We start from the raw sequence: 139,157 nt of genomic DNA on the forward strand, positions 1-139,157 counted from the left end.
GCTGGAGTGAAGTACATGGGGTCAAATATTTACATGATGTGTGTGTGCTCCATGAGTGTGTGTGGCGAAGGAGTGTCTAAAACAGAAGACTGCATAAGTCGTATATAAACCGCTATGCCAAACGTGTAACAAAATTCCTACGTCCATCTTGAAAGCTAGTCCAAGGATATTTAATCCTCAATGGGTGAAAAATTCGTCACAGTAAATTCTTTCACTTCATCACCAAGTTTATTGAAAACTTAACATCCAAGAACTATAGCCGAGTTTCGATTTTCAGCTTCTTCTATTTATCTTAACGACTCAAAGCCTCCCTATATGCGCTATCAAGTCCTCCGCTTTGTACAGCTAGTGAATCGTCGGTGACGACGTTTAATATAATATACGCTTCTGTTGAACAAAATGACTTTTGAGTCACCTCTGCTCGAAACTGAAATGACTGCATGAACCTGTGAAACTAGATCACTTAATCCTCAAAAAATCCTAAAAAGTTCCTTACCCCCACCCTCAATCCTCGTCCTTGCGAAAAAAAACCACACACACACACAAGTAAATATTATTTCCACAATAATGCAGGATTAACTTTACCACAGAGCCAGAGTATTGCTGAGAGAGTAACATTCCTCTTGAAAATGGCTGCAATATTGCCGAAGTGGTGTGTAAGTCATCCATTTCTCCAAGTTTGTACCTATCAGCTGCAGCCAGCAAAATCACTCCAAACGATGAGACACTTCCTCTCAAAGAATGGATTTGACAGCTATCACCGATGACATTACCAATGCAGGTTGCTTTATTTCCGGACTGATCATGTACTACGGCTTTTAATAGGAAAACTGTAGCTCATTTTCACATCCCACGAAGATGGCTGACAATTTTTTGTGTCCTTTAATATGTGACGATACATCCTAAACTGCATATTAAGAAACCACACGTTTCATCCATTCTTTCATAAAAATTCTTCGCTGGTATTTTCTGACGTCAGAGGTGACATTTGGGTCGTCTGCTCTCTAGTCCGTTATAAAAGTACATTAGGCTTTTAGCAAATATAATGTAGAACCGCTAAACTTTGAGATAAGGATATTAAATTTGCATAATATGCTGTCAATAATTTATATTCATACATTTGCGCCTTATCTCTACTAAAGTACTTAAGAAGCCAGCGAGGAGAGAAATTGTGCACACACAAAAAATGAATCGTGTGGTACAGCCCTACACTTATTAACACTTAATAAAATGTGCAATTCATTAACACAATTAAACACACGTAAAAGCTATTGCCCGCAAGTCACCCCTGGTAAGTTTTGAATGAATGTTGGCATATATGTGTTAATGTAAAAGGTATAAACGCATCTCTGAGCAAACAATTTTACGTTAATGTATAAGACATGAGCTAATGGTGAGAATACATAGCTCGATGACTAAGATGAGTGAGTGAGTGAGTGAGTGCTTGTGGTTTAACGTCGTACTCAACAATTTTTCAGTCATATGACGACGAAGGAATCTTTAGGGTGCATGCACGTGTAATGTGCCTCCTTGTTGCAGGACGGATTTCCACCGCTCTTTTATTTAGTGCTGCTTCACTGAGACGACTTACCGAAGGCAAGTAAGCCGCCCCGCCTGAGCCATTATACTGATACGGGTCAACCAGCCGTTGCACTATCCCCTTCATGCTGAACGCCAAACGAGGAAGTTACAACTTCCTCTTTTAAAGTCTTAGGTGTGACTCGATCAAGGATTGATCCTGGATCTACCAGTCCCGAAGCGGACGCTCTACCAACTGTGCTATCCGGGCCGGTTGTGACTAAGATGAAGGATTAATATGAACGCCGTATATCAGGGTTTTATCATTAAGCTTTCACCTCCCTGTCGAGTGGTTAGCCTTCTATAACACAACACGATGACTCATGTGCATCTCGCCAATGTGGTGGCTATGAGTTCAAGTCCAGCTCATGCTCCAGTCGTATGTGGGAAGATCTGCTAGCAGCCTGCGGGTGGTCGTGGGTTTCCCTGTTCTCTGTCCGGTTTCCTCCCACCATAAATCTGGCAGCCCTCGTATAAATAAAATATTCGGCGCAAAACTCCAATCAAATAAAAAAATATAAAGTATAAATATATAGCTATTTTTGTCCTTATGACCAACAAGAACAGTCCGATACAGATGGTTAGCACTCCAACAACAGCCAAAAACAGATGCTATATATTTATTTACATTATTTATTTATTTATTTTGTTTGTTTGTTCTCTAGATTTATACATACACTTGACTTTTATAAATGGCTAATTCGTATATATATATTACCATTTAACACCGTACAAGTCTATCAGTGCTGTCAGGTTAATTCGTGAAGTCCTGTTAAACGTGGAAACATGGAAAAACCTCTCCAACCCATATACAAAAACGTACTGTTTAAATTCAAGTAAGTCGATGTTTCGTAACCGAAAGCTTAATCAATGCACCTATTACCATTCTACTCTCACAAAGCATGCGCCATCAGGCCATGTGTATAAACGTCATCAATATGTTCAGTTAGATGGAACGAAAAGTGCCTCGAGGAGCACGTCTATGCGTCATTAATATTTGGATATGTTGACTGCCAAGATGGCCCACGTGCAAAACTGATGCGCTCTCCAGCAAGCTGTATATACGTCATCAATACTTGGGTATAAACCTATATCCCTTGTCAAGATACCCTTCGCGAAAGTGATGCGTTCTCGTGGTGCCTGTATATACGTCATCAGGCTGTGTCACTGGGTCTTCTATAGGCCAGACAGGCGCGCACCAATACATTAACCGCTACAACTTGTCTAAATATAAACGAATGGCAAGGCTAATTATACTGGTGCACTCCATGGCAGCAACCAATTCCAAAGTCTTGGATCATGACTGAAGTCACCACACGCACCCACATGTAGAAAACACACACGAAGAAATCAAAAACGATGCTCACTTTCAACGATGTATGGCTTATAAATGTAAGCAAATAAGGGTCAGTTTTATTGTTCTCCCTTTTTTCGCGAAGAACGTACCAGCGAGAAAATTGTTTATGGTAAGATGTCAACGCTCAGCAGGTTGACACAGCCATTATAGCTATAGGAGGCTGTTTTTACAGCAATAAAAAAGTTATAAATAAATAAATAAAATGGACACGTATAACGTTCAAATAAAACCATGTTATTAATGCCTTGCCTTATATATATATATATATATATATATATATATATATATATATATATATATATATATATATACATACATATGACACGTCCATATCCAGATGACCTTTGCTTGCTGTTTTCCTCGTTGGCGCTCTGCACTGAGAGGTTAGAGCAAGGAAACAGTACTGGTTGGCCCAATGTCAGTATAATGTGGCTTGGTGGGGGTGTCATGTTTGTAATTAGTAAAGCTAAAGATGCATGTGAGTAATAGACATTCTACTGGCTACTATTTTTGATAGACTATGGGATCAAATGTTGTTTAGTCGGTGAATATTTGGTTTGGCAATTCTCCCTATGATTTTCTACGGGATGTTATACAAGATTTATTTATTTATTTATTTATTTGATTGGTGTTTTACGCCGTACTCAAGAATATTTCACTTATACGACGGCGGCCAGCATTATGGTGGGAGGAAACCGGGCAGAGCCCATGGGAAACCCACGACCATCCGCAGGTTGCTAGAAGACCTTCCCATTTACGGCCGGAGAGGAAGCCAGCATGAGCTGGACTTGAACTCACAGCGACCGCATTGGTGAGAGGCTCCTGGGTCATTACGCTGCGCTAGAGCGCTAACCGACTGAGGTTATACAAGATCTCAGTGGACAAATATCTCACATTCTTTTATCAGCAATCCCATAATCCAACATTGCCGTGTTCCTGTGCATGCACAGAATTCTTGTCGGCTAAGCCTCGCCGTACCATAGAACTACCGTTACAAAATTGCAAGGCGGAAGGAATTTAATAGGTGTAAATAAATTGGTATTTTTACGCACAGGTTGTATACAGATGAATCGTTAGAGGGGCCATGTGATCAGACTGCGGTGTATTCTGGGAAAAACAAGTATTCAACATCCCCTTTCCCATCATCAGAACTTCCGGCTTCCATTAAGCGGTTACAAGATCGTTTATTTACTACTGACCGACTTGAGTATTGCGGAAACTTGTTTCTAAGAAAACACCTATAGTACGACGGGGCTGAGAGCTGAAATAAACAGCGCGCCAACATAACTGCGGATGACGAGACGGTAATGAGGTAGATAGGGAGATCATATACAAACCGGAGTGAAAAATCGGAGATTTCTACGAGCCAGCACACGTGCTTGCAACACAACCTCTTCAATATGGTTGATTCCATGTTGATTTACAAGAGAGCTTTTGGGATGGGCTAAAGGTATGGGGAAAATGCCATTTTGCTCACTTGGTTCCCACGAAAGGATACTATATACTTTTGCTACATACAGACCTTTTTATACACAGATAAGGAGATTCCATGATGCAATGACAATAAATAAAAAAAAAACCTGTCATACTCAAGAATATTTCACTTAAACGACTGTGATCAGTTTTATGGCTGGAGGGAACGGAAGCGCTCGGCGTAAACCACCTCTGCTTTTTTCGAACCAGTGATGCTTATATATGTAACAATATGGCTATACAAAAGGTTCAATGAGTGAAACTTCACAAAGGCCTCATCCTTTAATTTGTTTGACTGGATACGTGATAGCAGCTGCACAATCCTTGGAACTCCGTGTACAGTAACGTGATTATTTTGATAGCGATATTCGGTATTGCGCTTCTCAACTATCTCCAGAAGTGCTGAAGAAATATCTCGGTATCGTAGACAGTTCGATGATGTGTTGCAAAATAGCACATGCAAACAATGTATGTATTATTTCATCACTTAGTTTCATCACTAACACTCTACGCCAAAATGAGATCGTTGATAATTCTTCGGATGCACATGTAAAAGGTTTAGGGAAATTTGCATTGGTCCTGCAGCTATAGGTGTGTGAAAGAACAAGCACAAATTCGCACTAGTTGCTACATTACGCAAAAAGTCAATGTCGTCTGACATTTACATCCATCGTTAAGTCAATGATCCACGTTAAGAGATAAGGTGTCCAAAAATTTACTAATCGACAGACCGACTGCTAGACCAACTGAAAGGCCGATTGATAGGTATGCAGACGGACAAACTGAGCAAGTTATAGAGAACTTGACCCGTTTCTATGAAAAGTTTTAAGACTTAAGTCAAAAAGATCACAGGTACAAAAAATGCTTTGTTGTAGAAAGTTTAAAATTTGTTAAAAAGAATTGCATTAAAAATACTTGCAATTCATGACTAAAGTCTTAAGTTGCTTGATAAATACGGACACGGCTTGTTAAAACAACATCAAGGGAATGACGATTTGCTATATGGAGATCCTTGGCACTGTAGAATATACGGAGAGAAAGCAGGTGGTAACAGGGTGGTTGGGAGAAAAGACAGGAAGTGACGTCATTCAAAGACAACGCCTACGCCAGATGAGAAGTCAGAAACCAGCCTAAACCAGATCCTTCCTCATTACCTACTGTGAGATAATAACTCCTGGAAAACCTCCACGATTATATTATTATCTACGGTAGGTAACCGTTGAAATAAAAACGTGAATTACGTATCAGGTTTTCCCCGTCACTGAGATAAATAAACTAAGATGGCCACAATAAGTTTCTGAAGACAGCTCACATATGCAAGCTTTTAAATAATGGAACATGAGGTACATAAATTCATTGTTTGGGAATCTCTGTGATCGTTATTTGTTGCGTATTATCTCCCTTCATTTTCTCTGGTTAATGACTTAACCTCAGATGTAATAATTGGACAAATGGCGAAACATCCATTCACACGAACATCTAGTTTTATAACCACAGAACTCCGAAGCTGACTCCGGGAGATTCGTGAATGTAACCTTATATACATGTATATCTACACACCAGTAATTTATTTATTTATTTATTTGTTTATTTGACGTTATATGCCTTAATCAAGAATATCATGATGATAAGACACCGGACACCCACGACCATTCGCAGCTTGCAGGCAGACCTTCCCACGAACGACCGCACGAATAATTGAAATCATGTTGTTTTTTAAAAGCCGAACTATTTGCACTACTTTGTCAAAGTTACATTTCTATAACTACATTTGAACCTTGAAGAGGTTATAATTCTTAAATCAGGCATTCAAATCAAGATACACTTTATTTTGGAAGATGTAACTAAGATGAAGTCGAGGGTTAGGTTTTAGCTTTGTTCCAGATGTCAACCCTGGACAGAATGATATGCCTACATCGTCCATTCCTTCCACGTCTCTATTGGACTATTTCCTTGGTACATGTATTAACGTTTGAACCAATAATAATATAAATTCTCAGGGGTTTAAATTAGACAAGGTGTCAGGGGATGCATAAGTGAAGTTGACATTCAATTGTAAACACAAAAATATGCACAGTTATGTTAGTATTAGCACTTGCTAAACGGGCTGTTTCCTTTGTTTGCTATCCAGATGAAGGAGCGACCTGACTAAAGTCCCACCGGGGAGTGCTAGCCCACGAGACGGCATTCATTCACTCGCAAACGTTAATGATACAGTAGTGGGCCAGACACAACATCACCAGACCCTGGACTCCGTGCCAAATGAGCCGAGGGAGGGAAGCCCCACGCAACAAACACACACACACAAACTGACGAGGTGATTTGTCATCGGCGTGATGTGGTTTTTCTCTCGATCCTGCGGTTTCATTCACTTTGTGGGAGAACATCAAAGACGCAGCGTAAGGGTTTCCCCCGTCATCACCGTTGTAAACGCGTATTATAAACGGGGCTTTGCTTACTTCTGAGGCTCCTACAGGCCCAGGTTACCCTGATTTTTCCCCGTTACGTCAGTTCGTCCATCAAATACGGGTACCGGTACATGATTCATTTTTCTGCAAAGTTCTTTTGTGGTAAAGAATTCTGTTACTTCATGCATGTTTCTCTACATTGCAACGCAGAAATAATTTAGCTTTGCCCTGCAACATAACATGTGTCGAGTCCTGGTGCAATCACTCACACTTGAATATTTTCGGAGAGTAAATCAAACTAATTCTGAGAGGACGGTTGAGGATGATCGTCATTGTAGTTGAAAACACTGACACTTAATTCGAAATGAGTAAACGAGAGCCTGAAAAAAGTATGTTCAATCAGATTTTGAAAGACGGCGCTTTGCGCTTAAATTAAAAAATTTGTACATTTACCAAAATAATCAAGAAAAAAGATTCGAAGATTCGAATATTCGACTGTCCAAAAGTTTGCAACATCAACCAAAACCATGAAAAAAACGAAAATTCTACTGTCACAAGTTTTGGGACAACCAAAAGCAATTATAACGAAGATCCGACTGTTCAAAAGTTGGCGACATCAACCAAAACCAGCATTAAGAAAGATCTGACCGTCCAAAACCTTGCAACATCAGCCAAAACGAATAATAGCGACGAATCGAATGTCCAAAAGTTTGTAACATCCACCAAAACCATCAACAACCAAGATTTTACTGTCCAAAGTTTGGGACAACCAAAACCTGTAGTAACGAAGATTCAACTATACAAAAGTTGCGACATCAACCAAAATCGATAATAAAGAAGATCTGACCATCTGGAATGTAGATTCTACGGTCCAAAAGTTTGCAACATCAACCAAAACCATCAATAACGACGATTCGACTGTAGGAAGTTTGGGATAACCAAAACCAATAATAACAAAGATTCGACTGTACAAAATTTGTAACATCAACCAAAACAAATAACGAAGATGAGACTGTCCAAAGTTTGCTACACCAACAAAAAATCAATATTAATGAATATACGACTGTCCGAAAATTTGCGACATCAACCAAGACCAACAATAACGATTATATGATTGTCCAAAAATCTGGGACATCAACCAAAACTACCAAGAGCGAGGAATCGACTGTCCAAAAGGTTGGACATCAAGAACGTTATGATTTACAAGGCGTTGCATTAAACGTTATGTGGCGTTGCTTTAAACATGTAGGTCCTCTCCAGCTATACGTGGGAAGGTCTGTACCTGCGGGATGATCGTGAGTTTCCCCAGGGCTCTCCCCGGTTTCCTCCCGCCATTATGTTGGCCGCCGTTGAATAAGTGAAAGATTCTTGAGTACGACGTAAAACACCAATCAAATAAATAAATAAATTAAAAAACTTACTTTTAATTCGATATTCGAGTTCGATACATACATTATGTTCCTAACAGTATAGTAACCATCGACGTAAACAAGGAAAATGCAGTCTTTATTTAAATCCAGAAAGGAAATTTATTTATTCATCTGACTGGTGTTTTACGCCGTATTCAAGAATATCTCACTTATGCAACGGCGGCCAACATTATGGTGGGAGGAAACTGGACAGAACCCGGAGGAAACCCACGACCATCCGCAGGTACAGACTTTCCCACGTAGGGCCGGAGAGAACCTACATGTTTAAAGCAACGCCGCATAACTTTTAATGTGACGCCTTGTAAATAAAAACGTTCTTGATGGTTTCGACTAAACCTTCTGGACAGTCGACTCCTCGCTATTGGTAGTTTTTGATGTCGTAAACTGTTGGACAATCAGATAATACGGTGGGGAATCCAGGCAGAGTCCGGGGGAAAGACACGACCATCTGCAGATTGCTGGAAGACCTTCCCACGTACGGCCGGAGAGGATGCCAGCATGAGCAGGGCTTGAACTCACAGCGATCGTATCGGTGAAAAGCTCTTGGGTCATTGTAAAAAAGAAAGGAAAGACAGAAAAACGGTTCAGGACTTACTGTAACACTTCCTAAAGGCGTGCCTATGCAGACCGTAGTAACCGGCTGGGCATGTATACGTGCACACGCCTCTCTGACGCATCCCAGTTCTGACCAATAGGAGGAAGTAATGGGGTTGACACGTGACACAGCCATTTACTGCGGAGCAGCTCGAACACCCGCGCGGACACAGTGGGTAAAATCCTTTGATGGCTGAAAATAAAAATGAGAAAGTATAATTTTAGCGAACGTTTAAGACAGTTTCTGTAAGGTAGGTCTTGATTAGGATCCCGACAAACAGCAACACGTGTTTTCTTATCAGTGGATGCGTTTCATCGGTTGGGCTGTGAGATGGGATATTAAAATGTACACCCATTAGTTGTAGGCGCCAAATTATGAGCGTATAAAGATTAAAGCTAAGACGTAACACGTGGCACTTACTGGAGTATAGCAACGCCATGCTTGAGCGGGGAGGGTTTCTCATTGTGGGTGGTTGTGCTGGGGTGGGGTGGGGTGGGTATACCGTTATAAACTTTAGCATAACACCTGTCTATATATATATATATATATATATATATATATATATATATATATATATATATATATATATATATAGACAGGTGTGTCACTGTGTGTTTACTTACTGTCGGTGTCAGAGAGAGTAAAATATTGCCTACGCAGTTTTCTTCGTAAATCATGCCAGATATACCAAAATGATATTAGCAAAACCTAGCGCTACAAATAGATTGTTTAGAAACAATACCATAAACCACAAGGATATATCCTGTGGATGATCAGTAAACAAAATATGCCTTCAATACGAAGGCGTAACATACATGTGGCATGGGGAGTGGAAGGGGTTTAGGTGTGGGGCGCGTAGGCGTGTAAAGGGAAGCTGGTTAAAATCTAACATGACACAGCGACAGACCTGGATCGCTTCCAGACTTTTGGATTATGGTTATCTTTGTCGGTCAAATACAGAGATGTTTCTTTTTATTGTGATTTGTCGAAATTATTTGGTTATAAGCACCATTACAGTGTCATAAACTTTGTAGAGGGCAAGCCTGGTTAGAAATTACCCTAGGCCTTCTTATCAGAGTCTCGGTCTAGTTTACAAGAAGTGTACCGTTAGTGTGCTGATTATTGAAATTCGCCGTTGATTGTTGATACGTCTATACATAATGACAATTCAGATACGCCAATACAGAGAAAATCAAACCATCCTTGCCATACTGTTTTTCTTTCTTTCAAAACAGTGCGGTAAAACATATGAATTTAGTTATAATCATAAGACGAAGGTTCATGTACTTTGTGCATGGAATAATCTGGACGTAAAAATCGGAAGAACGGACCTGTTGTTCGAGGAAATGATAGCCAATAATAGTACATTAATGTTGCTTGAGATTTACACTTTATGTATTTAGCACAGATTCTTGTACTGAAAACCCGTTTTGAACCATGTACAAAACTTCCATAATCGACAGCACCGCCAACGACTTGTTTTACGTTGTCCTCACATGGTTTAAATCAGGTGCCGGTAGTATAATGGGTGCACTTCATCCCTAGTGTCGATTCTGGTGTTTCTATCTTGATCTATCTTCATTTCAAACAGGTTGAAAAATTGGGACACTGATTTTATCTTATACTGGGTATTCTGCTACACAAGAAATTGTCCAGCTGAAGTAACCAAAGATTAGTTTTAAGATCGAACTCTTCTCTCACTAAATGTAAAAGATTATACTGTACCCCGCGACTTGCTACAAACATTAGGCAAAATTTGTTGGTATTAACTGACCGTGTTCAGGAAGCAGAAATAACACCGCTTTCCTTCAGAATTTCTTCTATACGTTCACAAACGCTCAGCTCCTCAAATTTCTCCATCATTCGTTTACACTAAATAGTTTTTGTGACCTTTTTCTCAGATGTCCATGTTATAATATGCCTACATGTACTCATAAAATAGTTACATAACATTTCTGCCAAGTTACATAGTGTATATAGTAGATTTTCTTGTACCTAACAGCGAGTTCGAACTCAAAACTCTCATATTATGCTGTTACGACATCAGAATTTTGTCCCTTTGTTTCACGACAGGCTAAAACGACTGGCTATAGGTACCGGCCCGGATAGCACAGTCGGGAGAGGTAGATCCAGGATCAAACCTGGCTCGAGTCATACCTAAGACGCTTGGCGTTCAGCGTGAAGGGGATAGTGCAACGACTGGTTGATCCGTATCAGTATAATGGCTCGGGCGGGGCGGTTAATTGTTAAGTACGACGCTAAAACCCAAGCACTCACTCACTGGCTATAGGCTGGGAAGTTATCGACACTGGAAGCCAATCACCATAATTAGTTTTTCACAGCAAGTTGACATTACATAAAAAGCAAGATTAAGGAGAAATGCTGCCCCAACCTTACTTTCGCCACAAAACCATATCAACTTCTCAAAACGCCAAAATGTATATGTATATCGCTGCATTATTTCAACTCCCTTCACTATTTGTTCTCCTACAGACGCTGGCTTTTTGCACAGATCTTCCCTGGTTTCTGTAGCTTCTGTAGAACTGAAGCACTGTTTTTAATTACCAGCGCATTAATAAGAAGGTGCATGGGTGCACCGACGTACTGCTTATATTACACTATACAGGCTTACATGTACATGTACATACACGTCCTCCCATATGCCTGAATACGGCGTAAAGCACCAAATTACACATCATTTGGTGGCCTAATGGTCAGAGCGACTCAGGATCAAACCAGGATCGATCACACAAAGACTTTAAAAATGGTATTTGTTTATGTCTCGCTTGGTGCTCAGCAACTAGAGGTTAGAGCAAGAAAACAAGACTGGTTGTGTCAGTATAATGTGACTGGATGGGGTGTTATGTATGGTGTCTTCGGCATGATACTTCGGTGGCGTCATATGACTGAAAAAATTTTAAGCACAGCGTTAAACCTCAAGCACACATACACACACCCTCATTCGGAACCCTAAGCGACGGATGCTTTTAATTATATAAGCATGTGTAGACGATATATAAAATCAACAGGTGAGGTGCTCAACAATAGGGACTTTGCGAGCTTTGTCACATGCCGGTGACGGGACAAAAACGCAATATCGGCATCGATCGACCACGTGCTTTTTGACCATGTGTGAACGTCTGGTCCATGAAATCTTGAACGAGATTTTTTGCAGCAGTAGGACTTAGTAAAGTAGTTATGAATGTAAACCATAAATAAATAAATACGTCGTATAAGTAGAACAAGATCCAATAAACATATAAATTAACAAAAAGGCGGTACAAATCGGCGAGTATGATATTCTTTTTACGAGTATATATTTGTACTGCTTAACTAAGAAACTGCTGTCGTTTGCAATGTGTTGTGTTTGAACACCCAGAACTGCATGACTAAATGGACATAAATGCCTAATTAACACACACACACCACTCCACCCATCTATGCCCCCAACCCTCTTTCCAATTTTACATTAATTAAAACACACCTATAACCAGCCTGCATTAATATGTGCTCGAATGCTCTAATTTGACATATGGTTATGAAAATTTCCCAGTGCTATTAGTACTGTTTTTTTTTCATGTCTGCAATTCAGAAGGACATGTACGTCTATCGCTTTGATGCTACCGGTGCAAAGTGTGCAATTAGCTACAGCAACATTTCTTTCCGCTAACATTTATACCGGGCAGAAAAACGACAAAGTAATAAACGAAGTGAGCTTTCGCGAATCATGAACTCAGCATGCGAGAGCTGAGGACTGTACGAGCCATATAGTCACCGTGTATAACTAATATTGGTGGTTTTAAGGTAATAGCTGCCAAGTTTACCACAAATACTGACAGACGCCACAGCAGCGCCGTCCCAGAACGCATAAATCCCTGTAACTAATCAAAATGTAGGGAGCGGTAACAAATTGCGAACAGTGTGGCACCAAATGCCATCAGCTTTGCCGGAAAAGCGCGCGTTAAACCTCCAAGTGAACACTTCACACCTCAACACGTTCAACAACACAACTATACACACTAAAAAAAACGTCTTCAGTGTAAATATATCTATATACAGGAAATGACAAAAACATGTGCATACACACAGGTAAAGAAAGAAAAAAAAGGTTTTCAACACCTTTCGGGTATGTGGATGTTGCATGCCAGAGATACTTTTCCTCGCTCTCGCACTGTCCTATACATCTGACGACAGTTCCGATTAAATCGAAACTATATAACACAAAGACTCGGTACACGGGGATATGTCATGCTCTAAGAACCCCGAACAAAACCCCCCGAACACAAGCCGGGCAATCTGAGCATTGACTAGTGGACTTAACGGAGAGCAGAGTCGACAAGTGGTTAAGCAACCATGTTTACCTCATTGATCATGAGATAAATGGTCCCATGCATGTGTAACAAAATTATGTGACAAACGTTGGAAGCTGTTTTGGACTTAGGTCAGACTTAGTCTTAACTAGTGGTATTATTCCTAAACTAAGATTGATACCCAAACACCAATTTTTAATTTTGTCTATTAAACCACAAGATAATTCGTATGTTAATGTGTGAAAACTCCCAACATAAGTTTGGAAATTAGGACAAAGTCTAAGCTAAAGGAGAAGAAAAAAAAATGACACTATAGGGTGAAAAGAGCACATATTTTTCCATCTGGTGGTGACTGCTGCATAATTTGGCGATGTTTCCTCGCCATACACGTAAAGCCTGAAAAAGGCAAAGGTGGCATAGATCGCTGAGTTCACCGCGTCCTTTAACACCCTGTGATTTATGCTGGGGGGGGGGTGTTGCCTCTCAGCCAATGAGAGTCGTTAAAACTGCCGACTTTCGTGTAAACTCAGAACCTACGTCCAATATTCCGGTTTCCCAATCGTCAAGCGGAAAACGAACTGTACTGTTCGCTACCTTCTGGGAAGAAGAGTTCTACCGGAAATCTACGAACTGCACTTCGGCGGTTTCCGACGGCAATTCTCCTCCTAACACAGAAGACTTCAGGACTAGTTCATAGGCAAAATGAAGTCGCCCACAGCGGAATTTGGCACTGATTTTATATATAATTTATCAACTTATTAGAATTTTTTATGGCATGCACCTGCGAGAAAATGCATACTCTTTTCAATGGTATTTGTTTGATACTTACATTTTCGTCTCCTTTAAGCTAAGTCTAAGACCTTTTCCTTGATCCTGGAGCATGGATTATTTGGTATTGTGGCTAGGTTCTCCACATACTTCTCCATGTTAGAGTTATCGATTCATCTTGAAAGTTCATATTAATTTTAATTTGATTACTTAATTTAAAGAGACAACCAATTATAATATTTTTGACAGCACAGCATTTGAGTCATTCTACGCCAGTGAAGTGCAATAAATTGTAATTCGTCGTATTTCACCGGTTACGTGCATGTGGCAATGCATTTGCCAGCTTTTGCTCCGTGCTGTAGTCTTTTATGCTTGTAAACAGAACCCGATTTCACGAAACAAACATCGGACAAACGGACATTATCTGAGCAAGAGATGAAAACTCAGTATCTTCTGTACACGTCAAAGTAGAACGTTAGAACGGAGTTGCATGGCAATATTTGGAAGAAACATTTTTGATATTTCTCGTCCAATCCTCGCCCATTTTGAGAAAACGGGGCTTGGCTCGTGGATCACGAAGCAATCTTAGACTTACGTCAAAATTTCAGATCACTTTTAAATTGATATTTCTTACGAAACAAGAGCAAAAATATTGCTTGTCTGCATAAATTCTAGGGAAGTTATTGTACAATAAATTTTAGCTATAACAACGGAAAGGAAGGTACCAAATGTAATGATCGTGTTCCTGTGGCCCGAGACGTCAGCTGTGTGATGTGAGGAAGACTCTGGCTGTAAATCATTGTCAGCCGTTCTGGCTACTTTCTACACGCGCATGGTCTGCAGAGTATATAGTATGCTTATACAAGTAACATATCATATTTTCACACTAAAAGGCAAACGAGTGCATGAAAGAAAGCCATAAATAATATTATATTAAAAAAAAAAATAATCAAAACCAAAGCAAGAATCGCCCTCCAAGTAACCTCTTATCTTTTGCGCTGTATAAACATAGTTGATATTTATTTTCATGCTTGAGGGAGCCTGTTTTTCGAACCGACCGTGTTTTGATCTGTCCTTAGGTTGCCTCTTTAAGAAACTGGTGGGAAAAAAGAATTGAAATAAAGATGGCTTATAGCGATAAACAGTCGCAATAGTCTGTACACCGTGCGATATATGCGAGTTACTATCAAACGGCTGACGTCATCACTTTGAACACCGACGTCATTTCCTGCTTGACTCAAAGGACACTCACGGTGAGTGAGAACACGGGACCCGCTGACTTCCTAAGAGCCGCCAATTCGTATTCTGTCGGCTGGGGTGAGTTATAGGTCTGTAGCAGCACGTTGGCGTTCCAGGGCGTAATTACTGCACTGTCGACTCCACTGAGGGGTAAATCACAGCGAATAAGTGGGATACGCTATGTCTGACAGCTGAACATGTTGATGGGCTAGGGCTATGTAGCTGTATGTTCCGATCACACTCAGTTCAAGAATACATTTCATGTACAAATGCCCTACATCCTGTCAATATGAACAGGAAAACGTAGGATATATGCTATGTAGATGAGCCAACGCCAATGTCTTTAATTAGATAGACAGTTTGCTAAATGACACGGACAGCTGCCATGAAGGAAACGGCTTACGGGCAAGTTTTACTTTTGAATTTAATTGGCCAAATGTATGGAAGCAGACCGACAGGTTTGAATGTAAATTTCCTAATGCACCTGAACCAGATTAACGTCGTTCTCTGACGATTATGGTCAGGCATTGTGAACAGCCTGACTATATTCATTTATATTCATAAAACTGTATGTATAACTAATTATACCTGTATATGCACATCGAGTGAGTCGCCACTTGGTGAAAATCTAGAAGAAAATACAGCAAAAGGTTCTCATATGCCACTATGCTGTCAGTTTGTTAAGCACTAATATGCTGGACTCCAGTCCATCTGATACAGTCACTGCAAGGAGCTGTTTTACTGACTCAGTTCTTCGTCTGGCCCAAAGATTTAACTGTATCTTTCCACAGAACGGAACGGATGGTTTCTTCCGGCCTAGGGTGCGTACATTCATAAGCCTTTCGTCTGTCGAATTAGTCAAGTGCCAGTATTTCTAGTTAATTTATATGAAAAGTGCCTTAAGTATTAAATTACTTCTGTTTCAAGTCGTGTGCAAGAATTTTCCACCACATGACGATCAAGTTTGTGGGTGGAGGAAACCACTGCACTTCACAACACTATTGAAGAATCCTCAGTGATGGCTGTATGATATATTTCATTACCGAGCGTAAGGCCGCAGATTCAGACGTTATGCGTGAAGCATGGGTTCTTAGACTTTATGATACACCTAACTTCAGATATTGCATAGTGATTTATTTGATTGGACAGGTGTTTTACGCCGTGCTCAAGAGTATTTCACCTATACGACGGCAGTCAGCATTATGGTGGGAGAAAACCGAGCAGAGCCCGGGGGAAGCACACGACCATCCAGATATTAGTAGTGTTGAAAGTAGAATATTACGTTTCTTTACAAGCCATTTGGAAAAGTAAAGATATGAATATGTTGTTCATTAGATGGTCTAGCCATGTGAGAAAAAAGAGACACTCAATATTCTTGCTAGAATTACACATATATATTGGCTAAAATGAACAGACCGGGTGTCCCAAGTTTTAGAAGAAACAGAGTACATGTATGCTTAGAGAATAATAATTATGCTTCGTCCGAATAATACCCTATAGTAGGCACTGTTAAGTATTATGCTGACGGAAGTATTCAAGAAGTGAAATATATATGTATGTATATATATATATATATATATATATATATATATATATATATATATATATATATATATATATATATATATATATATATATATATATATATATATATACGTACTTAATTATTCCTGACAATATAATGCATTACAAATTCGCGATGTTTCTTTCGCGATGTGTTTGTGCCTTTAGCACATACATTGTTTCAAACAACGCAGACGGACTGTGTGCGCATGTGCAAAGAGGCATACATAACTGTGTAGTCCTTTACCAGTCAGGAGTGAATAAGATACATAGTTGACTACTAAGCCTAGAAACTTAATGTGAACGAACATTTGCTTCAAATCTTAATTCTACGTATCATGTTACAACGTGGCAGTTGGTGTAAAAAAAATATTATATTTTGGAACCAATGAGTTTAATTCAACTAGTGGATATATGCATTATGCTCAGCGATGTCATACAACTCTGTCCCAACATGGAGGTATGTTACATATCGTTAACGTTTGTGGCAGAACATTTGTCGAAAATAAACTCCATATCAGAAAGTCATGAGACATGCATGAATATTGTACACTTCAACAGCTATGTTTGATAATATAAAATTGATTGACACTACTTTTTGACGTTATAATTTGCGTGGACACAAAAGGGTTGAGTCGGTCGGGTCGGGTATTGAGGGTGTTGTGTAGATGGGAAGCTCTAGCAGACTGTAAGCTTGACGCTTGGCTGCACAGGCAATTGAAGGGAACGCACTTAAGTCATGTCTCGGAAAAATGAACGGCTACACAGCTTATATTAACTCCGTAAAGAAGACAGCCAGTGAAGTGTGGATCGCACTTGTAGTGAAGGAACTTGAAATGCTCTGTCTTTGAGGGGTCTTGAATTCCTTGTTTGTGTGTGGCCTGGACAGCGATGACATGCCATTACGGTTTGGTGGGGGGAAAAAAAAGAGAAGAAGAACTTCACAACTCTGACAGTAAATCACCAGATATAATATACTTTGTGAACAAAGATTTAAGAGTGACAAGCCGGGTTTGTCAAGTACATGAATCTATACCCACAAGGATGCGTGTATATACGTCTCTATTCTCAACGCCCTTTAATGCAAGTACATTTTTGTCCGATGAGTTTGTTTTGTGAAGTAAAGCCATCTCTGTTGGCATAACAAATAAGGGTCCGCATTCCCTGATAATGCATGCCACGCTTTTCGCGCCAAACAAAAGCAGACGACAAAGCCAGAGTTGAGGAGAATTCGCGGAGGTGTGTAGGGCTGTTGTCTGGCGAACCTTGTCGGCTCATTGTCGGAATCTCTCAAAAACCTTCTCACCCTTTGGAGAAATACCTTAGCACGGACAGACATAGCCAGCTTCTTTGTCGGCGTTTCCTTTGGAAGTGATCGAAAAAGCGCAAAAACCATAGGCACGCTATAGCTGAGCGCGATGAGATTATGCAAAAGATTCCTCGCAAGCAAACTTTGAACATCGCGGGTAAGTCAACAGTGTTCCCGTAAGTCGCGCTGACCGAGGCTAAGTGTTACAGTTGACTTACTGCCCCGTCCATCCCCAATTCTGCCCCCCAAGCCCAGTCAATAACACCATCGTCTAAATCATGTTAGTGGAAATTAAACCGTTCGCTTTTTAACAATAGGTACCAGCCGTGCCCCATCCCACGGAGGTGAGAATACACACATTAAGCCCGGCATAGCACAATATAGCTTTTTTTCGGCATTGTTGCAGACGATTTTGCACAGAAAATGAGGTAGTTCTCTTTGAAAGGGGTTTGGTGTATGAGTGCATGTGTGAGACGGAAGGTAGGATCGCCTGATCGATTTGCCAATCCACGTCCAGGTACTGAGCCGTACCCAAAATCTATTAGAATTCACCGACCCTTCCTATTCACTCGATCGACCTCAATCAGCAGGGACAAGAAAACAAGTCTCAACTCTATTCACCTTGGGGGTTATGTGACAAGAGAGGGCTTCAACAATCCCTTGCCCTCCTATTCTGGTTGGAACAGATAAGCCCTTTCTTCTGTGCACATCCACAATATATACCGTCGACTATAGCACTTTTAACAGTTCTCCTTGTTAGAAACAATTCTTAAGGGCATGGCAGAGAGAGACAGAGATGCAATTTTGAAAAACATGGCGTTTGTTATTTTAGTGCATACCTCTTGGAGATAAAAGGATGCATACAGCGTAGCTCTCTATGTGGTTTTTGTTGTTGAAAATCGCGCCTAAATTCCTGATTACAAAGGACCAGTCACATTGGTGATTAGATCGACCAAACATCCGACCGAGATTTGTAAGCAATTTCCAGTTCACAGCCACTGTTATATTATGTTAACTATTATATAGGCCCTTGGCTGAAGCTGTAGTCTTTAATTATAAAGTCAAAGCCTTATGGCTGGATAAACCACACACGCTGGGAAGCCCCCAGTGACAACTGTGGAAACGGTGACTGTCGTTAAACAAGCTTGAGCTGTACAATACCCGTGTGAATACCTGTAATCAGGTGTTACCTGAAACATACATCACCAGGTAACAAGCCGCGGCCCTCTAATCTTGTGTCCACATCTAGGTGAATGGTCTGAAGATCTAAGGAGAAGAGCCGACATTTGCTAACAGGTGGGAAGTGAGCCTCTACCATATTACAGGCTGCTGCACGAGTTACCATTTCAAACTATTTTAAAGACATATAAACAAGACGACCGTCTAATGTCCTGTAAAAGTTTGTTTCATTATTAAAATGACTACTTTGGACGAAGTCAAAGTTAGAACCTCGCAGAGACTTTTAATTCCAACATATAACGCTGCAACGGAATCTAGATATTCTACATGAAACACTGTCACGGGATAAGCGCCAACTCGCAGCAGATGAGACATCGCGCAAAAAAGGTTATATCGTTTTGCATCGTCATGCCTCTTGTTATTTGAGTGACCCTTGTTGAAAGACAGGATGTTGAAAATGTGCGTGACCGACCGAGCGAACAACGAACCGACAACCAGACAGATCGACACATAACATGACAAGCGGCATCCCTTACCCCTCGTTATATGTATCATTCACTCTATAAATGACTGTGTCTATATTTGCTTTTATATAACCACTGACTGATATGTTGTCTGACAAATAGATAAATGTCTGTTTAGGTCAACTAATGCGAAAGATTGTTTCTTTTCCGAAGAACTTTATCTTTTAATATTAAAGAAAATTTCTTGTGTTGAAACCATAAATTTACAAGGTCAGTAAAATAAATAAGCACGAACTGTTCTTCTTCAAACCTAAGCGTCAAATCCGAATAAGGCTCAGGAGTTCCTCCTCGAATCTCAGCGTCAAATCCGAATAAGTGTGAGAGGTTCTTCTTCAGACATGAGCGTAAAATCCGAATATGTACCACGGGTTCTTCTTCAGACGTAAATGACAAATCCAAAAAAGTATGAGGCGTTCATCTAGGGGGTCAAAACAGACATTTGCATACCACCTGTCAACCGAAAGTCCATAATCGCATGGCCTTCTCCCAAAACAACGTTCAACGTTCACTAAGGAATTAAAGTACACGCATATAAAGTACAAAATTGTGATGAATTCATAAATAGAGAAGCAGTCAACAGTTTTTAATGACATTGGAAATATGCGAGGAATGTTGCTAGTGCATGAATGATTGAATTCAGTATACAAATGATGTACCAAGCTAGTTTATAAGTTGCCGATAATCGAAATGTGCATCTTAGTCGCGCTTTGATTGCAACTTGTCATATATCCAACATGACGATTTAATTCAACACGACGAATATCCAGTCCCCTGGAGCATCAGGTTATGAGGAATTAGACAGGGTTATAAGAAAGAGCATGTTCGCAGTGGATAAATACAGTTTGCCCATTTGTGATAAACACACTAAATTAAACCCATTCCCATATTCAATTAAATGTACCTATAAAGAACGGTTTGCTACAAGCTAAAGTTGTCATTTTCAATTGATGTGATAAAAGCAAGAAGATATAATGGGTATCCCAGAAATCAAATTTTAAATCCTGTACCCATAAATACAATACAGATATATATTTAAAAGTCAAATTTGAACAGCATTACAGGATTAAGAGTCGAATTTTAGAAGTAAAAATGAAAATAATGCACTGTCCGCTATATATGAGCAAAGGTGAAACTCAGTTATTGGCTTTCGCCGTATCCAGTTGAAGAAACTGGTTGTGTCTTCTGTCATGATTAATTACAATTCACCCGAAACTCAATATGGCCGTCCTTAACTCCCCCCCCCCCACACACACACTGAATATCCCACATGGCATGCGCGTGAATAGAGTGGCGTGTATATTGCAAGAAAAATTCATGGAACCTTCGTTCCATTTGAGACGTTGAGGCGTATATCAATACTTTCCTGTTTTCGGGCATACTTCAAAAAGCTGTAATGCAATGCACCCAATGGTTATGAACTCAGAAATACAAGGCACTGTGATTCAGTTATAAAGTTTCCATCATTGGACAAAACTTGACAGCCATGCAAATGGCGACGAGTTCGTCAAGATGGGGCCATGTACAGTTAACGTGTGAAGGAATGTTTAGTTAACAAGTGTCAAAGACAGATATACTAACATACCAACGAACAGGTACAAATATTTCCGCGCTGAACGATGTAATAAAAAAAATACCGTGTATATAATGAGCCAGGGCATATGTTAGGTGTCTATCTGTGTATACAATGATTTCACTGAAAACGGGAACGACCTGACAGACAGGGGCCATGTGACGGCTGGGACTAATTAAATCATATATACACCTCTGTTAAACACATTCTTCTGCACCATGCATGATACAATCTGAGAAAATGCAATCCCCATTTCGACCGAGACGTGCCCTTAACTCCTGACGGCTTCGGAATATTTTACATGCAGATATTATCAAATTTCTCGGATTTCCACGTTGATAGCGATGCCGCGTCGGCCCGATGGAGCGTCAACGCGTAAAAATAACTGACCCCATCCCGTTATACCATACGAAAGGTGAAACGTATAGGTGCGCGAAACTTGTAGGGGGTCGTCATCTCTTAACCGTTCTCTTCACGATCATGCCAAATCACTGTGCACCACATTGCCTCATGTGCCCTGATATATACTGACACATACTGAAAACGTGGAATATAGAAGACAGTGAAATTCTTACACAATCCAGGCAAAAGAAACAAAACACATTGAGTCAAATATACCATGTATGAGACGCATTGTGGTCAGGGCAGTATTCTTGTGGTTTGTCAGCATTTCTTTCGTAACATACACCTTTAAGTTCCACTAATTCTCATTAACTGATTGTTTTTTTTTCTGTTTTCAGATTGTTTCAGTCTATACACAACAAACAAGCTAACCATACACTAGAAACAAAAGATACCCATCTACATGTTCTGATGTATATGCAATTTGTATATATAATATGCTTACACAGTCTTAAGCAGCCTGGTGGCCTCGTCTTATACACATTCGCGTCAAACGTTCATGCCAAGATTCAACTTCTGGAATTCGTTCAAAATTAAGTACATTTCTTGACGTTTTAAGTTACACTTGCCAATCGTCTGGATTTCTGGGCTGGGCTGGGTCTGCACGTGTTCTTTTTTCGGGCCCTCATAGAGAGGATGGCGGCAGTAGATTGACCTCGATGTTACAGACTAAACACACAGATTGCGTAGAATCGGACAAGCGAAACCTTGTAAACAGTCACACATATCAAGTACCTCTTCATAAAAAGAGGTAAAAAGAGCCCTTATCTTCATTGGTGGGGGCGGGGGGATTGGGGGGTGGAATGGTGGAAGGGTGAAGACGTTTGAGGGGGGGGGGGGCATTCACTTAACGAGAAGTCTTAGTGTAAGGCGGCGTGGAATTCTGGGATGTTGCAGCGATTGTGAATTCCATATATTTTCAATGTTGTTAACTGGTTTATATAGGAAAAATAAGAACCTGCATGGATTCAGGGGTAAGTATACAAACAAGAGCACGTCCCATACCCTGTGCGCTGTATGCATGGATATCATTACAGGGTAATTCAATCGATGTGTTTGGCCGGATAATATCTATCATAAATTTGAATTACCTATATATGCATGTATATATGTGGGCTTGGGAAACATCACTTTAACTTGCTCATTTGCTACGAATTAACTTTAGAAGAAACAGTTTTTCTTGTCATATGAATAATGTGTACATGTTTGTGAATGTTTTATTGAGGTAGATCTACAATATCGGTCCAATACAATAGCATTTCACAGCACTGTCAACATCATGCATGCTTGCATACACTTCCTGCCACTTCATGAGTTGCATCTTTGCATGTGGACTTCATAGGCTTTCATTTGTCTTACTATCCATCTATAACGCCTTCTATCGGGTTATCTCAGCATGCAGCCTTTATCAATTCATTCACACATCCTCACAGAACATATCACATCAGGTCATCTATATATACCGACTTATATAGTGCGATATGAATATATTGTAGGTTTTTGCATGCGTGCATTCCTTGGCAATGCCTGCATCAATCTAGCGGTGATATTATAATATAGCAATAATATCTCCATACACGTTGCACCACTTCTGTACGCGGCTTACATATCAAGTATAACATGTCTTTTTCTATATGGCTGTCAAACTTTGCTCATCCATCTATCCATGTAATTGCTGACGGTATATAAATTAAACTGGCTAAAAATGAAAATAATTAACTTACGACATATTAAATACATGATCCTATATTTGACTGTTGTCACGAAAAGTTTGTGTTTTGAGTAAGCTTTATAGGCTTGTATACATTTCGTTTGGATCGGTGACTTCATGCATTTTCAAAGCAAAAAAAATATACATAGATTCGATCAATGAAATAAATAGCCTGATTACTTGGGACATGCATGCTGACAAATTGCCCATTAAATAGACAAACAAATCTTAACATGTGTCGTTTAGTTTATTTTCTTTATCATTCCGTTACTGTAATAGTATATAAGATATACGTAATGGCATAGCCCGCGGAAAAAAAGTTTAAATATTTGAGTGGTGGAATGTTTATGGGTATTTCAATGCGGATAGAGTTTAACACCTTGACTAACCCAATTCATGTTTATATTTATAGTGTTGCTATTTATTAGAACTAAAAGACCAATTGGCATGGGTGGAAATTTAATCAACAAAAAATAACCATTTATTCCCTTTATATTTGTACTGTAAATTGTCCAATTAGAATACACATATACATACATCGTCACGCTGATGATATTTTCGGTCTTTCGATAAAATCAGTAATATTGTATTGGGATATATATATATATATATATATATATATATATATATATATATATATATATGCATACAATCAGGATTTAAATGAAATTAAAAATGATTTGTTTGTGTCACTCTAAGTGCAATCTACATCAAACTATGCAGATTACTTCTCTAAAACACGTAGTTCTGTAAGATTGTTCCAAAATATTGGCCACTGTGGTGGTTGAAAAGGTCAAAGAATTAGGGTAATAAAAGGAACTGAAGTCATTATAGGATATCTATTGGTAAAATAGACAACCAGACTTCTGATATGCGAGTGAGTGGTCCCATCTAATGAGAGACTTGAGCGGAACTAATATGTCCTTGTAAGGATTTATGTACCGATATACATTTTCCCCTGCACGACAGTGTAATATACAATGACGTTGCTGTCAGACCTTCCCGCGTACGGCCGGAGAGGAGGCCTGCATGAGCTGGACTTGAACTCACAGCGACCGCATTGGTGAGAGGCTCCTGGGTCATTACGCTGCGCTAGCGCGCTAACCAACTGAGCGACGGAGGCTCCCAGGTGTTCTCATTGACCACGGGGAATCGGGGTTCTTACGTTTGATCTCGCAGAACGGTGGCCGGGAATTTGACCATTCAACTCCATGTCGAGAAACCTTGGTTTACGCCACGAGCCGGTCATATAGTTGAACCTTAATTTAAAATTAACAGTCTTAGTACTTCACTGGTCTGCTACTAAGCCTGAAAAGATATTTCAAAAAGGTGGACCATTTTCACATCACGAATTTCTTACTTTTAATAAAATTCAAATCCCCAATATATTGCGCAGTTTAGGACCCAAGAAATTCAAATCGTGATATATTCATCTTTATATATATATATATATGTAACACTTACAAAATTGTTCTAAATTTTATCTCATAATGGAATCCAAAAAGAAGCGTTTGAATCAAACGTCAAATTTTCAATAAATGAAAACTGCCTTTAAGGAATGATCCCCGGGAAGATTAAGTACATTCACCGTGACTTGATTTATTTATTTATTTATTTGATTGGTGTTTTACGCAGTATTGAAGAATATTTCACTTATACGACGCCAACCAGCATTAAGGTGGGGGGAAACCGGACAGAGCCCGGTGGAAACCCACGACCATCTGCAGGTTGCTGGAGAACCTTCCAACGTACGACCGGAAAGGAAGTCAGCTTGAGCTGACTTATAGCGACCGCATGGGTGCGAGGCTCCTGGGTCATTGCGCCGCGCTGGCGTGCTAACCACCTCCACGGAGGCCCTCTTGTGACTTGATAGAGGCACAAAAATATGCCAACATTAAACCGGCCTACTACAAGGGACACCTTTGTGAAATGAGCGAGTTAGCATACTTTTTGAAAGCCCAAATAAATAAACAAACAAGAAATAAAACAAGCCAGGTAGATGTAAGTTGCCCTCCCAGTCTGTTACAACTTGTATATTGCAGTTTCAAATCCAGTCCTGGCTGCCTGAAGTGGGCCTCTTGTATATTCCGCAATTTCTAATATTTTCCCGTCTCTGATGGGCTTCTTACACCCATAGGCTCTGACCGACGTTTGAAAATATTTCTGTCTACCACGTACACCGTTGGAAAAATAAATAAATATCTTGTGGCAAAAAAAGGCCCAAGTCGCCATTAGGAAAAAGTGCAAATGTTAAGCTAAAGCTCTGAATTTGCTATTGAAATATTTGTATACATGTTTTCAAGGCTACATTAACCTTTAGAATAGTTGAATGAAAAAGAATTGAAGTCATTAATCTTTGTGGACAGTATTCAGAGGTAAATATTTGGAAGAAAATAACTGTAATATATGTTTCGTGTCACGGCGAGGTCTTATAATGCGTGTCTCGACTACATGTGAAAACTCACACAGCGAACTCCTATACACATTGTGTTACAACTAATTAATATACATGTCTATTCACGTATGGTTTCCTGGCGCTAATGTATGTCTTGTGAAACAAGGGAAAGATGAAAAAAAATGTAAGCTAATTTCAAATTAATGTGTTTTTAGGGGAAGATGCGAGATAATACGACGTAAGTGTTGGACAAAGTGGTTTTGACTGGGAGGCCCACAGTTCTGAACTGTATGTTGACGTGACTGGTATAAAACTGTTTACTCCCAGATAAACCTATTAGTTTAGTCATGTAACACTTGAACGTTCTGGGGGATGAACGGAGGGGGAGGAGGAGGGTAAGGTATAGGGTGAGAAAGACATGTCATAACTAACATATACAGGACTGGGTCAGTTGATTTATTTAAAACTTGTAGGCCTATACAAGCGATTCAAGCTTTCGTGGGTTGATGAAGATAGATATACAACAAGACTTAGTCCCCATTTCCCCCCGCTTTTCTCCTAACCACGCACGCACAGAGCGGCTGTAACAGAAAGCACACCTCTGGAGATATCGCGTAACTGCACTCTCATATATGCAGTCAAAGCTGCCTTGTATATATGTATAAATAAATATCCCATATTTCGTAAATCATGTTATTTCGTACATCCTATATATTTCGTGCATTCTATAATTTCGTATATCCTATATTTGGTATATATATCTTGTATATTTTGTACACCATTATTTCGTATAGGCCTATCCTTTTGTGTCGTATACGCTATATATTTCGTATATTCTATATTTGGTATATCTTGTATATTTCGTACATCCTGTTACATCGTATATATCCTTGTATTTGGCATACCTATATAGTTCGTATTTCCTATATTTCGTAGATCCTATATTTAGCATATCCTATATTTCGCATATACATGTACTATATTTAGTACATCCTAGATTCCCCTGCAGGACTGCAAGCCCTAGCTCTGCGCGGAAAGCTATAGTATTTAAATCAAATGACAACTTTCACGTAAATGTATAAAGTCAAAATATTTCACCTGGGGCTCAATTTAATCTAGATATTTAAGAGGTGATTGATTAAGAAATATCACGCCATGAGAAATGCTTGAATATAATACGAACAACAGTCCTCTGTCTTACAATATATAGGTGTACCGAAACAAAAGTGTCGTCGGTTTCAGACGAGAGTTGGAGCGTAAAGTCAGGGTATAATAGAAGCTGTATGCGTCAGTTGCAAAGACGTATACAGAAACTGTTTTTTCCTTTCTTTAATATCCTGAAAACTGGGCTACCGTGTAGTGTAAAATAGACACTGTGAACAAAGTTACAAATACATATGTGTACAGTATACTGTTATCTACGTGTATGTATGTATGTATGTATGTATGTATGTATGTATACCTGCACACATACATATTAGTATACACATCATAGGTCTGCAAGATAGTGATGTAAAGAGCGAATATGTGCGTAGGCCTATATATGTATGAGCGCTTGGGATTTTATATCGTACTGTATAAGTATAAGTATAGGTGTATTGAACATTAAAAGCATTATTATATACTGCAATATAAGAAAAGGGCCATAGGCAATCTTTGATAATCCATACCATTTGTATTTAGTCATTTCAGTGCTTTGCATTTGTTTCTTTTGTAGATATGAAACCACAATACACTCAGAATCACTGAATTAAGAAATCGCTAGAAAAATGTAAACAAGTATAAGACACAAACTCCACACTGCTTATACTGCAGGAACGCTTCAACCTGCATCTAGTCTGTTCATGTCACACAACTATGTATAGCTGTACAAAGTCTTCAGGATTGTCAGAGATATTTATTTAACTGGTGTTTAACGCATTGCTCAAGAATTTATTACTTTTATGACACAGGTGATCAGTTTATATGGCTGGACGAAAATCAAGTGTCCACGGAGTAAAAGACCGCCCGTTGTCAGGTATACCAGACAACCTCCTTACAAAAAGCAGCAGCCGAAACACCGCGAGCTACATGGACACGACCAATTATAAGAGATACATGATGAAGATGTTAAAATTATTCCGCTTTATTTTTGTCGCTTATTTGTGTCAATATAAAAAAAAATCACTTCGCCTTATGCGTCGTCACAAGTAAGGTACCTATCGTACCTACAAATCCATATATTTATTTATTTATTTATTTACTTTTATGAGTTGTTTTTAGCATGTTCATGTATATATTCCATTTAAATTTAGTAGTAAACCTACATAAATAACTTTTTAAATAAATTTGTGTATAATGATAAAATGCATTTTGATAAGAAATAATCGTTTCTGATCGTTAACTAACAATACGAACGGCCACATATATGCACGAATACATATAATACTTTCATAAATATTTGTCTCGGTTACTCTACTATCCTCTTAATACAGTATTATATGTGGTGCTAACAAATAAGTTTATATATATATAAGCAATAAGCAAATATATACAAAAGAACTGCGGTGTTTTACGACAGCTGTATCTAAAACCACACTGCGTATATAGCTCTTTTGAGGAGCGGGGTCTTCACGGTGTTTACATTGTCATGGACTTAAAAGCAGCATGTATCGTCCGCTAATGAACAAAGGATACATGAAGTTTCTTGGATTCGGCAAAAGTAGATAACTATGTAACTATGTAACTATGTAATAAATGTAACTACGTGTCGGGTAAACAAAACAACAAAATATATGAAGTCTTGACTATAAAATCACGAATAGTGGCTACAGCCTGTTTTTTTTTTTTTTTTGCCACACGCACAATAATGCTATCTTAACTCTCTGATATAGCGCTCCGTAAATACCCACGTCTCCAGCACCGTTATACTAACTGTCCATACGTCTAGAATTCTGTTGAAAAGACCCATAGGTGATTTGTTGGCTTTTTAACCGAAGACTCGCGCTATCTTTTCGCGCGCAGATAACTGACAGCCTTATCACCCAGCTTGGCTGACAACTGTCATTTGTAAAGCACCGCGGACTTCGCCGCGCGAGAGATGGAAAAATCAACACGCGCCGCTCACGACTTTAAAGACTGTTATATACATGCAGAAAAAGGTACGAGCGCATGCATTAACGCTTACATAGAGCATATGTAGTTCTTACACTAACTGATTCAATTAGAGATTACATGAGAACGTGTAAATAATATATATAGTCAAGTCGTTTATTACTAGCCGAGATCATCGGAGAGGCTGGTGCGCATCACGGCATAGTTTATCGGAGACGTAATTACATAAGCTACCTGGAAAACGATATGAACTCCCATACAGCTAACAGGTTGTCACCATAAACTATAAACCGTGACATAACCCAGCTTTTGTAATACATTTAATGATTCTTCTTGAAATTAACCTGTAATAAACACATCGCCCCATCCGGTAAAAGAGTAGTAACGGTATACGCACGTTAGAGATAACTCCTTAAACGATTCGACTTTTCTCAGTAAAGACTGCCAAAACATTTATGAATGAAACTATCAATGCATGCTCCATATACTATAGGGAGAAAATACAGCTCCTTAATTTATCGTTAACGTCAAAACCTTTAAATACAGCCCTATCATGTTTAATTACAGTTTTTATTTGTAAACAAAAATGTAAAATTTACAGACAAATATAATGTCATCCCAATACAGATTACACGCTATATGCATGTTTACTGCATGGGAAGTATAGATATATACATAAGCAACCAACCAGAGATTAATATATATATATACTTACTTCTTTTCTCGCGTTGTACTGCTCCAACATGTACTGTCCAGGTAAGAAATTCCCATGATAGAATGATGAGATTCAAGCTAACACAAATCTGCATCGTAGGTACATGCTGTGTCATGGGCCGTACTGGAGATGAAAGAAGAAAAATTTGGATCGGTCCACACAATTGGTGGTGCCCAAAAATTTTTACCCAGAATATTATATATAAAATGTGGCTTTCGGCGTGCTGTATAAATTGGGCTTATAGAGATGATCCTACAGGTAGGCGGCATCCTTTTGGGCACATATCGACTTTCGTCAGGTGACAGGTAAGAGAACAGCTGGTAGGCCACATCAAAGTGTATAAGAGTTAACATGTATAAGCGCGAGAAACAGATATAGCCCCTTTCACACCTGAAAGATGCGGCGATGCTGTGGTGTGTGCTACAGGATCTGTCGGTAGCGCGGTTTGCCCTGCAGGAGCTCGCTCAGTGCATGGAATACTATAAAACACTACCACTTAACATGCGTGTATACTAGCGACCGGTTCTGGCTGCCTGCGATGCTACTGTCCGCTCGGCGCAAGAGGGATAGAGCTGGGCCCCGTGTTCCTTTTGCCTCAGTACCGTCTGCCGGATTGGGGCTCTCTGCCGCGAGCGGCCCACAAAACACCGGCCCTCAGCTGTCATTGGCTGTCCGCTGTGCACCAGCTGATCAGCGCACACACCATTTCTTCGTCTTAAGATCTATACAGAACATCTCTAATATAACATTGCCGCATCGTATGTTATGTGAAACGATTAGAAGCCAATAGTATATACCTCAACCAGTTGCATAAGTTTTATTTCAGAAAACAAATACGTTAAAATTGAGATTGTATCCAGTCGAAATTCGGAAAACGTAATACCCAGACTATTAAAACTGGGGTATGACTGGGGACCAATAAGAACAAGCTCGTTAAGATGGGTACGTTCTATTTCAGAAAGACATGAAATTGTCTCCAGTGGAAGATGACCCTTAAGGTTATAGAAAAATATAGGCTAATAAGCATTAATATCTCCATATGGATAATAAATAGATGACGCATAATGACTTTTAACCCTCCTAACCCCAAGCCATGTACACCGTTCCCTTACCAGGCAATAATGCTTGTTAATCCCTCAGTTTTAAATTCATTGAAGGAATTTAACATGCTGCAGATTGATTTTACTCCGATTAAAACGCTTGTAATCAACAATAATTGAAGTGATATAGCAGATCAGTTTCGTGTGGAAATTTAGTATTAAGGAATATCTTAAACATATGACTGTAAAGACACTCGTTCTGTGGAATTCTAAGCCGTGATATCGAGCCGATATTTTGCAACAAGTTACCTGAAGCGTGATATTGAGTTGACACTCAATAACGTGTCACCTAAGCGTGATAGCAACATGTTACTCTGTACATGACGTGTCAGCTAGGCCATGATATTGATTTGTTACTCTGTATAATGTGTCACCTAAGCCGTGGCTGCGACATGTTACTTTCTATAACGTGTCACCTAAACTGTTGTAACGACGTTACACAGTATATAATGTGTCACCTAAGCCGTGGCTGCGATATGTTACTTTCTATAACGTGTCACCTAAACCGTTGTAACGACATGTTACACAGTATATAATGTGTCACCTAAACCACTGTAACGACATGTTACACAGCATATAATGTGTCACCTAAGCTGGATATAGATTTCCTAGTCTGTATAATCTGTACTAGATGAAGAAGTTGTGAATACTAGTACATATTACATAGAAAAAGGTAATATGTGTATGATATTAGCTGTCATTAAATGGTGCATTGACATTGTTACATTAGTTTAATCGAAGTTTTTACCATGCAATGTGTTATCGATATCCGTGGTAGAGAACTGTTACTCTGTAACGTGTTAGGTAAACCGTGATATCGGGCTGTTATTTTGTAAAGTTATCTAAACCATCCCATGCAGTTGTTACTTGGCTGAACTTGTGCGGTAGCGCCGGCGATACTGAGTTGTTGCTCTCTGTGATATGACATACCCAAGCCGTGATGAGGAGCATACTGCCTCCTTAGTATGATGGTGATTTGAGTTCTTACTCAAAATCGTAATTGTTACAAAAGCTGTAAGATTTACTTGATACCAAAGCCCTAATAGAAGACGTTTCTTTCAGCAGGTAACCTGTAAAATAAAGTTGTAATTTTGTCATTTATTACCTGAGCCATGTTAACGACCTGTAACTCAGATTTGGCAACTAAGCGTCATAGTGAGCCGTAATTCTGTGATCTGGTACCCCAACTATAACCTTGTTTTGCTCTACTCTGTAGCTTGGTATACCAACAATTCATAATTTGGTATACAGGGACGTGATACTCAGTTTGCTATACCCGTAGCTTTGTACATATGTACCTCTAGACGGTTATTTGGCGCAGAAACCGTAATACTGAGTTTGCTACCCTTTAGCAAAACGGTATCTTGGCCATGATGGAAATTTGTGATTTTATAACTATGATGTTTGCAATCGTCATGTCACATTTTACAACCATGCTGAGAAGTTATATCACGTGTGACTTGCGATAATTCTGTTATATAAACGGGGACCCACGCTGGTTCAGACGGCGGTTCAAGCTGTCTGTGGCTGTCAGGTTCTTTACCACTGAGGTCGTGTGTTCGAATCCAGTTGTGACTGATTCGATTGAAGCCTTAGATTAGAATGTTTGTCAGGTACCTGGTAAATGGCGACGGTTTACTCCAGTTTGCTCCACCGGTTAACTTTACTGCCCATATATCAGTGTAAGTGAAAAATTCATGTGTGTACAGCGACACAGTGAAATCAAATAACTATATTCATGGCCGTGTCTTCGTGTGTCATTTATAACTGTATTATTACGTCATTCCGTTATAGCGGAGAGGAAGTCCCGTTAATTAGTGCGGTCACAAGTGCCAGGTAAACGTCTTAACTTCCAATTGGCGTGAAATCAATCCGTTAATCAAGACGGAAACCAGATAGGGATTTAATTACTGCCTTTACATAAATAGTCTTATCGCGAGATGGCATCAAGATTGTAGTCTGACGTGTGGATTTGCAGTAAGGGTGTGAACTAGCAGTGCGACTTAATTTGTAAAGATCTGCAGTTTATATATAGTTACAACCATTGTTTTTTTTTTACATTAGCTACAAGTTTACCAAGTGTAGATATTATAAGAGAATAAGCTCTCGTCCAGTATTATGGCATACACAAAGTAAGTATACCACATTTCATCATTGTTTTTCTGAGGTGCATGTATATGTTGTTCTAACCAATCACCGTTCTTTGAATTGATGCCAGTGTCCATGTGAAAGTGGTGGGAGAAATGGGCACTGCGCCATATTTCATAGATATCCATTCAAATGCAGCTCATGCTGGGAAGGTCTGTCAGCAGCCTGCGGATGGACGTTAGTTTCCCCCGGGCCCTACCTGGTTTCCTCCCACCATAATGCTGGCCGCCGTCGTATCAGTGAAATATCCTTGTAAAACACCAATCAAATAAATAAATAAATATTTCACCGATGGGCATATTTATGCAGGAGACTGAGTGTCCTAGGGTTTTGAAAGCGTCGAGGGAATGGGTTGCCTTCGTAGAGAAATGTAGAGAAATTAACCATTGTTCTCTTGCAATGCATCATTAATACGCTTCCATATAACTTACCTGTGCAGTTTATAGGCCCGATCGAGTTACTTCATGGGTGAGAAATGTTCACTGTGTAGGTGTTTAATAAAGAACTAAGACAGAAACACTTATTTATTGTCATTAAGCACAACAAAGATATTAATATTGTATACAGTGGCATTGAGATTACGATGATGAAAATCATCCTTGTTATCATTTCGGACTCGCACACACATTTATACATACACCACCATAATCACGATTCAAACGTTTTTAAGCATCGTATTTATTTATTTAGTGATATTCTATTTATATGATTACTATAATAACGTTGTACCCAAGTATATATCATTTGTATGGCGCCGCGGTCAGTTTCATTGGTGCATGGAGAAAACCAGTGGCCTCTGGCAAGCAACTAACGAACTTCCCTACGTGTGACGACATGTCACCATAGTGGCAAGTTTTCTTAAACGAATTTCATGTAAGACCACATAAACTAGTACACATGCGCTATGGATTGCTTATTGCCACCGATACCCCGAGGATTCCTTGTTCCGGTCTGGGATTCAGCTACCGCTTGTGGCCGATTGAAATGATTAAGTGTCAGGTCCAACATTCGTATACGACTCGTAGACCACGAGTGGGCGTCCCGAGCTGATAAATACATGCGTCGAAACACCTGTTACAACCACTAGGCTACGGCCTGTCGATGTATAAGATAAAAAAAAATCCATGTAGAAGTTAATGCAGTTCTTTCAGCTATATAACCCTGTTCTCAGATCATACGGCGGACTGAATTATATCTGTTTTTTGATGTTTTGAGGACAATCACGGAATATCCAGTAACAAGGAAATAAATGTCAAAGCAATAAATGCCAAGGGACATGAAGTACCTGCGTTAACAGTATTAAAATGTTTAGGATCGTATGCAGACACAACCCCTTTAACATAAAATAACCCATAACTGTTTGAATTATATAAGCAAAATACTGTTAACAGAAAAATAACTATCTTTTTAAATCAATTTCACTACAAAGTTAATACCATTTAAAAATCCTGCAATATTTTTCAGATGCTTGTACTCTTTAGTAGACATAAAAACTTTTCAGCACATTCCATAAAAACCAGCTTTCCATAACAAAAAAAAATGTCGGCTTGACTCCTTGTCATACATATCGTTGCAGTGGTCGTCCTTTTGTCAGATAATAGCGTAGTTTGTTAAGACATTATGTAGAACGTTTATACCTCCACGAAAAGGGATGGTTGTAATTGTTTGACACTGCTGAGATGTACACAGTGGCCAGGAGAGCACTGAATGCGATCACACAATGCGCTGTAACTAGTCTGTCCGCGCTGAACAAGAGCGAAGTTTATGGTTCTTTACGGAACCATTGATGTGGACATATCTTGTCATCGTCGCGGCCTGATCTCATGTCGCGAAGCGCTAGCAGAACTAATGGCCCCAAGGTGCTAGGTACGGGCAATACACCGCCCCGAGGCTCATATATCTATCTATCCACAAATAACTAGGTTTCTACACCGGGCTAAAGGTATTGAAAACCTATCAGGTTCGTTTCAACAGTAGCCGGAGTGGTGTGACATAAAAATACCCGGAACAATTATCGGTTGTTCGGTTAGGAATAATGGATGTTTAATTTACAGGAGGTCTGGGGTCAACTGGTACCGTCTCCACCCTCCGGAACTCGTGTTCAACCTGTGTCTATACGTTAACATGAATGACTAACCGTATGGATATATTTATATCAATGCATTTTGGGAGAGGTGTAATTAGGAAGGTATAAGGCGCGACGAAAATGGGATTAAATGATCTCATTTCCTCAAATTTATGACGTCATCTTCTCAGGAATTTTTCTCATATATGGTCATTTCCAGTATTATGAATGAAGTGACTTGGAGTAAAACCGGAGTGGCATGGAGTAAAACCGGAGTGGCATGAAGTTAACTCGGAGTGGCATGGAATAAATCGTGGATATTTGACAAGCTAGTGCAGTTTAATACATATTTATTTATTTATTTATTTATGTATGTATGTATGCATGTATGTATATATGTATGTATTTGGTGTTTTATGCCGTACTCAAGAATATTTCACTTACACGACTGCGGCCAGCATTATGGTCGAAGGAAACCGGACAGAGCCCGGAAGAAACCCAGGACCATCCGCAGGTTGCTGACAAACCTTCCCACTTACGGCCTGAGAGGATGCCAGCATGAGCTGGACTTGAACTCACAGCGACCAGTTTAATACATATAAACTGATGTATGTTACTTGCTCTCTAACCTCATTGGTTCATATAAACAACCTTTTGTTGATAGGATTTGATGCTTATACATCCCCTTATTTCCGCAAATAAATCGAAATTACCCATAACAACACATGAAAGATAACGTCTTGTCTTCTGGATTTGACATAACAATACCGTTTGGTCATAACCATTTGAATGCTACCATTTAAATCAAATACTGTGCGTTGACCTTTGATTTTAAACACCAGCTTTCAAATGTTGCGTTGAGAGATCTACTTTTCGAAATATATGATTTTGGTCTTAGTTTATATACAGCTCTTTGGAACATTGACCTAAAATATTACGAGGTGTGGTTTTCTACATGTGTGTTTAGCAAATCATATATTTCTTATTAATATACCTATATGTGTTCATTGGCCAATACATTGTCACGTGATATTCTGCAATATTTCATGAAGAACAACGATAACCTGCTGAAGCAAAACAAAACGCACTCTCGAAGCAATATTTCACATTCACAAGACAATAGCCAGCGATCTCGTACATCTAGTTTACCACAGTTACCTCCCGTTGTGTGTTAGCTGTCGTCTGCTTGTTTGTATGGCCTGAACAGTCAGACGATGGCCTGCTCACTCCAGGTATTGACAATTGCATTCAACAATTTAAAGTACTAACAGTTATGTTGTTTAATAAATACATGTCGTAATTATTCATTAGTTTTCACTGATACAGGGAAAACAGTCAATAATTTATAGGCATGGCATCCAAATTCAGATTTCAAACTCGTTGTCCGTGATTTATTTATTGGATTTATCTGACTGGTGATTTACGCCGTGGTCAAGGATATTTCACCTATACGACGGTGGTCAGCATTATGATGAGCGGAAACCGGGCAGAGCGTATGTGAACCCACGACTTAGTCCTTGAATAATGATAAAGTCGATTATAAATATAGGTATCTCAGTTGCACTTTGATTGTAACTGCTCATAAATTTAAAAACATCACTCTGATGTGATAACTATGAATGCTTTTACCGTCTTACGGGAGCTGGTGCGGCGCAATGACCCAGAGGCCTCTCACCAATGCAGTCGCTGTGAGTTCAAGTTCAGCTCATGCTGGCTTCCTCTCTGGCCGTAAGTGGGAAGATCTGTCAGCAACCTGCGGATGGTCGTGGCTTTTCAACCTAGCTCTGGCCGGTTTCCTCCCACCACAATGGTGGCTGCCGTCGTATCAGTGAAATATTCTTGAGTACGGCGTAAAACACCAATGAAATAAACAAATAAATAAATTATACCGCCTAAAGTATAAAACATTTTGAATAATTGGATATGTACAGTTATTGGTTTTCCTGACCCACATGATACATATAGGGTTGACAAATTGACTTTACGTGTGTGGAGAAGGCGTTTTAGATGAAGTCCTAATGTATCATGTGACATGTCCCTAGATCATGGCCTAATTTGAGACTTAGCCCCCTTCCCTCCTTTAAGTAGTTCCGCTGCCACTGAGATGCACAGATTCACTAGACACGCTGGCTTCCACAAAGCACATGTTGTATACACCTAGCCCAGAAGATACCAGTTACTGACGAAGGGCTGTTTTACCGGCAGCCGAATGCGAACCAGGCTCTGAACGTGAACTGTGCCCGCTTTGATAGTCGTTTGATGGACTGACTTCAAACGGCCCTCGTCTTCCATCACTCCGTTGTTTGTGGTCACATGGGGGCGGTCAACTGGTCACTGGTGGTCAGTGCTGGGACCGTCAGTCAACAAAGTGTTCAGCACGTGGTCAGATGGGAACATTATGCGGGTGGGATATAGAGCAAGAAAGAAAGAGTTCCATGTTGGGTGGGTGGGGATGGGAGATTGCTATCAGAGCGTGTCCCTAAAAGTATTCATGTTGCGTTTACAGACCTAGAAGTAAATTACTGGGTTTTTTTTTTTAATCAGCAAAAACAAAAAAAACAAAAAAAAAAAACGGTATTTCTGCATGGAATGTTTGATATTTTTACAGCTTTAAAGAGGACGAAAAAGGACCAGCATTTGTAATTTTATATCACTTGGTTCTGGAATTCTAAACGACGTATAAACCGCATCACTGGCAGTTATTAGTATGTTTCACACTGCAGTTTGCTTGTAGTGCCTAAAATAGACGAAGAGCCTACTTTCGGAGATATCGTTTTTAAGAATTAGAAAATTTAACTGGCAAATTCATGCCTAAAGAATTCAAAAATCGAATCTTCGTTAAATGTTCCTGGGATTCGTTATAATGAAAAGTTTATTAATAAATAGACTTCTGTTATAATCTGTAAATGGTGCACGTTTTCAAAGTTGTTTGCCGCCGTCGTATAAGTGAAATATTCTTGAGTACAGCGTAAAACACCAATCAAATAAATAAATAAGTATAAGTTGCTTTAAAATGTTTAATTAAATAAAAATATAAAAATGTGTCATTGTTTCTCACCAATAAGAACAGACGCTGAAACGTTTTGCCACTTATCACAAGGTCGTAGATGCTCTGGTTTTTCTATCTATGCTGTATTCCTTAATTATATTAAAACAATGCAAAATATTTAATTAAATTAAAAAATTTAATGTATTATTGTTTTTACCCATAAGGACAGTTGCTAAAATGCATGTTGATCTCCTTTCGCCGATCACCACATGCGTCACTTCCGTTTTAGAAATTAGTTAATAAATCGCTTATATCTAAACGGATTTAAGTGGGTGCGAGTATTATGTTTATGAAAAAGGTTCTAGAAGCAACTGAAATCCAGTCGAAATTCGTTGGTTTTGTCCCTTAAATATAATCATCGAGTCCGACATTCGACTGTTCAAAATGTATTTCCAGAAAACTATATGGAATATTAATCCACTGGAACTCTCTTATCTGGCTATTATGTTTATACTCTACCCTCTGCCTATAAACACTAAAGATTTTAGCGCCGAATCCGTCCCACAAGTACCACTGGATTGCGACTGATAGCGTGAAAATTAACTAATCACTGTTTTTGTATTCTGTTGATTTGACCAATCAGAGTACCTTACCTTCGAAAAAATGAGCCAATCAAAGAGCCACATTTCCATAAGAACTGAGCGGGTTATGCATACTTCCGTCTACAAGATGGCACACGAGTTCGCTCGTTGTGTATACAGAATATAGGTAGGCGTTAAACTAGTCATATACCGTTATATTAGTCTGATATTAGTCAGAGTTCCGGTGTAGTTGTCGTCCAAAAATACAGTAATTAACAAAGCAACTAAGGCAATATGACGTTATCACAGTTTATATCCTCTTGGTGTACAATCTGTCTCACATTCACACCATCGTATAGCTTGTGGCCTTGATAATAGCATGATTGATTCCTAAAACGACTGACTCAGTTTGACTGAATACTTTCCGTATTTATCTGGCGAACTTATCAGACGCGCTGGTCCCTTGCCGGAGAAAAGGGTCCAATGTGCCATCCTGCTGAACGGGCTAGTCAACCAGACACATGCATGCGTGCAGCTTCACTGTGCGGGGACGTCTGGCGCGGGCCTCACCTTTGACCATGGAACCCGACTTCCGTTTTGCACTAGAAACTTAACTTTTCCCTACCACGGCCAATTTAACATGTCAGATAAACGAAGTATTTCTCATCATCGGGCATTGCTGTATTTGATTTCACTGCTGGTTAAGTTAGCCGTGAGGCGCGAGCCGTGTCAATTTATCGTTCGGTTTTTCCACGCTGTCACTCGCAGACGGCTCCATTACTGCTCTAGTATTTCGGGTGAACTTTCCGCTCGTGAGACTTGCTATATTACCCATGTCAAGCAAAGTACTATTAATTTCTTCGCAGACTTTCCTACTAAAACTGACACTATTCATTCTTTTTTTAAACACATTTTTGAGTATGTTGGTCTCTAGGCCTAAAAGGTGTATAGACCTAGAACTGTGTCATGTCATTTATTTATCTATATAATAGCCTTATATCATAGTAATACTATTTTACCTGTACGGTACTTCATTGATGAATATATATTTCACTTATATTTGGAGTCCCTGGGTAAAGCCATGAAACGCAATGCGCCAACCGCGATTCGCCGGATATTCAATCGAATGTGCAAGACCCGGATTCGAACTCACAACCTCACTGAAATCATGACCATGTCCATGAAATCCGTGGTAGGCCTATTTTTTACGCAGAAAAACTAAAGTATAGCTTGACTACATGTAATGTGGTTAAAGTATGTCGCTGTACACGATACGCCCGCTTAAACAAACGAGATCATGGGACAAACAAAACTGAATACAAAGTTGAAACATTTTTTTTCTTTTTAGAAATTTTCTGCAGTATTGTTTTCCATTTTCATTTAAGATAAAATAAACATATTTGTAACGCTTTTCTCCTCTATGTAATTTCACTTTCTGTACCCGCTGGTATTCTTTTGTTTAAAAAATTTGCTCCGTAATTTTTTATTTTTTTTTTATTTTTAGCATTACCGAACCTTATGAGTTTGGTTAACGTCTAAAGTACATGATATCCTTGTAAACAATGGCAAGTTGTGTGTAAAGTGCATTAAAAGTGCAGTTTCAAGTGCTCAGTCTAATTTAGTATCTTTTTGATACAGCCTACCATATGAATAACAGATGCCAGTAGTAACCCCCAGTCTTACATTTCCATTCATTTACTCGATTTCAGGGCGTATGAGCTTTCCGATAAGTCCATGTAATTCAATTTGGTTCTCTTCAATGGCGCCACCCCGCGGTTGTAATTGTTGTTTACTCAAGATCAAGGGGCGGTAACTCCCAGGTCAAGGACTCATACTGCGTACAGACCATCCTGTCCACCCATACCTGAAAATTAAGCCGTGGGCATAATAGTTATACGTTCAGATTGGATCAGTTGCAGTTTGGCACAGTCTCAATACGTTGCCTCCTTATATAAAATTCCTTTCGGATTAATATCTACTTTTACACACAGCGCCTCTCAGTCTGAGCTTACACTCATGGAGGGCCCTGGTGGTTTCCACCACCCATAAACCAGTTGGCATTCTTGAATAAGGCGTTTAGTTTCAGTGGGGACTGGAATGTAGCTTATGGAGCATAAAGGTGCCCAATTCCTATCCATGCAGAGCACAAGGTCTGGGTTCAAATCCAACCTTGGTTGAGGGATGTGTAGATTTTCCAGTTCTTGGTATTCGTGGTGGTATGGTGACAATATATGTGCGCGTGGGATCCTTTGCGTAGGTTTGGATTAGTTGAACACCACTTAATATTCTTCATCTATTGCATGACGTCCAAGTTTCTAAGGAAAACGTGGAAAAGTTTGTCAATAAAAGTTGACTAACGTCGGCAGATTACCTGGACACTCAATTTTCTTCCATCAATAAAAAACATCTTGAGTATTACGAGAAAAAACAAATAAATATATAAATAAACCCCAATCAAATAAAAAAGCAATATAGCTTCCAGTCGATGAACCATACACTATACCATCACCAAAATGCGTGGACAGCCTCAATCATCCCTGAGGCTTGGTTCTTTCCCATTGTTTCAGTGTGGTTGTATATTAAATGAGATGACAGCACAGTATTTTAAGTAATTTTGGACAAGTGGCGTCTTATGTATTACAATTCATATCACTGCGCACTGTTTTACCTTTCTGATAAGGCATGGTGCTGTACGAGACATGTAACTGATCTAACTGAAGTAATCTGAAATCGGGCTGTATTTCATCGATTACGTGTGGTTTCTATTCTCCTGTCTTTCTTTATATAAACAAGATGGCCAGCAAAATAACACAAGCCTATAATGATACCTCAGTATACCGGAAGCATAGAATATACATCACAAATGCCCGGATTGTACATTAATGCACATCATTAATTATATATCTCTTTGGAATGCTGAATAGAAGTTTTTTTCGGCGGGCTTCTACTTTTTAAACATTTAGATGATGAAAAGAATAAGACCCTAACCAAGTTAAATTGACAAGAGATCGTGTTTCACTGGTTTCACTGTGATCATATGCCAACAATCACACTGTCGTTGCTCCTCTAGTTTTACTATCTTTGCTATACGTCTTCTATATTCTATTTAGTAAAAAATTTTAATTTTTTTCACATTATATCACAATTAAACACAGGTATTCAATATCCCGAAAAGATAACGCTTTAATATCTTGAAAAGATATTACTGTACTGTAGTGAAAAGACATCGGTCTAAGTTAAATATCTGAAGAGACATTGCTTTGAGTTTAATATTTTGACAAGACATTACTTTAAGCTTAATATCTTGGAAAGATATTGCTTTAAGTTTGATATCTTTGAAAGACATTGCTTGAAATTTAATATGTTGAAAAGACATTGCTTTAAATTCAATATCTTTAAAAGACATTGCTTTAAGTTTAATATATTGAAAATACATTGCTTTAAAAATAATATCTTGAAAAGACATTTCCTCCAAGTTTAATATCTTGAAAAACAACCCTTTTGAGTTTAACAGCTTGAAAAGACAGCTCTTTGAGTTTAATATCTTGAAACGACTTTGCCCTAAGCTTAATATCTTGAACAGGCATCACTTCACCCTGAATAGGGTTGTGCGTGTGAAGGGTTGTTTTTAACTATGCCCAAGAAGGAAAACTATTTGACTTCAGGCAAAGATTCTTTGTTTGTTTCCTTGCTTGTTTGCTTGCTTTAAACGTCTCCTTCAACATTATTTTGGTCACATATAGATGTTGTAGATTTTAATGATGACATGTTTACCAGTGCTGCCTTACTAGAACGGCATACCGAAGACACTAGACACTTAGTCAAAGCAAACCTGCATCGAGCAGATCATTTACTTTGGTTTCTGTCTGCACTTATACTTAGTATTTCGAATTAACAAGAATGACAGATTTTAACATTTATCTTAAACCTTACTAAGTATGGAACCCGGGTCTCCTGCCTACAAGACGGACACTTTAACCATTCGGCCATTGTACTTTGGTCTTTAGAACAGGAAGGTACATGTACCCAGTAAGATAAACAAACATGTATGTGGTCTATTAAATCAGAACAGATGAAAACTTAAAAGCTTCAAAGCTTGGGGCGTTTAGAGTCGAGTTTTGGCGCCTTGACTTTGGTACAGTTTGCCATCAAAGACACTCGAACAGTGGAAAAGAGATGATATCATAGAGAAGTTTAGACTGGGGCATCGCAAAAAAGGCGATTCTAAAGCTGGCACAGAGAACGGTCCGGTACTCAACGGACCAGATATCATCCAGTTTAACACCTGTAACCGAATGTTTTGGCCGGCGATTGAGGAACGTAAACAAACCAAGGCCAGACGGTGTAAGTGGACAGAGGCCATGCCTAAAGTTGATACAATGTTCTTTCAAGAGGTGATAAATAATCGTAATTTTTGTTTACAGACCGAAGGGTTTGTCTCTATCGTGTTTGACTGATATACACTGCTTCACCCTGCAGCCGCTGATGTAGGTATAACTCCATGAGCTCAAGAGCTGCATGAAGGTATAAAATAAAAAATCGACTGATATAAATTATGTGTCGCACTTTCTACTTCTAGCCGGTGTATAACTGTTAATACCTGATGTAAAATATTCCTTTACCAGCACGTGCGAATCCCAAAACTGGGGCATTACGAGCTTAATTTGAAAAGTGATCTAAATAGTTTTAGAATGCTTTAACTTAATAATGTAAGCATTTAAATGGAATTATAATCAAAGAAATCTTTTAAATTTTGCAGCTCCGTCGCAAAACAAAATAAAAAAGAACCACACCAGTTTAATAGGCTTTAAAATTTGAAGCAGGTACCACCTTTTATGTATGACCAAGGAGTCTCTCATCAATGCGGTCGTTGTGAGTTCAAGTCCAGCTCGTGCTGGCTACCTCTCCGGCCGAACGTGGCAAGGTCTTCTAGCAGCCTGGGTTTCCCCGGGCTCTGCCCAATATCCTCCCATCATAATGCTGGCCGCCGTCGTATAAGTGAAATATTCGGTACGGCGTAAAACACCAATCGAACAAATAAAAAAATGAATTGTGGCATCGGCACTTGAAGCTGGTATTATGAACAGAGTTTGATGTTATTGAATCCATTAGATCCACTGATTAACCGTCACATAGTAAAGTACGCAAGAGACTCGTAGAAAGGACTTAAAACGTATCGTTGTCAAACAATATCAGTAACAACAGTAGTAATACCGTGAGCTTCTATTGTTACTGATATTGTTATTGTTACTGATACTGGGCGATAGAACTGGTTTGTTTTAACAGTGATGGCACTTCACTATTAGGATAAATGTAAATCAGCTGTCAACAAGAAGTTGTTGCCTTGTATATACGCGTACTAAATCCTGATGATGACCAAATAAAGGTCGAAATATTGACGTTTGCCAACAACGCATTTTAAGTCCTTTTTCTTGTGATAGAAGGTTCTATCGGAATGTATGGTTTTCATACCACTTAAAGCAAAATATGAACTGGATGATAATTGATCTTGTGGTTAACAGCGGATTTCCTGTTCTACTTCTTGACAGTAATGGATACCTACGCAGTTTTCATGCAGTCTCACCACGATATATGGCTGAAATACTGCCGACGTGGCGTTGCACACCAATCATCCATTCATTCTCACACTTTAAATCCGATTTTCAACTGAACGTACACGCCAAAGGCTGAATATAACAAAGCGTCCTGTTGGTCTTTGGTTAGCACTCAGCATTGATGTGGTAGTAAACGAGAAATTTCAATATTGTTACAATATTGTTCTTGTCTAATATTTGTAAGGGAAACCATGAAGGCAGTGCATTATTTTCCATGCGCTTTTACATGAAGTACCTGCCGGTGGCGTGATATTAGGGTATCGTATGGTGGGATGGGGTGTGATATCAGAGGATCACACAGGACATTGTATAGAGGCGTGAGATTTGGAGTTCAATATAATGACCATCGGCACAGTCCTATTTTAGAAGTTACCCTATACTGATGTGATAAAGATAATAACAAAAGCGATCTTAATTCACAACGAAAGAAAAAGCTTCAGAGCAAATTTCACCCCTGGTTCGACAAATTCAGTATAGTTCTCCACGATTCTTGTTTGCCAGTTGAAAGTTGATGATCTCTGGCACTCATATGGATTCTAACACTAGCTCGTGGTCACATGAGTCGCCATTGGTATATGGAGTTGTTGCTGCCTGAACGGTAATTCACTGCAGGTTGTCAAATAGGCTCACAGGACGCAACCTTGCGTTTTTTGTATTTCAAAGTGACGGCTGGAAAACCCAGGGGAAAGGACTTTTACCCAGTCTCTTTCCGCTGTTATGATGGCCGCCGTGGCATAAGTGAACTATTCTTGAATACGATAAAAAAAACTCCAATCAAATGAATAAAACAGATAAATATTTTCATGAAAATACACAAAGTAGTCATACATTCCTGCAGTGTTTCTGTATGTGTGATTTGAATTTTGATATGGTAAATTATCCTTACTTGGACAGCAATATTCCGAAGAGTCCTGCATATGACGTGTACATAGCTCGCCTTGTAGCATTTGTTAAATCATGCGTGTTGTGTGTCGATTTCCAGCAACGTCACAACAATATTACTACAAAAACTAGTGTCAAGGTTATTCCATCAAACGCCTTCACTCTAAGTTTCTTAAGTTTAACTATGAACACAATTCTTTCGTAAGTAAATATTTGGTTGTTTTGGTAATTGGCCTTGCGATTATTGACATGGAACGACAATATTGGTTGAAGTGTACAAATGTCTGTTTCGACGCATAGATGGCGGCCATCTTGGATCCTGAACAAAAGAATGTCACGCATAGTCCCTTGTGGAGGATGCCTGTCTCTGTACATTGCACTGAACCATGGCATTTTTAGTTAGTAGGCATCTAACATGGCAGTGATCACCCTTCTTTTGTTAGTAGGCATCTGACATGGAAGTGATTACCATTCTTTTGTTAGTAGGCATCTGACATGGAAGTGATTACCATTCTTTTGTTAGTAGGCATCTGACATGGAAGTGATTACCATTCTTTTGTTAGTAGGCATCTAACATGGCAGCGATTACATATCGTCAGTTGCCAAACCGAAGTTGTCTTATAGGGTCTTCATTCAAAGGCGTCCCCTAGGAGAATCACCCCTGTTCCGGAATCCCCACATGCCAAATCTCACCGCTACCCTGACCACAGACTGTGTCAAGGATGTTATCACGTGACACCCCAGGGTTAGCGTCCGTTTAAACTCGTGATCCATATCTCGACATGTTGTGTAAACTGGGAGATAAAGGAGCTTGAAATATCCCCGGGATTGTCCTCTTCTGGTAAATGGCATATCTGTTCACCCGCAGGAGGAATTCAGGACGAATTTGTGTGTGAGAGTCAATGATATATCATGTATGTGCTAAAACCCCAAGTATAACCCAATTATATATGTAAAACGTAATTTATTTTAATGAAGCGACAAGCGGCTAAAACTGAACCAAAATATAAATAAATAAATGAACGGAGAAGTATGCGCATTAGAAAAACATACAGCGCACACCTTAGCTGCATGATAGTTTGTTGTTGTTGTATCACCGATAATACAGGATATATATAAAAAGATATATATTTTTTTAGGCTTTGGTTATTAAAACTGAATATTGTTACTGTAGTTCTGTAGTTATGATTATTACCTCAGTCCTCATATACTTTAATTATTTCATTGATCATTGTATGTCGTCTTCACTAGCCTACAGTGTGGGGAGCGGACCGTGGCCAAATGTCGATGTTCTCTTGTTCCAATCGCTACAGCTATTACACATGCGGGAATGCGGGTTCAGTCCTGTTCTCAGGCAGCCAGTTTTCCAGATTGCCTTTGTTCCCTTGTGGTGACGATGCTCTTTGGTGTAGTCTTGCACTAAGCACACTGGAGACCACTTGCCTTCGCCTTACATCACGTACCGGTATCAGACGTGGAAAAGGCAGGTTTTCGATATTCCATATGTGATACCACAAAACAAACCAACAAGTATTAAGATATGGATCATAATTAATATACTTTACTTTTTCAAGAACATTTCTCCCATGGCGGGTCAAGCTCAAACCATGCATGCAATTAAAAATGAGTTTTAGCCTCACCCAGTTCGTTATACTGCCTTTGTTACAAAATCTTCATCGATTTCAGTATCCTATAGGAACTTGGATGCGCTCTTTCTGAGCCACCAACCAAGTTACAAACCGAGTTATTTGTTTATTTATTTATGTGATTAGAGTTTTGCATCGTACTCAAGTGTATTTCACTTATACGACGGCGGCCAACATTATGGTGGGGAGAAGAGGGGTGGGGGGATACCCACGGGTGTCCGTAGGTTCGATGACAGACCTTCCCACATCTACGACCGGAGAGAAAGCCAGTATCAGCTGGACTTGAACTCACAACTGCTCCATTTGTGGGAGACCCGTGGGTCATTGGGATGCTTTATGATTGGTATCAGACAGAAACGTGTTTCACCGAATCGCAATTTAGGAGACAGATTTCTCGGAATCAATTTATGTGAATATTCCTCGAGACTATTCATTTGCTTAATCCGTGCATTGAATAGGTTTTCTTTTTTTTCGAAGCATTAATTTGCCATTTTTTTTATTAGGAACTAATATTAACTTGGAACAATTTGACGACTTTAATTAACAGTCAAACACTGGCCTTTGCGAAGTTTGTACAAAGTTTTCTTCTTCAAAAATAACGATTTTACGTGTACGGATAGGATAGATAACTTTGACTTCTAGAACCTGAATATAAGCAATAATTAACATTGGTGCATGAAATATGACAATATTCTAATAGAATATATGGTTATCCTGTAATACAGAACGTAAAAAATCGGCATATATATATTTTTATTCAATCTATACAGGATGTCCTGGGCCATGATTACAAATTCTTTATGTGTATAACATGCATATATATTAGTTTATTTTATTAAATGTTCTTACTTAGTGCTCATGTATATTTCACTAATATGACCGTGGTCAGTTTTATTGGTAAAGTATATACATTAATTTCTTATACATGGCATATTTTTTTATAGATTTCCCTGTCAATATTGAGAGCTTTCGTTGTTGCTATTCAGAACAATGTGAAGTGTTCCCCTTTGCCAGCAATGGTATACCTCCACTGCATGTCTAGACAGACTATTTCAAATCTGACATTGAAGTGTGTTTCACTTGCGTATTTTTTAGGAGTTTTTAGGCACAGTCTAGCCCGTTTATCGTCATGTGGAGTTCATCTAGGATGGGTATGCAGCTAATCTCCCGGCCCACAGATGCCGATTGTTGGCCTAAGAAAACAAGACCTTTAATTATCTGCAGTATCAAGGGTGTATCAGGGCACGGAGATGTGAGAGGCACAGGGTATACCTTGGGTGGAGGGGAATTCAAGGTGCAGAGGGGAGGTAAATCAGTGAAAACTATCAGCAATAATACTCCTATGAGCTCAAACTGCTACTAAACCAAACTCTGTGCAAATTGGTTGCCATTTCACTAAAATCTAATGTGTGAAACGATTCCTATATATTCATCTTCCCCGTGCTTAGGTTTGGGCGTCCAGATTCAAACCTTGTCTGCACTTCCCTCTCAGGGAAATATTCAGAATGTAGACTGCCCATGAATAACGGGTAACTCTAATGATACACCCAATCGCACTAAAGGATGCCAGTCTAATGAGAAGTACCAACAACAACAACAGCTGAGTGAGCACGTTACCTCGCATCGCTAGAATAACCATGTGACTTCACCCTGAGTCGGTCTTTCATTAACAGTATTTCAAAAATTCCTCCTGGAATCAAATCAATTTCACTCGAATCTAATGACGTGTGTTGTCAAGATCGAGAGAAGAACCAGATAACAAGCTGACGGACCTTCTTTCCATTCGCGTACGGCCAAGAAGCAATTCCACTGGTCAGTTTCACAGATGGTTTTGTACATGTTTTGAAATCGTAGTCATATGATGTTATCTGTAGACTTGATACTCCCTTTAAACTGAATTGTTATACATGTACATAACTTTAGTAAAGCGAAATCCAACATTTTTGCCAGTGTTCCAGGAAAGAGAGAAATCAATTACAATGTTAGATTAATCCATTCCAAAGAGTGAGAAATTTAATACTTTTTAAAATCATTTTAAAATGTTGTCAAATAAACACTTTTAGGTGTTGTGTTTTTCCGAGCTCGGTCTCTCCAGCCACAATGCTGGTCTCAAGTCGCATACTTGAAATATTATTCAGTGCGGGCGTTATAGGCCATTCAAATAAAAATATAAATAAATAAATAAACTGACCAAACATTTTGTATTGAATTGTATCGAATTCAGCTGTCGATGGGGGATAGCTGTAGCTTGAAATTAGGAAGCTTGCCAGGTATACATGCTTGAGTACCACCAGATAAACCAATCAAATGAATTTTTGTTGTCGATGGTAGATATTTGCAAACGAGACAATACTTCGTTCACAGTTAGCCTAGAAACGGATATCTCGGTTGAATATGAACTATCGGCTGAACATAGCCGCCCTGTCTGGGTAAAAGAAGACAGCGCTGTCATTTGGTGTGGCAGTCTGCCAGTCATTCGATCATAGACACAGGGCGGGTGAGAAGCACTGTCAAGATTGCTTCGCGTTATACCTTGCGCGTATCTTGCCCTCCAAAAACACGGACGCCTGAAACCGAAGCTGTGCGCCTATCCTTCGAACCACCGAAGCCGATCCCAGAGGTACCATACATCATCGTACCCTTAAACTCTTCTTAACTCGCTATAACACCCCTGACGTACTCCCGGGAAGTCATCAATGCGGCTTTCAGGACGTCTGAACAACTTGAGCGAGTCAGAAATGACAAGAGCTGGGGTGGGCCGTTTGAACCTCTCCGATGGTAACTGTACCCACCTGTCTACTTAACCCACTGTTAACAGATCTATTCTCTTAGCGGGCGTTTGTCTCGACTGACGCTATTATTAGTCCATGTATCTAACTTTACCACCAAACTCCTCAACATTTACATATCTTTACTTATACTAAGGCCAGGGGAACTTTTCCACCAATACGCTGAGTTAGGAAGGAAGCAAAAATATACCCAATAATAGAAGGTTCCATGTAATAATTCGGAGGTGCCTCAGCCGCCTTAGAGATAGATGTGAATAATTGAACCAGTGTAAATACAGATCAGGTCGTTCCAATTAATGTAGAAAATACCATGAATATGGATGCCAATTATCCGTGCAGAAACAGACAGAATTGACACATTATTACTGAAAACTAACTAATCAAACTAAATAAACATAAAAACAAAACCATTCCCAAAATCATAAAGCTTTGGCATAAAACATGTACGGTAACATAAAACTATAGCTACCTGTCACCAAATTTGGCAGACATCAATAGGGAGCATTATTTGTCGCGTACATTAACGACTCGGGTACAAGTTGGATGGGTCTTTTCCCTCCAATCACCAACCCTAACAATTACCAATTTGTCCACAAACTGCTCTAGGACAGGAAGCAATTCACTCAAAAAATTAATCTCTTAATTTTAATAGAAAATCTGTTGTTTGAGTGATGCTAGAAAATATTCTGTTTTTAGAACATAATACTGTTATATTGAACATAATATCCTGTTAGTTTAATAGAAACTTTATGTTGAATTAATAGAATATGTGTGTTATATTTAACAGAATAATCTGTGTAATAAAAGAATACATCCTAACATCACTCGGACAACAGACTTTCTGTTAAAATTAACAGATTAATTGTTTGAGTGTAATGGACAATATACTACTGTCCACTACCTGAGCGCGAAGTGCTTTAGGCGGGAAAGGTTCTCAATTAGTGACAATTAATGGAGAAATCTTTATTAACATTAAAAGTCAAGACATTATCACTGTGAAGGTTGAATACATTACAACCTCAAGGTTGAATACATTACAACCTCAAGGTTGAATACATTACAACCTCAAGGTTGAATACATTACAACCTCAAGGTTGAATACATTATCACTCTGAACGCTGAAGACACATCGCCCTAAAAGTTATGAAGGCAATTACCATGGCGAAGTTTGAAGACATAAAGGTTGAAGCGACCATAACTCTTAAGGTTCCATACATTGAACGGTAAAGGTAAATTGACTGGGAATGCAACCTGACGTTCATTTGGCTTTTATAAAGAGTGCCATCGAAAACTTTTTTTTTAGTTCCAGACAGGTGTTCTTTTTGTAATATTCCACAAGAAATACAGCCGCTTTCTTGTAGAATACTTTGATGGGAAAATGGTAATATATACGAAGAAGTGAAAAAACCTGAATATCAGAGGACTTCTGATACGGTCCCTTATGACTTCACTAAAAACACCGGTCTGTTAATTTTAACATTATATTCTGTAATTAAAACACAATATCCCATCATATTCATCATAATATCCTGTTAGTGTAATAAAATATTTATGTCGAATTAACAGAATATGTGTGTAATATTTTTGGGGGGTGGGGGGGAATGATCTGAAATTAAAGGTAAAGACATTTTCGGATACAGGATTTAGACATTTGTTCTGTAATGCTAAAATTTCCAGTAGCGATGTCTTGGTTTTAGTGGTTCTTAAGACTTTCATGAACCAGCATGTATATATAGGTGTCCTAGGTGACCTTGATATTTCCACAGATTTCTACGATGGAATGAATTTATAGGCTTAAATATATAAACACATACACAGAGACATCTTTTTATGAGAGAGAGAACCGGTTTCTTGTATCCCATTTACCGCTTCATACTCAACTCCAGCTCTAAAAGTTCCAAAGTTGGTGAACACGTGCTATACCTACCAATGCATCTTTTTTCTTGTGCAACGCAGGCACGCGTGGGGCGTTTGAAGCCAGGCTCGTAAACTGCAAGTAAAGTGGAAAAAGTTGACTCGACGCACACGCCAATTAGCACGTGCTGTAACTCCAGACACGTGATGTGAAGATGAAATCTTCCACGTGGCTGGCCCGTGATTCAAAACAACTGCGGACTTCTAAAGGGACAATTGAGTTATAAGCGTTGTAGCAAATTGGTTGGGCCTGATTCATTGCAAGAAAAATGAGCTACCTGGTTCTGTTTTTTTTAAACAATTAAACCAGGTGTTGAAGATTTAGCGAGAAAATGGGCGTTATTCCACGCGGGTTATACGGAGTAAAACAGACCCTTTTAGTCGCCTTTCGTGCATGATAACTGCTTGAATATCCCGAACATGATAGTATAAAAGCGGTTATATTGGTGATTTTGTTTTCAATTGCTGCCTAGAACAGCTTAAGTTTAAGCAAGACTCCATACACGGTCTTAAACTTTGTGAAAACACTATCAAAGAAAATGCAACTATATATAAGGCGTTCTCAAAAAAAAAATAAACTGATGTAAATTTACCAGAAAGCCTGTTATCTGAGTGATGCAAGAACGTATTCTGTTATTGCTGCATATTATTCTGGTAAATATAACACACATATTCTATTAACTCAATATAACCATTCTATTAAACTAACAGGGTATTATGTTGAATATAACAGAAAACATTCTGACATCACTCATGTAGACAATAAACTTTCTGTTAAATTTAACGGATTAATTTTTGAGCGCGTTTTCACTTTTTTTGCGTAGCATTTAAAAGTTTGTGAGGGGGTTATACACTAAGTAGGTCTTCTTTATGGATATACAACTTCTTTGTTTATTAGTACAACGTTTTGATGTTGTATCAACATTAGTATCAACTTTATCTTGGTATGAGCCATATACCACTGAAATATACAACTAACAAAAACTAACTGAACATTCTTTGAAAATGAATTAAATGCGTTTAAGTATTTGAATTCTACATTGGGATATTTAAACCATATATCTGTAAATTTCACCACATTTTATCTTATCTTTTTAGTTAGTTTCCACTGAACTTGTGTACATAAACTGCGGGTCATTTCTGATACGAATCAGGTCATAGAGTCTGAAATATATACAAATTACATTGTTGTGGCCCAAGTCATTGCAGTGTATGAAAATCAGCATATTTCCATGAATTCTCTGATGATGGTGATGATGATGATGGTGGTGGTGGTGGTGGTGGTGGTGGTGGTGACGTCGACGACGACGATGATGATGGTGGTGGTGGGATGGTGGTGATGATGGTGATGATGATGATGGCAGTTTCTTATTTACTTATTGCATTTACAACTTTACCTCTGTGGTTATCGTCCACGCAGCTAGTTCTGGGTTGAATATACATGTACAATTTTTATGCACTCAAAAAATAAGCTGTTGATTTTAACAAGAAGGTCGTTGTTTCAGTGTTGATTGAATGTAATCTGTTATTATAATATAATACTGTGTCATCTTCAGTATAATACTCTGTTAATCTCTTACAATCCTTTTGTTGAATTAATAGAATAAGAATGCTATGTTTAACAAAATAATATGCCACAACGACAGAATAATCTGCTGCGATAACAAAATACATTCTTGCTTCACTTGCTGCACACAACAGACTTTCTGTTCAAATTAGACTGACAAGGTATTAAAGTGAGTATACCTGACAATCTTTTCGTGGATCCCAGTGTCTTAATAAGGATACGCACGCAGTAATCCAAGAAAATGGAAAGTTAAAGTCAAAATCAGCTGAAGGATTCACTGGACCAAAACAAAGCCTTTTCCGTGAATGCTTCTATGCATTGGATTAGTTTTTGGTCAGTGGCCTATGGAAACCCTAACTTGATTCAGAACGCCTTATTTTGACGCGGCTGTCATGTTTGATTACTTAGTATAAAGACTATTGGTAAAGCCTAATTAACTCATTCACCTATTCGCCTGGATGATGTGAATAAAGTGACAGCTGTCTTGTTACTCTTAATCCCGTGTCCAAAAAAAAAAGAAAAGAAAAAACAAAGAGCTTTGCCAACGATATTTTAAGATCCAGCACATGGTGCACTTCTTGTACTGCAGGCTAAGTTCAAATGAAATAAAACAATGTGAGCTTAAAAAAAACCTTTTTATTATGTTACACTCAACGTATGTTATTTTCAATACAAACAATATTCGAACGAATGTGCTTATCCAGAGTCAGCTTCAGTTGTTACACCTACATTCTGAAGGAAGAAGTACTGTGTAGGAATACTGTGGTTATTTGATGTTTTTCGAAAGGTTTGAGATAGACGTAACCGCAATGCCATGTACTCTTCCACAGATCTTTAGCCTTAAGCATATCTCGACTTGACTTCAATATTTTGTAGATGGCTAGCATGCATGGTTCCAATCACTTTTCTCTTAGGATGAAACAATACAAATATCATCAACAAAGGTAAGGTGTTCCTTTAGGAGTGCTTCAGGGTTCTACGCTGGGCACTACACTCTGTGTAATAATTATTAATGGCCTAACATTTTTCCTAATATATTTATTTATTTGATTGGAGTTTTACGCCCTACTCAAGAATATTTCACTTTTAAGGCGGCGGTCAGCATTATGGTGGGAGGAAACCGGGCAGAGCCGGTTGCTGGCAGACCTTCCCACTTACGACCGGAGAGTTTTTTCCTGATAAAATACATGTATTCCACATTCCTCATCGCATAGTCATGTGGGCTGTTTCATTAGTAAGAAAACAGATTAATAATAATAACCCGAGAAAATAAATACCTGTTGATGTGATTTATGAAAATAAAATATTTTTGTGACCACATGAAACATTGTAATCAATAACTAAATATCGTTCTCATATAATTCTGAACAACTGTAGAATAATTTTTTTTGCTCTGGTTTATAATTATACTACGTTCTTTTTTTCTACAGATCTTATGACAATTGGGGCACGGTAATCGCATATGAAAAATACGCTACCTCTAATTTTGCATGCATGCGCTTGGTCATAAGTTTACGGTCATATAGCATTGTATTTTTTACAAAATACACAAAGATGAAACTACAAAAAAGTATAAAATAGTAACACACTTATTTCTTTCTGTAAAGGGCTCCTTGGATTTTGTTCAGATTCGTCTGACCCAAGAAAACTTTGTGATAACAACATGCCGTCTGTTGAAAGCACTTGACGTAGACGTGTGTTACAACAGCTGTATAGTGCAGACTGAGTTGATCCCGTGCACACTATATCTGCAGATTCGGTGCCCGGTTATATACGTGTGTTTTGACATGTCTTGCTGAAAAAAGGTGAGATGCAAACTTCCAAGGTTTGCCGAATGTCTCCTCGGGTTTAACAACAACGTGGTTCACGTCGATATCCTTTTCAACAGGTATAAGCTGCAAAGGTCGCGCCTAGCGTACACCACTTGGTTTCAGTTTCACTTCAAGAGGGAATCTATCGTCACAAAGACTTGCTAGTTTTCAGAAACATGCCACGGAGCTGACACCATCTCCTCTCGGCCCGATTTCTATAACACCTGTTCCCCTATCACGTCTTCAAACTTCATATTTTTGTACAACCTTTAGCAACCCTGTTCCGCGTAAACGAGCACTATAAGATGATCAAATTGGGGAAGTCTTGATTTCTACACCTGCAAATACCAACGTCATGTTCCCTGTATTTTTTCCCACTTCCATTGCATTTTAGACTTCATTTGTTTCATTATTATGGAACATGTTCACAGTGCCAGGATACGTACAAACGAGTTGGTGTATGGCATGGAATGATTTGCACGATATATACATCCTAGTACATATATGTATAACAATTTAGTAGTAGTTCTTCCGAAATAAGGATTAGACTTTTTCTCCCACGTGCTTGGTAGATCTATAAATGACCCTATTTTTAGAGGTTCAATTTTTTAGACGCCATGTTACAGGAAATGCGATGTCGCGTTACTCGTACCCCCACTTTCATATGGCTGAATGGTAAAGCAGGGTTCGTGTGACGTCAGCGGAAATTTACCGGGTTAAATTGTAGAACTAACTCGCGCATGATCGGTTAAAACTGATAACAAGGCGGCACTTTTGATTTTATCTTGTGAAATATTCTTGGGGACGGCGTAAAACACCAATGAAATAAACAAATAAGTAAATAGTTCTTTGTTACATGATTCGATTTTACTGCAGTTTTGGAAATTAGTCTTGAGGCTGTTGATCCGTTACAGCCAATAAAGCTGCCCTTTGGTATGTGAATGCCTTTTTCAACGCCTAAATGGTACAGCATTCCAATCGCTAGAGCACGCAGACGAGCATGTACACTTGACGTGCTTCGGTTCAATCCAAGCCTCGGACAAGGGAATAAACCCGGAGATTCTCTCGGCTCTTGGAACTCAGCAGCTGTGTGGCGACGATCAATTTACAACACTCAATAGCAGGGTCCTTGCATGGGGTCACTTACTTTCCACCAGTATGGCATAGAGGCACTTTGAACTCGCTCTACCGATGAAAATCCGTAGGCCCACGTCACATGTGAGAAATTTCGTCCCGAACAAACATGAAATTCATATTCTTCAGTATGTATATGGCGTCAAACATCAGTCAAATACATTACTAAATGAAGAAATTCCATCCGAGAACCCGGGTCTTCCACATATCGTAGTCGTTCCTATGGAAATGGTCAGTCCGAACCAAATGACCTCTTTCTCATATGACGCCATCATATATGACGCCATCAAGGTGAAAGTGTGAATATATCATTAGTAGGGGAGGATATCATTTTTGAGACCGTTGCATGAAGACCAAAAAAAATAAAAATAAAAAATAACCTTACTCATATTGCATATTACGTAATTGCATGAGCTTCAAAGATAGTGTTCAGTGCAGGGATATTTCTTCGCCTCATCGCGAAAGACTTATCGCCTTGCCCCGGTCCACGTGCTCATCTCGGTACATAAGAATTCATCATCTTCTGACATCAATCATGCATATAAATAAATACAGAAATGTTGCCATGCAGCACTCATTACATAATGACTATGTACACGTTCGTAGTCGCTATGTGTTAGCATCACACACGCTCTTATCTTCTGACAGTAGATACATTCGTATACGTGCCACGCAGCACATTAAAAAAGACTCGAAGGAGGAAGATAGAGGCTAAGAAAAGAGCATATACGTCATGTTAAGTAGACGATGCCAGTGTTGTCACTTTAATGACTTAAGCTGCTGATCAAGGTAATCAGTTCAGATCTGCGTCATTTTTTAAGTGTTTAATTTGGCGTTTACATAGGATTCGATTCTCAGCTGGTCTTCCCACACGACGGTGCAAAGATACAAAACGCTTTCAAAAAAGCAAAACAAAATACCCGCAGAAAAGTCAAGCATTAAAGTGTCAGAAAATATTAAAAAATCCTTTTATCTATCCATCCACTTGTATACGTATTTTTTCACATCACGACAAGCTATAAATCATGTTGCATGTCACAAATAATAAGCCGTTTGAGGAGAAAATAAGTGTACATAAGAGAAAAATTGGTTAACGTTACTGAGGCAATAAAGCGGAGAGTTGAACAACGACAAGGGAATATCAATAGGTAATACAGATAACACAATTAAAATCTTCCTGTGAATTCACAGTTCTACAAAAGCTAGCATTGGCGTTTACGGTATCTTATTTGGCGTCAAATGAAAATTTTCAGCGGAATGGCATTAGCGGTGTCTTGTTTGTTGCCACCATTTTCATTGGACATTGGCACTAACGATGTATTAGGCCCTACTTGTTTTCAACATTTTCAGAAAACTTTTGCATTAACTGTGCCTTATTTTTCGTCAACATTTTCATAGACTATTGAATTAACGGTGTCATTTTTGTCGCCAACATTTATATCAAATGTCAACAGCATTTGATATAAACGCTGATATTATTTTGATATAAATATTTGATATATTTGCCTCCAACATTTTTCAACGGACTTTTGCTTTAAAGTAAACATAAAGTCAGCCACGAAATCTAAATTAATTAAGAAAGTAGTATTCCCGAAATGTTCTGAAAATACTTTTAAAAATCTACACCGCTTACTAACAAAATAAATAACAAATGATCCTAAGTACCTAGCCACTCATTTTGTGACTCCATTTTGCCATGTTATGGCTATCTAGAGTGACGTCACAAAACCTAGGAGCTCTCCCACACCATCTATATTAAACAACTTGACGATGAGAAAATACAAACAACAACGCATGATAAGCAACCAAAGAGTATCAGTTCTGTTTCATTTTCAAAGGGTCGATGTTTCTTTTAGCTAGGCGCTAGGTCAGGGCGATCTTCGTCGGCACAACCGCCATCTTTTACCTGTCCTGCTCATCCTCGTCTTCAACCTGTATGGGTGTAAGCATTAGGCCTACCTGGCTGTACTGACATCAGGAAATTTACAGAGCCTATAAAGCAGCATCTTCTGATTTGTAACACTCTTTCATGCAGCTTCAAGCAATGACTTTCGCAAGGAGGTTTTCTTGCCAGCTCACCCTGACATGTCACTGCACCCACCTGCCCAACGAGTACGCATTGTGACTCGAGCAGCCGTTCCCAGAGCTAATAGGTTTTTTGAAGTGAAAGTCAACTCCTAAGGGCTTCTACAACATGGCTACTCTGAGTGAATTGTCCGTCAATGCCATATCCCCAACGCTGAACTTCATCTTCTCGGCTTTCAAAACTTTATAGAATTTTTTACATATCTTTCTGTGATAACGGCGTTCTGCACCCTTTTCTATGTGTATATAGTGGCAGACTTTATGTTCACTTTAACGTTGTCTTATTTGTCGTGAATATTTGCAACAGATGTTGGCAATCATATATAAATAACACAATAAAAATATCCACGAATTTACAGCTCTAAAAAGATAGCCTTGGCATTTATGGCGTCTTTCTTATTTGGCGCCAAGGTTGACGTACCACTGGTTGTATATCATATTGCCCAATTTTAGACCTTATTGCGCTTTTTCTGGCCAGGGGCCGGAGGAAACGGGACAGAGCTCAGGTAGGAAACCACTACACCTTATACCAGGACTTCATAGTTGCAGACAAACAAGAACGACCTCACTGGTCAAGGGACAAGGAACTTTCGAATAAGCCTTTAGTCTCCTCGACCAGTGAGAGAGCCTTTAAACCATCAGTAATCGTATATATATGAATAGCAACCATCAGTGAACGTCACAATAAGAAAATATACAAATCATAGCACGCCACAAAGAAGAATACACAGTAAGTCACCAATGAGCAAAACGGTAAATTATATATGCTCATGACATAAAATAAGATAAAGAAAGTATAAAATCAAAAGATAAAATCAAAGTAACAATTATGCCTGATTTGGAAATATTCGTGAATTTAATTAATAAGGACGATGTTTACAATCCAATACTATCAAAATAATATAAAGCGATATAAATGCAATTAAATTCTACGTTCAGGAAAGTTGTGGGAGCAGCCATTTAGTTGGTGAATTATCACCGATGGGCCTCTGCTCTCTAACGTTAGATGTTAATTAAATAGATGCTAAAAAAATAGGAAACAGCCGACTCGAGATATAATCCAGAAATTTGAAAATTGAGACAAAGCCATTGGCCAAAGATATAGGATATCAACTGAGACGTGGTCGTCTGTTCACGCGACGCTCTTGTAAGCATAGGCTAATTATTTCAAAAACTGAATTTGTCTTTAATACTGGTGATAAGAAGAACCCGTTTCGACTAACAGTAAGTAACACGCTAAAGGTATTTCAAATTAACAGTACCGATCTCGAAGTGTAAGTTATATTTTACGCTGTGCTCTTGTTAGATAAAAAACAGTATATAGTCTACAAATATACACACAGATCCTTATTCAGATAACACAAGCCAGTTAACAAGTCGACAAATAAACAAAACACGGTGAAGGGGTTTCAAGAGCCGTCTTATAACTGGCCTGTTATTTGAGGCAGGCGTGGTGATAAGCCACGAAAACACCTTCACTTGTCTGTTTATCTTAACCTATCAATCCATCAGCATAGCCGGAGCGTTTCTCTGGTGTTAACTCCTAAAGAGGGTGTTAGACAGGCAAAACATTTCACTTAGATTCCAGACAGTCTTTCGAAAACCTCCCTGCTACGACAACAGGCTCCATTGCAAGCAGTGGCAATTTATACCGAAAACTATCACCGGGTGGTCATCTGGTTGCTCACCTCGAGTACTGTCCCTTTGTTGTAAAGATGGCCGAAATTAGCTCAAGAGACGCTAGACAAAAGAGGGAAGTTCGTCAGATAGTTATTTGACTGGCCAAGAGGTTTTCGCCCAGTGAGCAGAGGTCCGAGTTTTCCATGTTATTATCACATATATATCTATATGTATGTGTGTGCATGTGTACGAAAAGGCATGCTATCTATCCTCTGGAACCCTAAAAATGCGGAGGTTTAAATATTTTTTGCCAATAGTGTGAGATGGCTCATCCCTTGCATCAATGCGGGTCGTTGCATTACCATGTGTATAAAGTTACAAACAAAGGAATGACTATATCTTAACGCCACTTTGGAAGTACTTCAGCTATAACGTGAAAAAATGAGATATAGCTGTTGAAAAGACGGTATCAAGTTTACTGTCCACAGCGGAAATTTCAGCATACAATACGCTGTACAATAGCAAAAGTTATACACCTGTACTGCACCTGTGAATAACACCAAAAGTTCACAACCGTCTGTATCTTTGAATATCGATAGACCTGTTCTCTAAAGCGAACCTGTCAGCTTCACAAGACACATGCAGAGGGCTTACTTCTCTATGCTTTATAATGGATGCCTACAAGCATCCTCTCTGAACTAATTATTTCCAAACTGAACGAAATGAGAGGAGATTAACGGAAACATTTCGCTTAACATTTATTGCCGTTCCCTACTACCTTGGACCAATGCGTCGTCAAACAGAGCGTTGAAGGAAATCAAGGTATTACCTAACTTGCTGCCAATACAGGCATCCATGCATGTACTATTTCTTCTAGTAACACATTACTGCTCTTAATAACTATATAGCTACGTATTTACCAAATTAAGATGGCAAGGGCATTTAGATATTTATGTTTAAGTCAAAGTAGACTTTGGCCTTTTACCATGCAGCTTTACGACCGGAAATAAAAATGCAGCCACTAACTAAACATGATGAAGGACGATTTATGGGAAATGCCAGAACATCCCAACTTAAGGTGCGCGCCAGAAGTTTGTGAAGCTGCCATGGCACTTGGCAAACAGGTGTTTGCAATTACACTCGGCTTATCCCTGAACTATACACGATCGTGTTTTGACCATGTTTTGACGGCTGAAGCCAGATAATGACGTTATTGGAGGGATTTGCAAAACACTCATTACTAATCGAAAGAGAGTGAGTTAGACATAACAGTGCGCACTCAACAAGTTTCTGTCCACCAGCTAAAACCACCCTCAGTGTTTACCACGCTTCCGTCAGTGCAGAGAGAGGCAGACAGAGAATGAGGGGTCGGGTATTAAGGGGTGCAGTGCTTTGATTTACGGCTTGAACGTTCTGTCTGGTACACTGTTGCCGGTGCAAAAGCAAGTGCCTTTGTACATAACTGTATATTTCATGTGCAAGCACAGGTCTTTATCACAAAATCAGGATATGCATAAACCATATTCTTAAGACAATTTCTTCCTGGAATTGGCTTACATAATTAAGATTTCCTTGATTGGTGTCTTTAAACCACTTTGTTTTTCATTAAAACGACAGTAGTTGGGTTTATTACACACTCGTCACCCCTGCGCCAGGTCAATGTATCGCTATGCTTGTGAACTTTGATATCCATCTTAGTGAGATTTTCCATGCGTTTTTGGTGGTTCAAAGTTCCAAGCCCATCAAATCTTTTGATTTTTAGGCGACAAATTCATGAGAACTTTGGGTAGAGAATTCTTCTTGGACTGTTGTTGAACGCCATATTCAAGGGTCTGTATAAAAAGGGAAACCTGTCTGTACATTTCGTTGGATAAGCATTGTTAGCATCAGGATCTGATCAATCAAATGTAGCACAAGATGGCCACGTAAATTACCACAGCCCCAATCTCGAGGAAGGCATGAGGGTCGATCCTGTTTTAGGCTGGGTTTATTGAGTGGGAAACTCAGCAGAGAACCTTACCACATACCAAACAATCATTCTGACGTAATTCTGAAGAGCCGTCATCCATTCTGAGTGTCGTGTTTATTGCCCTAATACTTTGGCACACTGCTATCCTCACATTGCAGAGATGTCGGCACTTGGGTATCGTGATTTGTTACTGGTCCTAATGGACTGATATAATATATCTGGGATTTCACCTTATCATTGCCATGCAAAGAACCTCTAGCACAGTGGCGGTGAAGTTGCACGCTGTATAGCCCAGCTGAAAGCTGGCCAAGATCCTTCAAGTTTTTTGAACCAACTACTCTGTATGAATTTCTCAAAATCTCTTCGGGAGCGGCAGATCCAGGGTCAATCCTTGGTCGAGTCACACATAAGATTTTAAAAGAAGAGGTTCTAACTTCCTCTCTTGGCGTTCAACATGAAGGGGATAGTGCAACGACTGGTTAGCCCGTATCAGTATAATGGCTCGGGCGGAGCAGCTTACTTGTCTTCGGTATGGCGTCATAGTGAAGCAGCACTAGATAAAAGAGGGGTGGAAATCCGTCCTACAACAAGGAGGCACATTACACGTACATGCACCCTAAGGAGTCCTTCGTCGTCATATGACTGAAAAATTGTTAAGTACGACGTTAAATCCCAAGCACTCACTCACTCACTCAAACTTCGTACTTAAAAACTTTTCAGTCATACGACGAGGAGTCAACAGGTGTGTGCGTGTGTGTGTATATATACATCTTTCGTATGATCCGACCCGGTTTGATCCCTGGTCTCCCGTTATCGAGGCGGACGGTCTAAACATTGGGCCATCCAAGCTGTCTCTTTCTTTGTATAGTAAGACATTAAGGACTTAAGGACCCCTTGACCTTAGCGCACTTCTACCAGGACGAAGACGGTGCTACAGTAAACCATCGCATTATACTCTGGGTACCATACTTCTGATGCTAAGGCATTGGGGGTTTTGAACTCACTAGTAACAAACAGGACTTGGTGTTAACCTGTAAATCATCGCATTATACTCTGGGTACCATACTTCTGATGCTAAGGCATTGGGGGTTTTGAACTCACTAGTAACAAACAGGGCTTGGTGTTAACCTGAACACTGGGCCTCAAAGCGATGGGCTACGTTTACAATCTGTCATTCATGGCTCGCCACGACATGGCTCCAAAATTGCCGATGTGGCGTTAAGCCATAATCATTCATTCATTCATGCCCATCGCTGTAAAGGGAGCTAACCGTATTGATGATACTTTCGCCAGGACATCTCCGTGTCCGGTCTGGAATTGGTGTCAGCCAATATTCGATTTAAAATCTCTGCTACACACAGCGAATAAAAGACTTGTCTCAGCCATCTTGTTTTTCAGTTTACATTATTCATTAATCCAAGGATCCGAGTAAGACTCTCGTCGATATTTCCCCATTAATGAATAGGTGTCATGACAACAAACAAAATACTGCATCAAGGCTGAAAGCAAACATTCACTGGCAAGATTTTTGGATTTTAAGAGAAACCCTTAACTTATATTTATGTTTAAGGTGGGCTTTCTCACCTTGCCCACTTACGGCCGGAGAGGAAGGCAGCATGAGCTGGACTTGACCTCACAGTGGTGGTGGGTTTATACGCCGCGCTGGCAAGGTGATCACCTCGGCCACGGAGGCCCCTCTCTGACACGCACACGCAACACTTCAGTACACTGGAATAACTGTAAAGAATATTTCGCTACAATACGGCAGTGATCAGCTTTATTGGTGGAGGAAACCTTATGGATCCTGGAGAAAGCCAGCTGACAAACCTCTCGACATCATCCCGAAGTCAAGTGTGTAACAGGTAGATTCGATTATGTCACCTCACTGGCTAGAGATGTGCAGGCCTCCCACCTGTCCTACTTTTTCAACCAAACCTGCAGCCTGCCAAACTATTCATACTCTTTTCAAACAGGCCCTCCACTTCTTCTACTATTTTTCTGTAGGAAAAGTAGGACAGGTGGTCTGTCTGAAAAGTAGGAAAAGTAGGACAGGTGGTCTGTCTGAAAAGTAGGAAAAGTAGGACAGGTGGGAGGCCTGAATGTGAACTGAGCTATCCGGGACTGGGTTATCAGTCATTGCCTGGACAGTAATCGTTCTCTTTGTTCATACAAAACAATGTAGGTTACTCCTGTTTGCTTGTAATAACTTTTTGCATTTTGAACGCATATCATATAGTACGTATGTTGAATGAATGAATGGATACTTGGGGAGTAACGTCGCACTTAACAATTTCTTCAGTCATACGACCACAAGGAATTATTAGGTGCATGTACATACAATGTATCTTCTTGTGGCAGAGTCCATGCTGTGGTGGAGTCCATGCCACCAAAGTATTCCCGCCAGTGAAGTATCATACCGAAACCACTGGACCTGACACCCAACCAAGTCACATTTTACTGACACCATGACAACCAGTCCTGTTTTCTTGCTCTAACCTCTCAGTGCTCCAACAAGTACCATTTCAAAAGTCTTTTGATAAGATCTGACCCAGGTTTGATCCCGGGCCTCCAGACATCGAGGCAGATGCTCTAACCAATAAGCCACCACAGCGGTCAGTACATCAGTTAAAACTGCTATGAATCAAAATGGAGGCCAAGTTGTCAAGGTTATTTTAAAGTATCATTCAAGAACAGTTAACATGACTGTCCGTTTTCTCTTAGTTGTCTGCCTTGGGGATCATTTCATCTGAACACATTCTCTTAGTGATAATATCTTGAATCTTTCTCCTTAAACTTAGATTTGTTAACAAGGCTACAAAGGGGAATATAAAACCTTAACACAAAGGTTATAAAGGCATGATGAATGAAGAAAATACACACTAACAACAGAAGTTATGATTTGACAGCTTTGTTTAATTCTGATTTTACTCTCAATAATTTTACTCATGGTGATTCTCATCCAGCTTTATGTTAAGGAAGCAGATGTCAAGATTCCCTGGTATTTCAGTCCTGAGCACCCCAGTGTGGAACCTGGAAGGAAAACAGGCCCATAATAAATGTTTATATCATTGCTGTTCAATGGCACACTCGAGGATGCTTCGCTTATACCATGGCAGTCAGTTTAATGGCCTGTTCAATGTGCTGCCTCATTAAAATGCCATGCTGAATACATCAGACACGATACAGAAACTGAATAAGTACTCTATTAAGCTCTCCTCAGTATCAAGGTGGTCTATTTTGGGCATGTTCAATGGCACACTCAAGGATGCTTCCTTATACCATGGCAGTCAGTTTAATGGCCTGTTCAACGTGCTGCTCATTAGAATGTCATGCTGAAGACATAAGACACGATACAGAACTGATAAGTACTCTATTAGGCTATCCTCAGTATCAAGGTGGTCTATGTTGAAGTCTTAGGCATGCCTGAATAAAAGCACATAAACATAAACAGAAACACATAAAAGCCAATCCATTTCTGATGCCAACACATTTTTTCTACTGTAAATGACCATACATTTCGTCTATGTTCTATTGATTTATTTTAAGGTGTTTGTAGGTTTGGTTGGGAACATGGGATGATATTCTACTGGAAAACTGTAAGTTTCAGCACCAAAAACAATATTTTCTGACATTTATTTGCGCCTCAAAATGTACCTTACAGGACAAAATTTTAGGTGATTTAGGGTATTCAAAATTGACAAAAAAAACATTTAATGGCCCATATGGTGGGATGATCAATCACAATCAAGGAAAATGTGTCACTTGAAAAATGCTAAACATAAGGTGAAATGAAGTTGATCTCCTGCTCATGTTCATTTGATGTATGAATAGACTTTTTAATTCTACGACAAGTCATCTCTAAATATTATTAGTTAAATAATATTAGTTAAATATTGGCCAGAAGCATGCATAAAACAGAATTTCTCTCTCTTCCCCCAATGCCTAAAACAGACAAGTATTCTTTCATAGGTGGCTAAACAACTGTATATGACCTCAATATTTTTCCCCACTTTCCAAACTGAGGGTGTCTGTTCACACTCACCGATTCCTTGTTGCTTACACCAAGCTTCTTCTCTATATTGACAGCTAACATCTGTGACCTAAATGCCAGGTTTTTTGTCTTCTCAATCACTTGTTGGTATGGTGAAAACAGCTTGAGTGCCCATTACAACATGTCCCTGGAAAATACAAGACACACATGTAGCAGTTCACACGGACAGCTTGAGTGCCCATTACCACATGTCCCTGGAAAAATACAACTGAATACATAGTAGTTTCATAGAGATAAATTCCCATTACCACATGTCCACGTGGAATACAAGATACACATATAGTAGTTCATAGAGATGAATTGAGTGCCCATTACCACATGTTCCTGTGGAATACAATACATGTTATCAATATGATGGAAAGAGGAGTTCTAATTACTATGTCTTCTCCGAAGAATACAATTGCAAATTTTGTTAAACAATTAAAGAACCATTTTCACACACAATCACATACATGTACCAGCTATACACCTCCAGCTTGCCAGTTGCACAACTTTGGAAGGTTTCTACAAGCAATTCACTATCATCGCAGAAATTCTTTGCAAAAAAAAAAATACTCTCTGATATTACTTTGCAGCCCCTGGAGAATTTCCAGCCTGACCTCTACCACACAAGCAACAGTACATACCAGCTTAGAGTCTATCTTGGCGTCTAGTCTGGCATTCCGTATCAGATTCACAATCCATCTTTCAGCTCGTCAGGAGACATGTTCAACTTCTCTGCAAGCATGCTGAAACACAGCCAAAATAATTTGCACTGAAAGTTGCTCTTTCATGTATGAAAATTTGGAGGAATTAGTGTAAATCCATAATTACTATCTGTATTTCAACAGATTTTCAATAATACCTCATCTCCACTTGTTACACTTTCTGACTGCACCATGTACCGTGTATCAAATTTCTAAAATAAGATGGCAGTCACTGCGAAATAAGCCTTCTAGTTTGGGAAAACTAAGAATAAAGATTACCAGAAAATTTATGCTCAAAATCTCAAAGAAGGGCCTTTTGTTGAATGAGCACCTAGAATAGAATCAGAATGAACATATTTTTGAGGTAGAGCCCCAACGGTGACGTACTTGATGCTGATACACTGGTGTATCCTGCAGAAAGTTTCAAAGATCAACAATCTTGCGTTCTCAATGAAATCATCCAGGCAGGCCACCAGGAAAAAATCATTCACCAATACCTGTTCAAAAACAAAAAAACATATGCATGCATACATACATACATTCTTGAGAAAGTTTTAAGCTTCTTTTGAGCTCAGCACAGATGTAAAAAAGAAAGCAAATGAAAGACGAAATAAGTTTAATCAGAAAAAACCATATCGGAAACTTCCTTATTTACCATCAAAATTAACACAAAATTGCATTTCTAGAGGCATGTGAAGGTCACAAAATATTGGGTGAAATATAGGAGTTTTATTATTCTGTTTTTTTTTTGGGGGGGGGGGGGTTCAGATGTTTCACTTCTCAATGAAACATCCACATTTCCGCCGCAATTAGATCAGTAAAAAAGTTTTCAAATATTCACTGTTCTTTCCGCAAACGATTCATTCATTCTTTCTTTCCATTAACTATCAATTAGGATAAAGCAATGATATGAACTGCATAATGGTAGAGAACCATCTTATCATTAACTATCCATTAGGATAAAGCAATGATATTTAACTATCCATTAGGAGAAAGCAATGATATGAACTGCATAATGGTAGAGAACCATCTTATCATTAACTATCCATTAGGAGAAAGCAATGATATGAACTGCATAATGGTAGAGAACCATCTTATCATTAAGCTATGCCATTAGGGCAAAGCAATGATATGAACTGCATAATGGTAGAGAACCATCTTATCATTAACTACCTCTTAAGACAAAGCAATGATATGAACTGCATAATGGTAGAGAACCATCTTATAATTAAAATAAGGAATTTAAAGATCATACCGTTTCACATTCCCTCAACTTCTGCTGAGCTCATCAAAATCAAAATTCACGTAGAGACATTCCACAAATTCTGTGATGGGGTCTTTATACGTGTATGATTCCTGGAAAAAGAGAAAAAAAATGTATTCATTTATGTATTTCATTAGTATTTTATGGTATTTCACTGAATGCACTGAAGAAGGACAACATAACCAAATGATGTGTGCTTATGGTTTCATTGTTGGAGAATTTAATAAAGCTTTCAACATTATATCAGTCCTATGATAAGTGTTGCCTGTGTCAGTCCCAATGTAGTCATATTTACAGCGCTGCATCACTGGAAAACCATAACTCGGTCACCAGGCATGACACTACTCTCTAATGGCAAGCCTGGGAAGACCCAAGTCTCAGACATGAGCTGAATTGGACTTGAACTCCCATCTTCCTGCCTACAAGGGAACTGTTTTTTAACTTCTGGAAGTGCTTGATGTTTGTTTCATTGTTCGTTTAATGTTCGTTGGATGATCTTGAAATGTGTTTTATCTTTGGATGACATTGGCAATGTCTTTACCTCTCACATGACCTTGACCTTTGGCTTACCTGTTGAATGACCTTGACAAGGTCCTTGAGCACAGTCCTCCTACGGGATTTGTTAGTGATGACGCTGTGGTCAGGTACCTCAGGATGTGGGGGCACATTGTCTGTATCGCATTCAGGTACCTAGCAAGAAGCAGTCACATTCAGCTTATATGAAAGCAATTACTACTATTTCACTACAATGCCATAATTAATAATTCATGGCCCTGGCTATACAATGAAGATGAGGTGTAAAAACCAATAGCTTTGTCTGAGATTATTTCAGGATGGCACAAGGTCTTATGTGGGACAGGGTTTTATAAAGGACATACTTATAATTTGTGTAATCAACTTCAGATCTGATTCGATGTGGTTGGTAGGGAATGTCTTGCAAGCGTACATTTCCTAAAACCGCTATGGATATTGATTTTTTTCTGAGTTTAACAGAACATTTCATGTAATTCATTTTTTTATAATTAGTTCGGAAAGTTTGAGTGTATTAGCACATGTGACCTTGAAGCATTGACACGCATCACATCATTTCAAAGAAAGAAATAATTTAATCACCCTTGGCAGAATAACCCTATCAAAATAAGCTAAAATTAAACTTTATGTTAACTTAAAGATAGCCGATTAAATAAGATGTCTAGTTTTGATGCCATGGTAGCTCTAGGAAGAAAGCAAAAGAATCTGACAACTGTCAGATTTGACCTCTGACCTTCAGTGGTGAAAGATTTATGTTCATACTTCACCATTTCTTGGTTAACTACAGCTGGATGAATCCAACATCTGACAAAAACAACGTTGATTATTCACCTATTTTAACAAAATTTTGGAAAACTTTTTTTCATTCAGATTAAAAGCAGCAGGTCCTATCTTTTACACCTGGCAATGTTCAAAATGGAGCCTTTCACATTGAAAGCAAAAACAGTAACAAATTAAAAATGAAAAAAAAAAAAAACAGTACATGCAAGACTGCACTGCTTGGCCTTAAGCTCAAGGCAAGAGGAGTGAAATAAACACGGTCACCTCTTCAATAGGAGTGAAATAAACACGGTCACCTCTTCAAGAGAAGTGAAATAAACACGGTCACCTCTTCAAGAGAAGTGAACTAAACATGGTCATCTCTTCAAGAGAAGTCAAATAAACACAGTCACCTGTTCAAGAGATGAGTAAGTGAGTGAGTGAGTGCTTGGGGTTTAACGTCGTACTTGTTGTTCATAAACTTTTAACATCTGAAGAGAAAAACCCAATTCTGACTGATCATTTACACAGTTGTTTATGGTTTAGAAAAATCCGCCCCTCCGTGCAGTGTCATAGAGACTGTTCCACCAACAGGTACATGTATTTGTGAGGAATGTGGGTACACTGGTGGGGGGTAGGGGGGTTGGCTGGGAGGGGCACAGGAAGGCTGAGGGGGTGAAAACATGTTACGTCAAATAAGGTTAAGTTTATAATTAGTCTACATTATCTGCATCACACCTCTAAGGCATGAAAACTTACGCCCTCATTAACTTCAACTTCCTGACAGCTGTCAGGCGGACAGTTTGACAGACAGACAGTTGTGGGTAATCTGCTTGACCTACTTTCATCTATCACAGCTGATTTCTTTTTTTTTTTTTTTTTTTTCCCCATGATCACAGGATAGCAGTGCAGATGAAGTGAGAATTATTATCACTAAGCTAATAGCCATGAAAGATGGAACAGCTGACAGTTTCTTCTCGTACTACTTCAAACAAACACCTTTTTTCTGAAGGATTTACACGTACTTACACAACCGTCACGCTCAGGGTCATGTGAGTACGCCTTAACGGTGCAATTTATGGACTGCATAAATCAAGCACTTCACAGTAAAAAATAGTAAATACAGAAATCTGAACATATATCACAATTTCGGCATATAAACACCATTCACATATTTTTCTGGGGGACACAGTAATATTCCCATCGCACATTTAGACAGTGGGGTATAAGCCTGCCACTTGTGAACCAGTCAGAGCCTGCTTGTTGTTTGCATTGCAATTACTTCATTTTCCCATCACACATTTAGACAGTGGGATATAAGCCTGCCACTAGTGAACCAGTCAGAGCCTGCTTGTTGTTTGCATTGCAATTACTTCATTTTCCCATCACACATTTAGACAGTGGGATATAAGCCTGCCACTAGTGAACCAGTCAGAGCCTGCTTGTTGTTTGCATTGCAATTACTTCATTTTCCCATCACACATTTAGACAGTGGGATATAAGCCTGCCACTAGTGAACCAGTCAGAGCCTGCTTGTTGTTTGCATTGCAATTACTTCATTTTCCCATCACACATTTAGACAGTGGGGTATAAGCCTGCCACTAGTGAACCAGTCAGAGCCTGCTTGTTGTTTGCATTGCAATTACTTCATTCCACTTAAAGTTTGCTATGTAAAAATGCACTTTCAGAAGCACATACAGGCTTTAAAATGATGTTTTTGATGCCAAGGCTTCACATTTTTCTCTATAATAAATTTATCCAAACTTTACAAAAAAACTCTTATAGGAGGTGGATCAATCGATCTGAATCAGGGATAAAACATGTCATCTGAAATATTCTAAACTCTTGGTGAAATATTGTATTTTTCATAATTGTGATCATAATTCACAGCCTACTTAGACCAAATACCAAAAAGGCATGGCGTAATTCTTCAAAACAACCTCATCCAGCTTCAACCATGCCAACCACACTTAGTGGGGTACACATATCTTGAAGGAATCAACAGAAACATACTCACAAATTGAAACAGGGGCATGTACAAAGTAATCTTGATGGCTACACATCACACCAACCTTTGATTTATTTATTTAATTGATTGGTAGTTTACGCCGTACTCAAAAATATTTCACTTATACTACGGCAACCAGCATTATGGTGGGAGGAAACTGGGCAGAGCCTGGTAAAAACCCACGACCATCCGCAGCTTGCTGCCAGACCTTCCCGTGTAAGGCCGCACCAGCCTGTCCTTGACCAATGACGCTGTGAATTCAAGTATAGTTCCTGCTTTCCATCACCCCGTGTTGTTTTCAGGAAGTGTAAAAGCTGGCGTGCTGTGTAATATGCACTGCTTCTCCACAGCTCTTCGCCTATAATTCTGACTATCGTCTTTTAAGTGAAACGCCTTCATACACCAACTGCTCAAACAATACTCATTTATTACTTTTGGTGTTTCATTAATACTTCACTAAGGCCTCCACAGTCAGATATATTTATTTTTTTTATTTGATTGGCGTTCTATGCAGTACTCAAAAATATTTCACTTATACAACAAAGGCCACCATTATGATGATAGGAAACCGGGCAAAGCATGGGGGGGGGGGGGGGGACCCAAGATCATCCGCAGTTTGCTAGCAGACCTTTCCACATACGGTCTGAGAGGAAGCCAGAATGAGCTGGACTTGAACTCACAGCGACCGCATTGGTGGAAGGCTCACCGCCTTGCCAGTCAGATATAAGAGCAGAATGGCATAACATATACATGATAAACAGCCAGATACGAAGCTGTGTTAAATCAGCAGGATTTATTTACTTATTCATTTATCTGTCTGCTTTTTAAAGGAGAAGAAAAGTTAAAAACGTGACACTATAGGCTGAAAAGAGCACATTTTTTTTCTATCTGGTGGTGCCTGCTGCATAATTTTTGCCATTTTTCCTCACCATACACATAAAGCCTGAAAATGGCAAAGCTGGCACGAATCGCTGAGTCCATTGCGTCCTCCATCTTAAACACCCTGTAATTTATGCTGAGGGTGTGTTGCCTCGCAGCCAATAAGAGTTGTTAAAACTGCTGGCTTGTTCGTGTAAACTTGGAACCTACATCCAACATTTCGGTTTCCTGATTGTCAAGTGGAAAACGAACTGTACTGTTCGCTACCTTCTGGGAAGAAGAGTTCTACCGGAAATGTACGAACTGCACTTTGGCAGTTTCCGACGGCAATTCTCCTCCTAACACAGAAGACTTCAAGACTAGTTCTTAGACAAAATGGAGTCGCCCACAGCGGATTTTGGCGCTGAGGTACATATTAGAATTTTTTTTAATGGTATTTGATGGATATTTAAATTTTCTTCTCCTTGAACACCATCCTCAAAAAGTTTTCACTTACACGATAGCAGTAAGTTTTATGGCTGGAGGAAACTGGTCTCTGGCATAATACTAACAAGCTTTTCTCCACAAGGTGCCACCATATTGGTGGAAGACAATAGCAGGGCTAGTACCAGCTAGTACTAGTCAGGCAAACAGAAGTCAAACTTACTGTGACTGGTAGAGGAACATATCAATAATCAAGTCTCTCCCCTTGGGATGGTTGAAGAAGACAAACAGGCTCCAATGTATCAACCACGTTCTCTGCTGTAAATTCTGCAGCGCCGAGGAAAATGCCTGAAAACAATCATGAATCAAGAAACAATAAGAAATATCATTTCGCTCTTTAGACTCACAGACTAACAGTAATACTGTGAGATATGTATCCACAATGATTTACAGGACACTTGTCTTGCATACTTGGCTAGAACAGTTGAAATCAGACTTAAGGAAAACCTCTGCACGTAACACATCACATGTATCTTACAAATTACAGGACAATTTTCTACAGCGAAGACAACCAAACTAAATTCAAAACGTAACCTCTCAGTCAGGGCTAAGAAAAAAACTCTCCAAGTTGTAAGTCAGACAGCAAGCAGAGATTATTTACTTCATGTAATCATGCACAGAAGCACGTTCAACTCATGCGACCTTCTGAGGGTGCTAAAAAAAAACTGAAAGGCTTGGAGTTTATCTCCACCCTTCCCAAATTGTTAACTCTACTGACACGACTCCGCAGCAGAACCATCAGCGGCCGGAATCGATTGTTTAAGCATTGATACTTTGTGAACTGGTTTGACTTACAAGTTCTTGTTGATGACAGTAACAATACATTTAGCCAGATTTTGACAATCAGGGCATCTTATCTATAGTTTTTCTCCTATTTTCCCCCATCCTAACATTGTCATAATAGGCTCTTTCAAAGATACTGAGTCCCCCCCCCCCCCACTCCCTGGGCTAAATCAACATGTATGATGGTATTTATTTAAATTTATTTATTTGATAGGTATTTTATGACACACTCAAGATATTTCACTTATAAGACAGCATTATGGTGGGAGGAAACCAGTCAGAGCCCGGGGGGAAAAGTGCATATAAATCTCCATGCATATGTGAATGATAAGATGAATGGAATTTAAAACTTATCACAAGAAGATTGCACCAAACTCACATTAGAATCTATGATTTCCTTGAGCCTATTGAGGTCCTCAAGTGCTGGCTCCCAGTTCTGCATCAATATCTCAGAGGCAAGTTTGCCCCATAATGTGTTCAGGAAATTTTTGTCAGCTGAAGGGAGCTGAAAAAATAAATTTAATTATTTATAATAATTATAATAACGGTAAATTCATAACACTCCTTCCCGCCAGTATCAAGATGGTCGAAAGCTGTGAACTCATTTGCTCTTTCATTTAATTATCGGTGTACTTGCATTCATAAAACATACATGAAGTACACATGCACTACAACGACACAAAAGAAAACGATCCATTCTACTGTCATTTGGACTTTCTGCACAGCATGTCCTCAAGCCTCCTACTAATTAATATTTCATCAACTGACTGATTTATTTATTTACTGTTGAATGTTTCACATCGTAACCAAAATTATGTCATTTATTCAATGACAGCCATCAATATGGTAGATGGAAACCAGCCACACCCCGGGGGAAAAAGAATCTGACAATTGTATGACTCAATTTCACTGAAAAAATTGTGTTTGTGGTCGAAAAGGTTGAAGATTTACAAAGGGCTATAACTACAAGTACATAAAACTGTAATTTAACAAGGGTACCTAAATATACTTAATAAATACAACATCTAAATATATTTATGAATAGGGTGAAGACTTACAGTAGCCTATCACTAGGAGTACACAAAACTGTAACTTAACAAGGGTACCTAAATATGCTTGATAAACACAACATGTAAATATATTTATGAATAGGGTGAAGATTTACAGTAGCCTATCACTAGGAGTACACAAAACTGTAACTTAACAAGGGTACCTAAATATGCTTGATAAATACACCATCTAAACATATGTATCAATAGGTTGAAGTGTTAAATACATGGTTGAGCAATAGTTGCAGAGGGAGTATTCAAGATGAGTTATTTTCATCCAATTTTTTTTATCAATACGTAAATACACTCACTAGAATTCTGACAAAATATAAATATTCAGCTGCTCCTGAGTAGTTCCCACATTCGTACTGGAACTTGGCATAGTTATACAGAGTCTCCACATTCTGGGCTTGAAACTGAAATAAGACGTCCAAAATCAAATTTGTACATCTGACACAATACCTTACACAATAACTTTTGTGCAAGATTCTGACAATATTCATTTCAGGCCAAGATTACAAAACCACTTACAAGACCACTTACAGCAGCCGTGTTACCTAAAAATTACAAAATTAGTGTCCCATTAATTATGTTAGCAGAATTTATCCTAATAGTACAACTGTAACAGCACCATACAGGAAGATGACATTAACAAAGTATCACAAAAGTAATTGCATCTCACTTCTGTTAAATTAAAATGTTTATCCACTTCTCAATGAAATTCAAGATGGTAAATGTCAGGGGAACTTACTCTGTGGTTTTTCTCCAAGTAGTCAAAGAGTTGTCTCCCATCCCTGTCACAAAAGAGAATGGGTGCAAAAATGAGTTCCTTTTACCTTATAATGCTATTATGAAAGCTTAAACACAATTTTGCATTTTGGCATATTTTCTCACAGCTGTCACATGACTGATCTGTTTTTCTTATGGACAGAAATTTCATGCCGTACTATGGATTGTTTCTTTGAGATTTACATTCAGCAGCTGAGCAAGTCAGACAAAGCCTGGCTTAAACCTTGTAGTAACAATACTGATAAAACCACAAGATAACCATAGACCAATACGCTTCATCATACCTTGTGGTTTGGATCTGCTTGGAAACCTCTTGGTCCTCAAACAGTTTTGTAATGGGCAGTGTCTCGTCCTGGAGTCGCTTCAGCTGAGCCACAACATCTGAACGCTTGTTCCTCAAGCCTGAAAACATACATCAGACAAGATCAGAATGATTGTTCCTCAAGCCTGAAAACATACATCAGACAAGATCAGAATGATTGTTCCTCAAGCCTGAAAACATACATCAGACAAGATAAGAATGATTGTTCCTCAAGCCTGAAAACATACATCAGACAAGATCAGAATGATTGTTCCTCAAGCCTGAAAACATACATCAGACAAGATCAGAATGATTGTTCCTCAAGCCTGAAAACATACATCCGAAAAGATCAGAATGATTGCTCCTCAAGCCTGAAATCATACATGTACATCACGTAACATAAGAACGATTGTTCCTCAAGCATGAAAACACACAGCACATTCATAGACACAAATTACTTGTTACTCAAGCCTGAAAACACACAGCATAGAGGGGTTGCATGACCCACCGACAGCAGCCATGTTGGAGTAATTTGGCTATACCAGCCCATGAATGCAGGACTCCAATATGGCCGACTGGCTATTGTTATGGAATAACCCTGTATTCATAACATCAGAACACTTACTCTTCAAGAATGAAATCATAAAGTACATTTACAACATGAAAACAATTCTTAATCCGGCCTGATACAATACAGTACATTTACAACATGAAAACACTTCTTAATCAGGCCTGAAATAATACAGTACATTTACAACATCGGAAAGCTTGAATTCATGTCCACACAACAAAACATGCACAATATCAGAACACTCACTTGCTGGCACATCTGCATCTGGGTAGAGGTTCTTGAAGACATCCATTGCAAAATCCACCATGTTTGTGTTACTCAGCAAGTCTAGTTTCCCTTTCAGCATTTCCTTTTCATCATACAACTGGAAAATAATAGTATAACAGGTAAGCTTACTAGCATGTTTATAGCCACATTCAGGGCATTATCTTCCCATGCTCCAGGTGCTCATATCTGGTCCCATTTCTAATGATCTGTTTCCCAATTTGCAGCCATAAATGTCTCAATCGGTGACGGATTTCCCTGACCCAAAATGAACTTTTCAGATATACTCTTTTACTCTTTGAACAGTCAGTTGGGGCTAAGGTGTAGCATAAGAAGGGAAGATTTGTGCATTTAATTCTGGTTAACTTAAACAGTCATTACTTATGTTATTATTCAAGGTGCGTGACCTAAATGTATATGTTAAGTGCCAGCTAAATATAAAATAACAATGACCATTTCTGCAAACCTTTGTGAATTTTCTTTTGTTAGTTTTAGAAATATGACAAAAGGGGTGATCTGTATGCACGTTAGGTTCAGTAATATGCAAATTTATGGACACAGGTTCAAAATGACCAAAAGGTGCATCTATGAGTTACAATGACCATTTCTGCAAAAATTTTCAAAATTTCATTATGATAGACACTGGCAGCAGACAGTGATATTGAAAATGGTGCAACCATTTTGAAAATGTGTCTACATGATGTCTTAAATCACTGCACGTATTTCTGCCTACATAGGTATACACCAATAAGGCTGAGTAGCCCTTACTGTATTCATTTTCCTGATGATGGCACAACATGAAATTTACTGACTTTGGCTATGACTCCAGCACACGATACAGCGTTTGGTGCCTTCCCAAAACGCTGGGTATTTTCCTATCCATACTTTGAACCCCTATAGCTTCCTTCCTGACATTTTCTCAGTCATCAATCTGAGGGGATTGCACAGGCAACAATGTTTCAATTTGCCTTCTCTGTGCCTTACCGACTATTCTCCACGATTGAAACTTTTTGCAATGCCGATGGTTGTTCTTCACAGATCAAAATTTTCCGTTCTACATGACAAACAAAAATCCACATCATAGAGGATAGTCCACAGGCCAGCCCGGTCATGCGCACAAACGCTGGCAATGGTGAACATGGCTTTTTTCTTCAAGCATGGCTTCAAACATGGCTTCAAAGTTTTTCCTGGGTCATGGACTGGAAAAGCCTGATATGATCGTAATCGCAGGCATTAAAAGTGCGATCCCCTCAGACGAGGATTGCTGACTGAGAAAATGTCAGGTAAGAAACACTACAGAGGTCCTAAGTATGGATAAGAAAATACCCATGTAACCCCCAGCTTCAGACCCGTCTTACAGAATTCCCTACTCGAGACCCCAACGACGCTAGGCCAGTATTAGAAAACCTGGAATCTTTTCGTTAGTCAATGCATGAGCACCTTCCAACATATTCATTATGAAATTTCAAAAGCTGATTCTACAATGAACTGGCATCACTTTACCACGTGACAGCAAACTCAACTACAAAATTCCCCTGACACCTACCATGAATGACGGCATTTAACGAAGGAAAGCACTTTCACTGACTGAGTTCATCTCGAATGACTAGAACAACAACAACAACGACATGCAGCCAGCATGGCCGACATATGGAAGGCCCACATGGCGTATATTCGGGGAGAAGTTTCGCACACACTCTGTGATAGGCTCACTCACACTTAACAGAAGTGCTTCACCAGAAAACTTCCCGGCACATTACCTCTTTGACAGAAAGAAATTCCAAGAGAGGAAAGACCAAATGTCTGTCCAAATACTGGCCCATCTTCGAGGTCAAGTCGAACTCCGCCATTTTTCTGGTATGATAATTCAAAAATGACCAACTTGGTCACAAATCGGTAAACGGAATATATAACACAGAGCGACAGTGTTCACTGTATTCTCTCTACCCTAAATATGATTATATATTTGAATATATCGTGAGTTTATGAACACAATCATAAAATGTTACAAATAAATAGTATTGTCTGATAAAATATTTTCGCTCAGCAGCTGAAATATCAGGTGCACAATTTTAATATAACTCTTCAACATAACAGGAAGTAACAAGGGAATATCACTCCAAAAGTGCATAGTCTGCTTTATTTACTCTTAACTGTTTCATTTTTAAAAGATTTCGGGGAGGTACACTCTTCAGTTAGATCTGTTGTGAAACAAAATCTGCGCGATGGATGTAAGCGATGGAGCAGACGATAGTTCCATGTCTGCTGAAGGAAATGACACCAGCCCGACCAACATGGCGTCAGAGAAGCTGGAGGCGTCAATTGATGATGACAAGGACAAGGGTAACACAGAGGGTATGCTTCTGTCAGAGTGGTCGCACAGATTTGACGGTGGAAGATCAGCTTGGTTTTGCGTAAAGAACAGTAATCATTAATGCACTGTAGCTATCCCAACGATATCTAGGTTGTGGGTTTCCTCTGGGCTCCACCTGGTTTCCTCTGGGCTCCGCCTGGTTTCCTCCCACCATGAATTATGATATTCATAAGTGAAATATTTTTTTGAGTACAGCGTAAAACACAGAACGGCTACTTGCTTTGTTGGGGGAATGTAACTCGCTGTATCAAGCAACAAGAAGTGTTGGGAGAGTTACAGGTAGAAACTCCTTCTTATGTGTCGGATTGACGGTAAACCAGATTTACCGCATCTTCACATGCACATTAATTCTTCCCTAGCATAAATCGATGTCAACTCAGTGGTCTCCATAATGAACTAACCTGATCTGCCTCTTACCAAACCCAAAAGAATCCATGACAACTGCACAAATTCACAATCACTAATATGTTTTCAGACACTGCACCCTCTGTGGCCGCTATCTGATTCTGATAGTCGTACATACAAGTCACAATCATTATAGTAACACTAGGCAGGTGTAGGCCTAGTCGTCCATTTGGCTGGTTCACTTCCCCTGTCGTCCTATGGTGCTAATCACTTCAGTCTTGTTCGTTCTCGAAAGTGATCAGAATGGTGACAAATGGCTTACCGCCACAGTGGGTGTAGTGTCTGAAAATGTATTTATTTTGTGAATTTGTGTGGTTGTCATGGATCGTTTTTGGTTCGGCGAAACTCAGAACAGTTTAGTTGATTACGGGGGATCACTGGGTTGACATCGATTTGCGCTGGGGAAGATTTAATGCATGTGTGGAGATGCGATAAATGTGGCTTACTGTTGATATGGCACATTAGAAGCTGTTTCTCCCTGTAAGTCTCCCAACACTTTGTGTTGCTCAATACAGAGAGTTACATTCCCCAACGGCTACTCTCTTTATTGGGATACAGAATCAACACTGCTTGGCGGACGGTGGAGTTGAATGCAATTGGTCAGGTGAAAAGGAAAAAAGCTCTGTTTCAGTATAGCTTGTACCTTTCAACTAAAGTTGATTCACAGGTCACATGTTGCACTGAAAAAATTGCACTTTGTGTCAGAACTGGGCTTAAGCAGTTGACACAACACTATTAAATTTATTGATGTATTTGATCGGTGTTTTATGCCGTACTTAAGAATATTTCACTTATACGACAGCGGCAAGCATCATGGTGGGAGGAAACTGGGTACAGACCAGGGGAAAAGCACAACCACCCACAACCATCCACAGGTTGCTGGCAGACCCTCCTGCATACATCCGGAGGTGGACTTGAACTCACAGTGACCACATTGGTGAGAGGCTCTTGGGCCATTACACTGTGCTAGCTCGCTAACCAATGGAGCCACAATACAGCAGTAAAGAGATAGCCTGATAGTTTACTGGCCGTGTGCAAGGGGAGACATTAATTATTGTGTCGATGTACTGTTGGCTTAATATAATGTTAAGGTGGCCTTAAACCAGCAGAAGGTTTGGCAGGGGTTTGAGCTATCAGAGCGCCTTGTTGTTTTACATCATCTTGTTTGTGAGTCAAAACTGTTGTTCTTTTTCAGAAGCTGCTGTACCTTGTTTAGAATGCCCAGTGTGTCTACAACCCTGTATCCATCCAGTACAGTTACCCTGCTCTCACATCTTCTGCTTCCTCTGCGTCAAAGGGGTGGCCAATCGGAGCAAGCGCTGTGCTTTGTGTCGCCAAGAGATACCACTCTCATACTTCCACAATCCAAAACTTGTGAGACAAGAGGATTTGTTACAACATGCAGCCTTTGAAGACGGTTACCAGTGGTTTTACGAGGGAAGAAATGGCTGGTGGCAGTATGACTTACGGACGAGCACAGAGCTGGAGGAAAAGTACAAGCGTGACGAAAAGACATTTGAACTGCTGATTGCTGGCTTTTTGTACGTGATAGATTTGGACAGCATGCTGCAGTACAGGCGGAATGATCCCACACGAAGGAGGCGCATAAAGAGAGACCTGGAAAACATCCCAGAGAAAAAGGGCGTGGCAGGCTTGAGAACGAAGACTATTGCTCCTTCAGACAGACAGGGTGCTTACGGTGTAGAGACTTCAGATGCAACTGGTAAGGGTCAGCCAGGGACTGCTGGTGATGGTCGAGGGGACCAAAGTGGTACTTCCACAGGACAATCACCAGTCTTGCCACCTGCATCAGTTCCAGCGCCCACAAACAGCCCAGGAGTGTCCATCCAAGGCCTGTCTTCAATGATGGGGGACCTTAACATCAACCATGCAGGGGATGATAGGAGCATCTCTCCAGTGCCCAGAAGAGCCCCTAGTGGCACACACTCTGATAATGCTGGCCCTGTCAGGCCTGATAGATGGCCTTCTAGGTCCAGTGGTCAACCCTCAAGACCTAATGGAAAGATTTCAAGATCTAGCAGCTTACCTGCAAGACCTGATGGACAAACCTCTGGTTCCAATGGCCAGCCTTCAAGACCTGATGGACAAACCTCTGGTTCCAATGGCCAGCCTTCAAGACCTGATGGACAAACCTCTGGTTCCAATGGCCAGCCTTCAAGACCTGATGGACAAACCTCTGGTTCCAATGGCCAGCCTTCAAGACCTGATGGACAAACCTCTGGTTCCAATGGCCAGCCTTCAAGACCTGATGGACATACCTCGGGTTCCAGTGTCCAGTCTTCAAGACCTGCTGGACAAACCTCTGGTTCCAATGGCCAGCCCTCAAGACCTGCTGGACATACCTCTGGTTCCAATGGCCAGCCTTCAAGACCTGATAGACATACTGTTAGATCTAATGGTCAACCCGCAATACCCTATGGGCAGTTTTCTGGACCCAATGGACAGCCCTCTGGGCCCAGTGGACAAATTGGCACATCCATTAGTCAACCTGGAGAGCCTGATGGGCATCATTCCATTATTGATGGACAGCCTTTAAGTCTTGATGGACTGTCCCAGTCTGCAAGACAAACCTGTCCACACCTTCAACAAAGTGATAGACAATCTCGACCCCAAGAGGTCGCTCCCCTCCCCACCATGCCTGGTCAAGACGCCCCTCCTTTGCCTGCCCGCTCCCGCAACCAATCTTTTCCTCTGGAAAGTAGGCCTGGACAGAATGGTATGCCATCTCAGAGAAGGCACCAAACGCCCCCCAGACAGGCCAACGAGGGGTGTGGCGATCCCTGCGGGACTGCTCTCCCACGAGCGAGAAGATCTCAATCCTCGCCACATGTTCGACATTTTCCCCCCACTTCACATGAGGCAGGAGCATCATTGTCAGATTCTGCGGTCAGCCAGTCAGACAGGGATCCCAACCCTAGAGAGACAAGGAAGGCCCCCAGTGGCCAGAGAAACAGATAAAGTCTCCTTTGTGGTATCTGCATAAAAAATACAACAGACAACAAAGTCAAAGATCAAGGTCTTTGAAGCACAAACATCAAGTCCCCTCATAACTGTTGTAAGTAGTATTTATATCAAAATATTGAGTTAAGAGGGGTCTAGGGGCTTTGAGGCCTCTGTGCGCCAGGTTAGCATGCTAGTGCAGGACAATGACTCACGAGCCTCTCACCAGTGAGTTTGAAACATAAAATACTAATAAAATCTTCTTGAGTACAGAATGCAACAGGAATCAAATAAATAAATAAAGTGATGTAAATATGAAATTATTAATTTTGAGCTATATTTTCAGATTTTAAGCTAAAATCGCCACAATATGGCTCTTACATTCCTGAAGTGGTGTTAAGCCATAATTATCCATTCATTTTAAGATCAGATATTGGAACTTTGGATTTACAGAGCCTTAAACAGTTAGCACTAAGTTTGTGCGAAGCGTAAGATTCTTTCGTGATACTAGGGAATTTCAGTGGAGGTCCTTTGTTTAAGGTTAGTAAACTGGTTTCAAGGAGAACGCTGTGGACAGTTTATTATTTTATTTATTTGATTGGTGTTATATGCTGTACTCAAGAATATTTGACTTATACGATGGCGGCCAGCATTATGGTGGGAGGGGAAACCATGCAGAGAAGGGGAGAAACACACTATATCCATAGGTTAACTTTATGAACGTCACATATTTGGGGGATTTTATGTCAGATGAAATCGTCAACATCTGGATTAAGAAAGGTTTAGTAAATGATATGTACATTAATTGACAGCACTCGTAACGAACTGGTGCCTGTATATTATAGTGACTTTAAAGATGTGTTCATGCCTATTTAATGTACATGTACATGAAATGTTTAACCATGCTTGGTGTAGGTGAAATGTATTTTTCTTTTGGTTAACAAAAGAACATAGTGCTTCTCGCTTTTCCATCATCCTGTGCAAAATTTATCTGCACAAAACACGAGTGTGCAGCTCCACTGGATGAAGTTTATATTTTACACGTACATGTTTAGCTTTCTCCTGTCAACTTGATGTATTTTTTGTGAATGACAACCATGTCTTGTTATGAGCTTTTACCACCACACAGACATATGTTCACACAAAGTTCAGCTGCATTCAGGGAGTTAGGAATCTTATGATAAATCTGCATTTATAAGTTAAGACTTTTTCTGCTAGGCGACACTAATTTTATTTCGTGTTTTACGAGTGAGCCAAGACAAAAAAAAATCCCAAAATGGAATAAAAGTCAAACTCTTTTTTTTTTTCTATAGCTTTTTATTTTGTCCAGTCTTGGTGTTTTTATGATTTTCCTGCTTTTTAATGCTTTCCCATCAACTACTTGCATGTATGTCTTCAGCATGACAGGAAAATTCCATTTTCCACAAATTAGATGAGTTTGAAGCTTTATTTTTTGATTTTTTTTTTTTTGTACCCTGCTCTGACATTTATTGTAAGATTTATTTTGTCTGCAAAACAATGAAAACTGATGTATTTAGTCAAGAAAGCTGTCTTAAGCTTAGGAAGTTTCCCAGTAAGCTCGTAGTCAGTTTGGTCAGCGTACTACGCTGTTGTGTTTTACATTTTAAAGGTTGTATATGTGATGGGTTTTTTTGTTTGTTATAAAGAGTATGTTATGATTTTAAAGGTTTATGAAATGTAAAAAAAAATTAATTTGTTTATAAATTATATTATGAGTAAATGTTTAAATGTGATGATACAGTGTCAACTAGTCTTAAGTACCGTTATGTAATGTGACGGTAACCTTTATAATATGACGATGATAAACTGCTGCCAAGTCTTGTGTGTTATCAAACCTGCAGCAGAACATGTTAAAATGTGGATCTATTCCAGTAGAAGTTGTCTCCCCTGGCCACCAGATAGCACCACTGTCAATTATATTCAAAGGATACATGAAACCTTTTGTTTTTATTTCTTAATATGTAGTATATGATGTGGCCTACCATATAAATCTTCAAAAAAGCTTCTCAGCAGTCATCTTTAAGCGTAAAATGGCTTTAAGCCACAGTTTTTGTAAGGAACCATGGGCCAATCCATGTTGTGCAAGAAGATATGGCTGGAAAATGTAAAAAAAAAAATTCTCTTTCTTATGGTATATCTTTCATGTTCCTTAAAATCATACTTGTTTTATTTTACCTTTTCATGTATCCTTATAAGGCAGTGATGCAAATGTGCTGACAGCCGTCCACACCTGTTTTCCATAATACTCTGACAGATGGCAAGGAGTCAGTTTTCACTGGCCTAAGCTACAGTAACTCGCTAGTAGACTAACATGTTCGACAGACATGGTTCACATACATATTCCACAAATGTCAAGGTTGTGTCATTCCGACATTGGTGTTGTGTGGAGTCATTTGTCAAGAGGCACCCAGGTTGTAAAACTATTAGTTGTTAACTTGACATTACTTGTAAATAAAGTGCTTGAAATAAAACTGATGTACTGTAATTCTCTTAAGACATTCGTTATTCCACCCCCCCCCCCCCCCCCCACCACCCCCCATCCCCCCCCCCCCCCCCCCATCACGTTTCTGTCATGGAAAACAGTATTTCCACTTTCTCGGAAGACATTTCAGGTACGGGTTTTCATCATGGGGATTGATCGTGTGGTTGGTGTTCAATGCTTTACCCTAGAATGTATTACTTTGGTCATTTTCATGAATGGATGTGACTCTATGCTAAAGAATTTTATCATGTTCAAGTCATATTCCTGAACAGAGAAAGTTTCTTGGTACATCATAACAACATAACATTCCAGAAATAAATATTGGTAGCGTTTATCATAGTTTAGTGGGTGTACATAAAGATTCTCAAAATAGAACACTATATGAACACTAAAATAAAAACCACCACTTGATTGTTATTGGTATTTTAAAACACAACCTTACAAGCTGATGTTGTTTATTTCATGAAAACATCGGCAAAGAATCTATTGCACAAGATACATAGCTGACAATCACAAAGCTGGTGCAGAACAGATTTATTTAGCAATTTGATTAGTTTTTCACTGTATGCTCAAAAATGTTTCCCTTACATCATGGCCGTCACTTTCACAGGAGTAGTGCCACAACATAAACCACTGACCTTTGCCAAGTCACAGACAAACTTTCCCCAAGTATGACATACATGTATGCACATCACATCCGTGAGGGATATGTGGACAATGAATGTTTGACTGCTCAAATGACGAATGAAGGCAAGTTAATCCACAACTGCCGGAACTAAACTTGCACCTACTGGCAAGCATCTTTATTTCAGTTACAAGGCAGCTGTCTGGTGTAGGGGTCAAGAAAAACGTGCAGAAACTAGAGACAAAAACACTGCCTTCCCTGCACGGTGTGTCAAACAAACTTTCTGACCCAGCCACAGTTGAGCCAGCAAAAGTTAGATTTGAACATGCTACCTCATTAGCTAGGTACCTGTCGGTCGTGGCCAAACCAACTGGTTCAATTCAATGAACCAGGGTGGGCCCGATGTAACACTGCCTGATCATTTCATAACGTTAAGTAAATCAAAACCTGAGGTGTTTTATTCTCATAACAGAGATTATAAAAGTGCAAAAAAAATACAAATTTTGTTCTTCTTTGATTTTAAGGCAAGGATATATTTGTTCATATTTGAGAGAGATAGAGTGACAAAATTCATACAATGAAAAGATAATTTTGATCACATTTGCTCCTCATTTATGTACCAATATGACATCAACATGTCTTGGAACAACGTACAGAAATATCACAGGAGACTGACAAACTGTCATCAGTGACAAAGCAATAGCCCAGACACAACTTTTTTTCCCCCCACACCCGATACGTCACAAATGCATAGTTAAATACACATACTCACGCGAGGATGGTGTAATACCAGTAAATAGTATATTTCATTTTGACTCCGAACAAAGCAAATCTGTGGCCATTTCATGTACTGACTTGTCACCAACAAGAAAACACATACAGATACTCCAGCCTGTCTGCTATTGGTTCAATCAAATTCAAGGAAACAAGGATTCTGACCGGTACCCAGGTTTGACCCTCCAACCAAAGAGAGTTCATGCGACAGTTTGGTGTTATTTTAAATCTGGTTAGGGCCAAATCATTACAGGGAGTGGCTGCTAAATCAGATTTGTGCGAGACTGGTGCACAGTGATTGGAAATATTTTCACGATATTTCTTCACATTTCCACGAACACAGTGACAATGACAGAAAACAATTCTGTTCATCTACATGTATTTTCTATGTGCATATATAAGTATACACATATTGGCAAAATTCTGAGTTAGACTTTCACAACAAGAATTGCATAAGAAACTTTTTTGTGGGACATGATTGAGAACACCGTGAATTATATATGTTATTTCATTACAAACATTTCCACCGAGAAATCATAATAAAATCGAACCTCCAAAATTGAAATGGATCTACTATCTTGAAATAGCATAAGCATGAACTGCAAGTGTATCTCCAACATAGGATCTACCGCAACAGTATCTCCAAAACTGGATCTACAGCAACAGTATCTTCAAAACTGGATCTACTGCAAATGTATCTCCAAAACTGGATCTACAGCAACATTATCTCCAAAATTGGATCTACAGCAACAGTATCTCCAAAACTGGATCTACAGCAACAGTATCTTCAAACTGGATCTACAGCAACAGTATCTCCAAAACTGGATCTACAGCAATGGTATCTTCAAAACTGGATCTACTGCAACAGTATCTCCAAAACTGGATCTACAGCAACAGTATCTCCAAAACTGGATCTACAGCAAAAGTATCTTCAAACTGGTCTACTGCAACATTATCTCCAAAACTGGATGTACAGCAACAGTATGTCCAAACTGATCTACAGCAACAGTATCTCCAAATCTGGATGTACAGCAACAGTATCTTCAAACTGGATCTACTGCAAATGTATCTCCAAAACTGGATCTACAGCAACATTATCTCCAAAATTGGATCTACAGCAACAGTATCTCCAAAACTGGATCTACAGCAACAGTATCTTCAAAACTGGATCTACAGCAACAGTATCTCCAAACTGGATCTACAGCAATGGTATCTTCAAAACTGGATCTACTGCAACAGTATCTCCAAAACTGGATCTACAGCAACAGTATCTCCAAAACTGGATCTACAGCAAAAGTATCTTCAAAACTGGTCTACTGCAACATTATCTCCAAAACTGGATGTACAGCAACAGTATGTCCAAACTGGATCTACAGCAACAGTATCTCCAAATCTGGATGTACAGCAACAGTATCTTCAAAACTGGATCTACTGCAACATTATCTCCGAAATTGGATGTACAGCAACAGTATCTCCAAAACTGGATGTACTGCAACAGTATTCCCAGAACTGGATCTACAGCAAAAGTATCTTTCAAAACTGGATCTACAGCAACATTATCTCCAAAATTGGATGTATTGCAACAGTATCTCCAGAACTGGATCTACAGCAACAGTATCTTCAAAACTGGATCTACTGCAACATTATCTCCAAAATTGGATGTATTGCAACAGTATCTCCAAAACTGGATCTACAGCAACAGTATCTTCAAAACTGGATCTATGGCAACAGTATCTCCAAAAATGGATCTACTAAAACTGTATCTCCAAATTTGGCTCCTGTATTTCAAAATGGATATACTGCAACAGTACCTCCAAAACTGGATCTACTGCTATTGCATCCCAAACACTGGACCTACTACAATTGTATCTCCAAACTGGAATTGGAGCAACTGTGTCTCCAAAACTGGAGCTACAGTAACAGTATCTCCAAAACAGGGTCCACAGCAACAGTACTGGTACTTCCACAACCCGATCCTGTATCTCCAAAATTGGATCTACCACAACTGTATCTCTAAAACTGGATCCAGAGCAGCTATATCTGCAAAACCAACTCCACTAAAACTATATCTCCAAAACTGGATATATACATCATTTCTACAATATAGACCTATCCATGCTGTCTTAAAGTATTTCTGGTGAGAACCATTAACATTACAGAATATCCATTCTGATTCTCCACCTTAGTACATGAGCACTACTTCAATGTCTCAAGCCTTATTCATTAAACACTGCCACTAATAGGTGTGCTAAAAATCACAAACCTCTTGCCATCTATATCGCTACGCAGGCAATACTAACACTTCACACAAATGCACATGTAGAGAGAACTACATGTAGGTATATACAATTTGCATAAAAATATTTAAAAAAAAAAAACAAAAAAACATCACACAATACAAACTCTATGAAACAAATACATGTTTCAAATACTGATAGATGTATCAACAGAGGACACCATCAACATGGTGTTGAATGTTTTAAGGGCTTTACCTGTAACCATGACGGCAGTTTGCCCTAACTAATAAAACAATGGTTTTATTTCCACGTACATGTAGCTACAGGCAAAATATTAAATACACAGGGTCCTGTTTACACAGGCAGCGAAATTTGGCCTGCCGGCGAAACCCAGAAATCGGTTACGTCTTTTCCGCCTCGCCTAACCGATCATTCGGTTACGCCACGTATGTTTATCAACCCGATCGGTTACGCTAATTGTTTACGTGGTTTATGTTTCAGGCATCATTCTGGATCATTAATAAAAGTATTCAGCTCAATGTTATGTTTGTTTTTCTTTTCTATATCTAGCAGCTCATACCGTAAGGTTGGTGAACAAAAGAAAGAGAAATTTTACACTCACACGGTGTTTCAGCGTTGTGTGTTGCCTGGTTGGTACTTGACTCCTGTGGCACATTTTTACGTGAAATTCCGTTATACAGGCTTATATGTTTGCAATATGCCCAGTCCAACATTAAGTACTTCCAGTAAGTGTCATTACGGTATTGGGGAGCGAGTTTGGTATCCCTGATTACTGATAATTAACGCAGTTTCCAACACACGTGGTGGGAGTCTTACCACAGTGATATATATATATATATATATATATATATATATATATATATATATAATATATATATATATATAATATATATATATATATATATATATATATATATATATATATATATATAACTACATGTACATGAAAAGGTAACCTTGTTTTATTTACTTGCATGATCGTGAAAAGATAAGTCAAAATAAATAATTTGAGTATTATCTCAAAGCCTGTAAGGCATATATGAATGATTACATTTCCATGTGACCAGCACAGGCAGCTGGCTGTGGCTGAAGTCGATGTTTCTATTTTTAGACGCGTTGCCATACTAACCGCGTTGTGATTCTGAAAGCTGTTCAGTCCAGTTTATCTGTAGTTACCTAATGCACACTGACTCTAAGGACGTTCTCGTTGGACAGTTGGCCTAACCGATTTTCCGGTTAGCCAAATTGAACCGCACGTAACCGTTGCGCGACCGACGGTTTCGTTCGCGCCAAATTTCGCTGCCTGAGCTGGCTGTGGCTCAAGTCGATGTTTCTATTTTTAGACGCGTTGCCATACTAACCGCGTTGTGATTCTGAAAGCTGTTCAGTCCAGTTTATCTGTAGTTACCTAATGCACACTGACTCTAAGGACGTTCTCGTTGGACAGTTGGCCTAACCGATTTTCCGGTTAGCCAAATTGAACCGCACGTAACCGTTGCGCGACCGACGGTTTCGTTCGCGCCAAATTTCGCTGCCTGTTTACATTAACATTTTCTTCGTGTATGCTAATGATAAACATTACTGATGCAAAAGTATTATTGCAGTGTTGTTTTCTTTTCTTTCCATTTTTATCCCCTAGAGGCCAAATTTTTTCAGTCTGAAATGTCTGTTTTTTTTTAGTTTAAAATGACCCTCACTGTCATAGTATTACACTCTGCATACTCAAGAAAATGATAAACACAGAAATGAGTAAATGTTTTAAGTCACACAACAAAATACATTAATAAAACCATAAACCCACTTGGACTCCATCATGCTAAAGCAATTCTTTAAAATCTTGACATGCCTTTACACAAAACTCCTACTATGACATCATATCATTTTCACAACCACAAAAAGGTGATGACTCCCCCGCCACAGTCAAGATTCAAGGGTGATATGATAGGTCACTTAATTTAACCACAACACACTTGTGTTCCATAATTCTTTCCAAACTGGCACGTCCCAGTTTCACCTATATGTATGAACACCTAGGCAATACAGCTAGGAAAAAAAGGTTTTACTTGGAAATCTGTTTAACTTTTGACTGCAGAATATGCAATTCCTCCTAGGATTGCACCAACTCCAATTTTCCAATAGAGTGACCTCCCTTGCTTCAATGAAATAGCACCTATAAACAAACTACTCCAGAACAAGGCTGATGGGAAAGTTTGCAGCAAACCAAGCCTTGACAACTTTGATCTCCCAGGGAATTTGTCCCTCCGACCTGGGTCCTCAGAGTAAAAGTCCAGTAGCATTCTGAAATACATAAATAATGACTTGGTAATTAAACATAGAAACCTGCTGATTCTAGGTGGATCGCCCTACAAAGATTCCAAAAATCATTTGGTATGTAAATTCAGCCAAAACTGACCAATGAAATCATCTAAAGAATAGGTCAGTTCTAAAAACTGCACAATAGTATCAAACAAAAATATTTCTCAGAATTCCCTGATCTCAGTATCATGAAATTCAAAGTATTTTTTCCAATGAAATTGGGGTTTTCATGTAACTGTCCAAAAACTTTTTAGAAATCATTCAATTTTTCTTCAAAATTCAACGTTCATACAAGACACTTCTCACTGCAACAATGTATTCTTCCTGTCTTTTGTTCTCGGGCACCAAATTTGCAGCAATATATTGTTTCCGTCTTTTGTTCTCAGCTACCAGCACAAGCTCAAAGCCGCCTAATCTATATGTTAATTTTCAGTACTAGGCCCATTGTAAATGATGCCTAGCAGTGTAGGGTTCACATTCAGTACATTTCTTTCCATCTCCTTCACTTTTTTTTTCTTCTTTTTCTTGTTCTTATCTTTACTATTCAACATATAATTTATGCATAGAGTACAGAGTTGATCCCCAAAACTGATGTCTACGAGAGGTATATTTCTCGCTCAGCACTTATCAGAGAGCAGTGTTTACTATCTTTTCCCTGGTCTTCACACAAGCCCCAATGGACATTGTATCCAGCTGTCTGCGGTTTAAACCCAGATAGTTCCTGTCAATCATTTTTCACTTTTTTCGTCGTTATTGTGAGTTTTATAGACTATTATCAGGCTACAATAAGTGGTAAAGGTAGCACAGACCCTGATAATGCTGTTGGATACTTATCTTTAAATTATCTTGGTATTTCTCTACCATATGACAAGTACATAAATGGTTATGATTTCAGTTTTTCTGCCTGTCAGCCAAATTTTTGACATTCTCTTTACCAAGTGCATAACATCAAATTTATTTATTTGATTTATGTTTTATGCTGTACTCAAGAATATTGTCAGCATTATGGTGGGAGGAAACCAGGCCAACACTCAACCATCCAGAGGTTCATGACATCTAATGTTTTGCAAAAATCAGCCCTATTCTCCAGCTTACCTCTCCTTGTCCTGGAATAGTTTATGAAGCCAGTGTTTTAACGCTGCCTCCTGTGTGGGTACGTCCCTGATATCAATCCGGTTCACATGGATGTGGATTTCACTAGAATGGCCGGCAAGGATTTCTGACCAAAGAAAAATGTCACTAGTAACAGGGTGGAAAAAAGCTAATACAATGTATATATATTTTTTGTGCTTCCTTTAATAGTGAGACCACACTTCCATTGTGACCCCCTTGTCAAAATTAAATGGTAGTAAATGGTCAGCTCCACAGCGGCTTTTCACACAGAAAGCTAATTCCAAATTCCAAACAGTCACAATAAACACATGATAGAATGCAAGAATGACAGGAAACTGCTGGATCGCAGTATAATTCGCCTACATATAGTACATATAGTGATGCCATTCTTACACCTGTCTCTGTGGTTCATGTATCATAGTCGGACTCACCTGCTACACATGGTCATGTCATTCTTACACCTGTCTCTGTGATCACAATCTGACTCACCTGCTACACATGGTCATGTCATTCCTACAACTGTCTCTGTGATCACAATCTGACTCACCTGCTACACATGGTCATGTCATTCTTACACCTGTCTCTGTGATCACAATCTGACTCACCTGCTACACATGGTCATGTCATTTTTACAACTGTCTGTGGTTTATGTATCACCATCTGACTCACCTGCTACACATGGTCATGTCATTCTTACACCTGTCTCTGTGGTTCATGTACCATAGTCTGACTCACCTGGTACACCTAAGTGATGCCATTCTTACACCTGTCTCTGTGGTTCATCTATTATCGTCTGACTCACCTGGTACACCTAGTGATGTCATTCTTACACCTGTCTCTGTGGTTCATGCATCATAGTCTGACTCAACTGGTACACCTCGTGATGTCATTCTTACACCTTTCTCTGTAGTTCATGTATCATAGTCGGACTCACCTGGTAACACCTAGTGATGTCATTCTTACACCTTTCCCTGTGGTTCATGCATCATAGTCTGACTCACCTGGTACACCTAGTGATGTCATTCTTACACCTTTCCCCTGTGTTCATGCATCATAGTCTGACTCACCTGGTACACCTAGTGATGTCATTCTTACACCTTTCCCTGTGGTTCATGCATCATAGTCTGACTCACCTGGTACACCTAGTGAGGTCATTCTTACACCTTTCTCTGTGATTCATGTATCATAGTCGGACTCACTTGGTACACCTAGTGAGGTCATTCTTACACCTGTCCCTGTGGTTCATCTATCATAGTCGGACTCACCTGGTACACCTAGTGATGTCATTCTTACACCTTTCCCTGTGGTTCATGCATCATAGTCTGACTCACCTGGTACACCTAGTGATGTCATTCTTACACTTGTCTCTGTGGTTCATGTATCCCCTCTGGTACATCTAGTGAGGTCATTCTTACACCTTTCTCTGTGGTTCATGTATCATAGTACTCACTTGGTACACCTAGTGAGGTCATTCTTACACCTGTCCCTGTGGTTTCATCTATCATAGTCGGACTCACCTGGTACACCTAGTGATGTCATTCTTACACCTTTCCCTGTCGCTCATGTATCACAGTCTGACTCACCTGGTACACCTAGTGAGGTCATTCTTACACCTTTCTCTGTGGTTCATGTATCACAGTCTGACTCACCTGGTACACCTAGTGATGTCATTCTTACACCTTTCTCTGGTGATGCAATTCTCACATCTGTCCCTGTGGTTTCTGTATCATTGTTTGGACCTCACCTGGTACACCTAGTGATGTCATTCTTACACCTTTCTCTGGTGATGCAATTCTCACACCTGTCCCTGTGGTTTCTGTATCATAGTTTGACTCACCTGGTACACCTAGTGAGGTCATTCTTACACCTGTCCTCTGTGGTTCATGTATCACAGTCTGACCCACCTGGTGATGTCATTTTTAGATATGTCTGTGGTTCATGTATCACAATCTGACTCACCTGGTACACATGGTCATGCCATTCTTACACCTGTCTCTGTGGTTCATGTATCACAGTCTAACTCACCTGGTACACCTGGTGAGGTCATCTTAGATATGTCTGTGGTTCATGTATCACAATCTGACTCACCTGGTACACATGGTCATGCCATTCTTACACCCGTCTCTGTGGTTCATGTATTACAGTCTGACTCACCTGGTACACCTGGTGAGGTCATTCTTAGATATGTCTGTGGTTCATGTATCACAATCTGACTCACCTGGTACCATGGTCATGCCATTCTTACACCCGTCTCTGTGGTTCATGTATCACAGTCTGACTCACCTGGTACACTTGGTGATGTCATTCTTAGATATGTTCTGTGGTTCATGTATCACAATCTGATTCACCTGGTACACATGGTCATGCCATTCTTACACCTGTCTCTGTGGTTCATGTATCACAGTCTGACTCACCTGGTACACCTGGTCATGTCATTCTTAGATATGTCTGTGGTTCATGTATCACAATCTGACTCACCAGGTACACATGGTCATGCCATTCTTACACCTGTCTCTGTGGTTCATGTATCACAGTCTAACTCACCTGGTACACCTGGTGATGTCATTCTTAGATATGTCTGTGGTTCATGTATCACAATCTGACTACACCTGGTACACATGGCATGCCATTCTTACACCTGTCTCTGTGGTTCATGTATCACAGTCTAACTCACCTGGTACACCTGGTGATGTCATCCTTAGATATGTCTGTGGTTCATGTATCACAGTCTGACTATACTATGACTCTCACACCTGTCTCTCTGGTTTATGTATCACAGTTTGACTCACCTGGTGATGCAATTCTCACATCTGTTCCTGTGATTTTCTGTATCACTGACTCACCTGGTATACCTGGTGATGCGATTCTTTCACCTGTCCGTGAGTCCTTCGTATCACTGTAGCCCACAGTCACATCATATATAGCATCTACATAGTCGTGGAGTTCCTCCACAGCTAACTGCAAGGCTTTAACTCGAGGTGTCAACAGCTGCGTGAATGGTGTCAACCCTGTAAGACAACAAACAAAAAAAAACATTCAGGAATGAGGATACATGCAGAATTTTTGTCTTGCAAAGGGCAAAACAAAACTTTGGGGACACTGCATGATTTCCTCAATAGGAAATTTGCCACATTGTATTAATTCTCTTTCACGAAACAAGTTATTCAGAGACCAGCAAAAACAATGGATGAGGTTTAGACTCAGACCTGTGAATGATTGATTTTCCAATATTATTCCACAATGCTAAAGTAAAGTAACCAATTAAAAATGCTGCAATCAGCTATCAGTGTGAGCTCAATTATCAGACATTTTCAAGACTTGAAATGTGTTATCGTTGTTTAAATTCAGTTTGTAAGCAGTAATAATGAAATTGTGCTTAAAACATGCAGCTACCATTTAAATAGATGTTACCCTGCCCCGCCCCCCACCATGATAAAGTTGGAAACTGACACAATCGATTATTATTTTCATGTTGACTTCATTTGTCCGACGTCTATATGTTGCCAGCTTGTCTCCACCAAGTGTGTGCGAGGCTTTTGTCGTGAAAATGGATTGGTGTAACTGTATTGATATGTAGCTATCTTAAAACTCAATGGAGATATGCCTCACCTTGATACTTTGGCAAAGCTCTGGCTCTTTTCAATGATGGCTGAGAGTTCAGGGTTAAACCTGGTACCTTCAGGGAACACTACCAGCCAGACCTGAGGAGGGCATGAACGAAAACAGTAAAACAATTCGCTTTCACCAAGTAAATACACTATAGACTGTGACTTCCCTTCCCATGTTATAATTTAGGTAAGGGACATAACTCTTAACAAGCCAATGTTTTTTTTTTCATTTTTCTTACATAGACATACCACAGGTTTACATATACAACTAAAACATCATATATGTATATGTATACCTAATGATGAGAAGTTTACAGGTACATCACGAAGTTTATGAGTTTTAAAGAAATGCTACAAAACTCTGATCCTTAGTATACTTACAGGAATATTGTTTTTTGATAAATACTTGAGCTGGTGCGCTGGCTTTCTGTCTGTTGAACTTCCCGCTCCTCTTCACATAAATACTGCCGTGCTACGAACAGAAAATAATGCTGTGAAACAGGAAGCAAATACTTTCCTCTGGGTATTTCACACAATGTGAATTACACATTTTATGCACTGCAAAAATATAATAAAGACCAAATTTGGAACCAACACAAAAACTGGTACTTTTAGATGATGCTGGCTTTATTTCAAGGTGGCCTGTTCTTTTAAACGGATTTAAGTACACAAAAGAGTGAGTTATGAATTTTGTTGTATTCCCTGATGATAGCAGTTGCTTTTGAAAACAAAAATTGAGCTAAAAAATTAAGAATCTTGTTAAGTACCGTAATTAACACACATGCAGTGCTTCAACAATAGAATATCCCATAATATTGCTTTATGTGTAGGAGAAACTTAAGCTCAATGCATGCTGGATTTTTCATATACCATACACAACATTTACCTTAACACTGCTTTATCAAACGGTTACTGGACACTGATGCTTGGTGTACGACATACGCACTGCTGCACTTAGTACAGGAGAGTTTAAGATGAGAAATTCGATGAACAATGATTAAGGGCTAAAATAGGGACTAAAATGCCAAATTTACCTGTCCAAAATAAAAAGCCATACATGGGCAGATACTTGAGACCATCCTTCAGTATGTAGCGGATATGACCCATGCTTCCCTGGCGGACAGCCAACATATCTGTCACCACCCAATCAACTACAAGTAAGCAAGCAGAGGTAAAAAAAACAAAGGAAACAAAAAAAGCTCTGACTTTATCATACATTCACAGAGAATTGCTTTCATTTATGTAGATTTCACATGACTGGTGTTTCAAGGTAAATTTGCTGAAATTCTGACCAAAGACTGATGCTTAATGAAAACAAAGAATACATAATTGCTAAAATACTTTAAACTCTTATTAATGACAACAGTAATGTTTGATCAGTTAAAGCTATGTCCAGTACTAGTACTCTATACGGCATACATGTAGATGATAAAGGCTGCCACTTGTAGATGATAATGGCTGCCACATGTACATGTAGATGATAATGGCTGCTACTTGTAGATGATAAAGGCTGCCACTTGTAGATGATAATGGCTGCCACTTGTAGATGATAAAGGCTGCCACTTGTAGATGATAATGGCTGCCACTTGTAGATGATAATGGCTACCACTTGTACATGGTAATGGCCTCCTTCTTTGTTAAGCTTCCTTGTTAAGTTTTTAAATGAATAATTATGGTTTAACACCACTAGGACATACCTGTACATGTATTTAACATATACAAAACATGTATACTGGTAAGCCAAACATTATTAATGCATAAAATATGCCGTATTACAATTCATTCATTTAGGTATTCAATTGTTGTTCAAAAAGTTACTCTCAAGAATTTAAAACTTTATACAAGATTGTAAAGAAAAACCGAAGAAAACCACTGACCTCCGGCAAGTTATTGACAGACTTTCCTACATGTGATGTAGAGCAATGCACACCATATTATACAGCCTTTATCACGTACTGTCACCAAGGTTCCACCCACAATGTGAACCATATTCAACATTTTTCCTGTCAAAGGCTGGTATTAAGCCCACACCTTGTGTGTCCTAGCACTTAAAAGATAAGCATCTTTGCCAATCAGCAATGCACCATTCCCCCCCTCCCCCCACCCCCCACCCAACCCACTCAATTTTTTGGAGGAAGAAACAAACTCACCTGTCGACTGATGATTTGACAGATAGATGACATTCTCTTGGTCTTTTATCACCTGTTCAGCATCTCCATACAGGTACACCTGAAACGCCACACAAAAAAAAATATGCAAAAAATTAAAAAATGTAAAAATATTTCATTTGTAATGCGGGACACCAGGATAACAAAATGCATTCACTGAAATTTGGGCTCCTTCATTTGTATGCTTAGCACTTGTATGCTATGGCCTTGAATATTACATGAGACATGTTCCAAGTGCTGCCTCACTGTGATGCCATGCATGTTTTATCATTATTAAACAGGAAGTGTACACCAACATGGGGAGGCAAGGTTTTAGATTACCCCTGGGATTAAAGGAGATTTGGCCCCAGGATCACAGATCCATCTTGGACTTAGGTGAAAAATTTTAATCATTAAATTTGATGTTTCTTTCCGTCATTTTCTCTGATATTTGTTGTACAAAAACTTACCCAGAACACTGTCAAGCAATATTTTCATTGTTACATTAGAAATAATAATTCTGAAGTGATTTGAAATTCTGACTTAAGAATAAGATCACTTCATGATCCTACTCTAGATTATTCTGGTTGGGGTATACTCCCATGTTGCACTTTTTCCACTGATAATTTGGGAACTGTCAGTATTCTATACATAATGAACTGCAGCATGTGTATAAATCAGTAACCTAAAGGCCATAAAATACACTTTTGATGCCAATACTGGTGTTTTTCTAATAGAATATAACACTTGCCCACTCCCAAGCCAAACTTCCCCACCCCTGCCCTTCCCCCAAAAATTACTTCAAATCACCTTTTTGGAGATGAACATGATACACTCTCAGACTCAAACAAAATGAATAACTTTCATGAAAAAATTAGGTCCAAAACAGTACAATGTATTTGCTATTTTATAAAGTGTAAGCATGTCAGCATTTTGTGTCATTACATCATCAAACTAATTTTGTAGTAACTATCTTTTTAAAAATATCAGGGTAAGTTTCCCAATCTAAAGGGATTGCCTTTGTTGCTGTATATGCACTTGGTAAACATTTGCAGTACACATACCATACATACAGACAATATGTAATTTGTTATTTGATCAGGTACACTCTGATTATCACTCCCTTTGCGCAACACCAGGATTCTCTGAGTGTGATTTGCATGCCTAGATTCCTACTTTCTAGACTCTTGATTATGGATGAAGTGTGTTATCAGCACACCTAGATTTTGCCTCAGGAGTGCAAAGGTGTAGTAGTGTGATAGGACGCCTCAAACGTGAAGGCCTGCTCTATTAACATGGCCCAAGTTTATCATAATTAAACATGACCATCTTCTAGTCACTGCTGTAAACTATACTCAACATAGTGTGTCCGGAGTAAACTGCTCTACTAAAATCTTGTCTTACTTCTGAAGTACCTTTTACAACAAAAATGAGATCAAACTTGCACTCTGAACCTCCAGCTAAAATATGACATACCTCTACAGTTGGTAATTATGGATTACAAGCAAAAAAAATTCTTTCTGAACACATATTTATGCAGTGTGCATACGTACCCGTACATATCTATACAAATATTTACAAAAAAATGATACCGTATAATACTATATATACTACTAAGACACTAAGCAATTTAGATACCCCGGTATGCGTGTTCCCAAGTGCTCTTTGACAAGTTAACTATAAAGCCCTTTTAGTAACCAAAAAAGTGATACAAAATATGAAAAATATAAGTAATTGAATGTGGTATTTTAGTACCGTAATTTAAATGGATGATCAAACGTGTGTACACGTTGCAATAAATGAAAGTAAGTGTTATGCATATATTTAATTTCGTGTAGTAAATTGTACTGATTTTTTTATTAATAATTTTTTTTTTCACATCATACCACAAGTTTTTATCACCTACATGTATACATATAAAAGCTTGATTATTTACTTCACATATCAATAAACTTAGATCGCAAGCATACATCAAAATCATCGCATGTAACACCTGGGGTTAGTATTACTGTTAGTCCCAGTTTAATGTGCAGCAGGCCTATGTATTTTGACAGCAAATTTGAAGGTAAATTTATAAACACACATGAGCTGTGAACCTTGTCACGCGATTTACCTCAAGGCCTGTCATATTTTCCACAAAGAACAAAATAAAACGTTGGTACGAAGACCACAGGAAATCGTCCCCAATGAAGTAAATTTTAGTGGGAAGAACTGCGGTTAGCAGACGCCATGCCGACCACACCGTGATGTACGCCGGTGCCGAGCCCAACATCAAAAACTCTGGGACGAACCATCGCAGCGATTGCAGATGCACAACCACTGACAGCAACATTTTGTCGATGCAGACTGTTATCAAATACTTTCTGTGGACTGAAGACGCCCTGGATTATGCATTACTCTCACAACATCATGCAATTGTCTACAGCATGACTTTCACGTTAGACGCACATGTTCCAAAACGTCGCCATGTTTATGTGCGCATGCCGATGAGAGCTTTGCCCTCTTGACCTTGGCGTGACGTCACGCGATTGTTATGCCACCAGCGGCATGAATGCACGTCAGAGAGCCCGCTCTAACTGCCTGTCAAATGTAGACAACCAAACCGCCTAGATGGCCCCTACATCGGATAACGGCAAAGGTTGGGGCAGATTTGGCGTTCACACCCGAAATGGTGAAAGGCAGGAGAGCACTGGAAATGGTGGACACGCCAAACCTGCCAATGCCCAAACAATTATAAAGAAACTTCACACTGCTGCCCTGACGAAGACTTTAGTTGGTGAAGACCACAAGGTAAACAAATGTATCTTATGTTAAAAAAAAATAAAAACAAACAAAACAGAAATGATTAAATGCCATTTGTAGTTAATATTATTTATTAAATTTACTAACACATGTTTAGAGCCCCCTGATTTTAAAGTAGGCCTGTATGTTTTGTTCTTGTTTAAGACTAAGTTATACGAGAAATTTAAACGATAGCATAGTATGATCGTTTTGTAAATACACTCATTAAATTATCAAATGTAATAATCTGTGATTATGTAACTTCATACATCATAATATATATTTAATCGAGGCTTTATGTCATATTTCTGAATCTATCTGAACGGCCCAGACGGCCCCTTGAACCGACGCCTATGGGCTTAGGTAAAGTGATTACGTATATATAGGCTAAGCTGCTTTACCATCCCAATGAAAATATGCAGTATACTGTATTTAATTCTAATTCATCTCACCGGAAATTGCTTAAAAGGCTTCTTTGGCTTTCTGAAAGGCTGAGCCTTCGGAACCGAGGCGGCCCCGGGAACATCGTCTACATTGAATAAGAGTTCTCTCAGAAAGCAAATGTGCACCCTTCTGTACAAATGTGTTTGTGTCGTAGCTCGCAATGTATCACAGATATACAGACCGCTTCTGTGGTTAATGGTATCGCCTCGAAGTAGGGAGATCCTATATCAAACTCCGGTCGGGTCATACCAAAGACTTAAAACCAATACTTGTTACTGCCTCAAATGGTAAACTCAAAAATTAATCTGTTAATCTTAACACAAAGTCTTTTGTCTGAGTGATGCAAGAATGTATTCTGTTATTATAACCTAATACTCTGCTACATCCAACATAAGATCACGGTAGTCTAATAAAATCTTCTGTGTTGAATTAATATAACATATGTGTGTAATATTTAACAGAGCAATCTGCTGCAGTAGCAGAATACATTCTAGCATCACTCAGACAACAGGCTTTCTGTTAAAATTTTATTAATTTTTTGAGTGCAACACATCTTGTATATTTTCTGTATACACAAAAGCCCTGTGTGCACAGGCACAGGCCCTCGTAGCGATCTCAGTCTGGTCATATTACCATATGTGTACATTTTGTATATGTAGAAATACAAGGTCATTGTGCTGCTTTAGCACTATGCTGTCCCCTTGGCCACAGAATTTGACCCAATGGTTTAAACCCCCACCCCCATATAACTAACTTGTAGCTATTAAGCCTTCATGCCTCTCAACTCTCACGTTTTTTACGTTAACGAGTCTCACGTTACTGACGTGTCATTTTTCATTAAAATTAAAAATCACATTCTCACAGCCAATGTATTAAATTTCATTTTGGGGGGTGTGCGTGAGGGGGGTGGCGGGGGAGGGGATTTTTTTGACTTTTATATTTGTTTTTGTTTTGTTTTTCCACAAAAATGTTTCATAATGTTGAAATAACGACGTATATACTAGCTTGCTTCGCAAAGTACAGTTCAAAATACACAAAACCATTTTTTGTCTGAGTGGATAGCTCTGCTATCGCAGAGTATCGGCACGCGAATTAATTCATACTTCTTTGTTATCAGCCCGTGCCGGAGTCTAATGAGCCGGAGACAGAGTCGGAAACTCCTCATCTCAAAGTCGCCTGGAATGCAGCGGTGAAGCCCATCTCTGTCGCCAAAATAGCGCCACAACGTGAGTTTAAGGATTCCTAACGTATTTATTTTATAATATGGAAAATATACATACAGCGAGGCGATCAAGCTGTGTGACCAGCTTACATAGCGATCCACGACTTGCCTGTGGAAAGACATGTATGGACAAGGAGATGTTTCAGCATGCATTAAATAGTTACGTATCTCCGAGCAAAGAGATTTTTTTGGTATTCAGTATTTCAGCATCAGCTTAAATTTATGCCATTTTCAAAATAACAATATTCTGGCAAAATAATAATAGGTATCGTCAAAAATTAGATTAAAGTGTAGATTGCAAATTAAAAACAAAATTGCAAACTGATAATTAAAAGACAAAAAAAAAATAATTCTACGTAGATGAAGGTTTGATGTCGTTTATAATATATGGTCAACATATACGAACAAACGACCTTTTTATATGTCTATTATCCTGGTTGCACATACCGGAAAACACAAATACAGGCCTATATCCATTTATATAGCCATGTTCGTTTTGCTTTCCCTGATGTACTTTTTCTCGCGCAATCAGTGCGAATCCGATGGGAGCAAGCTCAGTCCACCATTATTCGCTTACATTTCTGAAATACGGTAACTAATACCCAGATCTAAAGTTGCCGACCAAATGCTAGTGCTCCAAGTTCTATGGATGTGACCGCCTTGTGTAAGTAGAACATCAATTCCTGAGTAAACGGAGTTAAACACCAACCAATCAATCGACCAGTCGATACATTTAGTTGTCATTAACTCCCCTGTCATTTCTGGTCCACCAGTTGATATGGACAGCGCACTGGTCAACATGAATCGGGAGCAGACGTCTTCTGAACCGTCCAAGTCAAGCCAGGTGCCACCGTCAGGGGATCAGTTGCCTCGGACATGGGACCAGGTCCCACCGACATGGTTACAGGAACTGACGGAGGAACATATTGAAGCCTTTAAACAGGTATGTCAGTTTGACGTATGTATATCTATGCTTGGGGTTTAGCGTCGTACTTAACCATATTTTAGGTGCGCATATATTGTCTTATACTGAAGTCATGCCGTCAAAGTGCTGTCGCCATTGAAGTGTCATGCCGAAGACACAAGACGTGAGACCCCCACCTAGTCACATTATACTGATATAGGGCCAACTAGCCTTGCTCTCAGTGCTGAGCGCCGAACGAGGCAGCAGCATGGACCATTTTTAAAGTCTTTGGTATGACCCGAACCTGGTTTGGGTTTCCTGACTTTCAGACGGACGCTCTAACCATTAGGTTACAGAAGCGGTCCAGTTTTACGTACAAAACCAACTTGCATTGGAAACAACCAACTGTGAAACGAAAAGCTAACAAGAACAAAGAAAAAACTGTATAAACGTTCAACCTTTTTTTTTCTACATTTCTGAATATACTAATTACTAACTATATATACAATTACTGTTATATTTGACAGTCGATGACGTCATGTGTACATTTTTGTGAAGATTTGAACTAGAGATCTCTGGGTTTGGAGTCCTCGCTTTTTTTTTTTTTTTTTTTTTTTGAAAATATATTTATTCACCGGAGTTCAGGACGTATAATGATTACTGCATCGTTCACGCTTCTACCACTAGACTAAAGGGAAATTCTCTTCAGCCTGGAAGTAGATAACGCTTATGAAATACCACTCTATTACAGCCAGTCCTGAAATTTTCTCCCCACCTTCGCTGTTCGTGGGGCCTTGGTTACAATAAGCAGTCACTCGTGTGACCCGGCATGTGTGAATATAACTTATATGTTATGCATATCTGTACGTCACTTGTGGGTAAGTTCATCAAGGGGGCCTCCGTGACCAAGGTGGTGTTCATGCCAGGAGCCTCTCCATCAATGCAGCTTCCTCTTCGGCCGTACGTGAGACGGTCTGGTACCAGCCTGCTGATGGTCGTAGGTTTCCTACGGGCTCAACCCTGTTTCCTCCCACTATAATGCTGGCCGTCGTCGTACAAGTGCAATATTCATGAATACGGCGTAAAACATCAGTCATATAAATAAATAAGTTCTTCAGTGCTTTGCAAAAGCCGGTGGTTTACGCCGGGCATACCGGTTTCCTCCACCCATACATCGTGCATACATCGTGCACACATCGTGCAAGTGCAACATTCTTGATTATAAAGTTATACAAGGCACACTCAAATAAATAAATAAATCGGACGTGAATAGTTGAAAAGAAGGAGTAAAATTTCATTACAAAAAATGGATCTTGCTTCCACGGACTATTTTTTTAATTCAAATCGACTAGAAACATTAAAACATTATAGAGTTCTCGAATATTTGACGTATTTCAGATCTAGCGAAAACCATCCTCGATGCTATACATTCCATGCACCGCCTGATCGTCTTCATGTTTTTAGATTTTTGACCTGCTTGATAAAGACCACGGTGGGTTCATTGATGTGGATGAGTTGAATGAAGGCTTGAAGCGTGTTGACAGCCAGGTGACCAGAGAGGAAGTGGAAACTATTCTAAAGCAGGGCGACATAGACAAGAGCGGCGGGATCACCTTTGATGAGTTCCTGTATCTGATGAGCCACGTGGATAAGGAAGAACAAAGTAAGTGTGGAATGTGAAGAACAACGAAACCTAGCGCAGTAGGTTTCTCCAGCCCTCTAACAAGGGAAGTAAATCTTGTATCTCACAAAACACCAGTGCCTTCCACCTGCTTCAATAACAATATAACTGATTTCAGTACAAACACCAGTAATCATGACATAGCTGACTATGTTATTCAAATACTTAAAGAACACTGCTGTTTTACGAGTTGCAAGATTTGCTTCCCTTTGTCGAGAGCTGGTGAACCCCATTGAAGAGTATAGATACGATTGCCCCATATGTAGAAGATTTTGTGTCTGCTTGCACCCAGGTCCCTCGTTATATGAATGGCCAATATTAAATAAATATAGGAGGCCATATAACTTAAAAGACAGGATGTCAAAAATTTTACCCACCAGCGGACAGCCATGAAGACCGACTGTTTTTTAAAGAGCAGTTAAATTTGCAGTTAAATACAGGAGCCGTATTTGAGAGAATATCCAAATGTTAAATGTGATGGAGGGTACAGGTGGATTTAATCAAATAAGTCAGTATACGGTCAGTTCTGTCTCATGAGCTGTAGTTCAAGGTTTCTGTCTTGAGTCTAGTTATACCTCAGTCAGTGACTTTGTTACTTACCTCGCTGTACGCTCAACACTTGGGGAACAGGCGAAACTTACTAGTCGGCCCAGTGTCAGTCTATCCGATAACTGTGTGAGACGTCAAGTCTGCATTTATATTGTCCTCGGTATATAGCGTTCCAGAGAGGAAGTACTCTAAATAGGCTTCATGATAGTGCTTAAAAAGACGCTAAAACCACGAGCAAGCAAAGTGTCTATGGTCAGCCATTCGGAGCTATAATTAACAGACATTGTGGCATGTTGAGATGAATGAATGATTAGTAGCCTGGCGCCACATCGAAAATTTCCGCCATATTACTGTAGCGAGCCGTATGTTGGAAGAACATGAAGGTATAAATACTGGTGATGAAAGATGAAGACATGTTTTCCTCACAAAGAGAAGCACATTAAACGACAACTTGCGACAAAAGAAGAGCACTAATAAAGGAAGAGTCCAAAAGTCAGAATGCTTAGTAAACCGAATGAAACAAATTGTAGCTTGTGCGGAATGTGTCGTTCTTAATTGTGTGATATACGAGAATATGCGAACAGACGCGTCCACGGGTTATAGAAATAGCTCGTGCCTCACTGGTTAAAACTGATAACATGGCGGCGCTTTCGACTGTCTTTTCTTCCTTCGATTTGCATTATCTCGGGTATGCAACATCACAGAAATAAAAAGATGTACTTTTTAAACCTCATGTGAGATACTTTGTTGCTGCATATATACATTTGGTTCAGTATTATCTTTTCTTTTAAGCTAACTGCAAGGACAGCTTTGACAGCTGATGTACTTTAGAGGGGAAAGGTTCCTTCAGTGTGCACCATACACTGGTGGGAAAATTGCAAATTAGTAATTACGCAAGTATCTTTGCTGAACGCCTTCTGTATGTGGTTCCCCGTCTACGTTGACCCATATACGACATTTTCCCTTTTTCTTAACTTTTGTAACTTTTTCTTGGGTTTCCACATGGCTGTTCTCCTGGGTGGAAACGGTTCTCACCTGGGTGGAAACGGTTTTCACCTGGGTTGAAACGTTTTCACTCAGGTGGAAACCTTTTCACCAGGTGGAAATTCGCGTGATGCAAGAAGCCTCGTTCTCGTTTCCGTGGGCAGAATGATGATGAAATACAACACGTAAAAACTTCAGCATATCCATGAGTGCGGCGTAAAACAACAATGGAATGTAGATAAATAAACGAAATTATCTGCTATCTGTCATCACAAGATGTACCCGATGAACACGATTTTCCGCCATATTTGGACCAGAACGAGGCATTTGGTATCACGTTAGTTTCCACCTGGATGAAAAGGTTTTCACCTGGGTGAAAACCTCCAACTGGAAACCTAAGAAAAAGTTACAAAAGTTAGAAAAAAGGAAAATGTCGTATATGAGCCACCTTACCCGTCGGATCTCTGGAGTGGAAAGTCTATGACTCCAACGTCTCAGCACTCTCGGCAAACTTAGTGTGAAAGGCAGTTTACTTAAAGCTCTCCATCACTTGTAGGTTTGGTGAGCAAAATAGTTCGACATGGTTTAATGGATACACTAAACGCCTGATTTTTGTCTTGATATACGTGGTATATGATGTGGTTAAACATGTATAACTGCGAAAAGGTTTACCAGCTTTCTTCTTGAGGCACAAAAATTTTCGGAAGGCTGTAGAGGTCAGTCCGGACATTAAGTAGCCTGCTGTGGTGACGTCATCGGTGATATCTGTCAAAACTTTGTTGAGGGAGAGCGCTAAACTGGCCTCATGTTTCCAGTATGTTAATTAATGAGGTCATTTTCGAATATTTCTGACCATTGACAAGAAGAAATATAAAGAAATCTAGAAGTTTTTATCATTTTTTTATGGCATACCTTCTTCATGTTCCTTAAAACCATACTCTTCATTTTATAGTACCTTTTAATGTATCCTTTAAAAACACAGCTGTGTTCTCGATGGGCACTGTGTCCCAAACATGTGTTCCGTGTGGCTATTAGCACAGCATTGCTAATGATGCTGTACTTAAATGTTTGAAAGATATTTTAAAGTTATTGTTTAAGAACTATAATGATATTTTTCAGGTTAGCGTATAAAAATTATATTTAATGTGATCGTCGAAGTTTAAATGTTGTTGTTGTTGTTATTATTATTATTATTATTATTATTATTATTATTATTATTATTATTATTATTATTATTATTTCATAGCTGGTATTAAAGTTGTCTGTTTCTTCCTATTTTAGGATGTTACCATTTTCATGATTTCCTTGTTCTAATATGTTCTCACCGCGATATGGATGGAAAATGGCCAATGTTGTGGGATTAAATGTTACCTTATTCATTGATTCATTCATGCATTATATGGTATACCTTAAGTCTGAATATATATTTTCTGTCTTCAACAGGTTCAATTAGCTCCGACGAGTCGAAAAAAAACCCCAAGCTAGCGTCGTTAACGAAACGCGTGTGCTTGTTCTACTCGGCGATCAACCGTTTTGCCAAAGAGAAGCCACCGCCGACATACCACTTACCTCATGTTCTGAAGCACTACACTGCCGGCGCTCGCCTGGAGGGCCTCACCAGTCGACAGCTCAACCAGAATTTAGAGATGCTGGCAGGTTCTATAGATGAGAAGGACAAAGATTCTCCGTATTCCAAACCGTTGAACATGCCCCCTGAAACAACAAAAAGGCGCTCGAAAAAAGAGGGTCGTGCCAAACGCAAGGAGGCTTGGTTGGCGAGGGAACCAGTGGTTGTACCAGATGGGATCTCCCGACCAAGTGCAATTGGCCATCAGAGCAGTAAAAAAACGGATACCAAAAGGCGCAAAGAGGGAAACAGAGTCATAGGCGCTGCACAGCCGGGACATGGCACATCGGTACACATATTTTTTTCTTTCTTTTTTGTTTTTTTTTTCAAAAAAACAGAAACGTTCATTGGCATCATCCGAATGGAATAGAGCCCCTTTCTCTATCAATCTCACTGTACATGCAGTGCAATCATACACCAACAAGTGGATTTTTCCATACAAATAAAGGCTGCGCTATTATGTGGCTATACATTTGGCATATAAATAATAATAAAAGTATCATAACGAACCCATGTATGTTAGAAAAGGTATAGTTATTTTGTATTGACTTTTTCCAGAAAATAATAGCTTTTTTATCCTTTTTTTGTGGATGAGATGATGCAATAAAGTGTTCAAAGAGAAGACCGCTTATGGTAAAACTATATATGTCTTAAATGACACTGAGTGAACTGTGACTAAAAACATTTTTGTTTTCGTAGATTTTTTAAAATCTTTCTAAACATAGACAAAATCTTTGGAACTTCATATTTTTCATCACGATTTGCATTTTGCAAGGTCCCACAATGTTTAAATCTTATCCAATGAAAAGCGACCAATCTTTTTGAATATTTTGCGGTGACATGTAGTGCTTAAGTACTCTTTGTAAGATGTTAAGTGCGGTATTTTACTTCACGTCAAATATATAGTGAAATATGATAGTTTTACTAAATGTGTTTTATTCTGTTTAAAAATGGTGGGAAATTATTTAATATACAACATGTCGATATCATATTTAGTTTCTGGTAAAGACATCTTAAAGATGTAGTAATTTTTAAATATTTACAATTATTGATGTGTTTTTTTTTTAGGCTGGCGTTGACAAGAAACCGAAAACAGGTAAAAGTGTCTGTGGTTTTTTTAATACCCGTCACTCGATTTATTTATTTATTTATTTATTTATTTATGTCTCAACCTATATTTCTGTTGATACGTATACATTAGCTTTTTCTAAACTATGCACATCATATTTTTATTTATTTATTTATTGATTTGATTGGTGTTTTACGTCGTACTCAAGAATATTTCACTTATACGACAGCGGCCAGTATTATGGTAGGTGGAAACCGGGCAGAGCCCGGGGAAACTCACGACCATCCGCAAGTTGCTGCATCGCTCGATTGTATAAACTATAAATTATAGGACACACCTGCACCGAGCAAGTGCTTGGTCTTAAGATTTACATCTTTATTGTAATGCTGTCTTTTACCTACTCTTGAATTGAAATAAAAATCTCAGTAGTCAGTAACAAATATGACATTAATTCCATGCTTAGCGTTAAATTCTGCTTCACGCTATTCTCATGGATGCATTTGCAACTTTATTCTTTTTGGTAAATCTTCATCCGCATGCTTCCCGCCCACCATAATGCTGGCCGCCGTCGTATAAGTGAAATATTCTTGAGTACGGCGTAAAACACCAATCCAAAAAAAAAAAAAAAAAAATCATCCGCATGCCTCTCTTGTCCCAGATGTGAGTGAGGATGACGTCATCATCAGCATGCAGGTCCCCGATCAGGGACAGGAGATCTCCCCTGGTGAGGAACTAAAGGCCGCCAACCAAGGTAAGAATGACAGGTTGATTTTTAGGCACGTGCAGATATTTGGCACGAGGGTATACCATTGGTTCATTGCCTTCAGTATTGAGTATCGCCTTCAATAGCGCATCTGGCATGCTGAAAGCGCTTGGGCCAAAAGATAAAAAAAGCTTTACGCCAGGGCCAAAATTGGCCTATTGGTATTGCTGAGGCGATTGGCTGCAGACCATCCGTCCGCCCGTCCGCCTGTACGGTTTGCCTTTACCAAACTTACCAAATACTGCATGGAGGCATTAGGACCTGGTCACTTGTATCAAGGTCATATGGGGTTATGAAAGTTAAATTTTGTTAGAGACCTTTAAATACGATGTTTTTTTGTTTGTTTTTTTTTTTGTTTTTTTTTAACCTTTAAGCAATTTCAGTAAACCTTGTACTGTATGTGTACCTAGTTATCTTGAAGATCCAAACTGATTTTCTATGACCGTGACTCTTTTTTCCATCAACTTATACTTAAAAAACCATCTCTATAGAGTAAACGACAGGGCAAGGGTTATTTAAATCCTCTGTTTACTCTAACGAAACGGCGCCTAAATAAACCGATTTTTGTTCTGGAACCTATACATGTGTTGATGGTACTGAAGGTTGTTTGTTTTTAGAAAGACAAAAAAAAAAATCAACACTGTTTGTTAAATCCAGTTACATTTTTCGGCAGGGCTAGCATCACACGTCTGAATTTTCAACTACAATGCATATGCAAGCAAAAGAGACTATACATGTTAAATTCTGCCATATCTCCCTGCGTTGGGCATGTACCTGAGATGAAATTATCAATAGAAAACATGACTGAAAAGAAAAATATAATGTATATCCCCAGGAAAAGGTCTGAATTCGTGCTTAGAGAGGCATTATCATGTCATTCAGCACGAAGTATACACCCAACGGAGGGAAATCAGCTCGAATTTAACATGCATAGTTTTATTTGTAATGTTATGTTATAATAACTTAATATAATTGTTATAGTTAGGCAGCTTGTATACGTTCGTATGAGGTGTGATAACATGATGACTTGTTACACTATGGGTATAACTGGCTACCAGTAATGTACTTGTAAACATTGTTCCATTATATGGGCATAGCACGTGAAGCCCATGGTGCAGCATTGCCATATCGTGGATATAGTTCTGTTCATGGTGTAATAATTATCAACATATTATTGTACGCGTTGAAATATAACACACATATTCTGTTAATTCATGATAAAGATTCTATTAAACTAACAGAATATCATGTTGAACATGACCCAATATTGTGCTAACAGAAAACTGAATAACTTCTAGTATCAGTCAGACAACGGATTTTCAGATTAACAGATTAATTTTTGTGAGTATATATATTGGTATTAATTGCTACACTTGATGTAATGCTGTTACATTTCGCCTATATAGCAAGTGCCACCCATAATGTAATTAATTATTACATTACCGTTTTTTTTTTCTTACACTGCGGGCGTCTTCTACACGGTCAGATCAGTTGAAGGTTTGGATAAAGCAATGCCACGTGCAGTGTAAAGAAAAATGAATCACAAACACTGACAGGTTTCTGTTATAGTATGTCCTTTGTGTACCGCTATACAGTGTCAGGTAACAGTTATTCTCGCTTAATGTGAAATATCGCCATTCCATGTGTAGCTGGGCGAAAGGAGGTTAAATACCGAAGAGGCTGGAGCTGGCGACCCCCAAAAGCTGCCAAGGACAAGGTCGACGCCCCGGAGCTATTCGTCAAGTACAAATACCACGAACCCACCATTGATGATCTGCCTGGAATCAGAAAAAAGGTACTTATATTGGCCGATTTTGGACTCCATATATATATTCAGGAGTTGGGTGTCACTAGTTTGGGCGCCCAAACCGGGTTATTGATGTAAAACTATTCTGTTCTATATTGCCTCCATAAGAAGCCTTAAACTAGCTTGTCAGACCCACTAGGCGCTAGAAAATCTGCTCACCCTTGATGGGGATCACCTGAATGCATCTGACGAATTATATTCCTTGCATATATCATCAGAAGTTGTGTATTCACATAATTCGTGACTTGTCTTGAGACAATTATCGCACTTATATGAACGGCATATTTTTTGACGCTTCCTGTCCCGTGGCTGGGGAATACGCAGGTTTCGAGATATGACGTTACGACAACAGAGTGACGTCCCTTTGTTATATAACGTCGTCGCTTTACGGCACAGTAGGGCCAATCTGGTAATTTTAACATGGGTTCGTATATAGAACATAGAGTACTAATTAAAAAGCAGCAGACTGATCTTCTGAATCATGTTTTTGAATGGATTTGGGTTCCCAATATTGCAAAAATAATGATGTTATCCCGGTACTTTGATCTAAACACGATCAGTGCCATGTTATAAATAGGCAGTTAGCCCTACCGTGCCGTAAAGTGGCGACGTCATTTTGCAATAGGACGTCACTCTGCTGTTGAAATGACGTAACTCGAAAACTGCGTATTCTTAGTGTTCCCCCACGCCTAGACCGTGCCGACTGTAATAGTAATTAAATCATCTAAAACAGCGGTGGGATAAATAAATTCATATCGTATTTATTTATATATTTATTTATTTGTTTTTATTTTGCCTTTTTAGTTATTTTTCACTATTACGGTCAGTTTTATAGTTGGTGGAAACTGAAGTGCCCGGAATAATATATAAACCACTTACCTTTGGCAACTTACTGAGCATCTTCCCCACATGTGCCGTGCAGATGTGCACACCTTATTGTTGGCAGACATGTGGTCTTGTCTTGACAAACAGTGCAAACGGTCATACGAGTGAACGACGTCGACCTTTAATTGTTATCAAGACCCTATAAGCATTGAGAGCAGAGGAGGGTGGGATTTTCTATTGTATATCTGTAAGCTTATATATGTCCCTGGACACAGTGCCACCTGTATGTCGTATATAGATTTTTTTCGGTGTTTCAGCTCGCTAACTTTTCTTTTTGTCTTGCGTTGTGCAGGTCAAACAGGTTATGGACGACTACTATAACAGAGTGAGACAGGCGTCTGTGGCTAGGTCCGTCAAGAATTGGGGACCAAATGTGCGCCGAGGGTATGGTGGACTCTATCGACCATGTTTGGTTCAGGTCCGTCTACCGCACGTACTCTCCATTCAACCCGGCCGAAGCCAGCATCGCCAGTCAGTGGATTCCTACTCGACGAATCAACGGAGAATCCAAACCTAAATTAGTACCGTTTACATTCATAGTGTGAATATTAATATTTATTTATATAGGGTAAAACACAATAAAATGTAATGACAAATGCAAATTCGCAAGTACCGTTGTATGAATTAAGACGTAAGTCGTAAACACTAATTACCAGGGTATTGGTTTAACATTTACAGTACTAATAACGATGAACATAAAAGAGAATATCAAACTGTGATTATGACTTTTTAATAAATGATTTGCTTTATTAAAAATGGGTAAATTATGACCATAGTGTTTTCATTCAGTGAGAATTTACGATGTTCATATAGAGCAGAACCTTAATTGCTAAATGGTTACATGTGCTTGGCTATTAATCGTTAGGCCACACAAGGTGCGGGTGTAAACCCTGCCCTTGGTCACGGAATGTATAGAGTTTTTTCCTTATCACTGTTCGTGGGGTCATGGAGGTAGAAGAGATTCTATCCTATACATCCATAGTGGGACCTTGTTGATAAAATAAGGGCCAGGGACACTCAAGTGGCCTTTGGGGCAGTAGATGAACACTTGTCTCCCATTAGTCTGGTATACGAATTTATATACGTCGTGGTTTGTCAGATACTTGCCAAAAGTCGACTGTATTACCCTATATACAATACTAAACAACACTCAGATCGAATACCTCTCTATCTACGATGAACATGCCACTTGTGTTGCAAATCTCAACGGCTACAGACGTAAAATACCAGGATTACAAAATTTAATGATTAGAAGTCTGGCTTATGTCCAAGATCGCTTCGTGGTCACGGTGGTCATATAGTGAAATATATAAATGAATGAACACACAAATGCCGTGTGGCCATTCCCCGAATCTGACAATAGTTTTAAGGCTAAACTTTCTAGGATGTAGTAAGTTGTGTCGTGGAATGGGTGTTTCCCCAATCTTTGAAATACTGAAAATTCTGCCTGGATATTTGTCTTTGAGCAATGTACCGCGTACACACCAGTCTTCTCGGTCTTGCAAACATTACACACATCTGGATCGCTAACCCTGAATCTTTAAATATTTTTATTCGACATAATTGACTTAAAACGCAAATGTTAAGAAGCATGGTTGTGACCTAGCATGGTACAACATAGATACTGCATGATTCACTCGCCTTTTCCGTCATCACTGAAAACTGTTGACCGAGGCTTCTCTTTGCAGGAAATCCGTCCTAATTTTTTTTTTTTACATTAAATACTTTCTCAGTTCTTTAGTAGTTTCTGTTGAACGTTGTTTTGGACATCGCATGGTCTTGCGCCTAGTATTCCCCCACAACGTCCGTAATTGTGGCTGACATGCAGATGGTATATGAATGTTTGTTTGGACGCCTATAGTATGATCCGTGTGAACGGTAGTGCATTTTGCTGTTATATTTCCATCCCGGCATCTCTATATATCTGGAATCCCATATACTACATTTAACTGACTCACAAAATCGCACTGCCATTTTCTGTCAGCTGCTTTGTGATGCGAGAGGTCAGGCAAACCCACCACCAATGAAGGGGACTTGGGGCCAGCCCAGAGCTATATGACAATGACGAATATAATCTGTGTTCCATCTACTTGGGTAATTGCTAAAATTGTGGTCAGAAATATGCTGGCTAAAATGTTAATCACATTAAATGACCCCCAATTATCACCACTTTTCATTCGGTGCAGCTTTCAGTATATACAAATTATAATGTCAAACCTCAATTACAATGTTTACGCGTTCTTAAATGCTATTCATATTGATAATGGCCAATGTAGAGGCTTTGTATCTTGTAAATACACGACGTCCTTGCATAATAAGCAATTTGCGGTGCTTGCTTTTTATGTACGATCAATTGTTATGATTTAATAATAGGCAGAAACATTAAATGAATACAAGTCACACACAAAAAACATTTGTGTTGTATGAACCCAAACTTGTGTTCTTTGTAACAAAAGCCTTGTGTCATATTTGAATTAACACAAGATGTGTTGGATGTTATACACAATACTTGTTGCAAACTACACAAGCTTTGTTGCATTGCATAAATTACCTCATTTTGGTTCAACACAAGTTTGTGTTTTATTTTTTTGTAACAAAAACGTGTACTTCACAATTATATAAAACGTGTTGAAGTAACACATTTCAATATTAAATGAAAACAACACAAGCTGTTGTGTTAGATTTCTACACAAGTGTATTTGGGGCCACGCATGTCTAGCCAAGAATGGAGGTCTACGTTTCATTGACACATCCCCAAAACAGCCACCAAGAAACCTCGAAATTACACCAAAATTTGCATCATATTATACTGTATATTGTAATTTTACTTCGCTTTAGTTAAAGTCAGAACACAATTGCTATGAGTGTATCCCAAAATTTCTGTAGATGTTAAATCTCTCCGTTCTGTACTATAGCGCTTATTCTGAAATATAAAGGTTTTACATTTTCATTACTGAGGACTTTTACTTCCCTATTCCCTATATATTTCTCTACATATACATCAACATCGACCAAAGATAAAATAATTAAATCCAAATTAAAGAAGTAGGACCTCTAATTTACATAACATTTGTACTTTCCGGAGCCCAAGCTACATATAGCCGACTATCACTATACACATGGAGCCCGACACCGGTCATATTTATCTTCACAAGGCATATTCTAACTTCAAACTGTCTGAATAGGCAAAATATCATAGTTTCATTTGACATGGAATTGATTATTGCGCGGGATTTCGAGTCCAAATATGGCGGAATTGCGCAGAAACAAAAACACTCAAAATTCGTCGAGAAGGCATCGATTTACACTATACACTGAGAGAAATGTTTGGGTCCCCTGATTCAAAAATCTGAGCTGTACAATTGAGTTAATTCAACTCAGAAAAACTGAAGAAAAAAGTCACATGACCAGATCATCTGAGTTATGAAACCCGTCTGGTTATTTTTGACGATTCTCTTTAGTCGGAAAGCTCCCAGGAGTATTTCACTTTTGTCATTTTTGAGCCAGTTGACCTAAACATTTCTCTCACTGTACCTGTTGATCGGGACATAAAACTGAAGATTCGGACACATGCATACTGTTATTATTTGTTCTTCGATGTATATAAAAATCAACTATGCCAGGTTTCTAGTTAAGATTTTATCATCGATAATAGCGAGGTTGTGATTTCCATTTCTTCCTGAATCATACCACGAATGCGTGAAGGTGGCCAACTTATTCTGGTCTATTGGCCAGATAGGCAAAATTGGTAAAATTGACGCTTAAGAAACCTGCATCAATGATACATGATTTACATGGATAAAGTGTCGTACCCCAACGTTCAGAAATCAAGCCAATAAATTAACCAAAATTCCACATATACATATAAAAAACTTTTTTATTTGAAATTCAAATTTCTAACCTAAAATTTTGCGATAGGAATGCACTATATTTAAAAGAATATCCATGAGGTCCCCAGTTAAATCAATGACTGGGTGCATCAACTGAATATCTTTGCTTTTCAGCACGTGTTCCATCTCGTCGCCCTAAAAGTCATGTTAACAATCTCCTTTCCATGATCAGTTTGCTACAGTCTGCGGATTCTTCTTTACTGAACGTGCAATGAATCACAAAAGTTTATTGTTTTGTGTGTGTGTGTGTGTGCGCGCATGTACACGATTTCAACTGATCAACAGACCAGCTATAGCATGGGTTCGCTATCCACTAGGCTTTATGTCCATCCAGTTGTCGTTAAAGTAACTACACATAAGCTTTACCGTTCAGTGTGCAGGTCTTTGCAAAACAAAGAGTCTGCTCACTAATTCGCTCCAAGAGGAGCAATTCAGCAATAAGTCAATAAGTCAGTAAGACTTATCCACAAAGCCAGCGTGAAACCTTAACGATCTAACATCTAGACTGAATTGCGAAGATATAACGGCGAGTTTTTTCACGTGTATTAAGCTCCATATGTAAAACAGCAATTGTACATGCGTATGCTCATATAGTTGAAAGGCAGCCTATTTACGTTTTCGTGGGTTTCCCCCGGGCTCTGCCCGGTTTCCTCCCACCATAATGCTGGCCGCCGTCGCATAAGTGAAATATTCTTGAGTACGGCGTAGAACACCAATCAAATAAATAAATAAATAAATAAATAAATTTACATTTTCTGTCCACCCGCGCTGGCATTTCGCTGGAAATCTCGGACCGTGTTCTAACACCACATACAAGACTGGATCTTTTTTTTTAGTTGTATGCCGCACTGATTAAGTAAGGTCCGTATACAGGCCTATGCAATAGATGTATTGCAATCATTATAGATAGGCCTAGTATTCCAGCTACACATAGTGTTTTAATTGAATATATCGGCTTATTTTCATCACTGAGTACATATATATCCTAAATAGTAGAGCGATGGTTGGAATATAACTTGTTTCATATATATACTAGCATTTGTAAACTTTCCTTGGCTTAAGCTTCCCGAAATTGCACAGAGGTGAAAACTAGTTTAGGGTAACAGTTAAGATTTTATGACAGCAAATAGCCAGGGTGTGATTTTCATTTCATCCCGAATCATACCAGGAATGTGAGAAGCTGAGTAGCTCACTTTGGTCTGCTTCATTTGTGGCGCTATGGAATAGATAGACAGCTGCCTGGGGCTCTACCCACTAAACTTTCCCCGCACTTTCACTCACTGGTTTTCTATTTAAATTGTTGAACAAGCCGTGAGTTTACAATAAACTACCAACATCTGGTGATGGTTTAGCATCACCCAAGGAAAGAAGTTCTATTACACTGTTTAATCTCCAGATAAAATCTGTTTCGTGTCAGGTTTCAGGTTTTCGAGAATTTAGTTAAACGTTGCTGACACTTAAAGAGTTTGCTGGTGGCAGCACCGCCTGAAGTATATTATACTGACCCAACATACACAGCCTGTGTCTGGGGCCTGATCGATAGCCAGGGAGAGGCAGAGGTCTATTTGTTGTTGTTACTTTATCTGGGGTCAACCAACCAGCTATAGCGCGGGCCCTCTACCGACTGGACTTTACAGCCATCCAGCTGCTATTGGGGTTACCACGGATAAGTGTTCGAGTTCAGTGTACGGGTCTATGTACCACAAAGGGTATGCTCACTCGCTTCAAGAGGAGCAATTCAGCAGCAAAGACAAGTCCACAAAGCCAGCCTGGAGCCTTAACGGTCAAACAACCAGACTGAATTGCGAAGATATAACGGTGAGTTCTTTCACGTGTATTAAGCCCTATGTACAAAACGGCAATTGTACATGCATACGCACATACGCTCGTATGGTTGAAAGGCAACCTATTTAGGCTTTCTGCCCACCGGCGCTGGCATTTCACTGGAAATCTCGGACATTGGAAATGTTCTAACACCACAAACAAGACTGGATTTTCGGTCCTCAGTTGCATACCGTGCTTACTATAAGTATCGTCCGCATATAGGCCTATGCAATAGATGTACAGCAGGGATTATATATAGGCCTAGTCCTATATGCATGCTTTCACCTCGAAAATCTGGTAACGCCAATTCATAAGTGATTATCTATTACCGGCGCGAAGTTTGAGGCAGTTAAGGTATTATACAAGCCTGTCGTTATATGGCCTTTTTTTTTTTAACTCGCGCCTACACGCTTTGCTCGCGCAGACAAGGAGCTATAATATTGTCTAAATATCATTGGATGCTAACCTCAGCTTCACTGCCTCAAAAGTTCAGAACTCTAGATTTTGTTGGAGTTCACATTTTACACATGCTGTTAAGAATTATTCTGTACTATGATTTCCGGTTATTATCAACCGTATTTCTCAGAATATCGTCCAGTTCGAGTCCACGTACATCCGGACGTTCGCAACAATGGCTAGCAGATGAGATATAAGAACAGGTTTGAAGGTATGGGAAAATGAACAATGGAAGATATTCCGAGAACTATATACCTTATAATAACTTGGAATTATAGTGTGTAAGACAACAGAACAATCAACGTCAACTTAGAACTTATGATGCTGTGTTAAAGGATGTATTAACTTCCATGCTACTTTGACAAGATTTTCACCTCTGTGTCTGCGCGAATGAGGCTTAATTGTGGCAGAGAGTAAAAGCATAATTGACCGAATGCCCGCGACCTAAATACTTGGTCATTTCCCTCATTGTAAGCTTGCCACTGACTCATGCAAGTGAAGTGCCCGGATGTGCGAGGTCTCCATAGATGTTATATGCGTTACCATCGATCGACATCCATTCATATATGTTATATTCTGGGCTGCCGATCGATGAAACTATAGCAAAATCTAGTGATTTGTACATCTCTGAAATAATTAACCTGATAAGGCTATCGGCATATTCACAAGTACACGTGCCATATTCAGTGTGGGAGGCCATATATGTACTCTATTAATAGTACTATGTACTCGTTAAGCTAGTGCACTGGACACAGTTATTGTTACGTAGCCTCACTCTCCCATGATCCATCAACACAGTCTTGGTTCTCAAGTAACTTTTAATGTCGAACTGTAATACAATTAACAGCGGTCATTTTGCAACACAAAACCTGCTGTTACTTCCTGACAATTTCCTGTCGAGCCTTTTCTGAAACAGAAGTTACCCCCTGGCCCTGTCGTGGGTTTCCTCCATCATAAAGCTGGCCGCTGTCGTTTAAGCGAAATATTCTTGAGTACGGCGTAAATCACTAATCACATAAATTTACTTAACAGCTATGTGTTCAAAAGAAAATAATAATGCATTCCATAGGAAGTTAATAAAGCATAGCGTTAATTATATATGCATAGATAAAATATCTTTGCACAACCGAAATATAGCAGTTCAAAGTAAAAGCAAAATCGGACACATAAAGACAACAGAAAGCGCTGTAATGTAATCATTTTTAAAGAATTAGGCGCCAGTAATTCCTTAATACGAGGAAGCAGGTGTTTTCGCTTACGTTACACGAACTTATTGCTTTCTGGAACTTTTGTTATTGATTTTTAATCATATGTACGTAGGGTTCGAGTGACGCGACATCTTGTTACCGATTACTTTAACATTACGCATCCCGTGCACGGCCTGGAAAGATTTCATGTTGATTTGTAGTTCCCTAGCACTTCAGGAAAAAATGCATCTGGCCGTTTAGGTCTGTTTCAACCCCTCATCCTAAATAACTCAGGTTATATGATTTGTTGTCTTTTTGTCTTTTATTACTCTTGCCTACAAGGCACAGAATCTGTTTCTTCTGTCAAGTAAGCATGGGCTCGCAATAACAACATCCTTCAAAAAGCACCTGATTTATATCTTATGACACAAAGCTACATTCGAAGCCGGACAAAAGCTGGGTTCGAACACACAATCTCATTCGCAGGCCAACGGCCTGATAATAACATTGAACCTGGGGCCGCTTTCACGTTCGCTGTAGTTGCGAGCTCGTAACGTTAGGAGAGCTTCGTAAAACTGGGCCAAGTGCTTTAGCTTGTCGTAACCAGCGATTTACATTTTACACTAATTACGGTGAAAAGTTTTATGATACAAAGCACAGTTGTTGTTGTTGCTGTTATTATCATTATTATTTATTGCAGAATACCTTCAGCTCAAATATGGAAAACGAAGAATTCCTAGATTTGGACATTGATACTTTCAATGTCACGTACGTCTTAGAAGAAGACGATGATCCGAATACCGTACAACTCACCAGTCACATCATAGTCGGCATTTTCACATCTCTCGGTATTCTGACGTCTTTATTAGTGATGTCATGTCCGCTGTTCATCCGGAGACTGAGGACACCGTTCTTCATCGTGTTGGCCAGCTGGTGTCTGGCGAACATCCTCTACCTAACTTTCAGGGCTATCGTGGTCTTCACCTCACGGAGAAGTTGGACGTTGGGAGAATTTTGGTGTCACGCTTTGATATACATAGAGTCGGCTCTATACTTCACAAGGCCGTACCTTTTGGCGTTAGCCGGTCTCATGACTGTACTAGGAAACAGGCGATGTCAGCGATGGACGGAATCACGTCAGTGGGTGCGGATTGTGGCGCCATTGCTGGCCTCCACGGCTGTTTGGTTGATGACGTTCCTGTCGTGTATTTGGCACTGGTTTAATGCGAAGTACGTAACTTATTTCTCATTTGGGACGCAGCAAGTGTGTTATTTGGATTCCGAAGACAGACTTTCACAAGCTTTGACGGAGTTCTTCCTTGGCTACACTTTTCCGTCAACACTGATATCCGCTGTCCTGCTGACGTGGGCGTGTCTACGTCAGCGTTCCAAGATGGCGGACTCAATAGAAAGAATCCAGGCCATTCTCTTATTTATTCTTTTCCACGTGCACATGGTTACTCAGCTGCTTCGGTTTGCAACGCCTTTTGTCGACACCATCGGTGACAGTGCCTCGTTTCATCTACTGGCTTGGCACATATCTCTCTCCGACTTCGCTATTTCACCAACCCTATGTCTTATCGTAATCTTCCTGTGCCGACGCTCTTTGAGGCAGGCCGAGGCTACCAGACGTAACGATGGCAGCGAAGAACGAGATGGCGACACGAAGATGGAGCTAGTTCAGTGACGAAAAGATTCCTGTCTTCCACCTCTAAGCCAAGTCTCTGAAGTCACCAGGCACACTAATTGATGCAGGCTTTGCATCACGAGACCCTATAGTAAAACGCATTATCACAGTACATGTAAAATGAATGTGTTTTACTTTCTTGCAGACAGTATTAAGTCAGTGTATAGTTTCTGTGCATCATGGCATTGTGGATTCCCGCGGGCGTTGCCCGCTTTCCTCTCACTACATCATGGCATTGCGGATTCCCGCGGGCGCTGCCCGCTTTCCTCTCACTACATCATGGCATTGTGGATTCCCGCGGGCGCTGCCCGCTTTCCTCTCACTACATCATGGCATTGTGGATTCCCGCGGGCACTGCCCGCTTTCCTCTCACTACATCATGGCATTGTGGATTCCCGCGGGCACTGCCCGCTTTCCTCTCACTACATCATGGCATTGTGGATTCCCGCGGGCGTTGCCCGCTTTCCTCTCACTACATCATGGCATTGTGGATTCCCGCGGGCGCTGCCCGCTTTCCTCTCACTACATCATGGCATTGTGGATTCCCGCGGGCACTGCCCGCTTTCCTCTCACTACATCATGGCATTGTGGATTCCCGCGGGCACTGCCCGCTTTCCTCTCACTACATCATGGCATTGTGGATTCCCGCGGGCACTGCCCGCTTTCCTCTCACTACATCATGGCATTGTGGATTCCCGCGGGCGTTGCCCGCTTTCCTCTCACTACATCATGGCATTGTGGATTCCCGCGGGCGCTGCCCGCTTTCCTCTCACTACATCATGGCATTGTGGATTCCCGCGGGCACTGCCCGCTTTCCTCTCACTACATCATGGCATTGTGGATTCCCGCGGGCACTGCCCGCTTTCCTCTCACTACATCATGGCATTGTGGATTCCCCGGGAACTGCCCGATTTCCTCCCACCAGAATGCTGACCGCCGTCGTATAAGTGAAATATTCTTCAGTATGGCGTAAAATTCCAATCAAATAAAAAAAAAATCAAATCATGACACTGTATCTGAGTGAGGACTAGAGCTGATAAAGTGGTGGGTTGACAGAACTGTGACAGCCTTGACAGCTAACTGGACCCCATGCATGCTTATACTGCTTACAGTGCACCTGCCGCTCCCTACGCTCGCTTTACATCAATCATTAGACACGCTTGACCATTGGAGCCCGTGTGACGCTCGTAAGCCTTGTTTAGGCTTAGCCATACTACAAATGTCTGTCCATCTGTAATCAGCATTCTTTAATAAAATTTCTTCAAAATATGCTGCCCTACGGCCGTAAGTGGGAAGGTCTTCCAGCAACCTGCGGATGGTCGTTGGTTTCCTTCGGGCTGCGCCCGGTTTCCTGCCACCATAACGCTGGCCGCCGTCGAATAAGTGAAATATTCTTGAGTATGACGTAAAACATCAATCAAATCAATAAATAAATAAATCAAAATATGATGTGCATAGTTTAGAAAAAGCTAATGTATACGTATCAACAGAAATCATTTAGGTTTTTGTGACATCACTTCCTGCCTCATCACCGTGACCCCAGTGACCTCGGCGTTGTTCAAGGTTTCTGTACAAACTTCAATAGTTAGTTGTGGCAGTGACATAAAGTGAACGTAGAAACTGGTGCATGCCCTGTAAGTAGTATGGATGGTGTTATTCTCACAAAATGTTATTACAACGCAGTTCACTACTCCACCATTTATTAGAAAGTGTAATAGCTAGAAATAAACAGCTGCTTTCTGATTTCTGTAACTTTATTTCAGAAGAGGTTTATGGAAGTTATTTATTCATTTATTTGATTGGTTTTTACGCCGTACTTAAGAACATATTTCACCTATAAGACGGCGGCCAGCATTATGGTTGAAGGTAACAGGACAGAGCCAGGGGGAAATCCACGACCTTCCACGGGTTGCAGACAGACCTTTCCGCGTATGGCCGGAGAGGAAGCCAGTATAAGCTTAACGAACTCAAAGCGACCTCATTGGTCAGAGGCTCCTGGGTCATTGTGTCGCCCACTCCTGCATTTGATGCATTATGGCGGACATGCATTCCGCTCTCCACTCCAGATGTATTTATACATGGAAAATTGTGTACAAGATGCATGAAATTTTCACAAAGGATGTACCACAATTTTAAAACAATTATGTATTTCTGAGAAAAACTAATTTGCGCAGAGATGACAAATCCAGACTCGAACTCACGATCTTCCTGTCCCCCAAAATTCCCAATCTATCCACTACATTACTCCTCTGCGAGCAAGGTATCCATACGGCTAATTTATGCATTTAGTTTAAACTGTCAGTGGAAGACAACTGATCTTCAATGAACGTTTAAAATCTCTCCAGCGGCGTGGACGGCGTATTACCACAAATGTTCCACGGTCAGTGTGGCCAAGAGGTTACACAGATTTCCTGTCGAAGGCCGGTAATGAACCGACATCTCTTGTAGACCTATCCTAGCGGCTCAAAGACAGACGACCTGCAAATGAGGAGAGAAATACAGGACGTTGTCAATGTCACTTCTTATCCCTGTCTCGCATTCAAGTATGACATCAAACGAATACAAAATTAGACGTTGTTTTCCTTTATCCATGTAAGAAAACACCTTCAAAAATGCCAGTTTTGAAGTCAGAATTTTACAGAAATGATTTTCCACTCCATCAAATACTCATTAATTTCTTGTCAGCGTAAATCTCAAAGTTGAATTCCACTATATAATCATTTTCCGGAATATTCGAGTGTTTTCAAAAGTGTAAGGTTTTAACAGGCTATACAATCTTGGATCTGTACTTAAAACGTCTAAAGTGTTGCCATGACGAACTTCGTCTGTGCATAGATGTGCAGATTTGTATGTTTGCTGGCTGGTAATTGGGTTGCTCCAGTGCGCGTTAATATTTCACAGTTGGGAAATTTTTTGAGGGCAGCAAGTGTGGTTTAGTCGCAGAGTTTTAAAACGGAATCTAGTCATCACTTTCGGACCGTGTCTCCAAGGAAGTCCGGCACCTGCAGTAATCTATCACTGTCAGGTTCTATTTCCTCTGGAAACGTTCCCACACTCTGTCGCTCTCCAGCCCGCGGCAGGTCAACGCAGAGCAATGTACACACGCACCAACTCAACATGATTGTTCCTAATACCATATATAGTTGTCAGGAACTTGTGGAATAAAGCGGTATGACAGATAATCCTTATTAATACTGCAATATTTGACGGCTGAACGTGCCTTGCCGACATCTTTAAGAGTAGCTGGTTTCTTACATATTACATACCGGATATATACATATATGTGTTGGAAATCAGTGTCATAAGGAAGCCGATAAAGGGCCTTTGGCTGGCTCGCTACCTTGCCCTGTGTTACAAAGATTAAAGTAAAAGAAAGCTAAAATGTGAAGTAAGATTCATCGCACAGACAACTGAAAAATATGCGTAAAAATACTTTCATTTATTTTTTAGATTATTTTTAAGAGTGTTGAAAGGCATTCAAATATTTGAATACTATGTTGGGCTTTAAGTGCCATATTGACGGTATCTAGGAACTCTGACGTCACATTCCTTTTATTCATGATGTTCACCAAAAAGAAGGGAATTTTTGGGAACATTATTTCAGTAATCTTTTTACTCATGGGTAAAAAGAGTTATTTCAACCTTCATTGTCGTGAATAGTGTTGGAAAAACTTTCTGTGACGTCAGAGTTCCTAAATTATGATAGTATGGTCCATAAAGTCCACTTTAGTACTAAAATGTTTATAAAAGAATGCTTTTAAAAGAATACCTCTCTTCGCAAAAATCTAAAAAAAAATAATAATAAATAAATGAAAGTATATTTATACGTCCTTTTAAGTGGTCTGTTTAGTGATAAATACTACGATTTTAAGAGGTCTTTTCCTTTAAGAACATATTTAACTTCATGATATGTCAACATAATGTTATAGTAATTCAGGCTAAACTCTGTATGTTGGATGGTATATAGTCCCCAAGCGGCCTTGTATTTGGGTATAACTCTGTTTGACTGACTTCTGATTTGCGCCTCTGCACGTGAGAGCACATTATTTGGTATCTATACATTGATATCTAACTAAAAAAGTTTTTATATAATTACTCCCCATTTCTTCCGGGAAATGGACCGGGTAATACATGCCAAAAAGAAGAGGACGGTTCAAATCGAAATTTATTCGTTGTTTGTTTTGGGTTTCACGCTGCTCTCGGCACTCTTTCACGACAGTGTTTCCTTGCAGAAGCACAGTCCGAAAGCCGACATATTCATAGTGTTGCCTCAGTAGATGCCCATGCCTGAGACACCATACACGACAGACATGTCACATCCACCAGGCATTCCTCTTGTGCTGAGCGCCTATCTAAGGAGTATTAATATCCCGGATGAAGAGCCAGCAAATATAACTGTTATCCAGTTAACCAGAAGAAGGGGTGACACAGAACAGACTTGAACGCCCACAACCATGATTCTTTTGATGTCTTTGGTAACTCAGTAAATCAATTTTTAAACTGGAATTCTTACGCGGCCATGGGATGCGTCATGTTTTTTTGAAAAAAAAAAAAAAAAACCTTGAAAAAATGTATTTATGTGACGGGGTTTACCAACTGGGGATTTGAACCAGGGGTCTCTGCTTGTACAGCCCATGCGTCTACCACTAGACTGACCGGCCCGGATAGCACAGTTGGTAGAGCGTCCGCTTCGGGACCGGTAGATCCAGGATCAATCCTTGGTCGAGTCACACCTTAGACTTTAAAACAGGAAGTTGTAACTTCCTCGCTTGGCGTTCAGCATGAAGGGGATAGTGCAACGACTGGTTGACCCGTATCAGTATAGTATATATAGTATACCCCATAACAGGGTGCTATATAATCACTATATCTACCTCCGGGCTAGGGGGAATTTCCCTTTAATGTGATGGTAGAAGCGTGGACTCGAAACCCACAAGTAACCCACAGGAATTTTTAAAAGCACAACTTTTTGTTTTTCTGATGAAACACAACCGAGACATCGCAGTTAAGAAATCAACATCGCTCATATTGTGACAATCGAAAGCTCCGCCATTTTATGAGTTTTAACTTGTCAGGTGCGAGCTATTTCTATAACCCGAGCAAGCAGCTGCTTCATGTTACATCACCTGAGCCCTGCTTTGACTTTTAACCGTGTGACCATAGTGCATGAGTGACGCGACAATTGGTTAGTTTGGTAGACATGGCGTCGTGCGGTGAGTAGCTAAAAACAGATCTTTTTCCAAGTTTGACTGAGCTTTTCTGAAACATTATCCAACAAAGCTCAATGCCAGGGGTCGCTAATCATCGGGATGGGGAATATAGTATCCGAAACACACAGAGATTACATGCTATACGGACTGCAGGTAATTTTCTTTTTGATGTATTCACACTGTGTACCGGTAGTGTGTTCCATCTATCGGGTAATTGCTGTAACTCTAGTTAGAAATATGTTGGCTAAAATGTTAATCATATTAAAATGCCTCCAATTATCACCACTTTTCATTTCCGGCAGGGCTTGCAGATTGACGCTGTGAATTATAATGTCAAGTCTAAGTTAGATTGAGTGAGTGAGTGAGTGCTTGGGGTTTAACGTCGTGCTCAATAATTTTTCAGTAATATAACGACAAAGGAATCCTTGTGGTGTATGTAATGTGCCTCCTTGTCGCGGGACGGATTTCCACCTCTCTGTTATCTAGTGCTGCTTCACTGAGACGACTTACCGAAGGCATGTAAGTCGCCCCGCCCGAGCCATTATACTGATACGGGTCAACCAGTCGTTGCACTATCCCCTTCATGCTGAACGTCAAGCGAGGAAGTTACAACTTCCTGTTTTAAAGTCTAAGATGTGACTCGACCCAGGACTAAGTTAGATTGAGCTCGCGTCCTTCAATAGTACACCTACTGATAGTGGTCAACAGAGGCTTAATCCTTTGCAAATACGATGAATATGCAAAATAAGTAAATTATCAAGGATGTATTCTTCGGTGCTTGTGCGCAGATGCAATCCTCAAGATAAATCGTTGAAAGTTAATGATAAAGGGTGACATTATACTTAAATACACGTCATTAGGGTCAGAGATAGTTTCAATGAATTTCATCTTAAAGCCAACAAAATAAACTGGAAATTGCAACAAAATGTTTATCATATCATCATATCGTATATTGTAATTTTAATTCTGTTTAGTCATAGTTAAAGAAAACAAATTTTAATTGCTGTGATTATAAATAATATTCTCAATTTCCCAAATGTGTTATATCAGTCAAACTGTTACCGTTATGTGTTAAGTGTGTTAAACTGTTACGATCGGTTATAGAGGAGTCTGTTAAGGCATGCGCACTATCAAATTAATAATGAGGTTTTATCAAATCACATATCAGGCGGTTAGTTTGAAGCACGTATATGCCATGTAATATAACGCTACAACTTACATAGTGGGGAATTCCAGAGCGGCGACGATGGTATGATCACCGCCAAAATGCACGGTCACACATATAATGGGTGAAATCCGACATCAGTGAGGATTTTACTCTTTAACTCTTTATATATAAATGCTTATAATGAAAACTCACGTGGGTTTCCACCTGTGTGAAAACTCACTTGAGTTCCACCTGGGTGAAAGCCGTTTCCACCCAGGTGAAACGTTTTCACCCAGGTGAGAACCGTTTTCACCCAGGTGAAACGTTTTCACCCAGGTGAGAACCGTTTTCACCCAGGTGAGAGCCGTTTCCACCCAGGTGAAAATCCAACAAAAAGTTACAAAAGTTCAGAAAAAAAGGAAAATTTCGTACATGGGCCACCGTAGTTAGACAACAGAATAATCAACGTCAACTTGGAACTTACGATGCTGTGTTAAAGGATGTATTAACTTCCATGCTAATTTGACAACGTTTGCACCTCTGTGAACGATCTCTGTGTGTGCGCGAATAAGGCTTAATTGTGGTCCAGAGTAAAAGCATAAAGGGTCTGACTGCCCCCGGCCTCGACAGTTGGTCATTTTATTCATTGTCAGCTTGCCACTGGCTCATGCAAGTGAAGCGCCCGGATGTGCGCCGTCTCCATAGACGTCATATGCAGTACCATGTATCGACATCCATTCATAGATGTTATATTCTGGGCTGCCGATCGATGAAACAATAGCAAAATCGAGTGATTTGTACATCTGTGAATTAATTAACCTGATAAGGCTATCGCCATGTTCACAAGTACACGTGCCATGTTTAGTATGGGAGGCCATATATGCCAACCTGAACCATGTTATCGCTAGTGCATTGGACACAACAATATATAACCTGCACAGTACACATCCGATAGCGCTTTGTTATTTGCAGTCTATAGTGAATCATTACAAGCTGTAATAACATCTATTTACTTGTGGAATGGTCATGGATTTCTTCCGGACAATGTCCAGTCCCCTCCACCATAAAGCTGGCCACTGTCGTTTAAGAAAAATATTCTTGAGCACGGCGTAAAGCACTAAGCACATAAATAAATTTACTTTGTGTTTAAAAGAAAAGACAACATCAAATCAAACGTTTATATGCATCGATAAAATATTTCACATAAGGTTAAAAAAGCATAACTTTAATTATATTTGCATAGATAAAGTATCCTTCCGCAACCGAAATATAGCATTTCAAAGTAAACAAAATCGCGCACATTAAGACAGCCGAAAGCGCCGCTATGTAATCGTTTTTAAAGAATTGGGGCGAGTTGTTCCTTCACCCGAGGGCGCAGGTGTTTCCGCTTATGTCCCCTGAACTTGGTTTTTGATATTTAACTATATGTGCATGGGGTACGAGTGACGCGACATCGCGTTACCGATTGCTTTATAATTACTCATCCCGTGCACGGTCTGGAAAGACTTCCCGATTAAACGTCGATTCATAGTATTTACCAAGCACTTCAGAAAAAAATGCATCCGGGCGTTTAGGTCAGTTTGAACCCCTCTTCCCCAATAACTCATGTTATATTGCACGATGCACTCTTGTGGGTGGAGCAAACCTTATGTGCCCGCAGTATAACAGCGGCCTTTGAAAAGCACCCGAGTTATATCTTATGACTTAGAACTGCATTCGAAGCCGGGTAAGAGCTGGGTGCGAACACGCGATCTCATTTGGCCTGATAATAACAATGAACCAGTGCTTTAGCTTGTCTTAACCAGAGATTTACTTTTTATACTAAATAGCCACACTACAGATATCCGTTCGCGGAACTATAATCAACATTCTGCAATAATATTGCTCCAGAATCATCCTGTGCACAGTTTAGATAAATCGAATGTATACGTATGTAGTATCATATTCCTTACAGCGCATGTGCCGTTATTTACCTTTCGCTTTACATCACTGCCACAACGAGACAAGTTTGACCTTTGGAGCCGGTGCGACGCACCTTCGCTTTGTTTAGGCTTAGCCTAACCACTGAACAACTTGATCATTCATCACTCAAATTGTTTCGTGTGTTGATTGGAATCATGCTGTGGATACTTTGTGTGAAATATTATTGAAAACAAAGGATGAGACAGAGCTTATTGTCATTTCTGACACCCCTTCCTGCCTCATCACTGTGACCCCAGTAACCTCGACGTTACACGATCATCGCCGACGGCGTATCACCACAAATGCCCCACGGACAGTGTGGCGGAGCGATTCCGCAAAGTTCCTGTCCAATGCCGGTAATGAACGGACACCTCGTGTGTAATAGCTGCTCAAACGACCTGCTACTGAGGAGAGAAATACTGGACGTTGCCGGTGTCACTTCTTATCCCTGTCTTTCATTCAGGTAAAATATTAAAAGAATTAAAAATTAGACGTACGACGTAATAGTTCTTGGTCAAGATTTTGAATGCAATCAGTGTGGCTTTGACGCACATTTGTAAAATTTAGCAGTTACCTATTAGTTTTGGACCGTGTTTCCACGTATGTCATGCACCTGCTGTACTTTATCACTGTCATGTTCAGTTCACTGTCATGATTCCGCTTCCCGGGAGTCAGTGCCTCATGTGCAGTGTTCACATACCATCTTAACACGATTGCTCCGGATACTATGTAGTGTTATTTGGAACGTGTGGAATAAAGCGGAGTGTATCCTAGCCAGGAGATATCTTGGGGCCTCGCTACCACGCTCTGCATTAGAAAGGTCGGGGTAGCCAGATAGCCAAGGGTCGTCTATCGTGGCAAGCATTAAGGTTAATTGGGAGGAAACCAGGCAGAGGCCACGGGAAACCCACGGCCATCCGCAGGTTTCTGAGAAATATTTCCATATAGGGTCCAGTGTTCACGTAGGCTGTATAATTATTTAATGGTGTTGACAACATACCTAGGGTTCATAATGTATCAATATGCCATTAAAGCGTGCAAACGACACTCGTGGAAACTGTTGTCAGGTGCCATTTAGAATTCCTCCTTGAATGTCATTGTGAATGTCAGAGGCTTATACCTCTCAACCAGTACACAACCAGTGTAGATTTGTCACACCTATCTGTGCCCGTCTCCACAGCGGGAAACAGGGATTCCATCCCGTCTGTGGTCATAATTATATGATTTTATAAACTTGCTTAAATCATTCATTCGTCTAGAACATTCCCTGCGTCTTTCTAACATCAGTGCTTATTTTTGCATGACTGATTGATAAATTGATTTGATTAGTGTTCTTTTGCCGTGCTCAAGAATTGCTCGCTCATATGAGAGCGGAAGTAGGGGGCTCATGTATTCACCTGACAAAATATTCTTGAATATGGCGTTAAACACCAATCAAATAAATAAATAAATAAGTATACACCTGACAAAACTCTTCACTTATAACAGCAGCGGGTATAAAGAAAACGGGATTCAAACATGTAGACTCACTGGCCACTATCACAAGACTTCGTAAACCAGTATTTTGTAACTATTCTCGTAAATGACGTCGCCTTATGGAGATATAACCTAGAAAACGTCTTTTACGGAAAAAGGTACGAGAAACATGATTTACGAAATTCTTTGTGTTGCAGAGAAACAAAGCTTAAATCATACGAGCCTGTTAACGCGACATGAAACCCTACGCAGTGGGCTCTCTGTCGGACGCCGTAATTATTGCAAATTGACGTTTATCTGGTTTCATGTTTGTCCATCGGCATAAGTTTTGGAAATGCCTATAATTTATTCTGATTCGTGCACAACCATGAGAATAAAACTAACAAGTGGGTTAATAAAATGAGAAAAGACATTTATATATTCGGTATTTCACTTTTATTATAGATGACCTTTAACATCTGTCACAGAGTTTGTGTTAATATTATAGGTAAGAGCAAGTCCCACTTTTCACAATGACTCAGGGGCCGCTCACCGATATCGTCGTAAGTTTAAGTCCAGGGGCCACATTCACAAAACTTCGTAAGTCGTATTTCTCGTAACTTTTTCGTGCAAGACGTTGTTTGGGTTATAGCTATAAGACGACGTCATGTACGAGAAAAGAAATTGATTTACGAAGTTTTGTGAAAGTGGCCCCAGCTCATGCTGGCTTCCTGTTGTAAGTGGGAAGGCTTTGCAGAAACCTGCAGATGGTCGTGGGTTTCCCGCGACCTCTGCCGGGTTTCCTCCCAATTAACCCTAATGCTTGGCACCCGACGTATAACTGAAAATTTCATAAGCCCTAACATACAGCATAAAACACCAATCAAACGAAGTCCCACTTGGCTAAAGAAGTCCAAGTGAACGTACATACAAGTATTTAAAGGAGAAAACAACAAAAACATTTTGTGTATGCCTATTAAAAATATATTATCCCTTCATATGCTAGAATTTGCAGTACGAAAATGTAATTCTAAGACAGAAATGCATCTTCGTCGCTACAGATCTCGAGGCCTTCTCTCGTTGAGATAGTCTCACAGAAAGGCGCGAGATCTTGACTGATGGGTGAATTTCAAACTTTCAGCAATAAAACTCCTAAATGCCAAATTTTGGACAAATTTTTCCATTAATTTTCTACCAATCATACACCTGTACAAGAAAAAAGTCACTGGCAGCAAACATGGACTGAATTTTTTTGCTTTAAAATGTATAAACTGAGCAAACCTCATGGCCGAGGTGGCTAGTGTGCCAAGATAAATGAAATCCAACTCTTGAATTCGTTTGATTGTCTCCTCCTTTACTTTGACAGGATCTTAACGAATGCGATATCCGTTCAAACCACCGTCTGGAATTCTGTTTTACCCAAAATCTGCCTCCATACAGAACTGTAGGAGTCTGAAAACACTGACTGGATAACAGTGATGTTTTAATGTAAATCAACCCATGCAGTTAAAATATGTCGGAATTTTGACGTTTTTTCTGGAAATACTTCCCAAACCCCATTGAGGTTACCGTGGTCACCGAATAGCACGATCCAGTTCACTTCTAACAGTAATATGCTTACCCAGTAATAAGATAGAAGTGCAAGCTACAAACGGTGGTATATGGCATCTAGTAACAAGCGAATGTTTGTTAATAATTTACTTTCTGAGTGAAGTTGTCAAGTAAATTTACTGCATAATTTATTAGGAAAACTAAAATGCGACGCTCAGATCGTCTGCCTGCATAGCCATCCTTTTCGCACGGACCACCTAACTAAGGTAAAATCGGCGTAATTATCGTGTTTTGGGGTAAGCCTGTATATACCAGCAACATTGTTTATAACGTGAGGCGAGAGAAGATTTAATATAAGCATAACAGAGTATGCATAAGTATAACATTACTTTCTGTTACCCCAGGGACCTCAAGGTTGTAAGAGATTGCTGCATAAATTTTACTATAGTAGTGGTAGTGGTTTATAGCACATAGGGAGTGGCGCCTGTGCTGTAAGGAGTATAAATAAAGCAATTTATTGAAATTATGTAGCAAATTTAGTTTGAGCTCTAAGGTATTCACTGGAAATTAACGTTGTCGACATGAATTTACTAGTTCATCGTCCCGCATTTGAAAATAACCACCGTAAACTAAATTACTTCGCCTGCTACCTCCCGATGTCACACAAAGCCCAGAGCTGACCTCAAGCCTGTACTAAGTTTCCTTGGGCGACACTGTTAGCGATTAGTGCTCTAATTTAGCATCAGACATTAAATAAACATTGGTACCTACCTCGCCCGACCTCGCAATCATAAAAATTTTGACACATTTTATGTATACAAGTCTACAATTAAACATCAATGGAATATCCGGTTGTACGTGGGAAGGCCTGTCAACAACCTGCGGACGGTTGTCGGTTTGCCCCGGGCTCTGTCCGGTTTCCTCCCACCATATAATGATGGCCGCCGTCGTATCAGTGAAATAATCTTGAGTACGGCGTCAAACACCAATACATTGAGTTGTAAACACATGGACAACTACCACAGATGGTCATCAGTGGCAACATCGTCGTATTTCATCTTTCTAAACAAACTTGATAATTTTGAGATATGTCGGGGTTTTTTTTGTAAGTTATCTGCGATTAAACCATTTTCTCAAACTTACAGAAAGGGAAGAATTCCAGGAATTTGGATTTAAATCTAACTTCTCGGCATCACGAAAATATGGACTATGACGTGCTAAACATAGCCAGTGATGTTATTCGTGAACTTTTCAGAGCAGTCGGCATCATGACGTCATTGCTGCTGATGTCATGTCCAATGTTTATGCGGAGACTGAGGACACCGTTCTTCACCGTGCTGACCAGCTGAGTCCACATGCACGAAGCCCTTTTAACGTTGAGCACGTAACTACCATGATAACCAACATTTTAGGCATTACGTCGCCATAATAGTCACGTGCTCTTAAGAGGGTTTCGTGAAACTGGGCCATGGTCTCTGGCAAACGTCTTCTACCTAATCATTATGGCTACCGTGAGCTTAACCTCGCAAGGCAGCTGAAAGTATGAAGAATTTTGGTGGTAAGCTGTAACGTACATATCTCAAGCTCTAGATTTCACAACGCCATATCCTCTGACATTACCCAGTCTCATGACTTCAATGAGAAACAAGGATTATCAGCGATGAACAGCATCACGTTAGTGGCTGCGGATTGTGGCGCCATGTTTGGCCTCCATGCTTGTTTGGTCGATGACGTTTTTGCCGTGTATTTGGTAGTGGTACTAGGTGGATCACGTAAGCTTTTTCGTATCGGACACCGAGGTTCAATACACGTGTCATAACAAGAATGGCGATGTATATCCGCTGATCATGATTGTCTTATTCCTACAATATATGGTGCTTCTGGCATTTACATCCACCCTCCTATTGCTGGCGGCATGTCTACGTCAGACGTCCAAAATGGTTGATCCGATAAGAAAAAGTCCAAACAATATTGCTATTCTTCCTGCTCAATAGTGGCAGTAGCAACGTTTTGTTTACATTCATTCGGTTTGAACGGCACCTTCTTCCTTTTCTCTCCTTGGGCCTCTTACTTATCTATTTTCCACTAGGCTCTTTCTCCTGCTGTAAGCCTGGTGGTAATCGTCCTATATCAAATTTCATCCAACGTAAAGATGGGTGAAAAGACGGTGTGCAAAACTCGAGTACAGCGCTTATCCCATTATATCTACAACACATGCGCCAATGTCCACGCAGGCTGTACATCACTGCCATCTCTAGCAAATTTTGTACAGCAATCTCGAAATCACGCTTCCGACCCGCGCGCTTTATAGCGCTGGCTTTTTCTCGATCTATCCACAGTCTATCAGACTTGACCCATGTATTCAATCTGCTTCTTCCTGATGTTTTTCTCTCGGCATCAATTCAGCAGTGCAAGAAATTTCTCATCATAATCTCGAATGGCCTTTTTTCGAATTAAGAGCCTTGTTCAGGTCAATGCAGAGACGTAATTTTTCAGATGGCTTGATATTGGATAATGCTTTCGATTAAGAGCCTCATTCAGGGATTTAAGGTCAATGCAGAGACGCAATTTTCCAGATGTTATGATATTGGATAATGTCCCCGATTAAGAGCCTCATTCAGGGATTTAAGGTCAATGCAGAGACGCAATTTTCCAGATGTCTTGATATTGGATAATGGCCTCGATTAAGAACCTCATTCAGGGATTTAAGGTCAATGCAGAGACGCAATTTTCCAGATGTTATGATATTGGATAATGTCCCCGATTAAGAGCCTCATTCAGGGATTTAAGGTCAATGCAGAGACGCAATTTTCCAGATGTCTTGATATTGGATAATGGCCCTGATTAAGAGCCTCATTCAGGGATTTAAGGTCAATGCAGAGACGCAATTTTCCAGATGTCTTGATATTGGATTATGGTCCCGATTAACAGCCATATTCGGGATTTAAGCCTGGCCATGGTAGTGTTATTTATAATACCGACAACAATCATGTCTCTGATTAAGTCCTCTTTTAATGTACCATAGTTGCTGGTTTTAGCTAGTGTACGCAAAGATTTATTCAGGATTCATGTCACAGCAGCGTGCAGAGTACCCACAGTCACAACAACAACACTGCTCACGGTCTTCCAGTCGTTTTCACGGAAAACGGACAATTCTATAGGAGGGAGTGCCTTGCGTTTGTTCCTGAATTAATAGGGGGCCTCAGTGGCTTAGTTGGTTAGCGCTCTAGCGCAACGTAATGATCCAGGAGTCTCTCACCAATGCGGTCGCTGTGAGTTCAAGTTCAGCTCATGCTGGCTTCCTCTCCGGCCGTAAGTGGGAAGGTCTTGCAGCAACCTGCGGATGGTCGTGGGTTTCCCCCGGGCTCTGCCCGGTTTCCACCCACCATAATGCTGGTCGCCGTGGTATAAGTGAACTATTCTTGAGTATGGCGTAAAACACCAATCAAATAAATAAATAACCTGAATTAATATCCAAGAAGTTTTGTTGGCCGGATTTGTTACTTGATCATGAACTAACACAAATAGGTGCGTTTAAAAACCAAACGTGCAGGCCTACTGTTATATACACGTCTTTGTGTACCTGGCGAAGTAAGGAGGGTTGTTCGATTTGGTACACATTTAGGTACACATATGTAGGTACCCGGTATATAAAAATGAGGCCTGTAAGGTACACATTAATGTTCCTGTGCAAATTTGTTGAATTTAATGTGTGTCTTTGGTACACATCTCTACACACTTGTTTTTAGACAACGGATGCTATCAGTAGAAGCCCTAACTTTCACTCTCTGCCGACGTGATTGCTAAAATGCCTCTCGCATATATCTCAGGGGAGACTACCGGTACTCTTTTTCTTTTACATAGCAACATACACGTGCGGAGACGACAGATAGTGAAGCTTGGGCCTAAACAGTCTTCAACAGTCAGTCGTGTCTGTTCTGATTGTGACAAAAAGCGAGTGTAGGGAGCGGCTTCTTCCTTCCCTAAACTGAATTTTCAAAGTTGTCCTTTTCCAAAACGACTTGAAAGACAAAGGAAACACTAATACGAAGTACGTATCAGATGACAGATGATTTGATAAGCACGCACAATTCTGGAAAACAGATAGATTTTTTTATTGGTGTTATCCAACACATTAAGGTGCTTTTGAAACACCATGTGGCTTGTTGGGACCTAGTCGTTGTCAATGACGTCACATCCGTATGATTTGCTTGAAATATTTCATTTCAAGGTGCATTTACCGAATGTAATCATATTTGTATATACTTATGAAGTCTTTCAGTTTGAGTGCGCTGTATGTGGCAAAAACATGACATGTCACTGCCGCCATGTAATCGAATGTTTCTGATTGATTTCACACCGTGAACTGTCTTTCTAGACAATGTTTAATGGTCTTTCATCTGACATATACTCTGTTTTAGTATATTTTTTGGGGTCTTTAATATTAGACCGTAGCATAAATTCATCTTATTTTCACGTGAATAATACACTCAAATAGTATCATGCTGACTTTGTTTTAGTTTTCTGTGAACAGAGGAGAAATGATAGTATCTACCGGTACATATACGCGCGTTTTCCATTTACTGTTGTGTTCATTTTTTGTGTCTTCTATTGCGTCTTGTGTAAAAGGATAGTATATAAGCACTATCTACTCTCCGAACAGGAGGGAATTTGCCTTTAGTCTAGTAGTAGAAACGTGGACTTCAAACCCATAAATCGCTGGTTCAAGTTCCCATCTGGTGAGCCGCGTCAACCTTGCATGAAAAGTAATTTCGAAATGGGGCACGAGGTTGTTCCCACGATGGTCATCGATGGCGGTATTACCGAATAGGGGGCCTATTTCTGACGGAAAATATGCATACATAGTGGCTTGCAAAGATACATTTGCATACTTATGCAACAGTGGCTTGCAAAGAAATACAAAATATACCGTTAGTGTTGCCATGGCAATTACTCTTGCGCAAATTGGCGCAGAACAGTCCCAAGATCATAATCCTCTGGCGTGCAACCGCTTCATCTTTCAATATGAACAACACACCACACAACTTGGGACCGAATCACGATAGGCAGAGACAAGGTTTCCTTTATTTCATCACCAAATATAGACATAATTTTTTCGCATTTCGCGTTCCTTTATCCACTCCCCGAACCAAAGAGTTTTTCTTCATTTTACACGTTGCCTCTATTATAAGGCGGGAAATCGGACCCAGTGCAAGAAATTACATGTACACCTCAAGAAAAGAAACTGACTATAGCCGTGAGTGACAGCTGCTGACACACTTGTAATGCCTCTTCTTTTTTCAGTTCTGTTCCTCTCTACTTTTACTGTTATATGACAAGAATGCGACTTGTAAATCTCCAAACAAGCAATGAAGCGATGCTTTGGTCAAAAAATTGAAAAATGGTACACTACTCCAGTCACACTGAAGTATCTTTTCTTGTATTAGGCACTGTAGAGTGAGAAAAAACAACTGCACCACAATGGAACTTTCTGAAAAATTATTGAGCTCTGCACCAATCAAAAATATAATAAAGAAATGCAACTTTCAGCCTTATACTTCCGTTCCTTATGTTAATATTAACTATAGCTGGACGACCACATGTATTCTTAGCAAGGATTCACGTATGATTTCGCTATGTTTGCCACACGTTACGTAATACCATACCTTAACAATTATCCATTCTAATTCTTGATAACACTTATTTAACGCCAAAGAGCTTAAATCTTTACTGACACAAAAGTAACCTTCCAAAGAAAGAAACAAGAAGTACATATTCGAACTCTTCCTAGATGTGCAACGTGTTACTTCACTGAACTATGAAAGGTGCCTGATAGACTTGGGCAGAAATATGTTTTTTAAGCGTGCCAAAATATGACAAAATTAATCACATTATGATGTTTTACCTCTAAAGACAAACGTTAACCAAATCGAAACTTTGACAGCACCTAGAAGTACACACATGAATGTTTGAGTAAAGATGTTTTTATGGTTAAGGTTAATCTTCATACTGTAAATTAAGAACACATTGCCTCGTCTGAACGAAAAATTGACGTTTTTGATCGAGAGTGCATTTTGGGAAAGCTATTACTAAGCAACCATCTCTTTTATGGCGGTTTTATGGGTGCGTCCACCAAGTTTTATACTTCTCTTTCGAAAATTTATAGATTTGTGCTGGGATTTTGAAATTCAGTCACACTTTCTCGTCGTACCTCTTTGAGGCCGATTCTCTGCCTTATCGTGTCAGGTCCTTTGCTTTCTGAGTTGCAACCCATTTTATCTTCTGAAGATTTCTATTGGGATATACGTTGGGGCATCCTTTGGCTACTCAGCGAAGTCGGGTGTTTGGCTATAGTCACTGCTGAAATAATGTTATATAGTATTGTAATTCAACTAAATATATGCACTGAATGTGCTTAAAAGCTCGTTTGAAGGTTTGGTTTTGTTTAACCTGAGATTAAGTTTGAAAATCAGTCGGATCCGTGCACTACATATGCAATGATTTCCTGGATTGTTATATAAATGAAATGAAATAACCTCCTAGAAGGCCTCGTATACACGACGTCCACGACGAATTGCCACCAAACTCATCCACAGGTCTGTCTGTATATAGGCCTAACCATTTCTTGTGGAGCTATCTCCGAGTTTTATGACTGGTTTTCTCTAAATATCAGTTCATCCACTGGTCTGTCTGCAAATAGGCCAAACCATTTCTTGTGGAGGTATCTCCTAGTTGGATTTCTCTAAATGTCTTTTCATCCTTAGGGTTATACGCATATAGGCCATTTCTTGTGGAGGTATCTCCTAGTTTTACGGCTGGTTTTATCTATATGTCAGTTCATCCATAGGGCTGTCTGTACCATTTGTACAAACCAGATCTAACCATTTTTTGTGGAAGTATAGTTTTTATATCTGGTTTTCTCTATACAGATGTTCTAAAAACTACACTTAATTTCGCATTAATGGGGTGTGTCAATTATTTTGTTATGGCTTCTTGAAATGTTATCATTTCTTATGAGCATGTCTCCTTGATAAGT

At 39.6% G+C, this 139,157-nt stretch overlaps 6 protein-coding genes across 7 annotated transcripts in view; 3 read left to right on the forward strand and 3 right to left on the reverse strand.

The window, feature by feature from the left end:
• LOC135470286 (R-spondin-2-like) overlaps window positions 1-30,204 on the reverse strand; it is a 45,472-nt gene extending 15,268 nt beyond the window's left edge. The window contains exons 1-2 of the mRNA XM_064749133.1: window positions 29,620-30,204; window positions 8,842-9,033 (exon numbers count right to left, since the gene is read on the reverse strand). Of these exons, the coding sequence (XP_064605203.1) occupies window positions 8,842-9,033; window positions 29,620-29,734 (307 nt within the window). The 5' untranslated portion in view covers window positions 29,735-30,204. The remainder of the gene's footprint in view (window positions 1-8,841; window positions 9,034-29,619) is intronic.
• Window positions 30,205-63,459: 33,255 nt separating this feature from the next.
• Window positions 63,460-77,802, reverse strand: LOC135470765 (eukaryotic translation initiation factor 3 subunit E-B-like). Its single transcript, XM_064749805.1, is given in 17 exon segments — window positions 63,460-63,561; window positions 65,577-65,687; window positions 65,747-65,779; window positions 66,212-66,276; window positions 66,279-66,313; window positions 66,659-66,768; window positions 67,527-67,558; window positions 67,561-67,627; window positions 68,106-68,170; window positions 68,173-68,225; window positions 72,359-72,483; window positions 73,358-73,483; window positions 74,339-74,443; window positions 74,779-74,821; window positions 75,101-75,218; window positions 75,935-76,052; window positions 77,713-77,802. Coding segments are annotated over 17 exon segments (1,398 nt in total).
• Window positions 77,803-78,050: 248 nt separating this feature from the next.
• Window positions 78,051-81,779, forward strand: LOC135471509 (E3 ubiquitin-protein ligase rnf146-like). Of its 2 annotated transcripts, none has more exons than XM_064750773.1 (2): window positions 78,051-78,307; window positions 79,927-81,779. In XM_064750773.1, exons 1-2 carry the CDS (start codon window positions 78,178-78,180, stop codon window positions 81,708-81,710), a joined length of 1,914 nt encoding a protein of 637 aa, XP_064606843.1. In that variant the 5' UTR covers window positions 78,051-78,177; the 3' UTR covers window positions 81,711-81,779. The 2 variants fall into 2 exon arrangements, with proteins under 2 accessions (XP_064606843.1, XP_064606844.1); XM_064750774.1 differs by having other exon boundaries at window positions 79,930-81,779.
• Window positions 81,780-89,392: 7,613 nt separating this feature from the next.
• Window positions 89,393-99,368, reverse strand: LOC135470766 (1-acyl-sn-glycerol-3-phosphate acyltransferase epsilon-like). The gene is given in 9 exon segments (XM_064749806.1): window positions 89,393-90,150; window positions 91,264-91,387; window positions 94,125-94,289; window positions 94,886-94,982; window positions 95,296-95,361; window positions 95,924-95,938; window positions 95,940-96,040; window positions 97,040-97,118; window positions 99,150-99,368. Coding segments are annotated over 9 exon segments (1,089 nt in total). The 3' UTR covers window positions 89,393-89,927.
• A 278-nt stretch (window positions 99,369-99,646) lies between these two features.
• LOC135470767 (uncharacterized) lies at window positions 99,647-112,409 on the forward strand. Its single transcript, XM_064749807.1, has 9 exons — window positions 99,647-99,826; window positions 101,379-101,487; window positions 102,257-102,426; window positions 103,852-104,050; window positions 107,045-107,517; window positions 108,297-108,324; window positions 108,956-109,048; window positions 110,710-110,855; window positions 112,045-112,409. The coding sequence occupies exons 1-9, from the start codon at window positions 99,647-99,649 to the stop codon at window positions 112,267-112,269; spliced, it is 1,623 nt and encodes a 540-aa protein (XP_064605877.1). The 3' UTR covers window positions 112,270-112,409.
• A 4,947-nt stretch (window positions 112,410-117,356) lies between these two features.
• Window positions 117,357-121,074, forward strand: LOC135471889 (uncharacterized). The gene is made up of 2 exons (XM_064751307.1): window positions 117,357-117,460; window positions 119,810-121,074. The coding sequence occupies exon 2, from the start codon at window positions 119,828-119,830 to the stop codon at window positions 120,794-120,796; it is 969 nt and encodes a 322-aa protein (XP_064607377.1). The 5' UTR covers window positions 117,357-117,460; window positions 119,810-119,827; the 3' UTR covers window positions 120,797-121,074.
• The last annotated feature ends 18,083 nt before the right edge of the window (window positions 121,075-139,157 follow it).

The sequence above is a fragment of the Liolophura sinensis genome, chromosome 7 (assembly GCF_032854445.1).
Source record: "Liolophura sinensis isolate JHLJ2023 chromosome 7, CUHK_Ljap_v2, whole genome shotgun sequence".
NCBI lineage: Eukaryota > Metazoa > Mollusca > Polyplacophora > Chitonida > Chitonidae > Liolophura > Liolophura sinensis.

Coding starts and splice junctions, on each gene's coding strand:
- LOC135471509 (XM_064750773.1), top strand. CDS start 78,178: ATGGATGTAAGCGATGGAGCAGACGATAGTTCCATGTCTGCTGAAGGA. Junction 78,308..79,926: donor GGACAAGGGTAACACAGAGG/GTATGCTTCTGT, acceptor GTTCTTTTTCAG/AAGCTGCTGTACCTTGTTTA.
- LOC135470767 (XM_064749807.1), top strand. CDS start 99,647: ATGGCCCCTACATCGGATAACGGCAAAGGTTGGGGCAGATTTGGCGTT. Junction 99,827..101,378: donor TAGTTGGTGAAGACCACAAG/GTAAACAAATGT, acceptor CTTTGTTATCAG/CCCGTGCCGGAGTCTAATGA. Junction 102,427..103,851: donor ATATTGAAGCCTTTAAACAG/GTATGTCAGTTT, acceptor TCATGTTTTTAG/ATTTTTGACCTGCTTGATAA.
- LOC135471889 (XM_064751307.1), top strand. CDS start 119,828: ATGGAAAACGAAGAATTCCTAGATTTGGACATTGATACTTTCAATGTC.